Here is a 117,500-nt window from a genome sequence, read left to right on the forward strand (position 1 = left end):
CGATGCACCACAGAGAGTATCTTTGACCGGCTGTATCACAGCGTGGTACGGCAGCTGCACCGCCCTCGACAGTAAGGCTCTTCAGAGGGTGGCCAAAACGGCCCAATCCATCACAGGCAAACACGCAAACTACCAGCCATTCAGGACCGTTACTCTGAGGTGCAAGAGGAAGGCTGGGAAGATTATCAGGGACCCCAGCCACCCCAACCACGCCCTCTTTCTCTGTTACCTTCTGGCAAAAGTACCGCAGCATCCCCCCCCCCCCCCCCGATCAGTAGACATCTGACATTATTGCACTATTACAATTGTCACTTTTGTATTACTATATTATATTGTATTGGTCATTTGTTGATTGTTGTCGACTGTTGTTGAACAGGGAGCAAGATCCCAAAGATCCCAGAGCATTTCACTCCGTCAATTACGGCTGTATGCAATGTACGTGACAAATAAAATCTGATTCATACACACACCTACATATAGGCACACACCTTATATACAGCCTGACCTCACCTTCCTCTCCTCCAAATCCCACCACCTGTCCGGACACATCGCCAGAGTGTGGCACTGTCTGCCCAGCCCCTCCCCCGGCCAGCCCTGGCACCCTGGCACCCTGGCATGGTGATGCATTAGGTTGTACAGGAGGAAGAGCAGGTAGAATCTTTGAAATGGTAAGGAGGTCTGTTTATAGAGCAGCACAGATGAAAGAGAGCCGCCGGGAGATGTCGAAGGCTGAAGGGAGAAGAGAGCGGAGGTGGAGATGGAGGGAGGGAGGTGTAGAGCGGGGGGGGGGGGGGGGGGGGGGGCTTGCTTACTCTCTACTCCTCTAGAGCGTATTGCCTCTTCTACCTTATGCACACACCAACACACACACACACACACACACAGGCACACACGCACACACACACACACACACACACACACACACACACACACACACACACACACACACACACACACACTGTCGCCCAGCCATGTGTTTCTTCCCTCGTCCAGGGAGTCGGGCTGAGCAGGCATCAAGCCAGTGGAAGCAGGTCCTTTGTGTCAACTGTAAACACACAGTGCTGGAAAAGGCAGACAGCGGGAAAAATCCAGAAAAGCGAGAACGAGAGTGTGAGGCATGAATAATGTAATAATGTAGCACGGTGGAATCATGCAAATGAGAACAAAATGTCAAATGTCAAACACAAACCAAACAAGGTCCATCTACAGTACATTTACACATACTATCATATGCAGATGCACGTATAGGGATGGGGACTAACACACAAACAGACACACACACGCGCGCGCACGCACACACACGCGCACACATACGAAGTAAACTCAGACGGGTGTGTGACAGTAATGAGGCGGAGGCAGAGTGGTAAGGCTGAGGAGCAGAAGGCTGCATCGCCTGCAAGCTAAGCAGACAAGCAGAGCGTGTCAAATCACACTTATGTGGGGCAAAAAAGTCAAATTAGTCACCGCCAACTAATCTAGCTAAGGCAAACGGCAATTGGTCTTTAGCAGCTGAGGGTCAAAGGCGGACTGATGAGGGTACTGACACGCTAACCTAATTTACACTAGTTACTTGCCTGGTGTTCCCCCAAGGCTGAGCTCAAGTTGTCTAAGCACAAGCAAATGTAGGACAAGGCAGGAGAATGCAGGCTACAGCTCGGGCCACTGGAGGATCCTCCGCCGCCACAGAGTGAGTGTGCATGGAACCGTGAAATGTACATTTGCTGCAGGATAACTCAAGAATACTAATCATAATTTGAGACCACAAGAAAGCTTAGCCTACATCAGTAGGCCACCTAAAGACAGTGGGAATTCAGTTAGGCAACACTGTGATGTTACCCAGAGGGGAATCCTAAATATGCTGGACCTCTCATTGAGTATTCCCTTTGAGAGAGCAAGGTAAAAAAATCTTCTGTTCTCAAACCACTTAGGCAGTCACGTCACATCCTCCCGACTATGAGTCTAATTTACTCTGATTGGCCCATGAAAGTCCTAATCAGAGAAGATGAGTTAATGTGATACCAGCATCAGTGAGTGTGATTTCTGAATAAGTTAAAAATGACAAGCAGAGCTCCGGGGTGCAATACTCTGGATGTTTTAGTGACTGTCGGTGTCAGTCACTCCATGTGGAGCTGAAAGCTAATGAGAGAGCGCAGTCCCCCCCCCCTCCCCCCCCACCAGGGAAGGAGCAACCGATTCTCTCAACCCTTCACGGGGTTCATGTCTCTAACCGTCATTTCCCACCGGCGATTCCGCAGGAAACTGTTGCTCTAATAAAAGGAGGGGAAAAGAGGGTGAGAGAGGGCAAGGGGCGCCCGAAACAGACGGTCTCCCTTCTCTACATAAGTAAATTGACCATAAATTAAATTCCCTGGTGCGCGCGTGGAAGGGAGCGAGAGAGAGAGAGAGAGAGAGAGAGCGAGAGAGCGAGAGAACGAGAGCGAGAGAGAGAGAGACCGAGACCGAGAAACGGACAGACAGACAGGGACAGGGAGACTGTCGGGAAAATAAGCAAAGAAACGCCAATTAGAACGGCAAAACTGGCCCGGAAACGTGGAGTGCATAACCAGGCTACTTGCGCGTCGTCGGTTTTATAAGTCGCAATTTCGCAGATGTTTTTACTCAATTGGCTTTTTTCTACCGATGCTGGTGGCTGGAACGAAATTTTCTTAACGTAACTTACGACCACATCTGTTGGACTGCGTTTTACATCTGTGTGCCTCTCAGCGGATTAAAAGCCGTCTTCGGAGCCTGCCGCGGAATAGGGAATTTCAGCACCCTGGACAGAGACTAACCATTGAGGTAAGTGTGTTCTCTCAGACCAGCCTTTGATATTAGCCTATTACTATGCCTTTTTCATAGCGTTTAGTAGGCTTAGCTTACAATTATCTAAAAGTGCATTGTGAGTGAGACCTGTGAAAAAATAGCCCCGAAAGAATGAGATGAAGGTCAGACATATCCAAAGGCGATAATTGGGTTTAGGTCAATGGGGTGATATGTAATTTCTACAAAAGATTTTCGACTGTGACTGTTGGCTCTGTTAGAATATAGGCTCAGCGCTGCAGCAGCTTTCTCTCTGGCGCTGCGCTTTCAAGTTTATTACTCGACATTAAATTCACCCTGCATGGCACTTTCTGCCTGGACATTAGCCGAAGTTAGTGGTTCCTGTCTATTACAATGCTACGTTTGTGTGCCTTTGATGGTCAACAATCTGGAATAGGATTAATGGACGCTGAAGTGGTCAAGCGCAAATTGCGCGTGTGGAAAAGGGCTCCCGTTACAGGGTGGTGTAAATCCTCCGTTTATTTAAGGCTGTTATTTATTTTGAGGAGTCAGCTCGTGTCCACTCAGCATCGGCTCGTGCCTCCAGTCTCCACAGGAAATCAGCTCGTGTTCGGCGCAAGACATTTTTTCTTGGCTCGGAGCCAAGAGGAGTTCCCAAAAAAAAAAGAAAGAAAAAAATGCATTTGACCCGGCGCGCGCCGCACTCACACTCCCGAATAATGTTTTAAAGCAGAGTAATAAATGATGATGCTGCCATCCCTAGACCTCCTCCAGCAGCTTGGTACTGACCAGACTAAATGTCTCTCAGAAGTCCGTCGAGTCACAAACCACTTGTCCGCCTATTTAGCATGCAAAGCATACTACAGTATATGAGCTGATGGGAGCGCTGACTATGAAACGGGTCTTTCTAACTTCCTTTGACACGAGGTGACCCCTGCCGTTATCTGCAGGACTTTCCCCACACACTTATCTCCTCTCCTCTCCGAATGGTTCTACAAGGCCACTCTCTCTGGACTTAAGATGCAGACTAACCTTTAGATGAGGACATGTTTTAGAATATGTGGTTAAAATAAATCTCCACCCAACCAAATGTTGAACTACAAAGAGTTGGTTGGTCTCTCACACTGTGCATGGAAGAGGGGCAGTTGTTGGGAGTGGAGAGAGTCTAAGAATCACAGAAGAGATCTTAGAAGGCTCCAGTCTGGTGTCCTTGAGGAATGAAACCATAGATTGTAAAGATTTGATGCAAGGTTATTAAAGCCCCAGGTGCTATTGTCTCTTTAAATGGTCCATTTTATCTTCAGTGAGAACCAAAAGGCAAATTAATATTTCATGCTCAATTTATTGAACAATAAATTGTCTCGGCATTTGAATTTGAATAGTGTCCCCACAGAGAACAAACACAATTGCCTAGACCACCTCCTGGTAAACTGCCTTTTGTCAACTAGAAAAGGAAATACCATAGCCAGAGGGCATACATTCATGGTGTGGTCTTCAATGCCCAAGGACTGTATAACGCCCCCAGTAGTAATTTTCTATTCATTTTCTTCTCAGAGAGGGGTTATCAATTACATGGCGCAGTGCCTTGAATTTTCTCTCTTTGAAGAGAATAGTGTGGCATACCACTGTGGCGAGAGTTGCAATGCAAGTGTACTGTACACTATATTTTTCGCAATATTTTTAGATGACAGGTCAAATGTTTTCTCATGAGAGTTCATGCTTTCTGTACTGTGTGGGTCATGTTCTAGCTTGCAGGGACTTGCATTAATGAGTCTCTTAAAACCCCAGCTCTGGAACAGTAATGCAATCAAATCTAACATTGCTATAAATACACACAGCAGGCCCATTTGAACATCCAGCGAGCAGACTGAAGCAGAGATGGGTCCCTCCCTCCCTCTCTCCCTCTCTCTCTCTCTCTCTTTCTCTCTCCCTCCCTCCCTCCCCCCTCTCAGCTCACCCTCCCCCTTTTCCTCACCCGTAGTCAATTGTGGTCAAAATGAATGATCAGCCGAAGACAATCTCAGGGGGCTATGGCTGTCACAGAGAATATTAGGCGGCAATGAGCCACACCAATAAAGGGGTGTGTGTGTGTGTCCGGAATAGCCAATGTGCTTACTCACCCTACTGAGCACGTTGAATGTCTGGCTCCTCTGAGTAAGGCTACAGAGAGCTGTGTACAGGGAGCTTTATGTAACACTGTAGCTCTGCTGTGCTCTTCTCCTCTCATCTATGCTGTGCTGTGCTGTGCTGTGCTGTGCTGTGCTGTGCTGTGCTGTGCTGTGCTGTGCTGTGCTGTGCCATGCTGTGCGGTCCTTAGCTAAAACACCCAGCTGCTTTTAGCATAGCCAGTAAGCGGTATAAGCTGTTCTCTACCACTGGTTTTCCTCTCCAGAAACACTGTGCTTCAGTGGGATATAATCTCACTGACATAATGGCGTCCACTCTAATCAATAGCCAAATGGCAGGAGGAATCAATAGGTTCTGTAATGTAGAATAACGTGGTAGAGGGAAAAGGAGATGGATGAAAACATAGCTTGCAGCCATTTCAGCTTTTTAACATTGGGATGCTTTGAAAATATGGTTTTAATTATGAATCAGAATATCAAACTTGTAAATGAGCCATGTATTATAGATCATCATATGATCTGCTGGATATTATGCAAATATAACCACAGCATGTGGGAATAGACAAAAGTGTCATCATTTTCCAAGAGCTTGAAAACACACACACACTCACTCTCTCTTTCTCTCCTTCTTCTCTCCTTTTCTCTCTCTCTCTCTCTCTCTCTTTCTCTCCTTCTTCTCTCCTTTTCTCTCTCTCTCTCGCTCTCTCTTTCTCCCAAATACACTTTCTTTCTCGCAGGCATTCACATACACACACACACGCACGCAGACGCACGCACACACTCACACACACACACACACACACACACACACACACACACACACGGTAAGTGTGGATGAGGATGGGGGAAGGCAGCGGTGAAATATTGGAGAGCTTGCAGCCCTCCAGGCATGCAGTTATCAGAGGTACACAACTGATGGGAAATCAATCAGCTCAAGTGGTGTGGCCTGCCATGGCGGACTAGAGAGAGCCTTGTCTCTCAGAGAGCCACAGCTTTAGATCCTGCCCTATCTCCGCTATACATGGATGGCAACCTTGCCCTACACCTGCTCTATGCCAGCTCTTTGACAGATGTTTACCTGAGCCTACCATATGCCATGTTAGCTTTGTACCTGCTATATGCCATGTTAGCTTTGTACCTGCTATATGCCATGTTAGCTTTGTACCTGCTATATGCCATGTTAGCTTTGTACCTGCTATATGCCATGTTAGCTTTGTACCTGCTATATGCCATGTTAGCTTTGTACCTGCTATATACCATGTTAACTTTGTACCTGCTATATACCATGTTAACTTTGTACCTGCTATATGCCATGTTAGCTTTGTAGCTGCTATATACCATGTTAGCTTTGTACCTGCTATATACCATGTTAACTTTGTACCTGCTATATGCCATGTTAGCTTTGTACCTGCTATATACCATGTTAGCTTTGTAGCTGCTAGATGTCATCTTAGCTCTGTACCTGCTTAGTTCTGTACCTGCTATATACCATGTTTGCTCTGTACCTGCTATATGACAGCTTTATTATTCAAGTATACCTGTTCTATGCCTGCTTGTTCCATGCAGGCTCTATGACTGCTAAACGTTTGCCCGATTACTAATTCATAACGGCTCCGTGCCAGCCTTACGAAAATCCATACCTGCTCTATGACGGCTCTATGCAGGTCTATGCCTGCTAACGTTAGCATTGGTATGCTAGTGTTCAGGGGTAAGTGGGTGGTAAATGGAGGGGGGCACTCTGCTTAGGGACGGTAGGTTGACCAGAGGCTTCGGTGTCTGCAATGGCCATAAACATTAATACAGCATGTAATCCTACAGACATTGTTTCTTTTACAATCCATTAAAATGGGGATTTCATCGTGGTCTTTGTGTGTGTGTGTGTGTGTGTGCGTGAGTGTGTGTGCGCGTGCATGCATGCGTGTGTGTGTGTTTGTGTGTGTAAATGCATGCCTGCATATGTTTGCATGCATGCCTGTGTGTGTGTGTGTGTGTGTGTGTGTGTGTGTGTGTGTGTGTGTGTGTGTGTGTGTGTGTGTGCGTGCGTGCGTGCGTGCGTGCATGAGCAAGCAGGTATACATGAGTAGGTGTATTCATGTGTGAGGATGACTAAAGTGCCGCAGCGCCGTAGGATTTTGAGCGTAACCATCAATGACAGGCAACATATAATCATATAATGTTTACTGGTATCTCCGTCTCCACACCATTTCCTTTGGCCATATCATCGCTGAGTGCATAGTGACCTCCAATCCAGATGGCGGTTGAGTAGGAGAGCAGGGTCGATGGGTGGGCAGGGACCCGGCAGCTGGCAGCCGGCTGTGAGGGGTGAGGATGAGGCTAGGCCGTCTGGTGACCCCCCCCCCCCCCCCCCCCCCCGCCGCCCCCACGCTATTTAAGATGCAAGACGAATGGAGATCATCTCGTGGAGATGTGCAAATGGTGGCGGACAGCTTTAGCTGGGTTGTGTGTAGATCAAGGGCTTGGAGTGTGTGTGTGTGGCTGGGGTGTGGTTGTGTTTTGTGTGGCAGTGCAGGGGCTTTGTGGTTGTGTTTTGTGTGGTAGTGCAGGGGCTCTGTGGTTGTGTTTTGTGTGGTAGTGCAGGGGCTTTGTGGTTGTGTTTTGTGTGGTAGTGCAGGGGCTTTGTGGTTGTGTTTTGTGTGGTAGTGCAGGGGCTTTGTGGTTGTGTTTTCTGTAGCTTCTCGTTGGCTCGGTATGACTTCACCGGGTTAAGACAATCAGCAAATGGAAGGAAAAATCCATGTCATGCTGTAGGGACAATCTAGTTCCTATCTGGTTATGACCTACAGGACAGTCACTGAAGCCAATGCAGCAAACACACTCTTCCAAGAAGGTTCTTGGAATGTCAACCGAACGTCCTCTAAAACTACTTTATGTAAATCCAGGTAGAAAATGTCACTGTTGGGAATAGATTAATCCTCTGAGAACATGGTGTAGACTCTCTGGCTATGTACATAGATAGACCCAAAACAGTGTTTGCTGTGCAGGTGGCTGTGTGTATAATTACACTGTGTGTTCTAATGTAATTAAGTCAGGTCCACAGTGTCAGCACCGAGGCCGGCATTCTACTCTCAATACACAGAGGCTTGGGTGATTTAATTACAGCATGCACAAACCTCCCTCCCACACACACGCACGCACGCACGCACGCACGCACGCACGCACGCACACGCACACACGTGCATGCACACACACACCCCCACAAACACACACCCACACACCCACACACTCACACACACACATACACACACATACACACACACACTGTACACAAAAGTAAGAGGTCATGCCATGTGCCAGTAGAGCAGCCCGCTTCACCCCTCCCTGTGCCCCCTCGTTTGTCTCTGGCTGGCCGCCGCGACCCCACAACGTTCCACGGCGAGGCCACGGCGACAGGGAATTAACCCTGTTGTCTGCGACTCTCTGACCCGGTTGTTGAACATCATTGCCTGTGTATGGAGCGTCTCGGCCCATCGAGCGCGGGCCGTGCTGTAGCTGTATCTGTAGCTGTAGCAGTATCAGAGCAGTGCAGGCCTGGGTGAGTGTAGCAGCGTGCTGGGGGGGGGGGGGGGGGCAGGCTGGTGGGCTGGTGGGCTGGTGGACTGTCTCTGCTGGTCTGACTGCTGGCTGCTGGGGGAAATCACACTGCTCTCCGAGACTAGACTGTGGCATATCCGATGCAGCAGCTGCTGCTCTGCCACTGCTGCCTCTGGGCTGTGGCTTTGTCACTTGAGACAGCAGCGCTACTTTATCTCCCACTCGCTCTTCCACAGCAGCACTTACACTGCACAACTAAGAGGCACAGAATAATACAAGGACACACAGGCTGGCTGCCGCTAGTGCTGTACACTCTCAGTGTACCAGACTGTTTCTGTGTGTGGCGGAAGAGAGCTAGACAGAGGATACATTTTGTGTGTAGGATTTTTGTGTGTGTGTGTGTGTGTGCATGTATGTGTATGTGTGTGTGTGTGTGTGTGTGTGTGTGTGTGTGTGTGTGTGTGTGTGTGTGTGTGTGTGTGTGTGTGTGTGCCTGCGTGTCTTTTCCAGTTCAGTGATGAGCATGTTTTTCTAGTTATTTCATTGTCAGCCTCTCAGCACAGCCAGGTACTAATAGACATTCTGTGAGCAGAACCGCCATGTAATTAGAAGAAAACAATGGACAAACATCAATAAACAAAGATGAAACAATTCACGCCTAGCCAATCACAAGCCTTAATTCGGAACTGAACACTTTGATCATGACTGGGATGCATTTAAACAGGTGCAAGCATATTCCACCAAACTGAACAAAAAGTGACAACATGTTCCAATATGTAATGAAACCCATATAGCCGTTTATGTGTATATTGTAGGTCTCTAGGGCGCCAAATCAGTGTTTGTGAGTGTTGGTGGGGCCTTCATCCCTGTCCACAGCTCACTGGCAGAGAGCTCCTGGTGCTGGTGCCCAGAGTTTCATGTGAGAGCCAGAGAGAGAGAGTGTTGTTGCTGCTGCTACCACCACGGTTGAAAACCCTCATCACCAGGCAAACACTCATCTATCCTTCTCCAGCCAGGGGCCAAAAGAGATGGCTCATATGAAAACAACTCTCTCTCTCTCTCTCTATTTTTTTACGCTCACTCTCTTTTTTGCTCTCTTTCTCTCTCTCTCTCTCTTTGTCTCTCTCTCTCTCTCTTTGTCTCTCTCTCTCTCTCTTTGTCTCTCTCTCTCTCTCTTTGATTACTCTCTTTTCGTTCTCTCTTCATTGTAATTTTTTCTCCCTCAGTCTCTCACCATTTCCTTCTCTCTCTCTCTCTCTCTCTCCCTCTCCCTCTCCCTCTCTCTCTCTCTCTCTCTCTCTCTTTCTCTCTTTCTCCCTGAGAAACATCCTTACAGCTTTTGAACATTATGTTCAGAATTCAAGTCAATTCAATCAAACAGTCAATATAAAAATATGTTCCCTCTCAGTTGGCCTTCACTTATTCATTGCAGGAGGGTACCATTTTGTTTCTCTGAGCATCGTAAATGCTGTCAAACTTCACATTGTCGTTATCTATTATCCACCAGGTCAGCTTGGCCACTTCTTAGATGAGATGGATATTTTTCTCAGCTTCTACCCTGAGGACGGTACACTGCTCTCACTACTGGGTGACTTCAACATTCAGTCAGAGAAGCTTCAGTCTGGAGTACCTGATCTTCTCTCCTCCTTCGGCCTTACCCTGTCCCACTCTCCTCTGACTCATAAGGCGGGCAATCAGCTCAACCTCGTCTTCACCAGATCCTCCCATACCTCCAACCTTACTGTTTCCCCTCTTCCAGTTTCTGATCAGCATTTTGTATCCTTCTCCCTTCCCTTCAAATCCACCCCCTCCCAGTCAGTCTCTACCCACACTGTATACTCTCGTTGCAACCTGCGTACCCTCTCCCTACCGCTCTCTCTTCCTCTGTCTTATCCTCCCTACCCTCTGTTGAATCCTTCTCCCTTCTATCCACTCATTCAGCCTCCTCCACCCCCCTGTCCACTCTTTCCTCATCCTTCGACTCTCTCTGTCCACTAACCTCAAGGCCAGCACGGTCCTCTCCACACGCACCTTGGCTGTCTGAAACCCTGCAAGCTTGTAGAATACGACTCTGGGCAGCTGAGAGGAAATGGAGAAAAACCGGCCTCCCTGATGACCTAAAACCTTATCTCTCTCTCCTCCTCAACTACACCTCATCTGCATCAGCTGCTAAAGCTTCTTACTCCCATTCCAAAATTCAATCCTCTGCCTCTGACCCAAGGAAACTGTTCTCCACATTTTCCTCACTCCTCAACCAACGTCCTCCCCCACCTCCCTCCTCCATCCTCCCGTCACCAGAGAAGCAGCACAACTCTTGGTCCAGACACTTGTGATCTCTCGCCTTGACTACTGCAACGCACTGCTCCCTGCCTCCACCATCAGGCCTCTGCAGCTCATCCAGAATGCTGCCGCCCATCTAGTGTCCAATCTCCCCAAATTCTCCCATGTCACCCTACTCCTTCGCACCCTTCACTGGCTCCCAGTAGCAGCCCGCATCAGATTCAAGACCCTGGTGCTCGCCTACCGGGCGGCAAAGGGAACAGCCCCTAAATTAATAAAAATAAATAAATAAATAAATATTTATTTAGTAATTATTCCTTCTTCTAGCATTGTGACTGCCAGTAGCCCCTGGTTCTAGCATAGATTACTTTTTTCTTATGATGACTGATGGATAGATGATTTACTTACGTAGACAAATATATTTGTTGTAAGTCGCTTTGGATAAAGGCATCTGCTAAATGCCATAAATGTAAATGTAAATGTTAATGTAAATGAAATAAAGCATTGGTATTGGTCAAGCTGGAGTGTACTACACATGTGAACTAAGGTAATTCATTATTTAACATCGTCCACCATGACTAAAACATAATATCATACATTTTGCAGTTGCAATGACGCAAGTGGCTGATGAAAACTGGATAATACAGAGAACTAAACCCAAATCAAAGAGGAAAGTTTCAAAACCAGACAGATAGCAAACTTTCATCAAGACACCACAGACCTGTGTGTGTCAGAGAGGGGAATCATGAGGAGTGTAAATCCCCTGTTCAGCTCAAATATGTCGGCTTTGTTGAGTGTACTCAGAAATAAAGGGCTCTTTGGCTGTCCTTGTTGGAGAACCCTTTGAAGAATGTTATTGTGGTTCCATGTAGTTCTTCAAAGGCTTCTCCGACGGACCTTTTCTAAGAGCGCAGACCTGAGATCTCTCCATAACAAGAGCTACAGGTGGCACAACCAGCCACCTGGCGACCCAGAGGAGCCTCCCCTCACAGCTACAACTGCTACTCAGCCTGCTGATATGTGTTATTCCTGCAACTCCCTGCTATATTAATGATGATGTCTCAGAATGATCTCATCAAGGTTTTCATAAAAAAGGTCAAATTGGCTATTTTCTCAACCCATAAAGGCCTCATCTCTTTAATGACTCTGGGTGTCTATTTCCAGTGAGCCAGTTGTCTGTGTGAGGTGACAGAGTAGCAGGGTAAGGAGTGAGGTAATGGGTGTGCACCCTTTGGGTGTACATCTCCCCACTGAAACAGCCCCAGCCCCGCCCCAGCCTGCCCCGAACTGCATCGAACTTACTCTCTACCGTAATCACCTCATGTTTCATTGGTGCTTTTCCCAGGAACAAATTATGGCTATAAATACACAGGGAAAACAAATTAACAACCAGTGACAAAAATCTAATGGTTTCAATTAGTCAACACTTTGGGGAATGTGAATAATTTATAACATTCACACACTATTTCTAATTTGTGTTTCTAATCACCCAACAGTTAAAGTCAGCAAAACAAATGGACCCGGATGGCTGTTACACTTGTCCACAGCGGATCTGATATTCATTTTATTAGTAGAGGTAATTGATAGGTTTGAAAGTATCCTGGGCATCTAATCTAATACTTCATCAGTGAGCTATCTGGCCATAATTCTCAAGTATGATTAAGCCACAATAGCTAAATTATAGAGTGTACTGTAATAGTCGTATTAAAAGCCTCTGAAAAGAGTTAGCTAGTTGGCCACAGGAGTCTCGTTATTGATCCTTTGAGATATTTGCTCTCGCACACATCAACGACAGGCTAAGCCCTGAAGAAAGAACAACATGTTTGTGCACTGCAGAGGTAGGAGACCTGGGCAGCCCTCACAGTGATGGCCGCCGCCACACGCTGGGCTGTGTCCTCCAGTGAGAGAGGAGAGGAGAGGGGAGATTAGGGTACTGCCTCACCCAGCACGGCTCCCTCTCCTCCCCCTCTCCTCCCCCCTCGCCTCCCACTGTCCAGACATGCCGGCCTGTCGCTACGTCACGCAGGGATCAAGAGTGTTGAAGGACGAGGCACAACTCCTACCCCCCTCCCTGCCTTCACTCCCCCTGTGATCTCGGCTAAAAAGCCAGAAGGGAATATAGGAGGGGAGGGGAGACAGAGAGCCAGTGTGTGGGAATGATAAGAATGTGTGTGTGTGTGTGTGTGTGTGTGTGTGTGTGCCTGCCAGCATGTGTGTGTCTGTCTTGGTGTGTGTGTGTGTGTGTGTGTGTGTGTGTGCCTGCGAGTGTGTGTGTGTGTGTGTGTGCGCGCGCGTGTGTGTGAATAGAAAAATGTCTTGTTCGAGAATGCGCGAATGCGTGTGTGTGAATGATAGAGTGTGTGTGCTGCTCATCGTCTCCCTGCTCACGGCTGCGGTTAATTATTCACCAGGGCTGTGCTGCAGAGATGAACTGAGGGGCCAGGGGATAAAGGCATTGGAGGAGGAAGATGAAATTATAAAATCCTAATGATGGAACTCTGGCTGCATGGTAATTTCTTAAATTGATTTTGAAGAGGTGCCCAGACAGCACAGGCATTCAGAGGTTCTCTCTCTCTCTCTCTCTCTCTGTCTTTCTCTCTCTCTCTCTCTTTTTTTCTCTCACCTTCTCCACCCCTGCCTTTTTTACTCACTCTGTCTCATCCCTTTTCTTCAACCTCATCCCCTATTCCAACCCCTCCACATCACTCTCCCCATACCTAGAACTAATTAACTAACTCTCTCTCTCCCTCTCAGCCCCCTCTCTCTCTCTCTCTCCCTCTCTCTCTCTGTCTCTCTCTCTCTCTATCTCTCACTCTCCACCCCCTCTGCACACCCCCCCACCGTCTCCAACCTTTTCTCCAGTCACCTCCACCCCCCCTCCCTCCCATCCTCCCATCCTCCCATCCTCCCCCTTCACCATGTGTTTGACTCTGTGTACCCTCCTCCCAAGCAGTATGGCGCTGCAGAGGCACACTGATGGACAGAGATAAGGCCTCTAATTAGATGCTCTGATTGGGGCTCTGGGGTCGTTAGTTCCTGGCAGGAGAGGGAGAGGAGACAGAGACATGACCAGAGCTTCCCCTCCGCAATTAGAGTCACATCTGCTATCAGTGATCAGCTCCTGTGTCTCTGGGGGTAGGCAGAGATGTACTACAGCACATTGACACTTGTCAATGTCATTCATTGTCCCTTTTCCCCTTTCCCTTGATGGATAGTGCGGCTACACGTACTGTACACACAAACACACACACACACACACACACACACACACACAGACACACACACATACACACCGTCGTGCTCACACACAGTTTTACATCTGCATACTGTACACACACACACGCACACACACACACGCCGCACACACACACACACACACCCACACCCACACACTCTCTCTCACACACATGCACTTAACCTCATATAAGCATGTTCAATTTCATGCAAATATCTACTTGACTCAAACCTCTAAATGCCGAGTCTGAATTTACAGTGTGAAAATGTGATTAGGCGGTGGGGTTTTACTGCCTAGTGAAATGTCACGTCACTCCCCTGCAAGAGTTTTATGACTCTAATCTCCCTGGATGACAAAGATGCAACCCCCCCTTCCCTGTTCAGGATGGGGTAATAGTGCATTATGACACACAAGATGTTGGTATATATCATAGATATATGCAGAAGCTAGAGTGTGTTATTGGGTAAAGCCAATTTATGAGCCGATACCTCTACAGCCTAATTCCAAAGATGAGGAATCCGTCATTTGAATAATCTTTAACAGAGAGTGGATGGCTGAGGATATTTTATTTGATGAATAACCGAGAGAGGGATATAACTTAGCTTGCCTGCTCTAGTGTTAAATCCTAGCTCAATGGTGGTCTAACCTGAGGTTGGAGAGATTGTTTACAGACTGGCTTGACATTAGTTCCATTGTCTTCAATGTCATACCGCAGCTACGAGACCGGTTGCCTCAGCAACAGTGGGATATTTTTCACATGGTTAATCAAGCCAAGCTTGTTTAGATAGACTTTTATTTTGCTCAGTCTTTCACCTCTACCTCTACACCACTACAGTACTGTGTTTGGTACATCACAGGTTGCATGTCAGGTTACCCACCTGTGACGCTTTCTATTGATCCTATTCGGGTTATTTGACTTGACTGAAGCGTTCATGTATTACGTGTGAAATCTGAGGTGAAAATGAAGGCTATGTAAACTGCATGAGGTGATGGAGGCAGAGCTGTCTCCTCTTAGTGCAGGTTATCTGGTGTAGCTTTATGGTTTCTCTCTTTACCACTTCCATTAAATTCCAGCTTTGCAACCCCCTTCTCTACTCCAGAGCTCCCTTGCTCAGGCCTGACACAGCAGGAGAGGTGTTAGCCTGGGAGAAGGAAGGCCTAGGACATACACACACAGAGAACAACATAGCCACACCAGCCCAATTAACACACTGACATTGTGACACACCAGCACAAAAGACAGACAAAGCCTAATTAAGAGAGCTTCACCAACACTAATAATTCAAGTGTATCTCTTCTAGGTTGCTCCTTATTATCCGTGTAGATATTGTCAGATCACGCTGCCTGCTGTTACGGTGTTATTTTCCACTAACAAGGTAGCCGAGCAGGTTATCGTCAAGGTGTGTCAAGCCTCTGAGTGTCAGAGTAATTGGGAAATTCCAGCAAGATACTTTATTCTTTCTCTTGTAATCTTTTGTTTTACCTTCAGTGACCTTCACTGTCTATTCTCCTGTCAAGGGGCCTTCAGTTTTTTTTTTTTTATGAATAATAATCCAGCATTGTTACTTGCTTGCAAACGCAGAGTGTATAATAAAATCTGTGAGAATTGTGGAGCAGTTTAAAGGCTGTGTATTTATGAATGGCCTTTTACAGTGGAGAAGAGATGAACTACCCATTACTCCAAACCTTCTCCCTCCACCCATGACCATGCCAGCAGAGAGAGAGAGAGAGAGAGAGAGAGAGAGAGAGAAAGGGAGAGAAAGAGAGAGAGAGAGAGAGAGAGAGAGAGAGAGAGAGAGAGAGAGAAAGGGAGAGAAAGAGAGAGAGAGAGCGAGAGAGAAAGAGCAATAGAAAGAGAGAGACAGACTGAATGCTAGGGAGCAAGTAATAATTTATGACTGCCACACCCTATAATTAGCAAAAACTAAATTGCGTGTCAATGTTGGAGGCAGTTAAATAGAGCCCTGCTTCTGTCAAAGGCCATTACATACCAAAAAGAACTAGTAGTCCACAGTGTATTTTCTACAGCCTCTCTCTCCTAGAAATTATGAGCTGTCATAATAACACAGCTAAAATGAGAGACCGCGACTTGATTGATTTAGACCCATTTTGGCAAGACCCAACCGCCAACACTTGTTTGATTCATCCCTAATTCTCAATTACTCTTTGGCTTTTAATATGTTAATGAAACTGGCAAACCTCATAACTAGTGCAGCACATTTAGAAATAGTGAGCACATTGAGAGAGAAGAAGGAGCAGTTTCAAAATGGGCATTTTCCGCGATTAGACCCATAGCCCCAGGCCTGTCCATAGATTAGCTTAGCTATTCTCTGTGTAGTAGGTTGGAGGTTAGGGAAAAGCTCAGAGTTTATTGCTGGCGAAGAGGGAATCATCTGGAGAGACCCTTAGCAGGTGGCAGATTGATCTCTCAGGCTTTCAACTCACTGCATGCTGACCGGCCTGTCAGGGGGAGAGTAGAGACATCAATCGACTATCTGACAAGAACTCCCGTGAGACAGCGGGGGATCCCTCTGTGATCCCTCCTCCAATCAGGAGGTCTCTGGAGGGGATTTAGACTAGACAGCCTGCTAATGATGGAACCCATATGGGTTTGCTTTAGAGGTTCCCATGATAACCTTTTGTATATGTAGTCACAGGAAGTATGTTGAATTCAATGGCATTTTATAATATAATAAATAAATTCAATTGGCCTTGTATTTAAATAAGTTGTTTTCCGATTCAATTTCATTGGGTAAACATGAATTGGATGACACATACTGAGTCATTCGCTATGAGACTAGCGCAGTTCCACAACTTTTACCTCTGTATCTACCGTCCCTCGGTGGAACTGGTTGCTATGGAAGTCAACAGTCGGTGGCGTGTCGCAGAGCAAACGCTGTCTAATCCTGAGTGAAATATTGTTTTCCATTTCATTATCATACGGAGCAGTAGTCGCCTTGGGGAGACAGAGCGTGGTTGGTTGAGTGTCATTCAAAGGTGCGCCGCATTTTGTCAAAACTCCTGTTTCACAAGGCGCTATAAGAAATATTATTATGAATCCCACAAAGGGGCTGGAAAACATACATAACATATCCCACTCCTGCCTCTTTTTAGTCTCCGTGGAAATCTCTGGATATTTCTATTAATTCTGTTTCCTCTGTAAAGCTTCTTGGGATTGCTGGGCCTGACTCATTACCTGCGTTTTAAATCCTCCCAGCGAAGCTGGCTTCAGGGTGTCACCTTATCTCCTTTTATTCACTCAATCAGTTCTCCATCTCACCCCTTTCTATCTAAATCCCCCTTTCTCTCTTGCTCTCTCTCCCTCCCTCTTTCGCTCCTCCACCTTTCCCCCATAGCCAATGCATGAAAGTGACTGCTATCTCCCCTTCACCCTCCACTAAACATCTGTCTTAAGCAGCACCCCATTGTGGAGAGGAAGATGAGTGTGTTTACTGAGGGTATATGAAACAGATTGGGGCCCAGTGTGTACATTAAACCTGCTGTGTAGTAATGACAGTATTTACATCCAGAATCATCATTATTGTCTAATGGCACAGTCTCCCAGCCCAGGACTTCAGGGTTACGTCTTTGTTTTTCTTTTTCATTCTTGTTTTTTACAGAGGAATACACTGATGCTTCAAATGCCAGAGAGACTAGAATGGAGTAGCCGCCTCCTCCCTCAGGGACTCGAGAACAGAAATGGCAACAGTCTGGAGAGAGAAATTGCAAGGCACGGCAAAAGAATAATTTGGGGAAAACATTGACACAAAGATTAAATGGATCTGCCTGCATAACCACTGGATAAAAATCACTATTGCCCTTGGGTGATCAGCAACCCAAACCATCATTAGAATAATGAGCTGAATTCTGCACAAGAAAATCAATATGTTACTAACTCTCACCAAGCGAGGATTAAACTTATTAGATACTTTATTTAAAGTTTAAGGCATGGGGGAGGGATCTGAATATGTGCAGATGCCCTGCCAAGCATTGAACTAACTATAATTTTCCAATAATTGCAAATGTTGTTAAATGAGTACCCTCTGTTAGGTTGTTGGGCATGTGTACCTTTTACAGGAAATGCTAAGGGGGCATACGATGACACCAAAGATAGTCCCAAGTGTCAGAAAATGGACACAGTCAACGAATCGTTACGATTTCGACATCATTTATTTTTTCTAACAGTTTGAGGCTTTGTTTTACAGCTGTGGATAATGGTATTGATTAAAGACAATGCTTAGGAGCGCTTCTAACACTCTGTAATTCTCTGCACGTGTGTGGTGATTGGACCCAACAAGTTATTCTACGAGTCATCCTCCCCTGCATTGGTGACTGACTGATAGGAAAGGAATGTCAGAGGGCTGCGCTCACTTTGATGATGACTCACATTGGCATGGACGCTTTGATAATTCCCCCAGCTTTATGAATAAAGAATGCACCCGGAGTGACATTTCGCACATTATTGCCTTTTGAAAGTTGGCAGGGAAAAATAAGCGTCTGTCAAGTTAAAAAGCACCCTGTCTACCGCAGGGGATGCTGGAGGAGGTGGAAATCGGAGGACAGGCTCATTGTAAGGACATGGAATTTAATGGAATGAGGAATGGCATTAAACAGACCCGTGCCCTCCGATTTTGACCTCTACCAGCCTCCACAGGTCTACGTTGATGAGGCGGAGATTGAGTGAGCAACTTCTGAGTGGCATTTGACGTGCCTGTGAGGGGACTATGATTGAGCCTATATCCATCCATCCATCCATCCATCCATCCATCCATCCTTTGTCATGTTCAACGAATTAGATTTTCAGAATGTTTGATCTACTCCAACAGTCACTATAAAAGCATAGTTGATATGCTTAAGAGGACAGTGTGTTGAAAGAATGTGTGGTTCAATATAACAGAGTGCCACTGAGTGAGCGTCAACCTCAATCAATCCAAATGGATGCTGAAATAAGCTTAACCCCCCCCACACACACATACACATACACACACACACACACACACACACACACACACACACACACACACACACACACACACACTCCCCCATACAAGCCTCATCAATCGCGTTTCCTACTCAGTATTCTGGTCCAACATAACTTCAAAAGCAATTATGTGCAATTTATACGGAGATACAACTCTAATAATGTAAGGCAAGTGAGAGAAGAATGGAGTTTAAAGACCAGTAGCAATACCTGAACACTTAGTATTATGTTTCTTGCGACACCAGCTTCTTACATTAAATTGCATGAGGTGAGTTTCTTTGAATTTTGGGAGAAATTACTGAATAAACATAAGCCTGAAATAATGATAACAAAATGCAAAAGAAAAGGGAGCAGGCAATTTCAACACCCTACTGCAAGCCTTTAGATGAATACACATTCTAAATTATTATGCATTGGGAGCAAGGCTAAGCCCCATGATGCGAAATCAGTCCTGGGGTTTGAATATGTTAAGTAAATGATTTGAAATAAACAAAACCCATATAGTGTGTAATGTCACACATGCATTAATGCAACAGGGTAATCAAAGAGTCATCTGCAAACATACATAGGCCAGTCATTGGCCCCAGCAGGGGGTATAAAAGAGGTACTTTACAAGTCTGGGTATGATACTTTACTGCAGTAAAAACAGCATGAGATATATGTGATCAGCGTGTGGTTACAGCGTGTGATCAGAACATGATGGATGGTATGAAGACGTGACCCGCACACTGCAATCCTGTCAGCATCTTCCCCTTCAATGAGATGTTAAAACGGTGTGTGTGTGTGTGTGTGTGCATATGTGTGGGTGAGTATGTGTGTGTGCATGTGTGTCAGCACTGCTGGGAGGGTCTGAGGCAATCTGCCACCTCTCACAAAACTGGCAGAGCGTTGGCTGTTTGTTCCCGACACAAAAGGACGCAGAAACCACCTGCTGAGATGATGAAGACGGCGGAGAGCCAAGCAGACATATGGATCCCATTCTGCTTCTAATGAAGACAGCCAGACGTAAATATCAGACAAACTGGAGCTCTCTGGAGACAGGGTAAAACCAAGCTGTCCCACGGCTGTGGAGTTGACAGTAAAGTAAACACATGATCAACCTCAGGTGCTTGAGTAGGAGAAGAGAGCTAGGCTGGGCGTATACTGTTGTCAAGCGAATACATAACAATGCACGTCCCCACCAGCATAAACATCTCAGTCATTTAGATGAGTAAACATGAAGTGATTTCAAGACACTGAGGCCACAGAGGAGCATACTATCACTATGGTTAGAGGGACGAAATAAACACGGAGACGAACAGAAGTCTATCTCTAGGCAACAGTAAGAACTAAACAAAATGTTTTAACTTCTGTTGAAAACTCCCCCGGGTTCAGAAGACCTGTCTATCCTTAAACACAAACACATCTGTCAACGAACAACAAGTGTAATTGTAAAAAGTGTGAATTGTGAGAGAACACTAAAACAAAATAGAAAAGAAAAAGCCTTGAAGAAAGTTAAAGTACGCCTACTCTTCAAATAAGGCAACACCTGGCAAACTGTCCCCATCAGATTTAAAGACCTTCCGGCAGTAAAATTGTGACTAACTCAGTAAAGAATGTAATAAAGCCCCTGAACAACATTTTGTCCTTTCCCATCCCAGTTCCACCTGTCTGGTGGTTTACGGCAGTTGGCAAAGCAACAAATGGGTGCATTACTGCCACTGGCTGGCCTGACCTCTGTCCTTGATGTGATACATGTATGTGCCTGAGGGGGAGTCTGGATAGGTCTCTGTGGATTTAGAACCGCCAAACCAGGAGGAGGATGCCGACATAGAATCGGTTGAACAGACAGTGCCAAAAACCACCTGATATTTTTATGGTACCCAATGTGGCAGGCTAATATAATTTGACATTGTTGGATGTACTGTTGAACACACAAAAAGTGCAACTCTGCAATACCCTGTTCCATATAAATGTCTGTGGTGATGAATATCAAGTAATCAAATAGTCAAAATGATGCACTCAATAAAATGTCTGTCAGTCCACATATCAAGGAACACTGCTTTGAATAGGAGTGTCCGTTCTATCTATTCTGATTCTACGGTGAGGTGAGGTCCATTGTGAATCCACAGCAGTGAGTTGCACATATTACGGATGTTTAATATAATTGATATGCAAAGCACCGCAATGTACTTCGCTCCACGTTCCCCCAAACTAAGGCGATTTTCTACGCAATGTGACAGAGAGGATTAACTATCATCCATTACTGTCAAAGATCATCACAGTTTTTCGTTTTCATAGGGTGCCATGTATCATTGAAACATTGACGACATTTTAGGATTTCCATTTTTACGGCTGAAGTCGTAATTACGAAGGTGTCCAAACCGTCCAATTTAGTGAGCTCATATCATCGCGGCGGAACCTCGACGTCTGTAATCCCTTCATTAGGGAAACAATCTGAAACTCCAGTCATAATTAATGACAGTTAAATGATGATGTGATGTATACGTGGGAGCGCTGTTCCTTATAGCACCTTAATGATCCACAGCATTCGGCTAATCAGTCAATTAATCACCATCTTATGAATTTAATCTCTCACTTAGGCCCTGTTCTACATAATAGGCTTTAAACATTCAAGCACTTGCTAGGATTACAAACGAGGCACACTCTGGCTGTTCACTCTTGTCAAAATCGGGCTCCCTTACAAGCAATAAGGTTATCTTTATCATGTGACTTGCTTTTTTCACATGTACATTGCAATGCACATATCAAACCCATTCAGCACCAACACAAGCACTATGCAAAAGGCATAGGTCATGTCCGAAAGTTCATACTGCAAACTTAATTTTTCTTCCTAAATTTTCTTTTAACTTGAATAGGCGTTTGCAAGATAAGAAGGTTTTGCAGTATGATGAAACATACTGAAATTTTGTATGTATAAAATTCCTGGATGTTATACTAGATTTCATGTCGCATGAATTCACTGCACACCATTAAGGAAGTCCTTTCCAATGTTAGGTCCATCATTTAACGGAGCAGGTAAGAGAGGTGGCAGTAGGGAAATTGAACCAATTACAAGGAACAACATGGTTGAGTTACAGATAGATATACAGCTACATTCTGAGTATGAATTAGGTGTAGAATGTTGAAATGTGTTGCTTGCTGAATACATTTGACTAAACAGTAGGCTGTAAATAGTATGTAGTATGGTTAGTATGTGGTAATTTTAGTAAACAGTTATATCAGTTGTAACAGGTATGAGCTTTTGGACATGGCCGGTGTGTAGCCCTGGTCTTGGGTTGCTCTTGAAAACATGAAATTGTTTGTGAAATGAACAAATGAGTGCTCTTTGAAGCTACTATTCACAGATGGCAAACTGCATTTGTGTTCTTTATGAGCCTCTGCCTTCTCTACTAAAAGAGAATATTCTATAATAATTCTAATATTCTATTGTGTATTGTCAAGCAAATAGGCTCCTCATGGTTAATGGTATAGTTATGCGTTACAGTATGTCTCGATGTTGATCTCAGTGTGAATAATGTGAGCCTGTATCTGCATTTTTATTTGATTTCCTTCTCCCTCTGTTTATTTTGAATACCAAATTATTAAGGTTGTCCACAGGTTGACACTTCAATGTTGAACAAATGTGTTGAGGAGCTCTGCTAGTGTTTATTATAATAATATTATTATTATTATTATTATTATTATTATTAATATGCGTACATCTTGAGATACAATGTAAACATGTTGACAGAGATAACCTAGTGATTTATTGTCTTTCTACCTGACTGACCATGCCAGACATGATGATAACCAACATGAACCCTCATGGATATCTGAGCATGACAGCATGAGCTGACTTAAATTACATTGAAGGAGACATTTCTGCTCAATTAACTTGTTTCGATTTTTCCCCCCCCTGTTCTTCCCCCATGCTCATATTTAGACGTAGCTTGTTATTTATGGATGAGGTGATCTTGTGTGCTGGCTCCTGCTGGCAATGTTTAGCGCCTGGCAGCCATTATGTTTTTCTAACAGTGCTGTAAATGTCGGAGCAGACTTGATGAGTGCACTCGTGACCTCAACTGGCCCTCAACACACGTCAAAAGGAATACTAAACAAACTACAAGCATAATTCAATAAAACTCTCAATAATTAGAGAGACTAGTGCACATTCTGGAAATGAAACGGCACTCCGTGGGAGGATTTGTTCAATTAAAAACACAGTAAAACATTTTTATTGATAAAAACACAGTAAAACATTTATTTCGCTAAAAATATGTATTTCAGAAATCGACACACTATTTTAGACCCTCCTCATGCGGAAGTGTGGGAGTGAATGCAGGACTTACAGATATTAAATCCTCTATCTTTTGTCTAAAAATCTGTTACGCGCCATCCTCTCTTGTCACCTGTCATACAGAGTCAACAAAGACCAGGTCCTGAGGCACTACCCATCATAACAGTGAGGTTGTGATGACAGTCTAACAGTCCTGACCTGCCCAGTATGTTCCTCCCCATTGTGTGACAGACCAGTCTACTGTAGGTCTGAACCATGCTGACACCATGCCTGACACACTAGCATGTGGAGGGCCTTTGGCAATGAGCCCTGAGTTATAGCCCATAGCGCTGACAGTTCTTTTTTCTACCTCCCTACCCCCCTTCTCTCTTTCACTCTCCCTCTCTCTCTCTCTCTCTATCCCTCCCCTCCCTATCTCCCTCCCCCACCCTATTTCTTTCTCTATCCTCTCCAGGCTGTGGTGTGGCTGGCACGTGGCACAGGGGGGAGAGGATGCGTCTACGGCCCAGTGTGAGAGCCTCCCCTCGGGGAAGCCGGCGTCGGGTGCAGGGCCCCACGGGCCGTTGACCCACTGTCTCTGTGATTTATGGTTGCTGAGGATCTGGCCACTGCAGACTCTCAGACCCTCTCTCTCATTCACACACACATACACACTCCTCATACTGCACCACCGCACAGAGCCACACACACTGCACCACTGGTCCCAGCACTGACCACAGCGTGATTTCCCTCACATACACGCTGCATCACTGTACCACACACACACACACACACACACTGCACCCAGTGTGCCCTGCACCCCATTTGCACACCCACCACCCAGATCCTCCTCTCTGTGTATCCTCCTCTCTGGCTCAGCCTGGATTAGCATCCCAGTATCAGTCATGGCGTGTCAGTCGTAGAGCCCTCAGTGTGGCTGCTGCTTAGTGGCTGAGGAGGATCAATGGAACTGCGCTGAGTAATGAGGTGATGTTCCTGTATTCGCATGGCCTGAGAGCGATCACCTGTCAGCACAGACTCTCCCCTTGACTCCCACTGCTCTTACCTTCCTTTTTTCCAATAGACTCCCGAGACTCACGCTCGCTAATGCAAAGGATTGGCTGCGGACCTCATTGACGTTTCCACCGGACACGAGCGTGTCCCTTTTCTGAACTGCTCTCTTCCACTTCGAAAGCGGCATTACTGAAGTGAGAGCCAGCAGGGCGCCCTCGCCATGGTGTTGCCGCCCCCAGACAAACGCCACGTGTGCCTGACCACCATCGTCATCATGACCAGCATGGCTTTCATGGACGCCTACCTGGTGGAGCAGAACCAGGGCCCCAGGAAGATCGGCGTGTGCATCATAGTCCTGGTGGGGGACGTGTGTTTCCTCATCGTGCTGCGCTACGTGGCGGTGTGGGTGGGCGCCGAGGTGCGCACGGCCCGGCGAGGCTACGCCATGATCCTCTGGTTCCTCTACATCTTCGTCCTGGAGATCAAGCTCTACTTTGTTTTCCAGAACTGCAAGGCGGACCGGAAGAGTCTGGAGACGGTGGCCCGGAAAGCCCTCACCTTACTGCTGTCAGTGTGTGTGCCGGGTCTCTACCTGGTCCTGGTGGCTCTGGACAGCATGGAGTATGTGAGGACCTTCAGGAAGAAGGAGGACATGAGGGGAAGGCTGTTCTGGGTGGCTCTGGATCTGCTGGACCTGCTGGATATCCAGGCCAACCTGTGGGAGCCTCAGAGGACAGGCCTGCCCATCTGGGCCGAGGGCCTCATGTTCTTCTACTGCTACATCCTCCTGCTCATCCTGCCCTGCGTGTCTCTCAGTGAGATCAGCATGCAAGGGGAGCACGTGTCGCCCCAGAAGATGATGCTGTACCCAGTCCTCAGCCTGGTCACCATCAACGTGGTCACCATCCTCATCCGCGGTGTCAACATGGTGCTGTTCAAGGACAGCCGCGTCTCCACCATCTTCGTGGGCAAGAACGTGGTGGCCATCGCCACCAAGGCCTCCACCTTCCTTGAATACCGGCGGCAGGTGAAGGAGTTCCCCCACCCACAGAACGCCATGGCTCTGGAGCTGCAGCAGAACTCTGTCAGCCACACACAGCCGCTGCCCAATGCTACCAGCCTGCCCCACGAACCCTCGCCCGCCCGCGATGTCATCGACACATGACCGCGAGCACTGGACACAGATGGGACACTCCACCTCTGCAGCCAGTTACTAAACCCCAACCGCTCCTTGGACTGCTTCTAAACAGCCTGGGAGTGTTTGCGGGCAAATAGAGAAATAAGTTCCATCACAGGATGATATTCTACTCCTGTCAAGTCCATCTGAACTGCTGTGGTTATACCAGAGGGATATTTTCAGCCTAGCTTACCTGTCTGAGGATGGTAGAGCTCCCCTACTCTGACAGGAGAGAGCAGACATGTGGTTTTTATCATATTGTGTTTTTAAAACAGTTTTAAAACTTTATTAAGAAACAATCTCCATAATTATTCTACAGCTGGATGACGTTTGTTGTGTAAATTGGACAATTTGTTCCTCCCTAAGAAATCTGTGTTTTTTCAAATGCCACTTTTTGACTGTCCATTGAGTGAATTTTCTTTTGTAGTCCAGTCCACTTACAAAGGAGGAACCACTCATCATGAACAAGCACTTAAGTTGAAGTGACAGAAAGGAAGGAGAGAAGGTCAGCTAGGGTCTGTTTGAGCTGGGGGAGAGAAAGGGTGACAGTAGAAGAGTGAATCTGCTTGGTTCTGCTGAGAAAGGAGCTATCTTGTGCTTGCTGCCTCTGTCAGTGTGACACTTTACGACCAAATGTCTGATAAAAAGCACCAGAGCTCAGCACTATACGATCTACTCCACGCATCCAAGCGTGTGTGTGTGTTATTGTGTGTGTGTGTGTGTGTGTGTGTGTGTGTGAGAGAGAGAGAGAGTGAGAGTGAGTGAGAGAGAGTGTGAGTGATAGCAGGGGTTTGTGTGAAACTGTATTTGGATGTATATGTGTGGCTGAATGCTGTGAGCAAGACCAAGAGAGATAAATATGTGTGTTGATGTCAGAAAAACAGAGGGGGGAAAAACATCATTTTGATTTATCGTACTGTACATTCCTCCACAACTAAGCCTTGTAGTCTGAGAATAAGAGAAATGCAGACATCGCCTCATTGACAAAAGATAAAAAGATAAATGTACAATCCAACCTACAAACTGCAAACAGTTTCTACTTAATTAATGAAACATTAATTTAAATATTATTCTTACTATTATTATTATTATTATTATTATTATTATTGATGTATTAATAATTGTACATTCTTTAAAAACGTGTATGTTGGAGGCCAGTGATGTTTTAATAAAAAGTATTTAAAAGAACAATTGAGAGACTGGTCTTACCTTTTCTAGGCTGCAACCTTTGAAGAGGAGACTAAAACAGTAAAACGTTTGTATTGTATGTTGTCTTGAGTATAATCAGGAAAGGAATGTAACTATGAAGGACTTTTAGGTCCACCAACAAAAGTGGTTACTCTTTGCTCCCCAGTTGTCACCCCTTTTTAATTGAATTAAAACCTTGATTCTTGCCCTTTACATATCTTTCACTTTGTTTGAGTAAGACTGACTTTTGTTACTCTCAACATGGTTTAAATTGAAAAGTACTCATTTTTGTTGTCGTTCCCACTGAGGGTGCTCTTGCCTGACCCAGACTTCACCTGTGAAAGCTTTGAGTTACTCTAGCCTGTGGTCTCTATATTGCCATGGAGACATTTTCAATTGAATGACCCAAGCTGTATGAGGAGTTAAGGTCAGACATGTGGTGAATAATGGTACCTTTCTATACTCAGGAACACCCAAGGCCAACTAGGTCAGTGCGCATAGACAAGCTGTAGTAGGCTTACCCTCAGTGCCCTGTGATGGAGTGCCGGAGAGAGGAGAATTGAAATGCTCTCTGTTATACAGAACAGTTTAAAATGTTGGACTAACAGTGACTATTCAAATGTAGACGTTTCACTTTGCTTTTAAATTAACGGTATAATGTAGGCCTACTACAGTAACTTCGAGAAGATCATTACCATACTAGAAAAGCTAGCCTGCCTAACATGATCCGAATCTCTCTCTTCATGTGTCCGGATCAGAGCATGTGTTTGTATGGATATTGCCACTATAGTTTGAATAAATATTGTCAGCAGAATTGGTTGAAAGGCGGAGAAAGTAAATGGCAAACTTGGGTACAGAATAAATTACCTGAGCAACCGCCTCAGTGGGAGCTCACCTTTCCGGGACCCTCGCGGCGAGAGATTCATTCATAAATCAGCAGGCTTGTGCATCAGAAAATGAATTGCCATTTCTCCATATATAATAGGGTCGTTGAAAGCGGCATTCTCTCTATGTGTGATTTATTCTGCATTCATAACGTTCTGATATATTCAATTTCGATATTAACAACATTAATTCAGAACCACGTTCATAAAGGCGCGAACCCTGTCGCCTTGGAGTGCATGTTGACCAACCCCAGATTTGCTGATGGCACGGTTTCTCTATGCGGTTGTTCTATCCACTGCTCTATGCCCAAACCCAATCTTTTTGCTATCCACACTGTTGCCCTGAGCGCCACTACCCACTGCGCCCCATCTATATGGAAATAATTTCGCTCCCTCGAGGAACTGCAATTCATTACTTATCCACTAGAGGTGTTTTCAACAAATGTATGTTTTTGTGCGACGTCATTTTTACAGTCTCATACTCTCACTGAACACTTTATTAGGAACACTATACTAATACTGGGTAGGGCCTCCCTTTGCTCTAAAAACAGCCTCAATTCTTCGTGGCATTGATTCCACAAGATGTCGGAAACATTCCTTTGAGATTCTGGTCCATGATGACATGATTGCATCACGCAATTCTTACAGATTTTTCAGGTGCACTTCCAAGCTGTGAATCTTCTACCACATCCCAAAGGTGTTCTGTTGGATTCAGATCCGGTGACTGGGAAGGCCACTGAAGAACACTGAACTCATTGTCATGTTCATGAAACCAGTTTAAGACGACTTTTGCTTTGTGACATGGTGCATTATCATGCTGGAAGTAGCTATTAGAAGATGGGTAAATTGTGGCCATGAAGGGATGCACATGGTCAGCAATAATACTCAAATAGGCTGTGGCATTGAAGTGACGATTGATTGGTATTGGCGGGCCCAAAGTGTGACAAGAAAACATTCCCCACACCATTACACCACCTCCACCATGAGAAGGTGTACAGGTGTTCCTAATAAAGTGTTCAGTGAGTGTATTTACTCATTTACTCAAAACCTTAGCATAGGGGTGATAGGCTTATATCCTCATTATATCCGCTGTTTGGCTGGTGTAGACAACCTACAACATATCTGCGTTGAATGTGAATCTATAAAATATTAAAGCATATGTAGTATCACCAGGGGAATGAAACATGTTACCAGAATTATGGATCATATTACAATAGAGTGCCATGATATCAATTGGGAGCCATGTACCATCCATCTGAGCCAGCCATTCTCTGTCTCAACCAAAGTCAGAGGTGTGTTTCTCTGAGCACACATTTCATGAATCTATATTTCAGCAGTAAATGTATGCCTTGGACCCTGTCCAACACTAATGTGCCTGTACTGCTTATGACTGATGTGTCTTTCCTAACCTAACAAACGCAAACCGCACTCACAGCATCCTTACTATGCCAGACAATCTTGCAGACGCGGCTGGATTCGTGACGAAATTAGTTCCTATAGTGCCTTTCTCCCTGTCATAACCACCTACCTGACTAAAATTACTGTATTAATAGAGCCATTGTGCTACCACGTCCAATGGCCTGCTAGAGAGATATTATTTCAGCCAAGTTGTGGCTGAATACTCAGTGCATGTTAGATCTACTATAAAAACCACTAATTATTAAAAGAAATAAGAATCTAATGATGTCTCCAGAAATATGACTTTAATAAATCTACTTTACAAAAGTGAAATATCACTGACCTCACATTTTGTACATTTATTTTAATGTAATCTAAATGCAAGCTCTCAGACAAGAGTTTAAAAGACAAAGAAAAAAGGTCAAATGGTAATTTCAAATGGAATAGTATTCAAACCCTGAGAGCACTTAAGAGTCTTTGGAGGTACTGTAGGTTGTTGAGGGATTTTGAATGAACCTGCAGTAGAATGTGCATCACAGGGAATACTGAGTGAAATATTGGAAGAACTGGTTGGTCCCTTGGAGAGCTAGGTCCCTTGAAGAAAATGTACCTGTCTAGTCTTTATCGAACACCAAAGAAGAGATTATTAAACATTTCTTGGTCTCCTCTGAAAGATATTTGGTGGGTTTAACATTCAAAATGTGTCCCAGATTAAACAAATTTCCAAATTTAGCATAAAAAACATAACATTTTCTATGACACTTCAGGATCTAATGAGTGCACAAATATTCAAACCTTTCAACCACATGCTGTACAAAAAACTGACTTTTTATAAAACAGCATTTATCATGTTCTGAAACTAACACCTTGGAGAATGAAAGTGCTTATTCTCTGATTATCTGTGGTGGGTGAGGTCAAACACATATTCAGGGACATTGGGGCAACAGTCAGCCACCTTCTACATGCTGAACTGGATGCCCCGGAGTAGCTACAATAGGCGGCAACAGCCCAGTTTGTTTACCATCCATCACTTTAGCAGACCAATTTGTAGAAGCAACAGCGATGCGTCCAAGAACAAAATACCAAGGAACAAAATGTCTTAAAAATGTTATCGTGGTGGCTGAAGAACAAAGCGTTTTTTTTCTTCAGATCTCAAACAGGAGGACTATGTGTCAACTAAAATGCATGTTTGCTTTCTAATGATTTGGTGAGACGAATGGAGAAGGAGAACAGAGAGGGTACTGATGAAGGACAGCAGGCCAAACTGAGCGCTTGTTAGGGGCATTGAGAGAAGGACTCATCAGAGCAAAAGATCACGGTTGAGAGCGAGAAGCTTGTTAACTGCAGCATGGTAGCCACCAGGGTATCTCATTAGTGAAAAGCACCACCGGCTAGTTGGATCATACTACCCACACCAGATTGCCAGTTGTGCGTTAATCGACTGGAAGATGGTCATCCATCTTGGTGGGAAATTATGCAGAGCGGTTTCATATGAAAATAAGTCAGGTGATGAAAAGAGGCATTTGGGATGGAAATTGAGCCAGGCCTTGGTATTCATCCATGACCTAGAAATTATATCGGACACAAATAGAATATTGGATTTCATCTCATGGTATTTTTCAATCTAGAGTCTTTTTGTGTTTAACTTTTTAATCAGTTGAATCCAGGCATCATAGAACCATTAAAGTCGTAACAGTGATGGCGAGAGGGGAGCTCCTACTGTTGCCTTCTAGTTCCTACAGTCGCATTTCATTCCGGAAATCCTAAGCTTACAGCGCCACCCTCTGGTCACCAAAGAGAGGGGCATGGTAAATTCAAGCAGAGGCGTCATGCTCATTGAAACTGAGGGGGCCCACTAAATTCCATTCATTAGTATGATACAAATGTCTAAGATATTGTTCCGTAAAAAATCTACTACATTTGGAAAAGCACCCACTCACAATATACAGTTTGACACCTCAATCAAATGTACCAGTTTGCATACAATCAATACGAATGCTGCTGAGAATGCAAGAAGAAATAAAACATACTTTGTGTATTTCAAACCGTTAACAGGAGATGCAGCTAAGAAATACAAAGCACAGCACAGATTACAAAAACATTTCTGAATGGCATTAGTGATAGTCAAGGATTTGTGAGACAAATGTACAGGAATTATTTTGCCATTTTATTTTTTCACATTATTGCTTTACAGTAAAATGCATTGGTTGGATATGTCCAGTATAGCAAGACAATACATTCATATAAGTTATACAGATGTCCTCAGTAATGTTTCATATTAACTAACTTTACATTAAATACATGATCATTATTATGTTTTTATCATTTATTATTGTCGACAAATGACTCCCACATCACATTGAGCTCACAGTGCATCGGGTCGCATTCATTCAAGAGAATTACATACGGTTCCTCTCCGTGTTCAATAGCCATATTTAACGTGTGTGTCTATGTGTGTGCGGTTATTTGTACACATGTTTCCATACAATCTGTATTATGCAGAGCTACGACATTTATGGCATCTGAAATCTACTTTTTAAAAAGTGACTTTTGATAATAAACATATGCGTCAGATAGTACACGAGTGTTGGATGAGTTGGACAGAGGAGCAGTGTCATCTGCTGTGCTGTCGTCACTCTCAGACCTGGCAACAAGGACATGACCACACAGATGAACACAGGTCGCACCCGCTCGCTCAAACCAACAACGACAACAACAACAAAAATATACAAAAGAAAAATAAATCGACAAACCCCTCCCCCCAAACATTCCACATTCTGAATCAACTCAGGTTACATTGTGTCCTCCAAAGACCAAAGCGAGCATTGTCACGCATCATAGAAGTTCCAAAAAATATATATGTATGTACAGTACACCCACTGAAAAGATTGAAAATGCAGCAATCGTAACAATTAAACAACAATAATCAGAATGGCACTAGTAGAGAATACTCTTTCACTCTTCTAGGGGAAAAAGACCCACACAGGGAACGGTGCAGTGGGGTTCTGCTATAAGTTGAAGGTCGAGCAGGACACATATAGGGAAGGGGTGGGGGGTTGGGGGGTCGGAGAGAGAGCATTGGGGTGTGTGGTGGGGTCAAAGGGGGCGTGCAGTAGAGTCTGGGCTGTCTGTTGGACCTGTGTGGTCACCTCCTTCCAGAAAACAGAGAACACAGCAGTCAAAACCCCACAGAGTAGCAGCTTAGGGGTCCCACCAAATGTCTGCTCCTTAGTCCATCACACGGAGAGGACTCCTCCACAGTCCTCATTCCTGGAGCAGTCTCAGAACAGTCCAGAGGAAACCGGACTAACAGAGGAAGCTATTCGTGAACTGTGTTGTCCTCAGCTGGAGCCCTCCCCTCTGCTCCTCTGGTAGAGTGGTGGAGAGTAATGCCCTTGTGCGAGGGGGTTGGACTCCACGCACAGCGCTCCCTGGTTCCAGAACATTCTGCGTCCTCTGGCCCGGTCCCTCGGCTGTCGGTCACACCAACAAGCTCTAATGTTTACCTCCGAACAAATCCATCATCCCGCCTCCCAAGGATCCCCTAACATTATGGCAACCTCTGGGGGCCTTCTGTCATACATAATGCTTACATTGAGATTGCATAAGTACCTGCTGCCAACACTGGCAGAGGAAAACACACGTTTTCAACACTAACACCCCCCTCCCTCCCCTATTTAAGCTTTAGTTTCGTCTCTCTCTTTTTTTTTTCTTTTTTTTTTTTTTAACAGACTCTCCGCAGGCATTTTTGCATGATGTCAAATGTCTAGATTGCAGTGTAGCTTGTAGCTGCCGATTTTGTAAATTGGGCAAGGGCTGTTTCCATGGAAACGCCCGGATGCCCTCAGCCTTCGCTGTGCTGCGGAGGAGCTGCGTTTAATGTCCCAGCATGCACTGCAGACAGAGACGGTGTGCTCACGGTGTTGGAGGCTCCAGTCTTTAGAGAGGTGAGGGGCTGGCGTGGGAGACGGAACATGTGGGCCTGCGGTCAGCACACACCCTCGCCATTCTCACGCATACACACACACTGGACATACACACACTTACACACCTCCCAGGAGGAAGCACTAGTTGATTCAGAATGAGACGACGGCTTGCATGTTAAAGTGCAATATCTACATGTAATTCACATCGAGAGAACACCACCACTACCACCACCACCACCACCTCCTGGAGTTCTGAAGCTCCGAATATCCCTGAAAACCGAACGGCTGTGGTTGACACCCCTGCCATGCACCAATCAGGTGAGGGATTGCATTGCCCCCTGGTGGCCAGAGGGGGTTAGAGCAGACAGTAGGTGAGTAGTGCTGACCAGATTCCAGCCATCCGTTCATACGTCTTTTATAATCTCCATGCTGCGGTCTGTCCAAAGACTTGGAAACCAAGTCACCCGCAACGGTGACAAAACTCAGTTGCTTCCCCAAGACCTGGAGCACGTTGTTTTTCTCTAGTGTTGTGCGGTTGGAGGAGATGTGTAAAGATCAGTCTCTGAACGAAAAAAATAACAAAAAAAAAAGCTGAACTTCAGCATAATAGATTATGGAGTCACCACCATCGCCCCTTTGAGGGACCAAATCTCCTTACAGCACAAAGCATGAAAAGCATTCCATGTGCAATTCAATACTGTGAAACAGGCAAATGTCCTATGATTTCAACAAGCTCTCCTGGTATTTTCATACTAGTTTCAAACCTACTTGGTTTGAGAAAAAAAAAATCAATAAACAATACAAAAAGAGAAAAAAAGTATGTTTACAAGTTTACATTGTGCAGTGCTGCAGATACATACATACTCTCATCACAGTCTGCTTTGAGTTGGACTGTGAATCATTTGACACAAAGCTTCCTGACAAAATGTCATTCTTAAGAGGTGAGAGAGACAGAAAGGTAAGAGAAAGGTAAGAGAGCAGATTGGGTAAAGAGGTGTGGGGGGGATAAGTGTCTGTTGCAAGTTGGGGGGTATACACACAGGACACGGCCCCAGGTGGGACCATGCCAAGAGTCCAGGTCAGAGGTGGTGGAGGAGGAGAGCTGCCAAGGTGAAGTTCCTCCTCCAGGGGATATGAGAGAGTTAGGGTGAGGTTTTGGGGAAGAGGGTGAGGTTTAGGGGAGAAGGTGAGGTTTGGGGGATATAGGTGAGTTAGGGTGACAGGGTGAAAACCGGGGGATATGGGGGTTGAACTCTCTGCATCTGGGTTGACCGGGTAAAGTAATCAAGGTGGGACTTTTCTACATGGGTTTTTGGTGGGTTGAAGTCGACAGTAAGGGTAAATGTGGGGTCTGTGTGGGTTCATGGAAAAGGTTAGGGTTGGTATAGGAGGGCTTAGGACTCTACCCGGAGAGAGATGCAGGGTGTTTGGCCGGGGGTGAAGGGGGGTGGCTGAAGGTCTAGTCAATGACTAGTCTTTAGGTGCTGTGTGGGTATCCTGATGCTACTGAATCAGGGTCCCCTGATTCTAAAGCGTGAGGAAAAGCTTGTGACAGCACAAGGGGAAGTGAGTAAGATGAGAGACTGTGAGGAGATGTCTGGTGTAAAACGGTTTGGGGTTGGGGACAAGGTTGGCCTGTGTGACAGGAGAGGACGGTATCAGAGGGGACGCAATGGAAACTTCTCCTCATAGCACGGCCTCGGCGGGAAAGCAGGTATGAACAGAGGGAGAGTCAAGACTGGAAGGAGATGAAAAGGCAGGGGACGCGGGGGGGACGGACTTGTGTGACAGTGTAGAGAGAGTCAGACAGGAGAGGATTGAGGTTCAGGAACGTGACGTGTGTTGGGGGTTGGTATGTCTTGGCTTTGAGGTTCCCGGTTCAGAGGCGTGGTCTATGCATCCATGCACATGGGCAGGTTGACGAAGGTGAACACGTTGTACTCAATCATGATGGAGAAACAGAGGAAGACGGCGTACAACACCAGGACGTATATCCCCAGCTTCAGGTCCAGAGTCCACTTGTTCACATGGATGCCCCCTACCTGTAGGGGGGTGGGGGGTGGGGCACACACACAAATTGTGAGTCATCAATTGTTTGCTCCTAGTTAGAAAGCTCAAATTACAGTGGCAAGCGTGTTCAAATCACTCCCTGATACATTGCACACTACACGTCAATATCATATAACCCTAACTAGTGCAGTATCCTTTATCATATGCAGAAAACACATGGACAGACCATCTGACCACCAGATGGGTTCAATGTCAATAGTATTAGCTCACCGTGAGAGCCACCGAGCCCAGCAGAAGCACCACCGAGTACACCAACCCTCTGCTGTTGATCATGACCTAGAAGAGAGAGAGGGGGACAAAGGAGAAACACAAGGACTGAAAGTGTGGGAGAGGAGGACCGAGCGAGGTTAAGGACTGATTTATAGTTCCTAAATGCTCGTCATATATTCCCTCACTTTGAAAATAAGCGGAACACTTTCTAAGCCTTTCACAGAATGGGTTATTTGATAAGCTTCCAAAAAGAAAGATGACTTTGCAATTCTAAACCAATTATAAGCTAACTGAACTCAGTAATGCACTACACATATTTTGGCTCAGAACACTGTGTTCTCCAAATGCACCCCCCCGCCCCCTCTGTAAGGTTTGCTGCTTTTACCACTGAGCCATAGTTGACAGCCATGGTCTGCAGCGCCCAAGGGACCCCGAGCCCGACCAGGATGTCAAACACGTTACTACCAATGGTGTTGGACACGGCCATGTCCCCCAGTCCTGAGCAGAGAACGGAACAGTCATTCAACCATACGCATCTAAAATTAAAAAACAAATACCCTCAAGAATTCAGTTCAAAAAAGCCTTGAAGTGTAAGATGACTTATTAAAAGTAAAAATAAATAAATAAAAGAAAAACATGTGAAAGAGAATCCAGGGGTCGGGTAGAGGTGTACTGAACCTTGCCGAGCGACAATGAGGCTGGCGATACAATCTGGGACGCTGGTGCCCGCTGCCAGGAAAGTGATGCCCATGATGACATCAGGGATGCCAAGAGTGTATCCGATGATGGTAACCTGTAACCACAACAACACGTGAGGACTGAAACACAACCTGAACACAGTGGGAGGAAACACGTGCAATCACACACACGCAGACACACGCAGACACACACAGACACACACACACAGACACACACGAGACTCACCATCCACACCATGAAGTAGGAGAAGACGGCGATCCATACAGTGGAGAGGATAAAGGAGAGCATGAAGAACTTCTCCCAGCGAGGCTTGCCACAGTTGGGGATGGTGAAGAACAGGAGGAGCAGTAGAGGCCAGGAGATCAGCCACTTCAGCTTGCTCCCGATGCCCGCTGCACGACACGCATGGAAGAGGTCAGTCTACTCAATCTAGATTCTAATACTGCCTCCGTCCATAATGAAATTATGTTTTGGTTCATTATCATCACACAAATGACCAATGACAGATATTTGGGTAGCCATGTAAAAACTGTCAGAGAGAATAACAATTAGTCACGATATGATGATATTTCGGGAAGTGGCACCAAGTCTACCGAAGCGGAAGCATACGTTTGAAGCTGATGAGCTAAATATTTCCAACCGAACGTTGACTGTGTGTACCAACGTGTCGTTCGAGGTCCTTTTTAGATAAAACACAATTATACACACAGATGAAGACAAATCAGAGACACACACACAGACATACATGGTATGTGGAAGGGGGAAATGGTTTCGTTCTCCTCCTCCTCCTCGCTGGGTTTGTCCTCGGGCACATTTCCGTTCTCAATGTCAACTTTCCCATCAATCACTGCAGTCTCCACCCCGTTGGCACCCTGGACCAGCTTCTGCCGCTGTCAGAGAGAGAGAGAGAGACAAAACACATCGCTCAAAGAACAGCCATGATGGCACTGGTCAAACCAACATGGACACTGCTGCTAATCCCTTTCCCGCTGTGGCAAGACCCTCTACCCGTACCTCGGTGATGATGAGGCGACTGGCCATGCGCAGCCGGGTCTTGGGTCCAAAATGGCTGGTGACCATGATGCGGAGTCCTGCCTCTGGGAAGCGGAACTTAGGGGGACTGGCGTTCATGATCTCATCGACCATGACCACCGAGCCACGGCTGTAAGCCTTCGTGGGCTTGACTGGAGACAGAGACACACGTTAGAATTGACACACACACACCATTGTACTGAAAACAGGGTGCAATATGATTTTACTCAATTACATTGATTTGTTTGCCTCCTCCTTAATTTGACTCATTATACATGCATTAACACATTAACCAAGTAAACAAAGCCAACTCAAACAACTCCCTCTTTGTATATTCATTACCATTCCTTGAGTCCGTGGGTTTATACCTCAAGAGACAAGCAGAAAGAAAGTGGCAGCATATCCCCCCGAGCTAGCATGCAGAAACACTCAAACACACTGCATGCAATAAGCAACAGTAGGTTTAGTAAGGCTAAACAGACAGGCGCTTCAATATTAGTGGAAAGCAAGATACCACGCGGCCGGGTCTACTTGAGCAGTGACAACCTGCTCATGGAGATTTGACTCCAGATAAAAGAAGGGCAGAAAGATAGAAAGAGAGAGGGAGAGAGCAGAGGCTTTGTGGCTCAGTAGAAGGTACTGTAGCCTCTGAGCCGGTTTAATCAGAAAGATGGCAGCAACGCTGGGCCCCCACTCAACAAAGCAATCTTCACCTTCACCAGCCCCTCAACATTAAGGGCCAGACTAAAACGGCCTCCAATCCCCCAACCAATTTACTCAGACATCATTAAGTCTCTACGAGGCCATCATGAGTGAACTCTTGGTGCACAGCCTGTCTGGTTAGCCTTACCTGCTCCGAGCAATGGCAATGACGGGTCGTCATCCCAAACACTGTCATAACAAGCATTACCGTCCTCCATCTCGCTGCTCGCCGCCGCGTTACCGTTGGCCACGTTCTTGTTCGCCTTCCCTGTGAAGAGCTTCTGCATGCTGGAGTTAAACCTGGGAAAGGTGAAACACACACACACACACTCGTAAATGGCTCCCTATTTTCTTTACACCGTATAGACAAGTTTGCAGTTGTTACTCTGTATCATGTGTTGGCTTTACTGAAAACTATGGCAACTGTACACCAAACTGTAGTGTTCATGTCGTAGCAAATGTAGCCAAAAAAATAATAAAAGATTATGGACAGAGATGTTACACAATATCTCTCTGGACAGAGTAGTCTGCAACAACAGTCAGTGGGTATTCTCTGAATGTGAACACCGAAAGGGGAGTAACCACTTCATTCCTCCAAATGAGACAGGAGACGAGACATCCAGTTAAGCCTGTGCTCTTAGTCACAGCAGAGGGAAAGATTAAACTATTATGGCAGGGAGAGAGCAGACCGAGGCTGAGAGAAACACAGATTATCAGACAAGTGACCTGGATCAACCAAGACAAACAGCTGGACAGACACACAAAGAAACACAGACGACAACAGACACTGGCCTGGTCCATTAAACCGTACCACAGTTCGTACCATTTGTGTACGGATAGCAGTGTACACAAAATGACTACATGTACTGGAAATAGCTTAAGCCCTGAGCTTTATACAGCGAGTGGTACAGAACTCACTTCATGATGAGGATATATCCAGCGTACAAGACCACCAAAATCAGACTCTCCCACCTGAGACAGAGGTACAAAAAGGTCAGATATAACCACTGTTCAATTCACACCATAACGTCACAAGACAAGACGCCGACAGGAAGAAGATTCCACTTACCACACTATCTTCCCATCATAGATGAACTGGAGAAAGAAGGACAAGGGCACGTATGACACGCTGGTGACATTTGTTCACGACTGTACTGTGTCAATGTGCGTCAATGTTACAGCCAAACTTACCGCAATCAGCGCCAACACTGATAAAATGTAGTAAGTTGAGTCTCGGAAAACTGACCACCAGGTCAACACCACAACCTAAGGTGAGAAACAGAAAAAAAAAAAAAAACGTTTCTCCAATGTCTCCTGCATCTCGTCCACTATTACACTATATACACACACACACACACACACACACACACGCACACGCACACGATTCCAGGAAAACCAGCCCAGATATGCTCTTCTCAAAGTACTCTGATGACAGTCATTCTCAACACGTCTAACTTCTTTGACCTAGCCTAATGTCAATAAGTGCAAAGAACTCGTCAGCAGTGTTGAACTGAAGGAACAGCATGTAGCCCTCCAGCAAGAAGCATCAACGGCCAGAAAGCGGAGAGAGTTGACAGATACAAATAATTGCATCATAATTGACAAACCCGGCCTCTGAGAGAACTGGCTGTCGGTTCAAAATGCCAGTCACGACTCTGCTTCCGACACCAACAGAGACGACTGAACACAAATCCATCTGTTCTGCAGGCCACAGGAAGATAAAAGCCACCGTCCTCGTATATTCAGTGAATCATCCTGGTTCGGCTCTCTCACCATCACACAGCACAACAGACTGGAGAAAGTGGTGTTGGTGAGTAGAAAGATAGTAGGCCCACCAAAAAGGTTAGAACGCATCTGATTCTACCTACCTAGAACACCCCCCCCCCCCCACCCCAAACACCTTCTCAGCATCAGGATGCAGGTCACAGGACATGGTCTCTGACTCGCCTTTCTACTCTCTCAGTGAGTCACTACCTGACACAACAAATGAAGACTGAAGACAGTCCTGAGTCTAAAGAGTCGGAAGACAAGTCCTGAGTCTAAGTGAGCCAGCTTTTTAGAAACTGCAAACTCTAAAACAGCTGGAAACCGTTCCCCCAACAGAACCCCCATTTGCTGCTCCACCCATAAATACACAGAATGCAAAGACTGCACTAAACAAACCAACAAATCAACCCCCCCCCCCACACACACACACACCCACCCAACGCACACACCCACCTGTCCAGCGAAGATTCCGCACACGCCGATGATGCACAGGATGTTGAAGACCGCTGAGCCGACGATGGTCCCCACCCCCACGTCACCGTGGGTGATAAAGACACCTGCACAAAGGGAGGCAGCCAACCAGAATCAGACCTGACAATTGCCATCTGTGTGTGCGCGCATGCATGTGTGCGTGCGTGTGACATTCTACCTATGACGGAAGCAAAAAGCTCTGGTGCAGAACTGCCAGCTGCCATAAACGTGGCTCCAGCGACATCCTCACTCAGGTCTAGTTTCTAAAGAGGAGAGAATGAGAAGAGGCAGATGAGAGGTAAGGGCATCATGTTAAGACAAACGTCCCACATCAATTCTGTGAGGTGCGCTTTACTGAAAGCTTTAAACCACTACGTCCATTTTCAGCAAGTGCTACGAAGACTTCAGAAAACAGTGAATGACCATATATTAAAAAAAATATACAAAAAAAGGGGGAGGGGGGAAACTGTCTCACCTCACAGATCTTCTCGAGCGACGTCACGAAGTAGTCATCACATATTATGGCTAGGGCCAGGAACATATAGAGAGCCTTCAGAGACAGGAAAGAACAGTCAGCCTTTTTAAAAGCCTTGGTGTCTGTGTGCATGTTTGTGTTTGTGCGCGTGTAAACCGTTCATTCAGCGACAATGAGCAGAATTGACAGGCAAGTGGGCAGACCCTAAGGATTTCTCCTGCTAAAGGTCAGGTGAAGGATGAAAAACTCCATCCTTTGAATTCAGATTTCCCATTGATTTTCACAGGGAATTGTAGTACAGTGCCAGTCAAATCGATGGGACGTCTTGTCCTTCACCGTTGTGAGGAAAAGAAGTCCTATTTCAGTAGAGCTGACGTGATATATAAATTATAGATCAGACCTGACATCATCCTATGTACTCTGATGTCCACAGGGGGCACTACAGGACTGTTATACAAGAACTTCCTTCCAGATCTCTTCCTCACAGCCACATACATTACAATCCAAATTCATCATCTGAACCTCACACGTATTACATGCTGTGAGAGCGGGTAATGGAACAGTCGCTCTCAAAGCTGGATCGGGCCACAGCAGGGCAGGGTTTGTCATTAGCGAGGAGTCAGAGGAGGACATCACCCCCCTGCTTTGGGTCAAATCAGCGCCAGAGTAGGAGAGGTGCATAGAGGAGAGACAACTAGGCTCAGTCTGAATTCAACCGGGGCTTCTCATCCCTTCACACTTTTTCGATGCCCCCCGCACAGTATCTGAAAGAATTAATTGGATGAACAATAAGGCAGAAACTCCACCTAGCCTCCAGAAGGCTTGGAGCATCTATTATTTGCCATATTGCAGACACATTTCAGATATAAAAAGGGGCCATTAAGATGCGTCTTGAGTTTGACTTTCAGAACCAGAGCTCTCTTACCGCTGCTATGTGCAGCAAGACGGCCCCAGTCTTGCGCTCATCGTTGGAGAAAACGTCTACAGGGAACTCTTTTATTGCTGAGGAGAAAGAAAATGTCAGTCACCATGCATCAGTAATGACAGCAGGCTCCATATTACTTAAACTCGCACGCACACACACACACACACACACAGTCATGTTGTGGTGACATTGACAGGTTTGTAAGAGTCTCAAAGTGTCGGCTTACATACCAACTCTGTCTCAGTTACCAATGACTTCATCAGGTTGCAAAAGTAACCATCATCACCGTGCTCTTAAAAAACAAACAAAACAACAACAACAAAAAACTGGGAGGTAATAGTCCAAAAACACAAACTTCATGTAGTGGTAGCGGGAGGCAGTATGCTACTGTATGAGCAAACACTCCAAAACCACTTCCTGCTGATTCAGCTTCCATAAGCCCCAGCTGGAGCACAGGCTGACCCTTGTGTACTACCATAATGCCCAGGACCATGGTCCCACCTGTAGCATCTGTCTCTGTGGGGGAAACAGTCTGTGTCCCTCCAGTGTCTGGGGGAATGGTCTCACCTCATGCTGGGTCCACAATAGAGGTCAATCCTAAAATGTAACAGGTCTGCAGGCATGGCCACCTGCATCTCCAGGGAGGACATCAGACACTTAAGTTAAATTCATAAAAACAGTGACTTGTCCAGAATACATAGTCTACATTTAGATGAGGTACAGATTTGTATTTATAACACATAATATGAGGACAAAATGCAACAGTCCAGAGCTAAGTCAGCATAACTATGACATGTCCTATTTTCGACACAAAACGTTTGGAGCTGTCTTGTATGCACCCATGAAACGGAACACTGCTCATCTAAGACTCATTGCACCTGTCCGACACCTAATGCAATCCGCTTTCATCAACATTAGATGGCGCTCATGCATGATTCATAGTAATTCAAGTTCTGAATGCTTGGTAACACCGCTTGTGCGAACTCTTTATCTACCATATTATTTTGACAGGATGTGATATTGCCCGTTATATCCCCGACCCTTCCCCCAGCGCCGGTTAAGAGAGTAGCCAGTGTGCAGGAAAATTATCAGGTAGATGCAGGGTCAATTACTCTGAGACATCAGGCTGCAGACGCACTCCCCCATTCCCCAAGGTCGTACACTGTATTTCTCATACACAACACTGATGTTGGATTTAGAGTACTGTGCTGGAAACAGTTTTACTGCATCGATAAAAAAAAATAAAAAAACATTTTTATTTTATGCGGCGAATGAAGCCTTGTGTAGCCTACTGCTCGCGAGATCACATGTGCAATCAGTGTTAGAATAGAATAGGACAGCTGCGTCTAAAAGGTTGTATTTAACTGGAAAAACTGCAATACCAATGCAAACAACAATATTTCATGGGATTGGTCGAAAAATACAGAGCGTACATTATCTCCTTGATCTGGCAATAAAGACTGAAAAGCTTAAGGCAATCAAAAATAGAGCTGCCAACCCAGTAACAAATAATTCTGTTTAGTGCGCTTTTGCCCGCTGTCCTATTCGCCCGCCGTGACACATCGTCCAATTACCGACTCGGGAGTTCTGCTGTGAATCAATCAATAATTAAATGGCACCACCAGCAATCGCTCCCTGTAGTTAACGGTACAACCCCTTGGTGCCACGATACAATCAGGTCTGGCTGTGAGTGTGTGTATAAATAGGCGATCGCAAAGGTACTTAGAGGGCGACAACGGGAGCGTCCAGTTGGACGGGCAGAGGGGGTCGCCTTCCTGCCGATGTAAACAGTGAACCAGACACCGTCTGCGGGGTTTGCCCGTGTGTCCCTCTACGTGGAGGTCAGTCCGGACACGAACATGCTTCCACAGCCGTTTCCCACATGAGGATAGGCGGGGTTACAGTATGCACCAGCCCGCCAATGCTTGATTAAATGACGCGTCCCAAACCTGGCCCAAGAATAGCATCATATAGATTAATACCCCAACTGGGTCAAGGTGACTTTCATGCTCGGTTTCAGCCAAATGTCTCTCCATTAATTGGGATTTTATATATACATAATTTCGTTTTATACAAGTGAAGCAGAGATAAAAGGGTATAAATAAGCAGCACATTTGACAAAAGTAGTAATTCAGTTTCAACAGCCCTGAAGTATTTTATTTGTACTTTAATTTAACTGAATCGACTTTGCTCAACATAAACAGATGTCACATTATTATGATATTCTAACCTTTTACCAACCTAGCCATTGACAGAAGAGAACTATACACAGGCAACTGTATGGTGATATAAAGTTGTATGTTAACTAACCACAATCACATCGCATGTATATCCCTGCCAGTGCCTGCAATAGCAGCTTCAGTGGGGCTGACTCAGTCAGAGAAAGATGTAAAGACCAAGATGTTGTACTATACTCATTATGAAGCAATTCCCATGCCCATTATAATTAAGGCATTGAATTGTGCAATTCTTTTTCTACATCTGAGGTGTATGCTTTCTCTAAATGGTGTGGTATTAAGAAGCAAGCTATCTTCCAACACCAAGTGAAGGTATTTTGTACTCAAAATCCTTCTGCAAATGACAAAAACAGAGACAAAAAAAAAGTAATTTTGGTCATTCTGTTTCTGCTTTGAAAGCTTTTGGATTCTCTGTTTGGACACCTGACTGTACTGCTTATGCAAGAAATTATTGGCAACGCTTTTGTTCATCTCTCCACTCCAATCCCCCCTCCACCCCCCACCCCGTCCTCCCCCCTCCACCCCGTCCTCTCTCCTCCCTCTTATAATCAGCCCCAGGAGTAATCACTAAGTCCACAGAGCCCTCGTAAGGAAGTGTTGGAGGGTTTACAAGAACACGCCCTGCCCTGCTAACCACTTCAATGCATTGGGCATCCCAAGTCATTAACTAACTGGTGGTCAATAAATTCCTTATCCATCAATCTCCCCTGAGAGATTAACACATCTGGGATCCTACTGTATAGCAGTGCTCTCCTCACCACAAACACAGGCTTTATGCATATTGTCCACCATAAGACACTCATATCTACATATCCCACTCCTGCATAATGTTGCCCTTGGGCAACAAGAAACGACTTTGATAACTTTTTTTACATCGGGTAAGAGGGACAAACACTGTATGATAAGTTAAACAACCATCCTATCACGTCCATTGGTTGAAATGATGCAACATTTTGATATCTAGGCCATCTATAAAAGATGTCTGACAGCTAATTCTCATGGTGGGTGTAAGAGGAAAGAAGTATTTCATTATTCAAAAGGATGAGTCAAGTGTACAATCTTAATTAGAAAATATGACAAGAATTGTGCAGTGCATGAGAAACATAAGTTAGGGTGTATTTTGGAAAATATTAGTCATTTATCTACTTCAGATGTGCAGCTCTGTTTGAGTTGTGTAACAGGGCCTGGGGGGCGGCCACTGCCACAGACCGGAGCTTGGTGGGGTTTCAGGTACAGAGGTTTGTGAGACAGGTTGAAATCAAAACACAGGTGTTATTGTGCTACAATACAAATTAGGGTAGCTGCAGACTCAGAGTAACTCAATTCAAATGTCAGTACCTTAAAAAAAAAAAAGCTCACACTGAGGGAAAACTGCAGCAGATAGTGTGGTTGGTGATTGAAACACCTTGAATATAAAATCCTTTTGAATAATCAATTACTCTTACACCCACTAGGAGATTGTGATGTAGAATGACAATTTCGGTTTGGATATTGTAGGTACCTGCTCATCATTGAATCAATAACATTCACAAGGAACAGTTATTGGAACATTGCATCTCTCAAAACAGAATATTGTTAATATTCTGTTTTTACAGAGACTATTGTGAATATGATATAATTTTGTTTCCTAGTTTTAGCAGAAACTTGGTGTGCGCTCAGCTGGCTGAAAGTATAATGGTTGTGGAAGAACTTTACATAGAGATAATTCTGACACACACACACACTAAATGCATTAATCTAAGGAGACATGACCAAATAATTAGTGAAGACAATGCAGATAGTATGAAATTGCTCAACTGATTAATGAATCATAAAATATGTATTTCATGAAACTATTTTGATGAAGAACTTATCAACATTTATGTCAGATACTCTTACAGAACAAATTCCATTTCAGATAAGGGGGGTGACTATAAAATAAACTAGAAAGGGAAGTTTCAGCAGAAACTGGTTAAAAGCATAATGGTAGTGGAAGAGGTCAGTAGTACATTGTGAGAATTCTATGAGATATCTTCGAGTAAGATCAATAAGCTTTCGGTGACCATTCAACACGTATCATACTGTACAATATGAACAGTATCAAAAACAATTTCTTCAGGGTTCTTAATTTAGAGTTCTCTGAAAATCATGAAGTTGGTTTGGTCTTCCTAGCTTCAACAGTGTTAGAGCAGAATGGTTCTAAGAATTGCAAAGAGCCTGGGTATAATTCAGTGGAGTGGAAAGAGTCTTCTACTGTAAGTCAATTAAACTTAACTTATAATAGTTAGTTAAACCTAACTAACTATTATAAGTCAACTACCTAACTACTGTAAGTCAACTGTAAATGTAATATCTATACTGTACTTAAATTGTTGACAAAAGAAAGAGAGAGAGGGACAGTAACAAGGTATGAGAAAATATTAGCCACAGGTGGGAGCTTTGGTCTGTAAGGGTGGAAGGCATCGTCATTACCACTAAGCAACAGAGACTTGAGTGTTGAGCTGCTGAAAATTGTGGATTTAGAACTGGGCAAAATTGCATGTTATTACTGTGTTCCACAGTGAAAACTAGCTTGTTATTCTGGCTTGCCAGTGATTTAGCTGGCTATATTTTTAGATTAAATTGAGGGGCAGCATGCTATCTAGTATCTATTTGTAAAAAAAAAAAAAAAAGAAAAGAGAGAGACAGATATGAAACCTGGTATGATCTCAAGTCAGATGATGCAATTCTGTCTGTGTCAGACAGGAACAATGCCAAAGGAAATCTAGCAAACATTTGTTGCACTAGTGATATTAGTCATCTTCCAAATAGCTGTTTTTATCAGTGAAAAAGCATTTGTAGGATTATAGGCAACATGAGGTATTGAATTTACTTTATTGAAAGTGTTATTTTTCCAACATTTGAGTAATTCAGCTTATAAAACAAATAAATCTTTCCTGTACAACTGGTTAAGCAATTGAATGGCCGCTATGAACTTCCTCTAAGTTGGCAAACTCCAATTTCAGTTCAGTTTGGTTTTTAACTTCATGTAAACCAATTATATTTTAGGGAGTTACAAAAAGTTTACTAGTTTAAAAAGTGTAATAGTTATGTATAATAGGTATCAGACTAATTTTTACAGGGTTCATAATTTGGAGGTTTACTTCACATTTTAAAGTTGGTTTGGAGTGCATAACTTAAATAGTGCAAGAAAAGCAGTGTTCCAAATATTGGATCTTTTGGTCACCATATAGAAATGCTAATTTCAACATGGAGGTCTAAGTGATGATATTTATTTATTATAAGTATAAGGAGCATCAAAAATAAAAATGTAAGCAACTTAGGTTAGACCTATCTGCACGTTATAAAGTTGGAATGGCATGTTTACCATAAAAGCTGTCGGAGGAGTAGTAGACAGAAGAAAACAGAACAAGAAGGACATTCACTATGACGAACAACGGTAGTGTGTTACTTCACAAGCACACTAATAAATCAACGTCATAATCATAATCTCCCAAACATTAGAAAACAGGATCGCAATAATTTTTTGGGGGAGTGAAAAACAAAAAGTCGTGCAGTAGAGGTATATACAATTTCACATCAACATAATACCGATTATATACAGTATGTACTGTATGGTTGGAAAAAGACTATATAGTAGCACCATGTGGACCATGTTTCATCCAATGTGCAAAGGCCTGTAAAATCTACCCCAATTTGTTAGCGTAATAAAACAAAACATTTTAACTACATGGAATAATTGTGCAAAATTACAGTGTGTTGATCTTTCATATGTACATTATGCAGCGGCATTACATAATGGAGCTCCGTTATAGGGCCCGTCTGCTGTTTCAAACCCATTTGTGCGTATATAGTCAGGCCGCTCAGACCAGACCAGGTCTGGCTCAGACTAACACCCCTTCTGCCATGGGCCTAATCACAAGACTAATTTGATATTTGCAAGAAGCTGCTCCACAAACCATGACTCATGATTCTCATTCTTCTCAGCCGATAGATGATTAGCTTCACAAGGCATCATTGGCAGGCACGCCTGCCTGAGACATGGTGGAAGCAAAGAGACATCGTTAGTGGAGGCCTACGTCACAGTCACCGGAGAATTGCTGGGTCTGCCTCCAAACTCCAGTATGGACTGTAGCAGCGTGGCACCCAGAAGTCATGTCAGCATGGCAAATCCCACAATTGGCATGTGCCCTTTGACGTGCAGTCCAAGCTGTGCCTCCCTGTCACATTCCAACCTCCCTCAACCTTTCCACATGGCTGGGTAAACACACAACAGAATGAACAAACAAACAAACACACACACACACACACACACACACACACCTCCCTTATGCTCACGTACATTCTCAACATTGTGACTTCAGACGTGGTGTGTGAGAATAGGGCAGTAGAGTACCAGGTTAGTTAAGGGAGGTGGACTTGTTGGACCAGAAGACTGCTGGTTCAATAACCTAAAGGGGGAACCGCTGTGAAATGTATGCATTCAGCTGTGGAAAGGTGAACAATAAGCGAAACATAACTCCCCATGGGTAAGGCGGGACGGCTATGCAACAAAAGAGGCAGAAAGTAAACACATTACTATACATACTGTACCCTTGTAGTGGCAATAACTGTTTAAAAAAAAGAAAGAGTATTTCCCACTAGCAAACAGTTGGACTAGATATATTCATAAATATTAACGACATGTAAAAGGTGTTGAGTCAAACCATTAAGGTGAACGTGAGGGGGAATAGAATATAAATGAATGAATAAATAAATACATAAAGGCAGTTCGGCGTGTTTGAAGCAAATAGATGAGAGCCGATGCAGGTGCTGGGGCCGGGGCCTACCACTCACTCTCTGTATTGTTCTTCTGTCGGCATGCAAGAGAGAAGCAAAGCAAGGTCAGGTTCCATTATGCGCAGCAGTATAATCCCCGCTTGTGTAATTCCCCTTTTAAAATGCCTCCTTCTGGTGTTTCCCCAGAGTTCACAAACCTGCGTGCCACACTGAGGCAGGGCGGGGCAGGGAGGGGAGGCTATGGGCCCTTTACCACCACTCCATCCATCCATGCCTAGTCCTCCACATCTGCCCAGCCCCTGCACTTGCCTTAAAATCCACCCAATTACTGTAACGCTCTCCACTTCTACCCCACACACACACACAGAGCACTTTCAGGGCTGCCAGCGCGATGACAACGTTACAGTTTTGGGGCAGTGTGATTCACCTTCCCTCCCGTCCCACGCCACCCCTGCTTCCCATGTCAAAAAAATATGATACACGCAACATCTAACCCCCCCCCCCCCTTCTCTCCATCCCCCTTGCAGATTAGTGTGATGCTGTATCTAAAACCACTGTAATCAAAATCCTCAGGGATTATTACTACAAACCAAGCCAGACTAAAACCTTTGCTTTATTGTTCAGTTCTACCTTGCTGTATTGTTCAGTTATAATACACCGTAAGCATGTTAATTAGTGAAGGAGGAGCACTCAATGTATTGGCCAAGAGTTGTCCAATATGTTCTTCCTACTACATGTAACCTGGCACATCTTACCTCCAATGTTAAGTTAGCATTAAAGCCTACATTAGATCTAATCAATACCAAAAAACATTTGAGTGGGTGCCATTTAAAAATTCAATGTCAAAAAGTCAAAACTAAGCTGCATTTGCCAAGTCCTTTATTATTCACATTATTCACAAAGCCTGTAAAGACTAATAAAACATTTGAATTTTGCAATAAAAAAAGAGAATTGCTTTCATTCCAGAGTCATTATACTGCAACTGTCAAATTAGGCAGAAATGCAGTTTGAGAATTTGTTCCATTAATCATTGGCCAAAGGGGAATTAAATCTCTAAACACACATTTTAATTAGATAGGAGTAGGAGAGTAACAACTCATCAAGTCCTGTGAGTGATGGGCACAAAAGAGAATAAAGAAACAGTAATGCCTGTAAGGGAAAGCTGTGACTAAGGTGAAATAACAATGTATTATTCTTTTAATTGCGCTGCCTATGCTTTATATTTCAGCAGCAAAGTAATTCACTATCCAAATAACATGCGTTTTAAGAATTCATGATATCGCTGAATGACGATTAAACTACTTACTGTAATGATAATGGTCATCATCAAGCACATTCAAGCCTCTGAACAAGCAGATCAACATTAGTACCCCTCATGAACCAAGAAAAGCACTTTCACTCAGCTCAGAAATAATGATGAGGAGAGACCAAAGCAGGCCAAGTATAATCTATGCATCCCACAAACAGCACCCTAATTAAGCATAGCTTAGATGTGGTACCCACTCAGCATGAAAGGAAAAAGGACTCGGATAATAATTCTCATCCATCTACCCTAGTGCCATCATCACCAGCCCCATCTCCCTCAGCCTTCTTCCAGGCCGGCTCTGCCCCAGGGGGCAGGGAGGGGGGGTGTACTGCGGAGCGCCAGGTGGGCATCTCGATCACACTGGGCCAATTCCTGGAAACACACTACAAATGAGCAAGCCGTGAAAAATGGCCATGATTTGAGATAATAGGAATTTTGTCGGTTTACCACGACAAGGTGGGACAAAAGGAAGAGGGGGGAAAAAAGAGAGAGGGGATGGGGAATGAGTGGTGCAGTCTGCCTGCAGTGAGAAAGACATTTGAAAGGAAAAAAAAGGTAATCCCTGGGGATTAGAAGTACGATTTCCAGCACAAAATCTTGTCAACTGGCACTCATCTCAAAAGGACCCCACTGTGTTTCAAAAAGGTTAACGCTAAAACATTGGAAACTTAAATGTTTGCAGACATCACAAAATCACACCGAGTGAAAATGACTTCAGTCAAATTCAATTTAGTTAAGGTACACACACACAACTTGATCCTATAATATGATGCGATGTTGCTACACCGACTTCAAAAAGGCCCTTAAAGGTTCCTGCTCTCCATGACCAGTAATGAAGAAACAGACACTCAATCTTCATCGGGTCAAACGTAGCGTCACAAAAGAGCTATAAATAGCACCTATATTATTGTACCCTCTAAAGTGTCTATCCCCTGGTGTCTCTTTTAAAGAGAGAAGTCAGGAAAATCCTTTAGCTGTTTCACTGATGGGCATCACAACGCTAATTCACTGTGCAAAGCTCGATCAGCCTACTCTTGTATAAACACTATCCTTTCAAATGATATACACAGACGTTGTTACCTGTGGACTGTTTAATCAATGAGAAGACACACACCGAGTATCAATGTTTTATAAAGCCAAATGTGGAATGCCCTTTCAGCAATGTCAGTGCTTTCTCCTGAGTACTACACAACACATCTAATAATAGATTTTGTTGCTACCCATAAGTGCACCCAGGGTGCACTAAAATTATCAATATCTGACCTTATAATGGGCCTTTTAGTTTATATGACAATACAAGTGATCCAAATTGATTCTGAGATATACTTTCCTTAACAACGAATGTCAGGATAAGGCACTATGACTGTGGCAAAAGCCACTGCAGTGAACCAATAAACTGATCAGAGTTCCAAACAGCTCTACGTGAAACCTTGGTCAATGTCACCAAAACATAAACCACCCGTGAGAGGACAGTGACGACAGTTGTTGTCCTCCGCCAGGGAGCCGTACCTGGCTCTGTGCAGTTCCTCGCCTCTGTCTCGTTGGCGTCGTGCGTTGAGGACATAAGCCTTCTCCCCCCCCAGTGTACATGCTCCCCGTGCTCGCCCTCCGCCAACATTCCATGCCCTGCAAGATAAGAGACAAAAAACGAATTCTTATCAAACATCATAGCTACATCCCAGATAAGCATTGAAATGGGCAGGTATATTCTTGAGAAAAAACAAAAAGAAGGTAGTCAAACACTGATAAGAAAAGCACAAATTGATTTCTGAGAATCATACAGTATAGTGTAGATATGTGCCAGGCAAGCTACTTATGGGCGATGTTTATGCATTTATTCATTCTCTTTGAAATGTTATTCCATCAACTACAGAATGATTATGAGTCACATTGTAGGGTGGGATTCCGCCACTATTTGTTTTTCTGTTCAATACAGGTTTGAATGTCTCATGGTTACAATTGGGAGTTTAATTTCTGATTACTGTATGCAAATTAGCCTTACACAGATCATTTTCAATTCCTGTGGCTTTTGGTAAGCAATTTCTCAATGGTTTTTAAAGCTTTAGAATGAGATTTTAATGAGTACAGAACCCAGCTTTGCTCTCCATGTTCAACCACTATTAGACTCCCCGATTGTAACCACAAGCACAAAAGGATTACGGTCATAAATCAGAATCTTACTAAAAAAAATAATAACAATAATAATCTGTAATATTCAGCTCACCATTGACAAGGTCCAACATATAATTACTTTGTGCATACAAACCTCATAGATATCCTAGTTGTGAGCTCAGATTTACTTCCTATTCCAGGAAGTCAATTTTAACTTGCTATTAGGATATCTATGAGGATCTGTTGTATAAAAAATGTATGATGTTCCCAGACCATGTAAATGGTGGGCCGATGAGAAATATATACACAAAAGAATTTACGCTTCAACTATAACCCTTCCTTTGGGTATTGTTTTTTAGAGTCATGATCAAGCTCAGACCAACAAGAATGAAGCCATGAGGTAACAAAATTAAGATGCGTTACATCATCTGCACGCTGTATGAGATAAGCTTCAGGCTGAAACCATGAAAATTGTAGCACAGAACAAGGCAGGTTACAAAGAATAGGCCTGATAACCAAAACTAATTTGCTGCCTTGAGGCAGAAACAAAGAAATTACCCAAACAGAGACAAATTGTACTGCCTCTGTGTGTGTGTGTGTGTGTGTGTGTGTATGTATATATGTGTCTGTTTGAGAGAGTGTGTGTAGAGCGAGCAAGAGAGCAACACTAACGCTGGGTGATGTCATCCTACCATGCTGTCCAATCAGCAGGGGAGAGGGAGACAGACCAAGGACACCCATCAATCTCTGTCACTTCCTGTGCCACAAGCTCTCCTCTGTGAGCGTACTTCCTCTCTGCCCTGACACTGCTGAGACGTCTCTGCACTGTCTCTCTTGCCATCGCCATCACTCTGCTGCACACACCTGTCAGACCTGGGCCTGCTTCCATAAACACCTGCAGTACTCTGCCCTTCATCTCCATCACGCACCTGCTCCAATCGACACAGAGGATTGGACACAAAAGCCCTCCCTCTCTCACTGGCATAACCCCCTGTATACAGTCCATCACTCAAATCCCATCCATCTGGCCTATTCAGCACCGCTCTATATAGTCTCACAGACACAACTGACTCCTCAGTATTCCATCAATACAATAGGAGTCAGAGAGGGGGCATGGGCGCGTTATGACATGAGTAATGCCTGTTCCTATTCCTGTTCAGAGGTGACAGTGTTATGAAGCGCCGTCAGATGGGTCTAGGGGGCGTTCCACTTCTCTCTCATCAAACACCTCATCACTGCCTCGCCTCAGGAGGGTTGGTGGTCAAATACACGGCCATCATGACTGACATTCCCTCCATCAAATACTCCCTGTGGTAACGATCGCTGTACGGGTCATCCAAACTTGATTAAATGAAAAGGCAAACCATTACAGACCAAAAAAGCTTACTTTGGTCCCCAGAGCCCGCCTTTGGAGATAAGAGATTTGCGCTCTTCTGTATGATATCATTCCAGAATAAGCTTTTAAGCCTCTTGTTGTTTTTAATGTAATTAATAAAACTCCAATATATCCGCAGCGAACATACACGGCATAGTGTGGCGATTTATGTCCGTTCCCAGGCTCAGGGGCCTAAGTGGGTGCAGATGGACAGATCTACCACTTCAGGGTTTGAGGTTGAGGGTCAGGGTTAAAAGCACTTCAGGACGAATCAGATTGAGCTCTTGCCTCCCTATGGCTGGAGTGCTAGGCTTCAGGCATGCTAGTGTGTCAGCCAATAAACATGCAGTATTTCACTGAACTAAAATATGTGCAATATTAATTTTGAAACTTGAGGATTAACTGATGCTCTCCAAGTTTATTGCATCCATCTTCAATAATGTTTCATAAACCATGTAAAGAAGGATTTGGATGGACATTGTAACTGATCACTATTCAGTATGACTAGTAAGATCTATATGCTTTCTCATGAGCAAAGTCACAGGGCCACTTGTCTGTGATAAGGTTACATCATCATGTAATGCATGATTCTGTGAGTATGTAAATGTTCACACGTGCCTGAGGTGAATGTTTTGACATGTGCATGGGAGCACTTGTCCCTTTGAGTGTTGGTCACGTCTCTCTCTCACACACACACCACGCATGATCAGCCATCTGAAACTCAAAGCTTTGCACAGAGCACACCTCTGAGCAGCTGTGAATAATACATCAGCCAGAGCACAAGCCCGATGTTTATTTCCCAAATGATCGTCCATGGCCTCTGCGTAATCGTATCTCTCGACCCTCATGCGGAACCTGAAGCATGATGCTGGAGAGTGATTAAGGTGATCCAGTGTGCAATGGTGTGTGAAGCCCCGGGCGAGACGCGATGATGCCAGCATTACCACGAGCCTACGCTCAAAACGCTGTGTGACTGATGATGCACCAGACTAGTTTCTCTCGCGCCTGGCACAGGGACATTGCCATAGAATGACAAACCCAATTTCGACGAGCACCAAAAATATGTTGCGGGTCTCATCGTACATCCTAGGTGATGTGGTAGTCGAGGTGTGTGAGCCACCATGCGTGCTTCTTAAATTAGAAACGTGTCGTTGCCGCCGCGCACACTGCGGCATACGGACAGACAGACGCATACTCGGAACACGCGGAGGAAAAATATTATCCAATGACCTATATCACCGAGTTAAACCCACCTTACAATAACAGGTATATTGAGTATTGTCATGAGAGTAGCGGGTCAGAATTCCAAGGCAAACATGCAGTATTGTCTGCGTCGACAATGAGACCAAATGACTTTCCCTGACCAGGGAGAACATCCCTTGCCACTAATGTGAACCATCGCATCGTTACGCATTTTGGACTGAATAATTAAGACAGATGTCCCTGCACTATTTCAACGGTCCCATCCTCCCCGTCTGATGCAGATAAACCCCTGGAAAAGCTCAAATTAGTTAGAAATGTCATTCAGACTAAATAATATGCTTGCTTGTCCTTGAAGATGTGTATTAGTAATGTGCTTAGTGAAAGAGACCTTTCTCAATGTAATTAACGTGTAGCTGTTTGAGGGTGCACGATTACACTGCAGAATTCTCAGCTGTTACGCTCCGTCCTCCCTGCCCCGCGTTTCTCAGCAGTTTCCCCGGCTTACACTCACCTGTCTTTGTCAGCATTGCTGACATGCTCCACGCCATGAAGAGGACACTGCAGATAAAACACACTTGCACGAAAAGCATCTCTCTCCTCTTACGAACTTTGAAAATCTTTGCAATTATGGTCTTTTTCGAGACGCTCATGTTCTCGTCCTGCTGGTCCATGGTTGCAGCACGGCCAACAGCGACTTTTCGTCCTTGCCTCACTGCGGACGCGGGAGAGACCGAAGGAATTGCCCGTTTTCGCCGCTTCACACAGAACAGGCTCGGGACGCGGTCCTCATTTCAAGTGGCCGGGGACGCAGATGGTGAAGTAGTGGAGCGAACAGTTTGCATGTGCCGCGGAGACAATGCTCTTCAGCTGTTGGGTTGTAAGAACAGCGCGTGAAAATTCCGTGCCACAGCAAGCAATGACCGGGCGGGTAATTCCGAGGTCTCCAATCAATTTAGCATATCTATCGAAAATCCCAGATTCTGCCCTTTAAATATCAGGAATGCAAACATGCTTCCATAGCATTTGAAAAGGAAAAATGATATCCCGATGTGTCCTGAAAGTATATGTTTCTCTCCTTCTTTCTATTGACCGTAAATTTAAGTCATCCTCTCCTGCGAAATGATTAAACCGCATGTGGTCGCAAAACTACACACACCGACTGCGCTCTGTCGCCTTGTATTAATTGACACCAATCTGATTTCATCAAGGTTAATTGTTACATTCGCGTACCAAAGTCATGTCACTCGCCTCGGTTGGGCACCTCCCCCTCCCCTCAAATTCCTAGGGCAGAATAGGCGTGCTGATGAGGGAATCATCAACTCTTTTCCAGGTGCGGTCCTGTATAGTGTTTGGTCCATAGGATAAAACACCTTACTGGATTCCGCCAACTGCAACTTTTCCATGGGTGTCATGCGCGGACACGTGATAGTTTGCAGCAATAGATAATTCTCTCTCTCTCCCTGTTACAACTGTAACAACTGGACGTCCACCTTGAAATCCTGACAGCTGCGCATCGATCACCGCCAAGAACTTGTCAGTCGTTGACCACACATTATTTGCCGGTTGCCACTGAGACCAAATATAGGTTTGAGTTCTGTGTGGATGAGACGACGAGGCAAGTCCTATAATGCGACCCAAAGGAACCAACTGAGAGTGCTGCAGTATATGAAACACAATCTCATGTCTATCTGGATCCTCGGCATACATACTGACTCAAGCCACAAGATATTCTCACTGTGATATCATGGTGATTGATTGAGACTAGAGGTAGGGTACCAACACCTGCCAGGGTACCAACACCTGCCCTCAACTTTTAATTATCTTAGATCCCCAAGGTTTTTCCTTGATTCCTGTGCCTTGTCCATGGCACCACAGTAGCCTACTGCTCAAGAGGAATACACATGTTTCTGTCCTGAGAAAATACTTTAAGCACTGAAATACTTTCTACCTGCAAAAGTGATCATTTTATGAAAATGTTGAGTCCTTACAAGATTTAGAAACATTTATTGTGATTGGTCAACGAGTCCTATAGCAGTGGTGGTGTAAACAAATTGTGACATATTGTATTCTAGATGTGTGCCTTTGTAACGTTTGTGGTAAGGTTAGGTGTCATTGGGTATCAATATCATTGGGTGTATGAGCTGCTGTCACCTTGAGCTGTCACTTTGAGAGGCAAGAGAGGTGATTGGACAAAGCACCTACTTCCAGTGTTGAAGATGTCAATGAAGATGTCAATATGTGTGTGGCATTTTAATATATATATCAGACTACTGTATATGACTCAGCTAAAGTAACTGTGTGTGTGTGTGTGTGTGTGCGCACAACAAAGGGCGTGCAGTGGTGTCAGTGTTACCGCTAGTCCTTTAGCCCTTTAGCTGCTTGTTCAATCTATAGGGCCTTTAAAGCAGATCTCCATATCTCCACTGCAGTGTGCAGAGGCCACCCCTATTAACCAGCTATATTTATAGACTCTCTCCTGCAATAATGAACTAAATTCCCATTGTTGAACTTTTAATAGCTTGCCCCGTTCAATTAAATGTTGATGACATTCCCACTAATGAAAAATTAGGCACTCAAGTGCCACCAATGTAACACAATTACAAACCATACACACCTGTCTCATAGGGCAAGCACAGGCCTGACCTTGAGAGGCTGCAGAACGGAGATTGCTCCACTCCCCCTGGGCCCTTGGGTCACCTTAACTGCCAAGGTAACAGACAGTGGAGCTGCTGCAGCCATGGGCAGGTTGACAAGTCAGAAACAGCTTGTCATCTACCGTCACTCAAGGCCGGCCGGCCGCCCACTTAGTACAGAAACGCCAAGGAGGATGTAGAGGTCAAGGTCAACAACACTCGGCTCACAATCTCCAGCAGACCTATGTTACATCAGGTCATCACAGTCCCCTCTGGTCTCAGAAACACTGTCTTCCTATGTTCCTGGTAAAAGTGAGGAAGTCATCTTTGTCATCAGTGAGGGTTTTTAATCCGTCCGCAGGTCTTGTCTTCATCCTGCAGCTTGGGTCCTCAGCACACACACATCAACATGTGTGACCCGTGCCCTGCCAAGGGATTAGTCCCCCCAGGCCAGAGCCCACACGGCAGGCAGGCAATCGGGGACCCGTGCCAGGGCCTGCTTACTGGGCTTTATCCACTGTGCTACACTCCCTGGTCAGCTCAAAGAGACACACATAGCCTTTTCTGCCTTCTGTGCGGTAGGACACAGTGTATATTTCTCCTGATCTGTGACAGAACAGCGAAAACACAACAGTAGTGTGCATGTAGACTGCCATGGCCCAAGCTAGGCCAGTGTTGCAAGAAAGCGAAAAAAAAGCAGTAGCCTCATGTGGGGTGGGGGTTGTCACAATAAACATCAATCAAGTGCGATTGCATGTTGCTGGGACTAAATGTCAAGCATGTGTCATGTCCTTCTATCGCAAAGACAAGTGTCAAGGTGTCAAGGGTGGCAACAATAGATGGTGACACATTTGATGAACAATTGGTGTCTTGAACCAAGCGATGCACGCTCCAGCTCCACGCCTATCATCACTGTGATGATTCATGTGCTTTATTCACAATCCAAATGAATGTGTGTACATCTTGATGCTCCGATTTCAGTTTTTATTTCAAAGCTGTTTGTGGTTTTGCATCACAGCATCTGCTCTGAGGTGAAGAACGGTGACAACGATATGTCCTCTTGGATGGGTTCAAATGAGCAGTTGCTGAGGCTGAGCTGGGATATCCCATTCAGGACATGAGAGTGGCTGAACACTGCTGAGGCCACCAGTCCAGTGCAGGTCGCAGACACCAGAGCATACGTGTTCGTCTCTCTCTGGTGGGGCGGGGTGGCCAGGTGACACTGAGAGCTGAAGGAGGAAGTCTGATACCTTGCATTAATGCACTGCTGGCATTGTAACTAATATTTTGCTAATTGTTTGGTGCTAGTGGGGATGGAGGGAAGGATGTCTCCAGTTCTGTATTCATAGCAGAATGCAGTGAACTGGCCTTTTTTTTCCTGCCGATTTTCCAGTGCTACGCCTTCCCTACTTTGAGCGCAATCGGATGCCACAAACAGCACAGTACAGAGTCATGCAGTAATGTCCCCAGGGATCTGCTGAATTTACTCCTTGAAAAACCTCCTCAGTCAGCTGCAGGAAAAATAAAATATGTATTAACAACGTTGAGCGTTCTGTGGCAGTGCCGCAGGTTTGTTTGTATGCTTGCGCGGCTGTGAAGAGTAAACAGTGGAGAGTGGCAGAGAGCCTAATCTATGCATTCTGGAGCCAACAGTCCTCTCCTGGACTAACTGACATCATCTCCAGTACCAGTGAACACAAAAGGTCAACATCATTCTCTCACAACAGATGTTTCAGTCACCTCAATATAATATAATCTGCCATGGCATGCTGGGAAACATCGCCGTTCCTGGAAATTTGAGGGTAGAGGACAAATTCTCTTTTTATAGACTTTATTTGGATTCTATCGCTACGGTTACGTACATTAAAAATTAATCGTGTTGTTGCAACAACGTATTTAACGACAGTGTACTTTTCGAACCACTGAAGGTGCCCTTTAAGTCAACTGCAAAACAGGTACTACAAAACTCTGATCTGTACTTCACAGACATCACTGGCCAAATTCTTGCCGATGAAAGCAGACTTCCTTTGTACCGCTTCAGCACTTTACAGTTCTCACAAAATATCACCTTCATCCTCTAAGCCAATGACATTCATTTTGCTTTTTGGAATGATTCAGTTCATCTGGACAAAAGCTTTTAAAGCAGCATTTGACTAAATTGAATGACGTTTTTTACTATAAGGAGACACCATTACATGATTCTCATTCAAGTTTCATCCTGAAGTCGGAAACGATGGATAGGGGACTGGAGGAGAGTTGCTATTTCTGTGAGGGAATGGGGCATCCGTAATGAGCTCCACATAACTAACTTCATTATTCTTCTGTCTGCCGAGCAGAAAGGAAGGGCAGACAAGGAAAGAGCAACCTTTTCCCCTTGCAAAGCACAGCAGAGAATCCCATTGAGACAGACCACAAAGGTTATTCGGCCAGACCATGGAACCTATTTGTTCTGGGGAGATAACATCAAGAGTTGCAGAGACAGGATACAAAATATGATGCAGCTCTATACTCTGAAACTGATAGGACAAATGAGGAGAGTTTCACTGAAGTATAACCACTCTATGGCCATATAGCGTAGAGAGACAATAAAAATCAATGAGCCAGTAGCTTTGCATCAAATATAATTGAATCAGCCTCTACATAACTACTGTGCATTATGGTAACGGCTGACATCCATTCTAAAGTTTGGCAAGTTTTTGTTCTTTTCAGAGTTGCAGTAAAGTCATATGCTGTAGCTACTTTTATAAGTATAATGTATAGGCATTCAAAGTTCATTGGGACAAAAACAAGTCAATAAAAGGACCCTAACAGTCCAGAGGAATAGGGTTAACAAGGAGAAGATGATGCCAGTATGCAGCCTCAAATACATATTAACATATACAGTACAGTTATTCTCTAACTGATTTCTATACATTCAAACCTCAGTCATGTAGGGCGATTCAGGTACAATCGACCACCTCTTATCAAACCACTGTCCACAGGCCTCTTGTAAATCACAAAAACTTCTCAGAGGTAAACACAGAAAGCTTATCCCATCGAATATTTGATGGACCTGGTCGTTGAAATATCGTCTTATGCGTCTGCGCTGGTCATGTTCCTTTTTAGCTCTAATGTCGACATTCAGAACGTGTTAATTTAAGAATTAATTTAATGGCATATACAATATTACAATATAATGGCATATATCAATGTATTTAAACAGATGCTGTAATTAGATAGATAAATAAATAAATATGGAAAAATATGGTCTATTGGGAACTACTTATCAACATAACTTTGCTGAAGTGTGTTGTTGTAATGAGAAGTGACCAAGCAACTCACATCTTTCAAATTTGAAGCACAACAAAAGACGTATATGATTGTCTAACTGTCTAAAGCCAGCTAACGTAACGATAGCCATAAAGTATACCATCTGGTGTTGTAAAAACAAAGCTAGGTTAAGCCACCTTGCTAGATAAGCAGCTGTGTTATGTCCTATAACCCATAATCGGACAGAACATGATTGCTAGCTGGCTTTTGGCTTGCCCGGTGAGCTACTGTGCTAACAAGACAGTCTTGACTAGCATGCAGGCATATAGAACATCATGTTTCTGTAAGTAGAGGCCTTTCAGGTTTTTCTAAGATGCGTTCTAAAGGTCGACACTAGGGCCAAAAAGGAGCCCGGCCAGCACGGACGCATATAGGGTGCTATTTTGACATCCAAGGTCCAAGGTCAAATGTTCACTGGGAAGAAGCACTTTCCTTCAGTAGTGCTATAGAGAATGTTGTATGAGTTTCTTTGTCATAAGTCCAGCACGGTGTCCTTCACTCAGCGTTGGGTGGGCTAGCGGTAGATCCCGGGATAGAGTCTCTGCTGTGACAGCCAGGTCCCTTGAGGCCTTAGTTGGGGCAGCGGTCGAAGAGCAGTAATGAGGAGTGGACGTCCTTCGTTTGAGAAGTTCCCGGTTGGAATTGTATCCAGAACAAGGAGGACGTGGTGGCGTCAGGAGCTCTCCAGGCAAAACCTGTCCAGAAACAAGGAGCTCTGCGGTAGGGTCGCGTCCAGCCACAAGGCGGCCATCAGTCGGTCGCGATCTCCCCCGGTCCGACCCCCCCCCCCCCCCATTTCCTTTTTATCTCCAATTATGGGGTGTATTCGGGGACTCTTTCAGGGAGGGACGAGGTGATAGGAATTGGCAACAGCTATCTCAGTCAATTATGTCCATGCCAACTGCAGAATCACAACACAACATGCAAAGCAAAACCAATAGTTCACGCAGTCTATTTTTCACACATAAGAATGTAAGAGTCAAATGAATGGTAATCATTGTAAAATGCACAACAGCACAGACGATCTGAAGGCACTCATAAATAAGGCCTGATAGTAAAGAACAAGACATGCTGATACGGAATATAATAGACATGCTGATAATAACCAGGCAAACTATAAGGCGGAATGGCAGGCATTAGTAGCGACGAGTCATGTTACTGAAGTTGAATTAATCATCAGCATGGTCTCATAGCTGCTTTAAAGGTGGCACCAGGCGTGTCAAATCAGATGACTCTCATTCACACTGACGTACTGCATGGAAAGAGCAGGACAGCCAGGTCTGTATTCTGCTGACTGTAGCTCTAACTGCATGAGGGTGTCTGAGTGCTCTATTGCTATGGGGCTACAGTAATACTTCTTACATCCAGGTACAGCTACCCTTCCCTGTTGCCTCAGGTAACAGAGAACAACTGCTCGGGTTGGTTTTAATCTAGAAGATTTCTGCTGTTGTTTGTCTGTCTTCTGCCAAGCAAAACAAGCCCTCATGATCCATGAGTAAATATCCAGTCACACACACAAGATCAGTGAATCATCAACAGCTCTATCACAGAAGCCAGCCAGTTGTCCATAAAATGCGCACAACAAAAACCATTGTCTTATCACAAAGGCAATATGGCAGCTGCAGCGTTATTGGCTGTGGATAATCTGGCAGCAAGTGCGTGTCTTTGTGGATTTGTGCTGGTAGAGATGCCTGCATTGTGGGCCAGTGTGAAGAGCAGGTTGCATAAGAGGATCACCTCAGTAATGGTGTAATTCAGAGGATGCTCGCTTCGTCCGCCCGCCCAATCCAGCCCCTCTGTCTTATGAGTGGGTGGGCATGACTGGCTCCCCTACTGAGGGCCATTACCACCGGAAGACGCTGGCACAGGGGGATTACCCAGTCCCATGGAGTGGGAATTAGGATGAGAGAGAAAGAGAGAGAGAAAGAGAGAGATAGAGAGAGAGAGAGAGAGAGAGAGAGAGATAGAGAGACAATGGGGGAGCTGGTGTGCATGGAAAAAAAGAGAAACAGGCACAACGTATTCCTCCTCCGTCCTCCTACCCACCCGCATGCAGGGATGTTTCCACACACCCACACAGAACAGCTCATACCTTCTGGAGCTCACTCAACGAAAGCTGGAAATTGTCAGGATTTTTTTGTTCTGTGCCATATGGTGTGTTTTGAACCATTCTTGTGTTTCTTGGAAAACCGTCCTATTTTCAAATGATTTCATTGATGTCATAGTGACTAAGTGACTAAGTCTGCCTAGAGAGGCAACCAGGAATTCTATGAGGATTAGATTTAATTAATTCATCCTCCAGTCCACTGCAATGAATGGATATGCATATCCTGTCCAAGATGAGCCCGTAGAGTGCAAGCGTTAGGGTCTAACCCTTCCAATTCTGATATGTGTTCAGGTGGATCATTGCTCATAGTGTCTTGATTAAAGTATTAGCTTGACCTGACAGATTACTGGGGCACTTGTTGAGTGGAGAGCAGGTCTGTTCCTTGCCTCCAGGAGGCAGAGTGGAGCCTCAGTGCCCTGGGACGACTCAGTCCCATGGCCAGGCTTAGCTGCTCGTTACATTAAAACAGGGGCTTCTGTGACAGAGTCAGCATTATGAAAGCTAAGAGGATTAGCTGATGGACATTTCTGGCGTTCCCGGTCAATTATCGAAATGAAAAGCGGTGACTGGGCAGGGCTGGCAAGCGCTGTGGCACAGAGGAGTCACTCTCTGTCTCTATCTCTCTTTCTCTATCTCTCTCTCTCACACACACACACACACACACACACACACACACACACACTCTCTCCCCATCACAGAAGGGGTTATGGAAGTTCACTTAGAAAAAATAATAATAGCATCACTGGTGTATTTCTGTCATGGAAGTTTTTTTGTGCGTGCCATGGATTATAAAAAAAGGCCATTTAAATTTTAATGTTTCTAAAGTGCAAAACTGTATGTTATGCAACTGTAAAAACACTGGCCTGTGCGTCAGTCAGCCATCCGTGCTCATGCTTAACTCCTCCATCCATGTGCATGATCGCCACTCTGCCTGCCTTTCGCTCTGACGGCCAGACTTGTGTGTGCCCACCGCTTTCTGACTGGCTGCAGGGTTGTAGGGAGGAGCCTACATGACCGAGGCTGATGTCATTAAGTGTGTGTGTGTGTGTGTGTGTGGGGAGGGGGGCTTTGTTTTGGGTCTAGCCAATGCATTGACATTCCACAGCTGCCCATGTGGAGAGCCCACACCGGGGATTCTACACTGCCAATGTAATCAGCCACCAATGACACACCGCTGAGCAGAGAAAGACAGCTACCTCACCCCTCCCTCCCATCATCACTGTCACCCCACAACAGTTTCCTGACACAATAATCATACTTCACAGCGATTACATTGACCTTACATTTGCGTATATCAGTGTCCTGAAGAAGATAACATGACAAACCAATGAACCAGTTTAAAATCTTTTCTTTTTTTTCTCTCAAAAACAGAAGACAGGGCAACAATTTTGCCATGAGAAAGTTTTCTGAAATATAAGAATAATAATCCTAGCTCATTATTTACATGAGTGACTGAATTATGTTAAATCCCAGATATCACTCTAGGGACAATGTCATCTCAACCCTGAATTACAGAGGCCATGCTGCGTGAACAGATTTGATATGGATACTGAGGCTGGGAGAAACAGCTGAAAAATGTCTCCATCTGGTGCTTACACACACTCAGTGAGTCACCTTAGCACTTAGCTGTACAGTACAACCAAGCCTCTGCAACAACACTACACACTGTACATACAAACCTAGCTCTCTTCTCTCATCCCACAACCATGACACATATTCATAGGAAACAAATCATTCACAACAATGACATTTGTTCAGGACTTTTTTTTTTTTATGACATACAAAAATAACTAAACATTCCAGCTTATATGGGAAAGTATGGACACGTGTGAGGTTTCTCCGGCCCGGATCTGAGCAGGGATTGGAGGAGAAAGACCCTAAGGGTTGCAGAGCGTGTTCACATAGAGGTCACTCCGGGAGAGCATCTGCCTCTCACTGCAGGGAGAGAAACTCACTATAAAAAATAAACAGTAAACAGAAAACATTTTTTTTTTTTTATCAACAACATGGTTTCAAATCAAACAGCTGGAGATCCCCGAGGGGCTTTTCAGGTAGACTGTGTAGTACACTGTAGTCCTGTGGGTAAAGTCCTCCGAACGCAAATGTCTCTGTGTAATGGCCGACGTTGCTGCTGCGGCTGCTGCTGCTCCTATACAACAGCGTACTGCTGATACAGCAGCTCCCGGATCTTATAGTAGTCATCACACAGGCAGCCCTCCAGACCGATGCGCCCGGCCTCCGTCTGTAGAGGGGAGGGACAGAAACACGCCGGGTCACTAGGGTCATCGCCACGGTCGTCACGGAAGACTCATTAAAAAAAAGCAAAAAAAACTCCCACTACGGAGTTTCACTTTGCACACAAACGGATGTGGCTACGTGAAGATGAGCTGGTGCAGACTTGCATGTATGTACTTATTATTACATTATATATTAGATTATATTCTAACCAAGCTCCTTTGCTCCCCATATGCTTTCTATATCTGATCATACCTCCGCAATGTACTGTGTATACATCCAGCGCATAATATTTTGAAAAGTAAAATCATTTTCAGATTTGCGGAGTCATCGCTCCTTGGCCAGATAGTCTTTGCAAACAGGGAATAATTGTCAATAAAATTGCCTACATCAATAACATTTGAATAAATGAATAAACAAATAGGTTTGCGATAGGATGCCCTTTTTTTCTTTTTTTAATCGCAGCTTGTGCTGAAAACATGCCGCCGCGCGCCTGCTGGGTGTGTTGGTACTCTCCCCGGTGGCTGCTGTCACAGAGAGCTGACGGATGCTCGCTCGCTGCACTGTGGGGAAGGACACTCACCCTGCGGACGGCCACCATGTTGTTACACACCAGCACTCCTCCCACAAACTCGGCCTGGATGCCCTCCCTCAGCAGCACCTGCTTGAAGTCCGACAGGCGCGGCTCGTTGATGAACACAGACTGGTGGCCCGGGATCTGTGGGGGGGGGTGGGGGGGGGTTGACAGGGGAAGGTAAGGGTCAGAACCACAACAGTACAGTACTCTACACGTCTGACCTCAGATCAGTTTACATCAGGTTGACTCCTCTCTCTTTCGCTACTTGGCCTCAGGCTCGCTCCTCCTTTCCTGTCCGTTCTGCTTCTCTGTGTTGCTATTCTCATATCAGCACATCTCCATCTCGCTGCCTCTTTGTCCCAAGGTCAGCTCATCTCTGTGAAACTGTCCGAGGATCAACTCTCTTGTCTCCTCACCCTCCCGAGGCCAGCTCTCTCCCATCTCCCCCCCATACACTTGTCTCTCTCTTCTCTGTCTTTCTCTCTCTCACCTCCTGGGAGGGCAGAGGCTCCAGGGTGGGAATAACATCGCTCTCCTCGGACGGCTCCCTCAGGTCCTCCCCGAACAGGGTCTTCATGGCACGCTGCTGGGCCACGGCGCTGGGGTCCACGGCGCTGGCGTCAGGGGTCACGTCCATCGACAGCTCCCCGTCCTCTGCCTCCTCATTCAGGCCCTCCTCCGCCAGCACGCCCGTGTCCACCTTCACCACGCGCATGTCCAGCACGCCGTCGATCCACGCCAGCTCCGTGTCTTTGGCCTTGCAGAATTGCAGCGAGCTCACCAGAGAGTCTTTCAACCGCACCTAGACAGAGGAAGGGAAAAAACAAACACCATAGCGTCATATGACTGACCGTGACCCTGCTCAACATTTGAATGATTATACTGTAGAAATGGTGTACCTGTACAGTACACACATATTGCTTCAATGCATTAACATGCATTAACAATAATGCCTTCATGGTATTAACAGTGAACAACAACGGTAAATGGCGTGAGATAGGAAGTGGATGGACATGGTCCTCTGTGGCTCAGTTGGTAGAGCATGGCGCTAACAACGCTTAGGTTGTGGGTTTGATTCCTACTGGGACCATATATACTGAAATGTATGCACTCACTGCAATGTAAGTCGCTTTGGATAAAAGCGTCAGCTAAATGGCGTATATATATATATACATTTGCGGCAAAGGCGAGCCGACCTGGTAGATGTGTGTTTCACTGGTGGCGTCCACAGTCTCCTGGAGTTTGGGGGTGTAGATCTTGATGTCCTTGGTGAAGGCCTTGCACGACTCAGCCAGGTCCAAGCTAGCCTCGGGGGGCCCGTGGACGATCACTAGCTGCCTGGGCTTCATCTGGTTAATGATCTTCTTTATGGAGTCTCCATCAGAGCGCCCCTCGTAGTCTATGTACGTCACTCTAGCTCTACACGGGGGAGGGGAAGATCAGCGGTGAATGTTTTTCACATCAAGTCAAATACATTTAACATCTAATCGTATTTTTTTTCAGTGAAGCTGTCTGCTTGAGATGGCTACTAACTTAATTTCGATGTTCTCCGTGGAGGAGGTGCATTTGGTGGGAACGAATGAGAGGTCTTGGTCCATGGGTTCATCCCCATTAGCCATCCCTGATTCCAGCTTGTTTTTCTCCTCCTCTGTGGCTTGCAGCTCAGGAACCAAAAAATCCTCTGGCCTAGAAACAGTCATTCATGCACACGCGTAAGTTAGCTTCACAATGGCTAAAACCCAAACGCATACGACTGGTCTTTTAAAAGGGGTGACCGTTTATTTGTATTACAGAGGTAAAAGTATGACTGTACACAGATGGAAGATTACAGAACCTGATGATCTCTCCATATTCGTCCCATTTGATCCTCTCCTCGTGTGTGGGGAACATGGGGTAAGACTTCTTGGCCTGTTTGAAGAAGCTGCCCTTGCGCGCGCCCTCTCCCTTCATCATCAGGTCGTGGTGTTTGGTTTTCACCACCGCAGGCAGCTCCAAGTCATCCTCCATGTCACTTTCATCACTGGAGTCTACATCCACCCTGGGACAGTACAGAAGCACATTCATCTTCCACATAATATAATAATAATATATGCCATTTAGCTGACGCTTTTATCCAAAGCGACTTACATTGCAGTGCACATATTTCAGTATATATGGTCCCAGCAGGTGCACATGCATCATCTCTAGCAATGTTTACGTTTCCCATGGAAAAAATACATCTTTGTTCCCGGAGAGACACATAGACATTATAGACTGATAACAATACTCTCTATCTGGTAAAATTCACCTATAAATATACTTGTCCCCAAAAATGGAAACAGTGACTCACTCTTTTGCTTGTTCAAGTTTTTTGGCAGCTTCTTTCTTCACTTTGTCTTTTTCAAGGTATTCTTCCAGTTCCCGGCCTTCAAGCTTCACCCGCTTCCTGATCTGTTGTCAAGAAAGAAAATGGGAAATGTCAAGAAAGAAAATGGGAAATGGTGTGAAAGCTAGAATGACAGTCCACTGTTTCCACGCTGGGGACTGAAAGTGAGAGACAGGACACACCCAGGGGACACATGCTGCATGAAAATAGATACACCTAAAAACACTACCACTGTGACCCAACACCCAGGCCGCTCTCCTCCCCAGATCTCACCTCCAGGTCCAGCATCTTCTCCCCGGGGTTGTCGATGAGGTAGCGGGCTAGAGTCCCGGGTGTGGTGCGGTACGTCAGGATGACAGAGTTCTTGGCATCCTGGCACCACTGGATGAAGAGCTCCCGGGAGAAACCTGACTCCAGATCTGGCTGGCTGCACAGCACCACCTTGGGGCTGGGAACCCGTGCCAGGTCTGCCAGGCTGTGGCATAGGGACAGGTGGCGGAACTGGAAGGGATTGTTCCTCTTGTCCTCAAAGCACCTCATGAGCTTGTCACTCATCCACTCCACCTACAGTAGAACACACAGAGTCACTGCCATAATACTGACCGAGTGATGTGACATTGAATGACAATTAGCACTAATTTGAACTAATCTCCCTAACGGTGAGCGTGCTGCAGAGCCATTAATATATGTAATAGTATGGTTGAGAGACCTGTGACTTTGAGAACTCCACCACGTTGTAGCTGACGTTGTTGAGCAGGGCGAGTGAATAGACTCCCAGTCCTGCGTCTTTCGTCCTCCAGATCTGATCCAGCAGCTGTGCCAGCTCCAACACACGCCCGGCTGTATCCACCGCGATAAGCACGTTGCCGTCGCCACGGAGGGTCTCCATCACATTGGCTTAGGGAGGCAAAATGCGCAAATCACACAACCGTTTTTTTTTTTCTTTTTGTTTCCACATTCAAGACATAGGTGTCTGCACATAGTGAGTGAGAGAGGAGTTTGATGAACTCACTGAGAAGCTGCTCGTCCCGCTGTTTGCGGCGCGGCTGCACGTACGTGGCGTTGAAGGAGTCTGTGATTAGTAGAGAGGGACGGCTCACCATCTCCAATGTACACCCATTCAGATGGCTGGGGGGGGGGGGGGGGGGGGGGGGAGGGAACAAAAAAACAGCAAAATATGTACAAGAGGACATAATATGAATATTTAACGATATGAAAAATGCACGAAGGTACAGCAATTCAAACTGTCGTTTCCACTCACATCTCTCTCTTGTGGTTGAAGTCCACCGCGTAAACTATCTCCTCCTCCCCGTCCTTCACTATCTTCCAGATGGTCCCTCCGATCATGTGACCAGCAGGAAGAGGAGTGATGGACAGACCGTGTCCTTTCCCTGACCATTCGGAAAAAGGGAATTAGACCAGTGATTCAGCTGTGACAGACAGATTGTAATGCACGGGTTAAAAGAGATGCTTCACGCATTGAGCCGTAATGTCGTTTCGATTGTTTACCTTTTAGATTGACAATCTGGGAGTACTTTAACTGCTGGATTTTGTCGAAAGCAGTGTCCACATCATCCAGCGTGAACAAGTTGAAGTCCTCACTGTTGTTGCGTGACTAACAAAAACACATCCCGTTGATGAATGTTTTTTTTTTTTTTTTTTAAATGCATACAAAAAAACACATCCAATCCTAAACAGTGCAGCATGTAGTCATGGATGTACAGTAATGCATCTCATATACCCCTGTCTCACCTGATATAGGTCATACATGAACATCTGACCCATCTTGTAAACTGGGATAGTTGCATAGATGGGACAGTTGAGACCCAGCTTCCCCACAGCATAAGGCAGGGCTCCCAGATGCAGGGGATCAGGATGGGAGAGGAGCACAGCATCAACCTGGTGGACATACCTAGGGTGGGAGAAGAATGTTACAATAGATCATAATGCCATCTGTTTCAGTTGACTTGGCCATTAGTTAATAGATGCCATTTAGCTGACACTTTCATCCAAAGCGACTTACATTGCAGTGAGTGCATACATTTCAGTATATATGGTCCCAGTGGGAATCAAACCCACAACCTAAGCATTGTTAGTGCTATGCTCTACCAACTGAGCCACAGAGAAGTCCTTGGTTGAGTTGAGACCTAAAGCAGTCTAGATTGATACTGAAAAAATAACCAACAGATGTGACTAGTAGATGATGATGATGATGATGTGTTGTACCTTTTCATGGCATCTATGATGTCCATGGAGAAGCTCTCATCCCAACCACAGTCCAGGAGGAAGCGGAACTCATCCACCTGCAGCAGGTAGCAGAGGGCCGACTCCTCCTGCACCCCCGACACAGCTGTCAACTTGATAATAGAAGTCATCCTCCTCAGCTGTCACACTGCAGGGACCAGAGTCAAACAAAAGAACCATTATGAACAAGGAGAAGAAATACTGGACTTCTTCAGAGACCAATATGGCTATTGACAGAAAATTATGAATGGATCAAATCTACTGAAGATACCTATAGTAGTTAAATAGCTAGAATACAATAGAGTTAGGAATATACAACATTTATACAATTTACTAGGTGTTCAGCTATTGTTAGCGAGCTGCTAGTGCGCTACTAGCCAAATAGCTAGTTAGCTAACAGGAACAGATGAATTAAAAGTGGCTTTTGGGCTATAAACCGTTGAGTAACATACCATCAAATTCTATATAAGTTTAAACTTCAGTTGAACTAAGAATGCAACAAGGTGAATAGTCTAGCTATCATCATGGTGTTATGACATTTTCAGATGCGATTGTTTTCCAGGATCCACACTTTCAACCGGGCGGACATATTTGCCGCTGAATGCGAAAGGTCAGTGGTTGATACCATCAACACGATGTTGATGGTGGCGGTCTTAAATTAAAGAGCTTACAGTATCGGGTCAAACATATACTCACTTTGACAAATGTCATTTAACATTGCTTTTACTGTGCTTCAAAGTGATTACAGAACATGATTCACTGCTAGGCATATTGACTCACAAAACTTTAACTTTGATATTCCTCCATCATAAACCACACAGTTGGTACGGTCCTATGTCCTCTGAAACCCAGCTAGACTGAGGAGCTGAAGGCCGAAGCTTGGTAAAGATTACACATTTCCACGTTAATTGTTTTATTTGTTTTTGTTGTTTGTGTAAATTCACGATGCCTTTCTATGGTTAACATTATGTATGTAGTAATTGCGATTTATACTGTTCCTGCAATTCAGCGAGTCCAGGACAGGAGAACTGTTGACGTTCGTTAGCTATCAAGCTAGCAGGTTCGCAAGTTACCTTAACACAAAAATAACACCACAAGTTATTGACCTAATTGAGCAAACGAACCGGTACTAGAGGTGTGTGTACACATGGCTATAATTCATGTTTGGAGATCCTTGGAAGTTGTAATGTATTTCATTTGACACAGCTGACTGGTAGGAGCTCCAGCATGTTGCAATGTTTTAACAATCTTAAATATTTCCAAATCAGATGTTCAAATAATGGAAACTACATCTTGATTTAGAAAAATATGACTTGGATAACTGAATGAGACTAGTTCAACTTGACGAAATATTAAGTAAACTTGTGAACAAGTAGGCTCATGGTTTCAAAACATGTCTAGAAAAGCAATATTTTCTCAACGGAATGACATATCAATCAAGCACCGTGGAAGTGCCATGGATGCATTCAGACATGGAATCCGTACGAGGGCCGCAATTTCCACCATTGTTTTACATTTTGGTTGGTGGTCAGCTCTTGAAAGATGCTCATAGGCACAAATGGCAGTGTGAGATACCTTTCAAATAAAAAGGTATGAATTAGTTTCAGTGTGAGTCAGTGGTGTAACCCTAATGCAGGGTGATACATGTCAAGTCAAGGTCTATTGGTCATATGCACAGGATACAGTTGTAAATTCTACAATGAAATGCTTACTTTGCCAGCCTCCTCTCAACAGTGCAAATATATATTAGGACGTAAGAATGACAATACAATAATAACACAATCGACAATAAGTGTAAATAAGGCCTATACCTATAAGATGAAGTGAGCAATACAGTAATAAGTAGCAGCAGTGATGGTAGAGGAAGTATGTGCATGTGTGCTCGTGTATGTGTGGTTGATGTACGGAGTCAGTGCAGGTTGGCTTAGGTGCAGGTGGGCAGCTAGGGTTAGCTATTCAAGTCTTATGGCCTGGAGGTAGAAACTGTCTCTGTTGGTTCGAGACCGGATGCACCAGTACCGCCTGCGGTATGCTGGTTAACTTATAGCATGCAGAGAAAGCAAAAGCTAGCACAGCTAGGTATACCAATGCCTCCCCAGTGCTTTTAAAATGGCAGCAAACAATACAACGTTTCCACCTCTTCGTTAGGTGAGTTCACGGACATAACACAACTTATAGCATGTCTTGTGTTTTGTCCACAGGAAACATGGTGAACTTTGTAGCACTGGTGCGTGAGCACTGGGTTAACATACTTGTACCCATGGGCGTTGTGATCGGGTACTACATGGATAAAGCACAGGACCAGAAGCTGACCGCTTTCAGGAACAAAAGCGCGTTGTACAGCAGGTATGAATCATATGAACCTGGTGTCCATCAAATTAAATCTATTCTTATCATTTAAGTGATCATTAAAGTGGGTCCACTGAAAACTATCTTGTTCTTGTTTGTAGGGAACTGAAACCAGGCGAGGAGGTTACCTGGAAGTAGACACAACCGTCTTGGAATATTTATTGTGCCCGTGTCACATCTCCTGTTGTGTGAATGACAATGATTGCTGGATGGGCCTCAAATCACTTGAGAAGACATTACCTCTCTCACTGTATCTTTATGGGTTGTATCGACCAATAATAAACGTGTCACTTTCTCACTCAAAACAGTAGTTATTTTTGTGTCGAAGATCATAATTGGAGACTATTGTAGCAGGGCTTTGCATCAGTATTTTATTCATAATGACTATGTAATTGAACTTCACTGAAGAACACACAAAACAAATGACTTAATAGCAGTATTTATAACAAAGGTTTAATTGAGTACTTACTGAACAAATAAAAGGGTCACATCTTAAAATGGTTATGACAGGTCTAAATTGCATGGATAGACTGCTTCCCTCAAATCGGCATCATTCCTTCCTGCATATTTAATGTGAAATGAATGATGCTGGCACAGCGATTATGTTCTGGGATACTATTAGGGGCCTCAGTTTCGCCGCAGTGATTCAGCAGTGTGAATAATCCCCCTCTCAAACAGCAGCTCAGCCAAGGACATCTAGAAAAGAGCAGGGAAACCGCTTAGAAAACGATCCCATCGCTGTACAGCTCCAACAATAGTTTCTCTGAGCAATGTTGTTTCTAATGTGTAGAATTCCTACCTTGTCCTCAGCCAATTCGCATGGCAAGCTACCCACTGTCACAAACTTTGGATATGAATGGATCAGAAACTCCATTGCGTCTGTATGCTGAAAAAGGTTACATCAGGTTTAATACAAGCCTCCTATTACTCACTGAAGTGTCTTAGGTATACATTTACTATATCTGAATTGGGAGCATCTAGCAAACAAAATTGTAAAGATGTATACCTCTCCTTTAATTTCAAAGCACTTGGACTCCTCTTTGTGGAAAACTCTGGAGTTGTCTGCAGTATAGTAAAGATAAACTGTCTCTCCATCACTGCATAACCTATGGAGACAAAGAAAAGTCAGTCAAAATGTTTTGGAAAGTTCATGTCAACATTTCTGAATCATTATTTGTAAGTCATGCTCTCATTTGTTGTGTAATACCTGGCGATCCCAGCACGGATCAGTCTGATTCTGGTCTGGCCTTTGATGTGAACACCCACATCCAGAGCTTCCCCATCCTCCCACCTGGCAGGAGCCCCCTGAACACTGCTCGCATGCTCCTCTGTGGGAGATGAGTAGAATGAGCGAATCTGGCTACGTGGCGAACTATAAAAGGTGTGTGCTTTGCTGAGAGTCAGGCTAACACCATTATTCCGAAGCTTAATCAAATGACAGTAACCTAGCTATTTGATGATGGAGTTGTACCTGGAGTGAGCCTAGGAGGCAGGCAGTCATGGAAGAAGTGCCTAGCTTTCTGATCCACGGCAGCATCCACAGGGGCGAAAGTAGCTAGCTTCTTCATCAGGCCCTCTATTTTGGAGAGGAATTGGACCCTGCGTGAATCCTCCTAGAAACAAATGAGCAGAAATGCAGTGATAAATGGGGTGACGTACTGTTGGATCCCCCCCCCCCCCCCCCCCCATGACGTAAACGCAGGTGAACAAACTCCTCTCTCCTAGGTTACCTTGTCGGAGTTCTGCACACCCATGTAAGTCAGGTAATCCTGAGGAAGGCCTCGTCTGTAGTCAACATCCTCCTCCATGGCCATCTCTAAGGCTGCTGGGACCACCTGTCAAACAAAGAATTACACTGCGTCATCACCCACACTCTTGTGTTTCTATTATAATAATATTGTGTCTGTTGTATAGATATGATTTGAACAAAGAGAGTTTCAGCCATTAATGTGCAACAAAGAAAGCAGGGTTACGGAACCTTCATCAGCAGGTCACCCCAGCTGTTCTTCTGGTAAGAGGAGATGGTGATGTGGAGGGAGTGTATGTCTGGGAGGCAGTCCCCCTGGTGGATAAACCCTCGGGGGAAGTAGAGGAGGTCGCCAGCCTCAAGCACCACCTCCAGGATGGGTTTCCCAATCTCTGCCTGGCTGAAGTTCGCTGGAGGAACAACAACGAGCAGTCTATGAAAGATGAGGCTGACAACACTTGAGATCAACTTTCTGGGCCTACTGCTTTGGTAGACATTATAAAAGCAAAAAGGTGGACAAAGGACAACTTACGACTTGAAACAACGGGCAAAGTCTCATCTTCTGATCTGAAATAATACAGAAAACATGAGCACTGCGTGTACTTGTTTTTTTTTAATAGGGTTCACACATCGGTTGATGCATGCCGTAAATGCTGATCTTTCAAGTTTTATCCTCGTAACTCACCTGGGGCTGTATACTCTCCAATGCTTCCTACCCTCCAGCTGAACTACAAAGGCCTCAATATCATCATAATGTGGAGCAAAGCCTTGTGTTCCAGGAGGTGTCAGATACCTGGGCAAATAAGAAAATCGCTGATTTAAATTTGGTGACGAAGTGCACTTTGGATGCAGTAAGACTGATGACACTCAAGTGTTGTATATGAGCATCTCACTGGTCAGATTCTCAATGGGCCACTCACATATTGGCTCCTGCCATACTGCCAAAGTGTTCCTGTAGGATGGACAGCACATTCCACACAGTACAGGAGAAGGCCTGAGGATTAAGCATGCGCAGAGAGCAACCACTCTGGAAAGGAAAAGAAAAGACACAGGTTGGGTTTTTGTGAAGACACATACTGTAGTGAAAAGAATGACACATGACATGAAGTAACATTTGCTCATCAAGTAAATGAATATAAGAAAACATCCAAATGTTTTACCTCATAGAAGTCCCATACAGTAAAAGGCATGGCCCTCCCTGGAGGATTGTGTGTCTCTCTTTTGCCATTTGTGTAACTGGTGACATCCAGGTTTACTCCATATTGAACATCATCCTGACAATGTCAACAGCAACATTTACCTTAGTTGGTCATAATGGTATAACATGACAGAGGACACTAATGTAAATGATAACTCACATTTCTCAGAATGCGATCAAACTCTGCTGTGGAGAACAGCCCCTTATAATAGTCTGGATTCTGCCGTTTAACTAAAATTGGCTTCTTTTCCCATGTATCCCTAAGAGAAGGAAACAGTGAATGAGCAAGGGAGATCATTTCCCTGTGACATCTTGCATAATATACTGGGCTACTGTCTACAGGCGTCTGTACCTGAAGAAGCTCTTCAAGGGAATGGGGTGGATGAGCCACTGGAACAGTTTGCTGGCTCTCTCTCTGCTGTTGCTGACTTTAGCCAGGCCATCAAGCAGAGCATCTAGTGCCTCACTGCCACCTCCTGCACACTGCACCTCCTGCACACATCAATAACATCACAACACCGGAGAACCACAGTCTAGACTGGAGGATATGACAAAACTACCATGTGCCTTGCTGCGTTACAGCTTATGAGAGTCATTTGGATGAACCTGACTTACCTCTGTGAGTCTCTCCACCCTCTCCTCTCTCTGTGCAGCTTTAAAAACCTGCTTGCCCATCAGTCTCCTTTTGGCCTTTTTGATGGATTTTGTGGGCTGAATTCCATTTTCCTTCCTCTTCCTCTTCTTCTTTGCTGTAACCTAGAAAAGCATTCCTCAATTAGACAGCTCTGTGATGGTCAATTTAACACATCACCTTTCAAGAAAACTAGGCACTATAAGGTATATTCAAAGAACTGTAATATATGCTGAAATTGCAAAGAGCCAGCACCAGTAACAACTTAACCCTAAATACCTGCAACGATGATGTTTTAACTGCAGGAGCCGGTTCAGTTGGCACTGTTTGGTACAATGCAAAGGCTGACACATGTTTCTTCTCCATTTTCCCACTCGGAACGTCATCAGCGTGAGACAACGTGATCGAATTTCTTCTTTTGGAAATCAGGACCCCTCAAACGTGCCGTTGCACTTTACTGCCATCTAGTATGCGGACTGTCCGATGCACCCCTATGCTGTAGGCTGATCGTGTGTAGACATTTCTGTGGTCCTCGTTCAGCTGCTATCTCTCTCTCTCTACATTTTTTATTCTATTTTTGCTTATGCAGTTATCCATTGTTATCAATCTGCTGCACAGCAACACCATAGTATAATAATATCTTTGGTAGTAGAGTACGCCGGCCGCCTGCCCAAATGCACCGGACAGTACCCTTGGTGACCAGCAGGTGTAGCACTTGTCAAACAGATCAATCATCAACTCATACTCCCAGAATGCTTCAGTGTATGTGTTTGCTTAGCCGTCTCTCCATCCAACAATACAGGCAGCCTTTGATAGTGAGGACCTAATACGTTTATAGCGCGCGTTTGGCACGGACAGTCTTATGAACGTGCAAATAAAACACAGCACCGAGCCTGTATGCTTGACAACCTCTTGCATACGCCACCTTCACCCTTTCTAGTCGACTGAAGGGTTTCATTTTGGAGATATTTTGGAGCTTCATACCGGGTGAGTAGCAAGCTAACCAGCTAACATTCGTCTACTAGCACGAGCAAAATCCCTGTTGTGGCTAGCTGACTAATTGGACAAATGAGACATATGCACCCCTCTCCCTCCCTCTTTGCCTTTTCTCAAACCCCTCTTGTGTTTTTTTAGTTTTTCTTAGCCGAGATATATTTTCCCCACTACAACTTACAAGTAACTGTTGGTTTCGAGAAGTATCCACTGCAAAAGTGTTGTGACAGACTAGCACCTAATCAGCCGTGGTGTTCTTGCTAGCAAGCTAGCTACCGTCGCCAGCGTGTTTGCTTTGATCTCACCGACGGTACACACACGTCAACCTAGGTCCTAGTCAGCGTCGGCACTAGCTAGCCCGGCAATGCAAAATGTAGTTGGAATCAAAGCTTAAAACGAAAAACTCCACTTAATGGTGTGTCTGTTGCATACGTGAAATGCATAAGTGAAATGGTGTTTTCTATTGCATAAGTAGCGAGAGTCGATTTAGTTAGATAAGTAACGAGCTAGCTAGCTGGACTCTTCAGCATTTTCTGTATTTGCGCGAGTCTCTGCTGACATTATAGGGGGCAGCCCGCTGTCCTCTCTCCATTGAAGACAGGTGTATAGCAGCTGTGTTATTACTGATGACTCAGAAAAGTCCGATTGTTCATGTACTCATGTACTCATTACGCAGCGTGTTAAAATACACAAAATCAGATTGAAGTTACCGAAATTGTTATCAGCAATTATTATCCGAAAGAAAGGGGGCACATCTTTGGCTTGCAGTGGCAAATCTCATGCTCACAAACTACTGTCTGGATTCGTTTGTATGTTGCAAGAATGTAGCCTAGATGGACGGAATTGTAGTATCCAGTCATACTTGACACTTGAAGGACACAGGATACACTTGAAGGAACACAGTGTCTTGAATACATGTGGTGATGTATTTGTAACAAACATAGTCAGTCATTATAACGCACTTTTGCATCCATATTGCGGTAATACATTCATGGTTACATATTAAGCTATGTGAAACTAAAGGTTGTCCGCCTGGCTATGGTCATCGATGGTCCCAAGCAGAGGTGTTGAATGGCTAAATACGTTTTCACCTGGTCAGCAGTAGCAATCAGCCTTGGAAGTTTGCCTTGACAGTTACAGTGATGTAATTGTTTCCTATGGTTAGATCAGTCCCCAGTAGTCATTAATATGTACCTCATGGGACAACAGCCTTTAACCATAGACACGAATATTGATCGCTCTCATAAGAGCTTGATTGCTTGGTGTCCTAATGATTTTTCTTGTGGTTACCGAGTAATCAAACATAGCAGTGAGTTGTGATATAGACACAATCAGCATTCCATTGCCTGACATGGGTTTATGTTTATGCACCATTTATGCATGATTACAAATGACTTCATTTTTAATGTATATCATGTGTTCTACTGGCTCCTATCAGCTAGAGAGGTTGCTTGTTGCAATGCACGTTGTCAGCCCAACCATGATCTCAGCACGGAGAAAGTGCAGCTTGGCTGTGTTTGGTGGAATGAATGGTTCCTGTTAAAGGGTGGACTGAAACCGTCTTCATCAACATCTGTTTTATTTTCTCCCCGTCAGGGAAGGAAAGTATAACACAGGACAAATTACCGCTGCGTTTCATTGCACAGAACAGTTACAATGGTTGACTCTGTGTAGGTCTAGCACCTGAATGAAATCTCCGGACACACAAACCAATCCATTATTAGCGAGGAATTTCACAGTGTGTGACAAAATGTTGGTGAGGGAGAGGGTTCGTATTATTCATGCAGTCTTGGCAGAGATAGCAGAGGGACACGCATGTTAAGTCCTGGCTAGCTTCACCATTGGGGATTACTTAGCAAATCCAACTCCCCATTTGTCCTCTTCCAGAGGACCTGATGTCAGTCTCAAACACAATGTTAAACGTATGTGTTGTTAAGATGAAAGCCGTTACAAATGAATACAATAGTTTTGTATGGGCCAAGGGTAAATATTTGAATGCCAGCCCAGTCTGTTGTGTTACAGGGATAGACTAGCAGAACATAATGTCCCAAGTGAAGGCAGTCAATGAACAGGACATGGTCTGCCCTTTCACAACCCATCGCTGTTGTCTGCGCTCTCTTTTTTGGCTGTTGTAGGTGTTTGGAATGAGTCGATGTCTCCAACACCAGATAGTTCATTGCTCCTCTTGACATGTAGCCTAGTGCTTTGCAATAGTTTACAGGGTTTTGTTGCGCCATGGTTGAGATAATAAATACCTTATTCTGAAATGCATACTAAGTACAAGTGAGTACTTTTTATGTGTGTGATTTGCTTCTGTTCGGAGGATGCCGTTTCTATTGGGGTGGTATACCGCAGTAATTCCCCCATGGTAGGGGCTAATCACCCTGGCTCCTCTCCCACAATCCATCAGTGTCTGGGGGAGGGGGGCGTCCTGCGCCGGGGGCTGGCAGCTGTTGGCAAGGAATGACTCAATCTGTGATGGGCTATAGCTAGCAAGGCAAGGGAGAGAGAAGCGCTCTGGAGGCCTGTGGAAACCAGGGCTGCCGCCACTGCTGTGGCAAGATAACAAGAGGATTTATTTGGTTAGAAGAATTGGCTGTGTGCACAAGTGTTAATTCTGCTGCTATACCCAACTGCTCTACTGGGATGTTTTCAGCCATGCCCAGGTGTGGCCAGACAGAGGGCATTTGGGTTTCAGTTAAGCTTGGATATAGCTGAGTGGTGTTGATGGTAGACAGTGTGTTGACATTGTTATGTGGACACAACAACAAAGTATAGCCTAGAAATTCTGAGCACCTTTAAGTCGGGGGGAGAAATGATGTCTGCCTTGTGTGGTTTCCTTTTCAGTAATGGTCTGACTGACCAGTCCTATCTGTGGGTTAAATTGGTCTTCATGCAGGGCTAGCCCAGGGTTGTGTTGACTGCAGCGTTGAGTGCCAAAGCTGGCCTGGCCTCTCTTTCTGCTATGTTTCACCATTAACACAAACCGCCAGGGTCTCCTGTTGGGCCCTCTGCCCTGGGGCGGATCACTCTGGCTCGCTTCGGATGGCAGAGCTTGCACCGCTGGGGATGTCACTCCTGACCTGAGAGAGAGTGGGTGTGCTAGTCTGTGCGCCACTCCTCCAGGAGAGCATTAACTGCAGCAAATTTGAAATGGATTCAATCACTGAAGCAAGCTTCAACTCTGAAATACAAAAAAAGGGTATTCTATTTGTTCTCCCTCTGAATGAACTGTACTGCTAAGCCGTGCAGAAGTGCTTGTGGGTGTAATGGCTGGATTTGCCTTGCTGTAGACGATGCTTGATTACAGCCCAGTTGACTAATTAAGGTTGCCCTGCCCTTCAAATTGTAAAGTGTGCGCTCGTGAAAAGTCGTCAGCTCGTGATACATCGTCAGCTTGTGATTAATGACTTGGAAGGCATTCTCATTCAGCTTCACAGTCCTTCGGCGTGTTATTTGATCTGTGTAAAATGTCCACTCCGGGGGGCCACTCAATGACAGGCTACCAGCCTAAGTAAAGGGATGTTGTTGATCCTAAAGCCAATTAATGTGTGTCAAGTAATCCTGTTAAAGGGATGAGGAACTAAGAGAGGGCTGTGATTGGATTGGAGGAGAGAGGAGCGATAGCACTTCAATTCGAGCCCGTGGCCGTCTTGAGGTCCTTGAACCTCCTGGTAAATTTATGGCCGTTATCTGGAGCAGCCCCACACTCCCTGTAACAGATGTTTCAGATGATTCAGAATGGTTTTTAATATAGCCCATTGGCCAACAGGACAGAAGAAAGAGACTTTAAAATGAGGTGTTTGCAGATTCTCGATGTCATAAATATTTTAGGGAAATGGACTGGAAAGGTTCCCTCTTTTTTGTAGTGCATTTTGCTGTGGTCTCACCCCTGGTTGAAAGCAGCCCTCGTTCTAAGACTCCCTCTCAGCGTAGAGTTGGCAGTTTCTCAACTTGTGTACATTTTAAGCTGTATTTCATTTCATTTGTTTTAGCTGCTCCAAACAGCTGTCAGTGTAGAAACCATTGTACATTCAGTCATGCTGACTTCACACGCTCCTTGCCTCCAACTCGCCTAATTATGTAGATGATTTGATGAGGACCATAAGGCAGTCTATAATTTGATTGTGGTAATGAAAGGGTCAAATACCAATCTCTTCTTGGCCAAGTATATGAATCCCTTGTGAAGGATGCTCAGCTTGATGATGCATCAGACAGAACATGACGTGCACATACCAGAACGACGCCTAGAGTTCTGTAACCTCACTTGTCAATACAAAGCTTGTTAGACAACTGAGAGAGGCTGTTCTGTTCTGAAAAATGGGTGAATCCTATCTGTCCCCCCCCCCCCCCCCCCGTAATTGGCTCTCGCTGTCTTGAAAACATGATTCGTGTCTGCTCAATGTGTCACTCTCGAGGTTGTTTGTGCTAACAGCAGTTCTACAGCAGAAATATCCAACACGTCACTAGCTGCCATGTTAGTATGATGGATTTTATTTCGCATTCTTCCTGAACACATTGACTTGATTGTATTTACCATTCTCTCAAGGAGTAGACAGAATCAGTATTATTCTTTGTCTCTTTGGACTCCACGCAAGTGGAGTGTTATAGTTTTTGACAACCACTCCAATTAAGCAAGTTGGATCGCGATGATGAACCTCTTGCAGATTGTATCGTCTTTTGATATGGAGGTTTATGTCCTTCTTGACAGGCTAACTGGTGCTTCATCCCCCTGCTCTAGAGTCCCAATGACTGTACTGTTCTCCAGTATAATAGCTCAGTCATATTAGAGCTGCGGAGGCTGGAAGGCACCCAGGCCCATCTGTCAGTGTGAGTGTGTACACACACACACACACACACACACACACACACACACACACACACACACCTCCGAGTCGAAGGTGGCCCACACGGGGAGCACTCTAATTGCTGCTATGTGGTGCTCTAACTCTGATCACAAACCACCTCTTTGTTATTCGTGAGGAGTAATCTACTATTAATGAGGAGCATGAGAAGGAGGATCTCTGTGTCTTTCTTTCCCCTACCTACGTCCACTGTAACTCAGTGAGGAGCCCTTAGGGCAGCTCTTGTCAGCTGGCTGCAGATGAGGCATGAGCCATCGCTGAAACAGCTGCTGCCCTCCTACAGCCCTGTGCACTGCTCCACAGCTGCCTTCCGCTCATTCCTTCTCCTTCTCCTTTTCCTTTTCCCTTTCTCCTCAGGAACTACTGTCAAATCGTATTGGTAACGGTCGGGTGTTCTCTTGTTCAGGTGTCGAATCCAGAGATCAAACAAGAGATCAGACAACCAGAGTCATTTAAAGGTTAAAACAATGTGCCTCTGAGAGAGATACAGAACATGGAGGCTTAGAATACATCTGAAGGGGTACATTTTCAGACAAACACAGGGGCTCTAATTGGGCATCAGACACACACAATCGCAGTCAGTAGCCTATGTTTCTCTGATGAGCAGCAGAGTCTCGTCTGCTGGGATCATCTGCTAAACAGCAGTACCTCCAGAGGCCTGTGCCAGTTGCTGCATCAGCAAGCAGCGAACTCAGACATTCTCTACATTTGGATTTCCAGTTCCCTCATGTGTCCTTCACTGTTTATGGTGCCTGTATACGAGTTCAATTAGACCTCAAGGTGTACTGGAGCCCATTTCAATGGTCAGCAATCGTTAAAGTTGGCTTGTTAGGAGTTTATCTAGTATAGTATAAGTGATGGTGTGTTGTCGACATTTTTATTTGACTAGAAAACACAGACAATCCAAGAGCCACCCTCTGAATATTTCAGAGTGAATGCTCCAGTGTCCTTCTGGAGGAATGCACAGTACACTGGGCCTTATTAAAAATGCAAGCTGTGTTATGTCCCTCTGCCCCCCCCCCCCCCCCCCCAAATCTCTGTCTGTCTCACTCTCAATCAAATTCCTATTCAAAATAGCCTTGTAGCCTGGCCTAGCCCGAGAACTCTGCCACTCTGTCAGTGTTGCATAACGTTTCATTAGGCCTGCATAATGTTAATGGACAAGCTCAGAACCATCTCTTTCTGTTGGCCCCACACTTAGCCTTGTTAAGAGTACCACCCAGAATGCCACCCAGTCCTTTCAAATCTAATCTCTCTCTGGATGAGCCATTTCTGTCTCAGCCTTCTCTTCGCTAGAAGTGTCCTCCTAAGACTCTCACTTCCCAGACAGTGTGCGGAGAGAGACTGTTCAAACATTTAGAGAGGCACTTGTTGCTTGCCTGGGGTGTTTTTGGGAAGAGTCTGGGAACTGGGAATTTGACTGTGATATCAGATGACCACTGAAACAAGAGCATGTCTGATTAAGGAGCCTAGGCTGAACCTGCCTGGTCTACACCCCATGATTGAAGCGTGGCTCTCTTTGAACAGATTTGGCTAATGTCTCTGTTGACTCATCACTGTCATCTGACATTACATTCTATTAGTAAACAAGGTTAACATTAATATCTCATGGGTTGTTAGGTAGTCTCTCTATAATGCCACAAAATGAAATTAACTACGAAATCAGCAATGCAAAGGCTGCTTTGTTCTGACCACTGACTAACCCATCGCCTGCTCAGCATTAGGTGAAAATATCCTTTATCTGGGTCGTCAAACAGACGATGCTGCTTTTCTCCTCCCTGGAGAAGAGCCTAGGTCTCCTGATTTGATAATGTTGCAGAATTTTGGCCCCTGAAATAGAGCTTGCTCAAGCTCCCTCACATTATTGCCCGGCAGCTTTAGACATTATTGTTGATGTTGCCGGCTTAAGGTGAAAGCAAGGACGAGTATCTTAGTGCTGCTGTAATGCAATGCGTGCCCCAGTGTGTTTACAGCCTGTGTTGTTCTTGTCTTTCGCTCTCAGTGTTTGTACAAATGGACACCACAGCAGCCTGTTAGTACCTTAACATAAAACTGCCTCGCAACACAGTCTTTGTCGATGATGGAATCTTTATTGATTTTCATAAAGTGAGTCTGGCCTGTGTGTGTGTGTGTGTGTTTTCCATGCATAGAGATTAAATTGAGTTTAGTGAAAACAGTACTCTTCAGATTAGAGAGGTCCTTGTAGATTAAGAGTGTGTTCACTCAGGCTGACATGAACAAGGCTCTAAATCTGTGTTTATGGCCCCAGATTAGAGGTTGAGTTTGCCCCTGAGACTCAGCATCTGTCTCCCATTACCCAGGAGATCTCTGCATCCCTGCAGTAATTAATCTGATGGTTCCAATCGTCCTCTCTGCCTTGCAGCACCTCAGGCTGCCCGCCAGACGGCTATGGGGGGTCAAGGGTCATTATGAGATGTGACAAGAGGGCTTTTAGGAGTGCGTCACGCCTAGTGCTCCTGTATAACATGGTAATGGCAGCAACTAGAAGAGCTAGCCTCGATGCAGTGTGCTGTCAGACCTGTGGCCTGATGCGGTGTGTGCTGATGCGTGTGTAAATGGACTATGTTATGCAAGGAGCTCTGCCTCTCTCCCAGCCTCCCAGCAGGAAAGCAGGTGCATGGGCCATATTGCAAGATGCTCCATTAGGGGAGAAAAATGCATATGCCCACTCATCCTTTCTATGCTAAGTCTCCAAATCGCCGAAAGGCTTTTAGTAAATCTGTGTGCCGGAAGCCCAGTCAGATGGAGTCAGCAGGGGGAATTCCTGTTTTTCCTGGCATAGACTGAGGGAAAGATTGCTTTTTTCTGAGTCTGGGATCTGTGCGAGTGTCCTGCTAGGACATGTTATAATCAAGCGGCAGTGAAAGTGCCATTACTGCAGAGGTCTGTTTCACCAGTAGCCTAATGAATGCTGTGGTTGTCAGGACAGGGAATTTCTGGCTCATCAAGAACCTCATCTGTTGCCAAGGTAAACACAGAATTTGTCTTTGGTGCAGCTTTGTCTGTGTGTCAATTAAACTGTACTGCAGATATATCAAGGTACACAGTGTTGCGGTTAAGTGTGTGTTTGATAAGACTTGTTTGGCTGATCTCCCTTGTCCTTAGGACACGTGCTGTAGTTATGATATGTCCTTTGGAAAGGTAACGGACTGTTTTGTTGTTTTTCGCCGACCTAGTTTTCATCTTTCACAGGGTTTGTTCATTGATCTATCTGTCAGAAGGTAGGCTATTCCCTTCTTGTTTGATTTGGTTTATCCTCTCCAAGTTCTTTAGATTTCTCTCTCTGTATCTGACTCCGTCTTGTTGCCGTAGACAGACTCTTATCAGCTCTTTGATCCCTCTGCTAATCGTCTGCAGATTACAGACCTAACAAACACTTTTGTTGCAGTTTCCTAAAGCACAGGGTAGCCTAGTGGGTACTGTGATTCTACAATCTCTTCTGCAACTTTGTCTTGTAAGTGATTTTAGACTGAAAGCCGGGCAAGGAGGAGAAAGCTGCTGTTCTTAATGAGGAATTAGGTTAGAGGGAGGGGATGTTGTAGCGAAGAACCGTTCCTTGTGTCTGGTTTTGAGATGGTTCACTCTGTACTCTGATCACTTTATTATGCATGTATGGAGAGAAACAGAAAAACAAACCACACTATATTTGAATAACTTAATTTAGGAAAATAAGCATTTTCGGGGACATGTTGTTGTAACCTTTCACATTTGCTTTCAAGCTGCTCCAATTGTGAAGAATATTTTGCTAGTAATATCATTAGGGAGTGTATTTTAATACAGTGGCAGTTTACAAAGTTTGCCTCATTATGAGGTTCAACTGCAGGAATTAGGGATGCACCAATATAAACAATCTAGGACGATACCGATTATTAGTTATTTATTTATCTATTTGTACCCTGACATAAAATAAAATAAATGTTTTGCTTTTGATGATGCTTCTCAATGAACACACATTTAATCATACAGCTACTGAGTAATGGAACAACCTTTATTATTTATTTTTAAAATAAGAAGAATGATCAAAACATGATTTAGCATATGTGTGTACACCTGTAAGGGCCCTGGGAATTATGGTGCTCACGGTGAATGAAATAAGCCTTTCCTTTTCTTTTTTATCGTAGAAAAATGGTAAGGAAATACATAGTGAATTTTATATATATATATATATATATATTTTTTTTTTTACAAATATTACAATTACCATTACATTTTATGACAATTACAAATTAAGAAAAGATTCTGCATCAAATTAACATGCCAGTTTCGAATCAATAATGTCTGAACAATTGAACATTTTAAAGCAATTGATCAATCGCCGATTTGTGCCGATTTGTGCCAATATCGGCCGATACCGATTGCTGGCCAATCAATCGGTGCATCTCTCTCAGGAATGTTATATCTCTACATAAGTCAAAAATGATTCTTGTTTTGACCTACTCTGTCTCTGTTCCAGGTTTGACATTCTCTGTTGGAGGAGAATCTGGAGACCCCCACTCCTTGATGGTCTACACCTACACCTAGGGCAGGGGAACCTGACCCACAATGTTACTCTGCAGGACTGTGACCAGCCATGCCCTCCCTGGACCTCCCCACGAGGGGCTCCCCTCCCCCGACACTGCACTGCATCTTACTTAGGTCAGGAGTACAGTTATACCATACAGTAGGGAAGATGACATGGACATATCTGAACTATGACACACTGGCAGGACAATGGTGAGGTCCCCTCTATATTTGATACCCAAAGGATACCCAAGAGCAAGTACACTGACACGGATGACATTTTATAATTGCTTCACCATGCTGATGATGTTGCATCATGGCTGCCAATCCCCGTAAAGGAGGTTCCCCAGTGTGGTGTGGAGCAGAGTGAGCGTGTCTATTATGCAGCGTAATGGCGGCGGGGTTGGGGCGGGGGGCCAGCCATGGGTACTGCGACGCGTGCGCCTCACCTGGCTCAGCTTCATGCTCGTCTTCATCCTGGTCTTCTTCCCGCTCATCGCCCACTACTACCTCACCACCATTGACGAGGCTGGCGGGCCGGACAAGCGTATCTTCGGCCCGCGGCCCGGCGGAGAGCTGTGCGAGGCCAAGCATGTGCAGGACCTGTGCCGCATCCGCGAGTCCGTCAGCGAGGAGCTGCTGCAGCTGGAAGCCAAGCGACAGGAGCTAAATGGAGAGATTGCCCGGCTCAACCTTCGCATCGAGGCCTGCAAGCGCAGCATAGACAGTGCAAAGCAGGACTTGCTGCAGCTGAAGAACGTCATCAGCCAGACGGAGCACTCCTACAAGGAGCTGATGGCCCAGAACCAACCCAAGCTCTCGCTGCCCGTGAGGCTGCTGCCTGACAAGGATGACCCAGGGCTGCCCCCGCCCAAGTCTGTCCGCTCATGCCGCCTTCACTCCTGCTTTGACTATGCCCGCTGTCCCCTGACCTCGGGCTTCCCTGTGTATGTCTACGACACAGGCTCCTACCCTTGGGGGGAGTATCTGGACCCACTAGTCAAACAGGCCTTTGCAGCTTCAGTGAAAAGTAGTATATACGTGACTGACAACCCCAGCATTGCCTGTCTGTATGTGGTGCTGGTGGGAGAACTGCAGGAGTCCCCCTCCTCCCTCCTGCCATCTCCTTCTGAGCTGGAGAAGCAGCTGAAGGCACTCCCCTACTGGCGCTCAGATGGACACAACCATCTGCTGGTCCACCTCTCCAGGAAGTCCATGACTCAGAACTTCCTGTACAATGTGAGCACTGGGAGGGCAGCAGTGGCCCAGTCCACCTTCTTGGAGCAGCAGTACCGTGAGGGCTTCGACCTTGTGGTGTCACCGCTGGTCCATGCCCTCTCGGAACCCAACTTCCTGGAGGTGCCCCCTCAGGTGCCTGTGAAGAGGAAGTACCTGTTCACCTTCCAGGGGGAGAGGGTAGAGTCTCTGCGGAGCAGCCTGCAGGAGGGCCCGCCTCAGACCTTTGAGGAGGAGATGGAGGGAGACTCGCCGGCAGACTATGACGACCGCATTATTGGCACACTGAAGGCGGTGCAGGACAGTCACCTGGACCAGGTGCTGGTGGAGTTCACCTGTAAGAGCCCCCGGCCCAGCCTGCCCACAGGGTGGGCCCTGTGTGGGGAGCGGGAGGACAGGCTGGAGGTCCTCAAGGCCTCCACCTTCACCCTGGTCATCTCCCCTGGAGACGGGCAGCTGGTGGCCTCGGCAGGCTGTGGTATGAGGCTGTTTGAGGCCCTGGAGGTGGGAGCCATCCCTGTGGTGCTGGGAGACCACTCCAGGCTGCCCTACCACCAGCTGATCCGCTGGAGTGAGGCCGCCATCATGGTTCCCAAGCCCCGCATCACGGAGCTGCACTTCCTACTGCGCAGCCTCTCAGACAACGACCTGCTGGCCATGCGACGCCAGGGCCGCTTCCTGTGGGAGACGTACTTCTCGACGTCAGAGAGCGTCCTCAGCACCATCCTGGCCAGCGTGAGGACTAGCATCCAGGTGCCCGCTGCCCCCATCAGGGAGGAGCCGGCCCAGGAGATCCCCCACAAGGCTGGGAAGATGGCAAGCACGGACGCCAACCTGGCTGACAACGGAGACCTGGACCTGGGCCCTGTGGAGACAGAGCCGCCCTACGCATCCCCACGCTTTCTCCGCAACTTCACCTACACGGCTGCAGACACCTACCGGGCCTGGAACCGGGCCCCAGGACCCTTCCACCTGTTCCCCCACACCCCCCTGGACCCACTGCTGCCCTCGGAGGCCAAATTCCTTGGCTCGGGCACGGGCTTCCGGCCCATCGGTGGGGGTACTGGGGGCTCTGGGAAGGAATTTCAGGCTGCACTGGGAGGGAACGTCCCCAGAGAGCAGTTCACGGTGGTCATGCTGACGTACGAGAGGGAGGAGGTGCTGATGAACTCTCTGGAGAGGCTCAACGGGCTGCCTTACCTCAACAAGGTGGTGGTAGTGTGGAACTCTCCCAAACCTCCTTCAGACGACCTGCTGTGGCCAGACATCGGTCTGCCCATTGTGGTGAGCTCCTGAATACCAATGTCCCGCTGTTTAGACTAAAAAAAATGAAAATGATTGAATGCAAAGGAATGATATCTGAAAGCCTGACTCACCTACCCCACTAAAATGCAAATAGTGTAACCTGTTATCTTCTGCAGTCTTCAAGACTGTGAGTGTGCTGAAGTGCAGTGCATTGCCTCCTATAGCAGATTACACTCTCTGTTCTCTTTGAAGCTTTCCTTACAACTCTGCAGGGCAGCAAGGCAAATTGCAGCAACTGATATAAAATGAAATAGAAAAAATTTTCTCGTCACAGTTGGAGGAAATGTATTCATCCCCCTCGAATAACCTTCTTTCAGAATGCTGTTGGTATTGAGAATGATGGGCTGGCTGGCTTAGTGTAAGGTGATGTTCACAAAACATTATACTGTGATACACTTTCAAGAAATACGCTTCCTGTCCACACTAATGCTCCTCTTGCCCTGCAGGTGGTACATACAGAGAAAAACAGCCTCAATAACCGTTTCCTGCCCTGGGACGCTGTGGAAACGGAGGCCATCCTGTCCATCGATGACGATGCCCACCTCCGCCACGATGAGATCATGTTCGGGTTCAGGTCAGTGAGAGTGAGAGTGGACCTGTCAGGAAGCACCTCAGAGAGATTTGCTTAGGTTGTTGCTTTTCACAGAGATCCTAGATATCTTTGTTTTTTTTTGTTTTTTTACTTATATTACATTTCCACATAGAAGACAGATGTAGGCTACAGATAATGACAAGCTTTGCATAAGTTCTTATTCAAAATCTTTCAAATGTATAATATCACAGGCATATATATATATATATATATATATATATATATATATATATATATATATATATACATACATATATATAGAAGAAAAAAAAAATATATATATATTGGAAAACACAGTATAGTTAGTATACAAGAACAAGTGCCCCATGTAGACACCACAGAGTTTTGATTTCCCTTTGCATACATGCCACACCTTGAATAGCTGAACCATATTTAAAACAATTTCAAGCCCAACTGCTAGCTTATGTTTTGTTTACATCTCTCTCACACTCTAGTTGTCTACGGTTCGCCACTGTTGCTGCAGGTCCAGGCAGGCAGAATGCTGTGTATGAATAGGGTCATTTGTCATGAATTATCCTGAACTCCTCCAGAATTACCCTGGAATGTTACCTCACAGAGAATATCTCCACTGAGAATGTACGCAGCGTCACTGTGTTATGTGTTCATTCTTGAATGGGACTTGTGAATAGGTGTGCAAGTGCTTTTTTTTGTTTCTTTTCTTTTTTTTAAGAATTCCTGTGTCCACACCTCTCTTCAGGGGTGCTTGTGTGGACACCCCCTCAGAGGTTAGGGAGGTGAGGGCAGTGAGTGGGAGAGCGAGCGAGAGAGAGAGAGAGAAAAAAGAATGCCTTGTTGCTGCAGTAAACTGACAAACTGTAGACATAAAGATCTCCTTCGCAGTAGCGACATGGTTTTGTTTGTAAGGTATATTTTGTTACACATTGCGGTCTTCTCCACTGCTCATCCTCCCTTCAGCGCTGTCCATCATTTGCCCTAACTCTCTCTGTCTCTCTCAGGTTGTGTGTGTGTGTGTGTGAGAGAGAGATTGTGTGTGATTGTGGTAGCCATCTTATCTCTCTCAGGTTGCGTTTGTGAAATTGTGGTAACCCTCGATCTGTCTCTTCTTGTGTGTGCCAGAGTGTGGCGGGAGGCCAGGGATCGTATCGTGGGATTCCCCGGCAGGTTCCATGCCTGGGACGTCAACCACCAGTCGTGGCTCTACAACTCCAACTACAGCTGTGAGCTCTCTATGGTCCTGACGGGAGCCGCCTTCTTTCACAAGGTCAGCCCCCCCCCCTTGATACCGCTCAATCGTGTGATAGTTCTACGCTGCGCTCGGTTTCTCTTTGCTTCCAACTTACCTCGTCATCCTCATCATTTCTTCTTGTTTGCTCTTAACGACCGTCTCACCCTGCCTTTCTTCACTCCTGTGTCTCTGCAGTACTATGCCTACCTGTACTCCTATGTGATGCCCCAGGCCATCCGGGACATGGTGGACGAGTACATCAACTGTGAGGACATCGCCATGAATTTCCTGGTTTCTCACATCACGCGCAAACCCCCCATCAAGGTCGGTGTGCCATTGCAGCAGCAGTGTGTTACGTTTACAGCACCAGTAGCCCTCGGTTTCATTTCCCCCTCTGGTCTTGTTGTGTATTTATGTTTATGCTCACTTAGTCCTGCCATTACTCAACATGACAGGTCCAATATTCAGTTTAAATCAAAACAGAAGATTGGATTGGTGCTCTATCTGTGTGTTTTCCTAGATGTTTATATGATTCCCGAGACATTTATTACTCCTATGCATATTTATGGTTAGCTGACTAATTATACCAATCAAGCCAGGGGAAGTTGTTGTAACAAGAACTCCTATGCTGCCCTCAATTTTAGTCTCTTTGATTTACTGGGGATTGAATATTCAGAGGTGTTTCATACGGGAATTAAGGACAGTGTGTTACTTGACAGCAATTCCCTGGTAGAAGCCTTGTGAATAATGCATGTAGTAATGCAACAAAGTTTAAGAATATGAGCTCCTAACTAGTGTGAGTTCCTTAATTTTGTGGAGAATCAACCCTAATAATAGATGCAGTAAGCCATATTTCATGCCTTGGGTGCCTCTAATACCACGCTGTGCTGTTGGTATTAAGCATTGGCATTGCCACATGTGCCTAGTATTGAGAAAACAATTAGAATGGTCGTAGAATGTGATGAAATAAAATCACACACACACTCTCTCCATCTCAGGTGACGTCTCGTTGGACTTTCCGCTGTCCAGGCTGCCCCCAGGCCCTATCGCACGACGACTCGCACTTCCACGAGCGGCACAAGTGCATCAACTTCTTTGTGAAAGTGTACGGCTACATGCCGCTGCTCTACACACAGTTCCGCGTGGACTCTGTGCTCTTCAAGACCCGGCTGCCCCACGACAAGACCAAGTGCTTCAAGTTCATTTAACCCAGGCCTCAGCGGCCCAGCTAAGTGTTGAGGGAAGAGTGGAGGGAAAGAGGAACTCTGGCAAGAGAGAGAAAGAGAAGAGGAAGTGAGAGCAGATATTGCTGGTTCTGAGATGGATGGATGGATGGATGGAAGGAAGAGGTTGGAGCCCAGTGGATACAGAGTAAGAACCCTTTCCAGCTAACGGCTGCAGCTCAGACTCGCACCTTTACTGGAAACTGATGGGCTGAAAGCTGAGAAGGACCACTTTCAATAAAGAAGCCTTTTTTATGTTGTTATGGGGTTTTTTCCGTGTCTTTCATACGTATTCCATCAGCAACCACTACCGATTTTAATTTGCACCACTTTATGGGCCTGCAGAGGAGAGAGACAGACACAGGTGGCACACAGTGACCCAAGGACAGGGACTCTTCCAAGCTCAGCTCAAACTGAACAGTGGATGGTCACAGTGAGACAGACCTGAGCTCTGTCCCACCCCACCCACTGTCGTAGACATTTTACCTTTGGGAGAAAAATGGGGGCAAAGGCATCTGGTTGTCATTGCACTCATTTGTTTTGTTGTAGTTTTTTTTTTTTTTTTTTTTCTTCTTTTTTTTACTAATTTTACATTTTATATATTCTACTGTTGTATATGAAACGTGAGAGAAGCACTGATGGTCACAGAAGTATTTTATTGGATGATCTTTTTTTAAACGTGGTGTTTTAATTGTGTAAATCTCTTTGTGGGATGATCAGTCACCAGAACCTCTTGTCTTTGACAGCACCCGGTGCAAGTGTTCTGTCAGTCTGCCCTTAAATGACCACAGACTGAAGAACAGAACCACCAGGCCCAGTTCTAGGTTTGCAAGAATGCAAAAATGTTCATTGTCCAAGTTATTTCACACAAAACAGTCAAAGGAAATTACCATTACCTAACACTTTCATTAAGCTTATAGAGGACTACAATGGTGATTAGTCACTCGAAAACAATCATCACTTGGTTTTATCATGGTTGTTACATGATGTCACTGAGCGCTAACATGGCCCAGTGCGTGATATGTGATTGGATTATAATTGTGTGTATAATGTATAATTTTATCACCCTAGTAATTGTTGATCATTGCTTGGCAGTACAGTATTCCTATAGTCTTAATGAAGTGTTATGTAATCATGTTAATTGGGCACTTAAGAGTTTTGAGACCTTTGTGGTCTTCAGGCCTTTGTAAAGGAGTGGCGGAAAAACCATCAATCAAGATACTGAAGTTCTTTTGGTGTTTCTACCCAATACTCATATACCTCATAAGTCAAGTCAAGTATCAAACTTCATAAGGAGCTTCTCTGTACAGCGTCTCTGTGTTAGGTCCCTCAGTTTCATTTTTAAGGATTGCTTGATGAATGTTTTCTTTGCCAAATAGGTACGGTGTATGCTGATATACAGCACAAGTTGCAAAGTGCACAATGTGAAAACTTACTAAAGGGATGCAGTCTGGTACACACGTGCCCCTCCTCCTGTCTACACGGTACCCCAGGCGTCATGCCAAGGAACTCCACCCTAGAGAAATGCCAGTCTCAACCTGTAGTATACAGCCCCAATGACCTTTATTTGAACTTGTCTGGTTTTATTCTATGAAGTTGACTTGAGGATCAACTGACAAATTTGATCCCTCATTTGAAATGATTCAGGTGAGACGATACACTGTTATCAGCAATAGGAATATATTTTCTCTCTGAGGTTCAAACTATGAGGCTGCTTTTATGGAAACCAACCTCATATGCCCATAGTGTCTGTATATTTATTGACTATATATTAAAAAGATATTCTGAGACTTGCTTCTTGGGGGGAGGGGTGGGGGGCGGCTTTGTGAATAGATATGATGACTGCAATAAAATGAAATATGATCTTGGTCATTAGCTCTCAAAAAGCTCTCAAAAATGTCCTTGCCTGACCCTTCATCATCAGTGTGCCTCATTATGACACTAATGAGAACCAGCATGTGGCACGGACTGCCTGAGGTAGAAGTGGCCCCTAAGCAGATCTAGGATCAGCTCTAGTCTACACTGATCCTAATCTACACTATTGAGTTGTTGAGCAAAACTGACCTTAGATCAGCGCTTGGAGAAAACTACATTCTGTTTGCTCCAGCAGAGCTCAAGTCTGCCAAACATTTTTGTCTGACTCTTGGTCAGTCCATTTGCAATAACGCGCACTCACATCCTTGTACTTCAGATGCAGCATAATTACGTGGCTATCTCCAAACCTTTCCTTTGGTAGGGATTGGCCACATGCGGTGCTTTGTAAGTGCTCCCCCCCACCCCTCCCCATTTCCCCCCGGGACAGCGGCACAGCTGGTTTTCCTAGGCTCCAGGCAAAGGAGAGCAGGCCGGGAAGGCCGCACTCATTCCAATTGGTGTTAAGTGTTCTGAAACTATGTGCCCCTGGGGCTTTTCCTCAACTACACCCCTGGGCCAGGATCCCAGCCATCTGCAATGCTGGCCTGTACCACACTGATGACTGATGACAGGGTAAAAACAAACCATTGAAGGCCAGACATGGAATTAAACTCTCAACATTGTTAAAACATGTGGCTTTGACTCGTGTCATAATTTCGTTGTCCAACTCCCTGTCTCTTTGCTACAGAAATAACACAGCTGTACATTGCTTCATGTCCTCACTGCACTCATATGCCACTTTGTTAAGTTAATAAATGCTTCCAGAATATCTAGACTATGGATAAATTAGCCAGCATACTTTTGATATCGTTAGAAAACCTTACTATGACTCCATACTGCAGGACTGTGGGCTCTGAGGCGTGGCTGCAGGACCCCTGACCCTGAGGGAGTGGGATGCTTGAATGTTCAACACTGACATCACCCTGGAAAGGGGGAGAGGGAATGCATCCCATACCCCTGAGCTCCACTCCAGCCAGAAGAGGGGGAGAGAGCTCTTGTTACAACAAGGCTAGGGTGTGGTGCTATAGTCTTTACCTCAGCTCCTTTAGGGCTAGCATCCAACACGCCTTGCAGTGAAATAATTAAGCCCTGTGTCCTCCAGCCCTGCCTCAAAGCATGACACGCCTGATATCCCCCACAGCAGGGCAACTGCTCCTCCACACAGCTGAGTCATCAGAAAGCTGCATGGTGAAACAGGCCCCGATCTGTACATGAAAGGTGTTTTATAACTGTAACATACAGGGCTGTGTCCGATTCAGTAAAAATGCCGAAAATACCGAGAAGACCCAGTGTGCTCAAAACAATCTTTCTTTTCTCATTTCAAATGGCAAATGGCAAATGCTATTAATTTGAGATTATGTCAGACCACTTTGGAAATTGTGTTTGTATTTGTGTACTGTACGAGCAACACATGCGCAAGACAGACACGTTAAACAATACATTGGAAGATGATACAGCTGTAGAAAGGCAAAAACATAACAAATCAGTCAAATGGATATTGCATAATGTCACGCGCATGTAAACAAATTGTAAAAAGCATAGCTTGTTAGCATAGTTGCAGCAAGTTACAGGCCCTGGCTTAAGTCTTTGTAACAGTCTTACATTGCATCCTCTTCGCCAATGGCTATGAGTGTCAGAGAAATGTCTGATATGCTGGTGTCAGTTGAAGTCAGTACAACCCCAGAAGAATGTGAGTGGGGGGGGGGTTCCTTGTGGTCGACCTCCACACTCTTTGGTCCTCAATTCAGGATGAGAATGTTTTATTGTACGAGATATGGAAGTCCATTGATCATTTTCTGTAAACAACTACATGCAATACTCTATCATTGACAGAATGTGGAAGATGCCGCAACAATTTCATCAGGCCTACTCTGAACAACTGAATCCATCTCATCTCCCATTTGAGGTGTCATCTGTTTAATTAAAAAGATGAATCTACGATGCCCATCGGCCATGACTGGGCTGGAACTGGAGCTTAGACCTACCCCAGACCAGTCTGTCTCAGGTTAAGTGGCTGGCTTAAGGATGAAAGGGTATTACTGCAGTCTCTCTGTGAATGGAGACTGAGTCTCAGTGCCTCTCTATTGTGCTGCACCATAACACACACACACACACACACACACACACACATATCCCACCAGGTGTATATGCATGGCTCCACCCTTGCAGCTCTGAGGGTCCAGGGAACCTGACCCCGCCCCTCTCAGTCCACTCTACTATTCTAAAGGTCAACAGAATGGTCCTCCATCCTCCTCCTATGTGTCCATGAGTGTGTGCCAGTGGGACACCTGCTGTCCCTCGGCCTCCTTCATCTGGCTCCAGTGGGTCTGCTGCTCCTCTCCGGTGCTGTTGAGGCCCATGGAGACCCAGCCCAGCCTCTCCCTGGGCTTCATGCTGCTGCGCCGGCTGTACACGGACACCACCAAGGACACCTCGGACAGTTGGAACAGAGCCACCTGGAACACAAACGTCTCCTTGTAGGTGGGGTTGGGCTGGCCCCGGCACACCGACGTCTTACACTTGGACATCTCCTTGCCCTTGGAGTCCAGCATGGTCAGCTTCACATAGGTGTCTTGAGAGGAGAGAGAGGGAGAAGGGGAGGATGGTGAGTGGCTGCCATCTAGTGGAGCTGCATAGGTACAACAACAGGCAGAGGGACATCGACATGGAAGATCATCAAGATTTGAGGATTGTATTGTGTATGCAAGATGTGGGTTTTTTATTCATACTTCGCTGAAGTCACAGATGGAATTCACTGTATTCCAACGTCATCATTAGACAAACATGAGGTGTCACACAGGGAGTCACACAGCTTTTAAGCATAGATGCAGGTACATACAAGTACTCACCTCTCATTATATAAAGCTGTCCCCCTATTAACTGTTTTATACAACAAAACAGACCATCTGGCACACACCACACAGAGGAGTAGTGGGTTAGGAGGAAAGAGAAGAGGAAAAGAAGAAAGGAAGAGAGAAAGAAAAAAATAATGAGTTTGAATGAATAAAGATAGTTTAAGTAAATGGCTAAGAGATACATAGAGGCTTGTATGTATTCAGTGTTGAGGCTTCATAAGGCATTCATAGAGGTCTGTAGAACAGAGGAGGGCTCAGACTATGTACACTCACTGGGAGGTTTGTCGGAGGCTGTGTTTTTGAAGTGGCTTCCCTGCACGACCTCGGCAGAGAGCCGTCCTGTGGTGGAGTTGTAGATGAGGCCCAGTAGAATCTCTGGGGTGGAAGAGTCCCCGGTAGAGCGGTAGGACAGTGCCCCCGCACTGCGGGATACACTCACCATAGACCCACAGCCCTGCCACAGCAAACACCAACATTACTGTCACACAGCAGGCAATGTAAGGATCATTATGGTGATAGAGGGACTATTCAACAATGAGATCTGTCTGGTCAGTTTATTAGGGGACAATAGCGTGGCTGTATCACTTCTGCTATCTTGCAGACATTGTAATCTCAATACATTCTCATGGCTGTGAGGGTTTATCTAAGTGGATAATTATAAGATAATAGTTACACAGACCCACACCCTCAGCCCCTGAGTGACAGAGTGCCCCAATTCTCACCGTTAGTGTGGAGCCTGGCTCCAGTGTGACTGGCAGTGCCATCTTGCCCTTCAGGTTGAGTTTGGTCAGGTAGAACACCTTCTCTCCGAGCACCTTCTCCTTCTTCATACGTCTGACGCTGTAGAGGCGGAAGCGGATGGCGTAGTCCCCCAGAGTGTCCTGCTCCACGCGGGAGAACCTGAACGTCTCCGTGAACACGGGGCACGGGCCCTTCTGCACGCCCGTCTTGGCGCGCTGCTTCTTGGTGGGCAGCAGCACCAGGTGCACCTGCCAGGAGATGTTGCCCATCTGCTTGGGCACGGGGATGTCAGTGGCCGCCGTGACGGTGACAGCCAGCCTCTGCTCGCCCGAGTCGTACTCGAAGGCCACGTCCAGCGTGCCGTACTTGGCCAGTGGCTCAGGCTCGTACCCCATGGGGAGCTGAGGAGCCGAACCATCCTGTGGGGGGAAGGAGGGATAGTAGAGAGGGAGAGAGCGAGGGAAGAGAGAGAGATAGACAGGGAGAAAATATGATTTGACATTTTTTTATGCATAAGCTGTAATAAATGGACCATCTTTATTTGATTTAAGTTCTCATCGATGACAGTAGGCAGAAAGGGCGGAAGCTGGGTCAACGAGGGTGGCAGGGTGACTTAGAACAGCAAACAGAACAGGATCAACAGGGGATAGCCAGGGTCAGGGTGGGCACACTGCAGCTCACCTCTGGTCCCAGGACAGCAGTGCTATCACTGGGCACGTCCTCCTCATAGCCCTTGTTGAGGTAACTCTCTGTGTCCTGGTCAGCGCTGGCCTCGCTGGCCTCACTACCCTCTACGGAGGACTCTCTCCTGCCCCCTGGCCCAGAGCGGGGGCGCGGCACACGGACCGGCATATCCTCATCCTGGTACGGGGGAGGCTGGAGCTCGTTGAGGGGAGAGTTGCGTCTTATCCTCTGGATACTGTTGGCTGTATAACAGAGAAACAGACAGACTTGTGAGGACTCTGGAGGGAAGGCATTTGTCTGACCACTAAAATCCAAATTTCCAACCCAAATCAAGTACTCCAAATGTGTGTGCAGACATGTGGACATACTGTATGTATATGTGAGCATATCCACCTCTGTGTTTCTCACCGTGTCCAGTGGAGGTCTCACTGCTGTAGCCCTCGTGCTCTTTGGAGTGTTTGTGTCTGTTGTCCCAGAGAGAGGTTCCATGCTCCTGGGCAGAGGGGTCAGAGTGTCCCCCTGGGACGTCCTCCTCGCTGTCAGACGAGCCCCGCTCTGGGCAGCTCTTGTCTAGACCGGACACATAGACCAGCTCACACATCACACTCACACTGTATAACTCTCCAAATCTATCCAAGGTACATCATATAAAAGAAGACATGGCCTCTGCCCTGTACAGTACCTATCATATCACACTAATGAGAAGAAGACATAAAGCCATAAAGAAGAGAGAGGGAGAGGGAGATTAATTTATTTCTTTATTTTCATTTTTTTTTATAAGACTCAACACAGGGTCAAAGCAGGGTCACAGGGTCAAAGCTCCAGCTGGGTTACAGGTCACAGCCAAGGAGAGATTGAAGGAACAAGAAGAGAGGAGAAGAGAGGAGATCCACAAGCACAGCTGAAGGAAAGGAGCACATCCTCTCATCTTTCTCACCTTTCTTCTTCTTCTTCTTGCTTTTCTCCTTGCCTTTCTCCTTGTTCTTCTCCTTCTCTGTTCCCTGCTCAGATTTCTTCAAATCCTCTTTCGTGCCATTCTTCTTGTCACTCTTCTTCTTCTTGTCTGGTGTGGGAGATGTGGGAGGCTCAGTCTCCTTCTGTTCCTCCTCTCCCCCAGGGCTCTCCTCTTTCTCTGGACTCATCTCCTCCTCTGCTTCAGCTTTCCCTTTCTTCTTTTTCTTTTTCGATGCCCTTGTGTCTTCTTGAGGGCAGGGAGATTGTGGGGGTTCCTCATTATTGTTGCTCTGGTCGACCCCTCCCTGCTCTTTCTCTGGACTCACCTCTTCTTCCTCTTCAGCTACCCCTTTCTTTTTTTTCTTTTTCGATGCTCTTGAGTCATCTTGAGGGTGGGGAGATTGTGGGGGTTCTTTGTGGTCGTCGTCGTCACACTGGGGGACCCCATTGGATCCGACCCCATTAGGGGTTGAACTGCTCTTTTCAGCTGCAGGTTCTTCATCTATGGCATCCTTGCGGCCATTTTGAGACCTTTTCTTGCTTCTCCGGGCCCTTCTCTGAGACCTCTCTTCTTCCTCCTGCTCCTTCTGTTTCATCCTCTCCTCCTTCTCTTTCTCTTCTTTCTCAATTTCCGCCTCCGATTTTTTGACTCTCCAGCATCCGTCCCTCCACTCCCATTCCAGTTGGCTTTGGGAAGAATCTCCATCAGCGTTGGAGTTACTGGATTGGTTGTTCTTTGAGCCGTGGCTTGAGTTGGCCTTTCCTTCCTGGGCTGCCGAGCTCTTACCCTCCTGGCCTGCTGCCGCCTCGTCCTTGTCTTCCTCGTCCTCGGCCTGGGCCTTGCTGATGATGGTGGTGATGCTGCTGACCTGCTCAGTCAGCTGGTCGCTAACAGTGTAGGTGGCATCACTGACAGCACTGGCCAGGTCATCAACGCGGCTGCTGACGGTGTCCAGGAGGGAGGAGATATTCACAGATGGCAGGCTCTGCTGGAAGCTCTTGAAGAAGGCCATGTCTCTGCTGGGGCTCGTGAACCGTCACCACAGTGGCTGTGAGATTATCTCATCTCACAAGTGCTGACAGAGACACATTTGCTCATGAGTGTGTCTCCAGTATTGCTATCGGATGATAAATTCTGCACATGTACGAGGACAATTTGTGACAGCGATCATGTCTATTCATGACATACTCTCACCCACAAATAAATATTTTCAATATGAGGACTAAACTGTATTGGTTAGACAATCGGATTAACAGATGTATTTTTTTTTCTTTTTAGCATATATAGAAATAGCAAAGTGCTGGTACATTATGAGAGAATAATATTAGAGTGTTTACCTTGCTGGTCCTTCCTGTACTCATCAAGGCACGACAGATCACTGGTGCTCTCCACTGACAGCTTGTTGCTGAGGTAAAGAAAAAAGAGAGCCATCAAGGCCATGAAGGCCGCAATGGAGGACAGGACGCCTAGCAGCTCAGGAGACACTGAGAAGAAGGAGAGAGAGGGAGAAAGAGAGAAAGGGACAGACATTTATAGAAAGAGAAAAGAGAAAGAAGAGAGAAGAGGACAAAAACAGAGAGACAAAGGCGACAGTGAGTTTGTCTCCTGGTGCATGAGGAACACTGTAACCACGCAGTATGTGCATTTTTACTTCAAAGGCTCATCAGACACATATAAGTAGGCCAACAATACTTCATTTATCTAAGCAGCCCACTGTTCTTGCTTATGTGCTATTTTTACTGGGGTCTCTGAGGAGCTGAGTCGCACTGAGTTGCAGATGTAGGGACATGCTATAGCACAAGCTACTCACACAAGATAGCATTAAGGGCTGTGTTCTTACCATTACAATATAGAGCAAACTGAGTAGCAATACAGAATAGTCATTATGGAAACAGGGCTGTTTCTGAACAATATACAGGCCATTGAATGTCTATAGGTGTTAGTATGGATATGGATGTGGATTTATAAATAGTCCAGAACTGCCAGAGGAGTCAGAGTCCCAGAGCCCACATGAAAGCTCTAATTCAGAACAAATATGCACATGCACTGAGAATACAAATCCACACTGACCGAGGGTCATTGGTAAAGTATAGTGTGTGGGTGGGTGATCAACACAATGAAAACGTATATTGCCTGAGGAGTAACGGCAGAACAGCATTCACACTCAATCTCACGAGGAAAAGGCTTACAGTTAGCCTGACCTATTGCCCTGACTGAGTTTGGGTGAACTTTTTCTCATGGACTATCTGTTCTCACCATGGCAACAGGCAGAAACCACTGGAGCCTGACAAGAAGTGCCTGCTGCACTTCTTGCCTGCTGATATTCAAAACCCCCAAAAAGATAGTGAAAGAGAGACATATAGGAGAACAATAACTCAAGCGATAGTAGCTCACCTTCTTTTCACAGACTACAAAGTGTCTCAAATGTCTCACACGTAGTCAATCCATATGTAAAAACGGCAGATAACCCTAGTGTTGAAACAATGTTGCTTGAACAGAAAAATGTATCCTACACCCAGAACCTGATACTGTGTCACTCATCCTGTCTCACTGGAGACATTTCTGTTGATAGAATCAAATTAGGTCCATCAGTGTGAAAAGTAGCCTCATGTCCAAAAACCAGGCTTACAGTATGCCCTTGTGCCCCTCAGTGCCATATGGTTGTGCTCTGTACACTGTATGTCAGCAGCACCTGAATAATTCAGACCTCTGCAGTAACGTGATGCCTTCCTCCATACACATAGGCTAGTGGAGCAGTAGCTAGGCCAGTGCTCCTGAGCTCGTGTCCTGCTCTGCACTCATTGATTATTACTGGAATAAGGCAAGAGGCTGGTGAGTGATGTCATGGTTACAGTATACTCGTGGTGCCATTCATTCATAGGACAGTCTCATACAGTATGATGAGTTTCCAAGCAGCAGAGTTGATTAGTATGTTTGTATTAGTGTGTGTGTGTGTGTGTGTGTGTGTGTGTGTGTGTGTGTGTTTGTGTGTGTGTGTGTGTGTGTGTGTGTGTGTGTGTGTGTGTGTGTGTGTGTGTGTGTTTTCCTGGGGCAATTTATGCACAGCACATCAGAGAAAAACTCTGCTGTGCTTTATGTGAACTGTAGTTGAACTCAAGCCTCAGGACTAAATCTGTTTTGCAGGTAACAGCCACAATAGACTAATGTCAAATTAACCACATTAAAACTCAAATTAAAAGACAATAAAAATGTAACCTAAAATAAAATGTTAATGATTCAAATCATGTAAATGTGTATACCGGTATGCTAACCACTGAAGTAAGATACTCATGGTTCTGTGATGCTATCATTCAATAAAATTACTTTAATAAAGAAATATGTAATATTTCAGATATATTCTTGTGACTACACATAGACAGGCTAATCATGATAGTGATAGAAATGCTACCTTTTTCAGGACTCAGTACCAGAGTCACATTGTGCTTTCTGTTTCCGTTACTGTTACTTGTGTTATCTTGCTTATGCTTATTTAAATGTCAGTAAGTTAATCTGGAATTGTTGCTTACACATCTCCCACACATACGAAACCAAACCTACACAGTAAATAAATCATGACCATAGTTGCCTTCTCTTGGAGAAGAGTCCTAAAACTTGATATGCCATTCATAATTCACACACAGATATTGAATTTTCGGCAGTCTTGCATAGCCATACATCCAAATCACGTTGTTCTCACGTCTCCTTTGGAGGTCTTGATTAGCCGATCTGGCTTGGATTGAACTGAATGGAGCGATGGGAGAATGTGCTCGCAATTTCATTGGATGTTACATTCCTACAACCGTCCCCCCACATGGCCCTGTTGTTTGTTGTTATGTACATCGTCGTTTCTGCCGGGTAGGACTATTTTACAGAGAGTCGTTGCCTATGCTAGCTGGCAACGTTGTAGAAAATGGAAGAAAACCTTGAGGAAAAACTTAATTCTGTTTTTTTGGAGCTCTGCCTAAGCAATGTATTTGATTGGTATGATATGTCGCGAGGCATCACCAATTTCGGGTTTCCACCCCTTTGTAGCTACTTTCTGCCTGGTATCAACAAGGTTACATTTTTGCTAACACTTTACTTTAACATTTGAACAGTGCTTTACTTTACCTACAGTGGTGACAATGACATTATACACTACTTATGTGACATTATGTATATGATATAATATCAGCAGCTGCAAAGCAGTTTAATGACTGTGTTGTAACATTGACAGAGTGTGTCACTTTACTTACAGTGGTGAGAAAGAGGTTATAGATCACTTATATCAGTGTTATATCAACACATGCATAGCTGTAGAAAGAGGTTATAGATCACTTACATCAGTGTTATATCAACACATGCATAGCTGTAAAAAGCCTGCAGAGGTCTCGAAAAAGGTCTTGTAGACAGATAAGATTAATATGATCATGTACCAGAGTGATTGCAAGTGGAAAGTTTGGAGAAAAAAGGATCTGTCCAAGATTTACAGCATACCACCTCATCTGTGAAACACGCTGGAGGGGGTGTTAATGTTAGGACATGTCTAGCTGCCACTAGAACTGGATAACTTGTTTGAATTCATTATGTAACTGTTGACGGCAACAGCAGAATAATTTCTGAAGTGTAGAGGAACATCTTGTATGCTCAAGTACAAGCAAAATGCCTCCAAATTCATTGGATGGCGCTTCATCATACAGTAAGACAATGACCCAAAACGTACTGCCATAGCAACTAGATTATGCATTTCAGGACCAAAAAAATAGAAAGAATGGCCAAGTCAATCTTCAGATTTAAATCCAATTTAACATGCATTTAATTTCCTGACGATAAGATTTTATGCAAAAAAACCTCAAAACAAACAACTGAAGGTGGCTGCAGTCCAGGCCTGGCAGAGCATCACCAAAGAAGACACCCAGTGTCTGGTGGGGTCAATGGGTCGCAGACTTCAGGCAGTTATTGCATGCAAAGGATTGTCGACCAAATACTAAACATGAGTGTTTAATTTGGACATGTCATACATCTGTCCCATCACTTTTGGGTACCCTGAAACAGGGGGTCAATGTGTAAAAAGTGTGGTTAAACCAACATGTACACAAGCTGATAATCTTTACTTTAACCTCACAGTAATTGTTTGATTTCAAATCCAAACTGTAGAGCCAAAAGAAGAAAAAATGCTTCACTGTCTCATTACTTACGCAGGGCACTGTATATGTTATAACAGAGATACAGAGGTTTTTCGGTGGAGACAAAGTAGGGCGCTTATAAAGGCTGTTATGGAGTGGCTGTCATAATGTTTAATGTCAATGGTAAAAAAAAACACATTAATAAAGACCTTTATAAATGACTATATAAACGTATGTAGGCCATTATGATATGTATGTCATGCATATAAAGGCTTAATGAATGCTTTACAGATGCTACATGATCACCACTCTAAATAACGTGTTACTGAATTTTCAAAGTAACTCTAACTAAAGAAAATCCACCTCTATACCCAAACCATCAGCACCAGTAGTTCAGAGATATAAGTGCTTTGATATAGTCATCTTTCTAATTTTAAACTAAGCTATGTTGGAGATAGAGGTGCACAGTCAAGCAAACAGTCACGCAAACGTACAAATAGACAGAACAATGGAATGACAGACAAACAGACAGACAGACAGACAGACAGACCACACAATGATCTTACCTCGTCTGGCACAGATGAGTTCATGCACGCCACAGCTCCTCCCCCCTCCTGGGGGATGAAGGTACACTGTTAGGGGTCATGGGTTAGGATATGGTAGCCATATGTTGGGTCCCTCAGGCTCTCCCATAGGCAGACGAGACACAGATGTCCATGCAAGCTGATGTCCAACTCATTTAGAGCCGACTAGAGATATCAAGTGTATTATTATCAACGAGGCACTGTCCCATTATGTAATGAAAAAGTATTTGCAGAAATTCTAAGGGTTAAAGAGCCTGTCAGTGAGAAATCATAACTGTGTATGGCTTTCAGATAATTGGCAAAACCAGTAAAAACTGTAAAACAAAATAGAATTGAAAAACAAGAGTACATCCAAAAATAGCTAACCCTTCCAACATGTCCAAAACTCAAAAAACATGAATACACATACACAAAGACACAGACACACACAATACACAACACACACAACACAACACACACACACACACACAACACACAGACACACACACACACACACACACACAACCGTGGCACTATTGTAAGTAGGACTTAATGTTCTGAGGGGTTACAGTGAGTGTAGCTCTTAGACGTACTAGCAGATCCTGGCTCTGGCTTAGCCCAACACTACACTACTACTCTCACCATACTGAAACCTTACCGAGGGTGGGTCTTAGGAGAAGAGAGCAATATTGCAAGAGGAAGGAACCAACCAATCTGAACCAACCACTCCACTTAAAGGTTGATTAAAGCTCTCCTTGTTGACATTTTTGCAGGAGAGACGGGACAGAGATAGAGGTTACTCAAAACTGCTTAAAAATTAATGATGTTTTTACATTCTGTCGCTCAGCTTTCATCAGTCAGGGCTGCAAAGAAATTAGGTTATAAGGCATAAACAAGCAGCACTTTAAAGTAGGTTTTTACATCTTTTCTGTAATATCCATGCATAGGACCCACTCATTTTAACCACAATGTCAGTGCAGCTACAGGGGAATGCACTTTTTAGCGTATGTCCACCTGGTTCTTTATAAAACCAGGTAAATTTAATAATGTCATCGATTGATAACTACAGCTTCTAGCAGTTGCCAGTGAAGTATACTATACAATACACTACACTACTCAGTTGGTAGAGCATGGCGCTAACAACGCTTAGGTTGTGGGTTTGATTCCTGCTGGGACAATATACTGTATACTGATATGTATGCACTCACTGCAATGTAAGTCGCTTTGGATAAAAGCGTCAGCTAAATGGCATATATTATATTATACAAGTACTGGTTTAGGACGAGCTCGGCCACCGGTCCTTGGCTCTCCTCCCTCCCTCCCTCCCTCCCTCCCTCTCGCTCTCTGAGCACCTACAGGACAGCCAGGTGACGTACAGAAACGGGATAGCAACAATCAACGTGCGAGTACACGTGACCCAGTGTGTACGATACAGTAGGCTATGACAGTGCGCAGAAAGCCACGCATGCTGGACCCATCTGACCGCAAGACAGAACCCCCAAAAAGACACGAAGTGAGTGAAATGTACCTTTCACAGCAATTACATTGAAGTTAACAGTCCCCAAGTTCATATATACCATCATTCTCACTCTCTCATCTTACAGGCTACACAAGTCTAGCACTCACCAGACTGTGTTTCTAGCAAATAATGAATTGAGGAAAAATAGCCAACTGGAAGTGTTAAATAATCCGATTCTAGTTCTTCCGAGTATCGTTCTCTTATCGGTCGCTGTCACTTCAGCACCACTTCCAGCGGTTCAGCAAAGTGGGACACGCATCCGAGGAAGGGACCACAACATCTCCGCAGCACTTTAGCATCCCGTCTCGCTACCGCACAAGCCGACGGGACACTGCGACGTGTCTGCTGCTTTAGTGGTGTAATCAGACTGAGGTAAGAAACAACACTGTCACTTATCATTCGTATCCCATGCAAGTTATATGACTATAAGGAGAACACCTGAGGATGTACTTACCATCAATCGCCATGATGTTCTGTATCGGACTCGGCCAAATCAAGGGGGTGAACAATAGGGAGAGGTCATTCTTACGTTTGTGAAAGGGGGGTTTCTGGTAATCAAATGCATGGTACATGTAGACTCAAAAACGCATGAAGTCCCAGTATACAGAGCTGAACAAATGGCCAACTGCAAAATCACACATTGGTTTTCAGAATTTCATGAAATTGAGGGAAATTTGATGTCCTACTCATTTGCATTTCAAAGTGTTTTGGCCCTGACATTTGCGGAAAATCGAGCATTATTCTTATAATAATAATAATAATAATAATAATAATAATAATAACTAGAAAAATAAGTTCCAGAAGAAATGTCGTGGGCTTGCAAAGTCTTATTTTTGTAGTGGAAAAGGTTTAAATATGTTTTGATAGATAGATAGATTTGCTGGGTAGTGAGAAAGTAGTGGGAAGAAAGTGATATAGTCTTGTTATTGTAGCGGATATCGTTAGCGATGGTTTGGTTGGTTGGTTGGTTGGATAGAATGTTAGATAGATAGATAGATAGATAGATAGATGGATAGGATGAGCCAGGGTTACTTCAGTGGATAGAGTTGGTTGGTTGAGTGGTTGAGAGTGGTAGAGTTGGTTGGTTAAGTGGATAAGAGTTTTTGGAGTTACAAAAAGCTTAATAGTTTAAAAGGTTTAATAGGTAACAGAAAGCTTTTATCAGGGTTGATGAAGATTTTCTGGGTAGTAAGATAGGTTGGTTAGGTGGAGTGGTTGAGAGTGTTATAGTTGGTTAGTTAAGTGGTTGACAGTGGCTTCAGTGGGGTAGAACTGGTATCCAAGAGAGTGTGTTGTTGTGTAATCATTCTAAGAATGTGTTCTGCAGGCCGTTTAAAAAGTTGAATGGGTATCAAAACCAAAAGTCATAGCAACGCGAGTTAGACCTCTCTGTTGAAGCAAGCCCACCTAATAAGTATGTCGAAGAACAATAGTTGAACTTGCTTAAGCAAGCCCTCCTAATAATAATTTAAAAAGTAACCAAAGATAGGCCTAGCTGAAGCAAATTTATGTTGAAACTAAGCTGTGGGTTTTTAACAAACATAATTATCCATGTTGATGATAGAAAATGGTCAAAACATAGTAAACCGGTGTAGTTACTGCGTAATTATCTGAATCTAGCCTAACTACTGGGGATTATTTCATTGTTTTCATAATGGAAAATGTGTCTATAGGGCCTGTAGGCCTACTACACTGAATAATGAAAGTGTGTGATGATAAGATCGGGATGGATAACATTGGATGATAAGAATGGGAACCTGAACTGTCATTTAAGACGGCAAGCATCATGGGTAAAAGACACGCCCATCTAAACCATCTCACACGCTTCCGCAAAGCTTGGTGGTTTGTTCTCAGAATCACTACGAAACTTTTCTGACTTAGAACCTTTGCATTCCACGTAAAGTATGAGTGAAATACAGCCAAAAGATCCATCAGCCGCTAATGCAAGTGAAGACCCTTCTGAGGAAAAGGACTGGGCAGCAGCAAAAGCCTTTTTTGACAGCTTAAAAACAAAGAAACCTAGACCCGTAAGTGATTTATTAGTAGGTCTCTAAAAATGTCTACTCTACTCTAAAATGTCTACTCTGTTCCTGGTAAAACTGTTGGTATGTTCTTTTCCAAACAGCCCAAACCCCAATATGCAGTTACAATCGCCGTCTCCTCTCGCACCTTATTTAACATGGTTGCGGAGAGGAAAATCTACGAGGACGAAGGGCTGGAGAAGTACGTCGCCTATCAGGAAGAGCACGAGGACGAGCCGCTGATGCCTGGTTCTGCGTTTCCATTTGTAAAGGTATGTGTACTGCCAACACTGCCCTGCGTGTCTCTGCGTGTGAGTGGGGTTACTTCACACAGCATTTGTTGTTTTTAAGATAACCAGCTCATTCCCAAGGAATTCCAGTTCCCTATTTGGATTAACTACAGAATACTTTTCAATAAAGTTCAACTTCATTGTAATGTCCAATGCTGTCTCCCACTTTGATCAGAGGAAGACCACCGTTTGTGTGTTGGAGAGAGAGAGAAGTAGAGCAGAGAGAGTAGTATGATGTTGAAACTTTGCATTGAATAGTCTGATGCAATATCCCAGTTGCTCTACACACCAGCAAGGGCGGTGTCATTGTGTTTTAATCCCTGTGTAAATGGTATCCTCACAGGCTTTGATGACGGTGAACACTCGGTTGAGGGCCCTCTACCCAGAGAGCGAGGAGCTGTTTGACATCGTCCTGATGACTAATAACCACGCCCAGGTTGGGGTACGCCTCATCAACAGCATCAATTACTACGGTCAGTAGAATATGTCTGTCTCTCAGCCACACCAGTTAAAGGGGTTGAAGTCTGCTCGTTTAACAAGTTGCGTGACGAGTTTCTGCGAATTAATGGACTTCTAGCTTTATAGCATGTTATTATATGTATTCTACCCTAAAAAGAAACTGGCATTTTTTAGCTACCAGCCTGGTTGTTACACAGTCATATTGCATGCTCATCAGGTTCTAATATTTTTTCTTGCTTGGTAGATCTAACAATAGAGAGATTCTGTATGACTGGAGGGCAAAGCCCCATTGGCTACCTGAAGGCCTACATGACCAACCTTTACCTCTCCAAGGATTCGGAGAAAGTCACAGAAGCCATTGAAGAGGGTAGGTGATACCTCAGTCCTTGCATGGATTTAGTGGATATATATAAACATACAATGATTGACAGCATAAACAGCTCTTGTAGTTGAACCAGAGATGATCTCCCTCTCCTGCAGGCATTGCTGCTGCCACCATGTTTACTTCGGACATGGAGAACCAACTATGTGACACGCAGCTAAGAGTGGCCTTTGACGGCGACGCCGTTCTCTTCTCAGACGAGTCAGAGATCATCGTGAAAAAACACGGCCTGGACACTTTCTTTGAGCATGAGAAGGAGTTTGAGAACAAGCCTCTTGCGCAGGTGATTATGAGTGCATGAAGCATAGGAACACAACAGTCCTCCATTAAAATGTTGTATTTGCTTTTGACAACATTCACATTAGTTTCACATTGATATTTATTTGATTTGGTCATGGACAACAGTCATATACACCAGTCCTCTTCCCTTACTCTCTCAGGGTCCCTTAAAGTGTTTCCTCGAGGCCCTTGGGAAGCTCCAGAGGAAGTTTTACGCCAAAAACGAGCGCATTAATTGCCCCATTCGCACGTACCTGGTGACGGCCCGCAGCGCGGCAAGCTCGGGGGCCCGCGTGTTGAAGACCCTCAGGAGCTGGGGACTAGAGGTCGATGAAGCCCTTTTCCTAGCCGGGGCACCTAAAGGACCTCTCCTGCAGAAGATCCGTCCACACATCTTCTTCGATGACCAGATGTTCCACATCGAGGGGGCCAAGGAACTGGGAACCATCGCTGCACACGTGCCCTACGGGATTGGACAGAAGTACAACAAGGGGAAACTTATTGAGCAGCCTGCCAAAGCAAAGTGAAACTTTGCTTAACAGGTGTCAAGGTATCATATGCAAACGCTAAGTCGCACACAACCCTGTCATCAGCTGTAGTTACTCTTTTCTAGTGTACCAGGATTTTGTAATATTTCTGTTTAAGTGCCTTTGTCAGAATATACTGTAGAATATGGGGAATACAGTAATCTTCTATCCTGTTAGAGTGTAGATGCAATGCATATTTTTGCTAAAATGTGTATAGTTTTACACGTTACCAATGTCATCTCATAAGGACAGACCAGATAAACTCCTGCGAGAGAATTTTAACATAGAATAGAGTAGAGTATCTAGTATTTTATGAAAATATATTTCATATTCATCTTTTACACAGGAGTGTATATTTAGGAGTGTCTTTTTTATAATTTGAGAAGAAGACTTGGGATAGCTTGATGCGGAGACAAATGTATTCTATACTCCTAAATCACCTGTACTATATATAGTCCTCTTGCTTTTGCCCATGCATGTAATTGTTTTGGATGTTGTGGTTCATTATAGCTTGAGATTGCACGTTTGCATAGTGGAAGAGCAGGTCATCTTCTCTCTGACAGTACAGGCACAAAAGGGATCTTTCACAGAGCACAATCCAGCACTAATAATGGTCTTGAGCGGCACTGCTGTGGTCTATCTGCGTATGTATAGTATCATAGGGTCTCATAGACTATAGGGAAAAGTTATATGCTAATGAATCATTCCATTCTTTATTTTTATATTCCATTTATAAACAGGACATTGTATTTGCAGACTTACGTTAGCTTTACATGTTAGTTGTATTCTATTGTATTGTATAGTCCTATAGTTGTCAAAATTACAAGCAAACAATTGCTTAGGATCTGTCATGTTACAAATCGGGCATTGAGCTGAACACTGTTTACAGTTGGAAATGGATGTGTCCATTAATAGCATCTTGCACTTACACAGTGTACATTGTTATGATTGGGGTTTTTATTATGTTCCTGAACCGTCATCTTTTTAAAAAAAATGTTTTAAAGAATATCTCACTTGTTTTTCCACTGAATGTTAAGGGTTATCATGTGCACATTGCAGGGAAGATAAATAAAGCATTGCAATTGAATACAGTTGTTGGTTGTTTTCTTTCTACTTATCCATCCTGGTCAGTAGATGGCGCTACACAGCTGTTATTCACCACTGCCTCTGTCTCTAGTTCAGGGTTTATAGCTCTCCCTGTCATGTGACATGTCTGTCAAGTGTACCCCAATTTTTAGACTGAAAGCAATCAAATTAATTTATTTTTTCTGATTCTTAAGCAAAATCTTGCACAATCACTTGTTTCACCTGCCTGGACCAGAGTAGAGACAGAGAGACACTTGTATGTACTGTGTCTCACATGCACATGCAGGAAAGAGTCACAGGAGGGCACTCTCATTCACAGTGTTGATGTGAGGCATCACGCTTTCTGGTGAGCAACAGACTGCATCTCTCTGTGAGCTCGGCCCAGCCTGCAGTTGCCATGGATACTTTCAGTGCTGACACCGTTTGTTTAAGACATAATTAATAACAAAGGATTAGAGGCACAAAGTACCCCGGTGCTCTCCAGGAGAGACCTAGTCACACTGGCACTATAATTAGGTGTGTGTGTGCGCGTGTGTGTCCTGTATATAAAACACAAGTGTACTCAGTGGAAACAATAGCCTGTACAGGTACTGTGCATTTATCTTCTTGACAAGTGCTTCGTTTGGATTGCGTGTTTTCTTGGTGTGTGCATATGTAAGTGGTTTGCATGTGAGTGTTGGATGCACATGACTGTAGGGTTGCACCATACAACTGCATGCATGATGTCTTTGACATATGGGATCTGTGGATGTCTCTGGAGTGTGAATAGTAGGGCATGATCAGCGTACATACGCATGTATTATGCATACTGTCTCTGTTTGTGATATTCAGTATCTATGTCAGGATCAGGCTGCTTTCGTCACATGTCAATGTCTAGAGCACCTGATTGAATGGTGATCCAAGGGGGCTAGCATGTGACATGTCTTAGAGGCTGTACTACTGTACACAGGAGTCCACATAGACACAGTGATTTGGCAGCCTCTGCTGACGGGAAGCTGTGATATGATAATGACATGTATTGAGGTCAGCTGGTCCCCTTTCCTTACTCGCAGGATTCCCATAGCAGCATATTATCCAGGTCACATACAACCCAAATCAGCGAGCACTTAAAACACAGTAATTCACCCCGTGTCTATCAACTTGGGTCTAAAAGAGCAACTCATTTAATTGTTTCGTTCTGTAAGGCATCGAAATATCACAGAATCTTTTCCAGATGCTTAGCGAGGACTATATAAAAGACAGCTTTTTCTTTACAAACATGCTCCCCATAGAAACCAATGCTAGTTGGCCTTGTTATGCATTTGGTGGATCCCTAATTGGTCTCTTAACTGATGTTATTGCACGGCTAACTGTGTGTTCTACAGAGATCCCAGGAAACCAATTTCATACCTCCAGAATGGGTTATTGAATCTAGCAGTGTTTTATTCTATTGTGCTGTGGGATTCTGTGAAATGACCCTCTCGCCGTTGGAGGTATTGACAGGTTACGCTGCATGACATGGGTTATCGATGCCCTATCGACGGCCACTTTTCCTATTCTGGGTTAGGGTTAGGGTTACTGTTTTCAGTTATTAACACCCACAGCATAGCAAAGAGTCACACATTAGTAAGATCGTGTCCAAATCGAATTTGCAGCCCTAAGAATAGCGGCTGTAACAGGTTAACTGATTACCTCAAAGACAGCCACTAACAAGCCAAAATCAATGGTTGCTTTGCCTGTGTTTTAGAGCAGAGAAAGCAGCAGTTTGGTTGATAAGACATAGCCCTAGAGATTAGCGTAGTGTCCTGGTGTTCTCATATCTCATATTAATTCACTGACACATTTTTCATCTATCTGTGAAAGAATAGCATTAACTGGCTCTGGGTGGAAGGATACAATGAAGAAGATGATTGCTTTTGTGTTTCAGGGTTTTAGATTGATCTTCTATGTGTGATGGGAAATTGGCCGGCTCTTTGTCACTGCTACAGTATCTGTTACAAACTGTTTTTGCTTGAAATCAGGAACATGTTTCAACAGATTTTATTTGTATTTTTTTTTTTTATTTCCTGAGTAATAGCAAGTGGTGGAGCAGCTGTCAGACAAAGAGGTGACACAGTGTGGACTGACAAGACAGGAGAATGATCTAATGGGACAGACATGCCTGCCAGGCACAAGACAATGCCATGGTAACAAACTACTGAAAAACACAGGGTCCTTCTCCATATCCCCTTACTGGCCAGCCATGCCATGGCAATAAGGCTCTAGGCTTTGTGAGGGAGGAACTGGCCATTCCCTCCAGTGCTGCCGACCAGCCAGCCAGGGACAGAGCCATTCGACGGGAGAAAACAGAGTGCAACCATTGAACAAGCATCACCAATTATCTCCACCTCTGCGCTTGTAGCAGGAATCCATTTCAGGACCATTACCTCTCGGCAGCCATGGGCTGACAGTCTCTCCCGTCAGGGCCTTAGTTCTAAATTGGCTTCCTCCCCTCTCCCTCCTCCTGAGATTGAAAAGAGATTATTAAATACATTTATCATAGGAGAGGCTAAGCCTGTCTAGAAAGTCTGAGGATGGAGAGGAATGGTGGTTGGTAGCAGAGACAAAGAAAGAGAGAGAGAGAGAGAGAGAGAGAGCGAGCGAGCTCCATGGACTGTAGGCTAGGCTTGGTTCTACTCCCCACCAGCAGACAGGCTGGCTGGACCCTGGGGGCCTGTTCGCCGGCTGGGCTGGAGCAGCAGGCAGGGTGTGGGGCCCAACACCAGGGGGCACGCATGCGCAGAGGAGCCCGGGAGCTATGGCTAAAGTCCTACATAACGGAAGCTCCACTAATGACCACCCTGGAGACTAGAGGAGACTGATGGAGTCTGGCCCTTCCTTCCCCTACGAGACGTACACAGACTTTACTGCCTGAATCAGTTTGTAATATACTGTATTTTAGTTAACTTCATACAATAGAGGCACACTGTGGCCTAGTCTGGGTTAGGGGGCTGCTCTCCAGTCTTTGATCCAGGGAAAACACTTTGTGATTATGCTGACAACATTATCAACACGCATCCTCAATAGGCTGTATAACAACTGGACTCCTGCTTAGGATGCAGAGTGGATGACTTGGTACAATGGAGTGAAATCGGTCAGAATTGGCCTGTTACAATAAGTATAGCTTATTGCTATCTGACTGCTGCGACTTGATACCCAATCATGATCTCTCACACCCCTCTCGCACAGAGGAACAGAGGCGTTATCGACGCAGTTATGTAATCCCTGAATTCTGACGAACAAACATTACAGCTATGGCTCTCTCATTTGAGGACAACATTCCTGTAGATATGGATTTTTGTTTCTAATTTCTACAAGTGTAAGGATAAGAGTGGGATGATGGGGTCGACAAATGCAGTATTCTAAGCCTCAGCGTATCGCTTGCATGCTACTCTAGTGTGTGTACACTTGAGTGTATAGATGTATACTGGCGTCCATTAGTCTGTGTGGCTCTCTCCCATTGCCTCCCATTACTTCTCTCCCCATCAGCTGCCATGTGCCCTCTGTGATCAATGCTCTGCTGGAGTCACTGACCTGGAAAAAGCTGAAAAAGCTCACTGCCTGCACTGCTATCAATAGGTGGTCTAATTAAGGGGACTCTCAGAGCAGACCAGTTGAACTGCTACATACACTACTTCCTCAGAATATATTCACTTTTATACTCATTAGTCCCACTTGCAGCTTTTTGTGAACTAATATTAGATGTATAATATTAGTCTGTGTTTGCTGTGTTCAGCCTTTTGCAGGGGCTACTATTCCTACCTTGTTTAACACCTCTTGGTTTAGTTGACAGTAACAGGGGTACATACAAGCCAGACTGCCCATATTTCCAGATTATCACGAGCAGGCACCACACAGGGGGCCCCAAATTACTATTAAAGTTGTGGGTTGTTCTTTGACAGACTGGCATGGTAAGGGGGCTACTCATTAAGCCTGGAGTGTTGATGAGCCACACAGGTCCAAGGTCAGCCTGGCACACTTCAACACTTCAGTGCTGTGCGGTCAACCATGGTCCAGTCGTCAATGCTGGCTATTAGAGAGACAGAGTGAGCACAACTCTTCCCCCAAAGTGCCTGGCGTGGAGAGGAGCTCCATGCTGAGGGATAGTACAGCCACCATGGCCTCCCAGGCCCATCTCTCCAAGACGCCCAGACGGGTGAAGCTATTCCCAGACCCCTGGGCCTCCTCCACCTCCTCCACCTCCTCCTGCCCGGTGCTCATCAGTGACAGGGTCTGGCTGGAGGACTCAGATCTGTCAGGGCCCTCCTCCAGCAGGTCTTCCCCCAGCCGGAGTCCCAGGTCTTCCCCGAGCCTGAGTCCCAGATCTTCCCTCAGCCCCAGCCCCAGCCTTAGTACACAGAACGGCAGCAACAGCAGCGAAGGCCCACACAGCTTGGACAGCTGGAGCTCCGGGGCCACCTGCCTCCTGGGCAGCTCCATCAGGCAGCAAAGTGAGGAGGCCTTTCAGGCAAGACTACTCAGCACCGGAGTCCGAGAGAACCCAGCCTGCTCAGCCAGAGGGCCTCAGGGCAGAGCTCGTCCATGCGGCGTCCAGAGAGTGGATTGCACCCCCACGGAGCTCCAGGAGGGGGTGGCACAGGGAGGAGTGTGGCGGGGGAGGGGTTCCATGTCGAGCTTGACCTCCAGCCAGGACACAGCCACCACCAGCACATCAACGCATTTGCTGCTGGAGGAAAAGATCGAAGCCAAACTGAAGTTCTCGCAGTTCCTGGACGAGGTGACCTGCAGTGTGTTGGACCCAGACAGCTTGCAGGCATTCATGAAACCCGCCACGCCCCCTCCCAAGAGGACCAGCTGCTCCTCCAGCCTCAGCACCAACACCACCACCCAGGCAAAGGCCAGAGATGTGATCCAGGTCCTGTACAACTGGAACAGTCTGACCCGCTCCACAGCCCAACGGCGCAGCACCCGGTCTGGGGAGAGGATGCAGGAGAAACAGGGTCCCCTGGAGCCAGTGGGGAGAGCCTACCTGGAGACAGACATCGACAGTGTGAGGAGGGAGGATGAGCTGAAGGACATTAAGATAAAAAAGGAACCCATGTCAGCACAAGAGATGAAAGAGAGGAGAAGAGGAGGAACACCCCCTCCTCTGGAGTTCTGTCAGGAAACATTGGGAATGATGATGAGTCCCACGCCCATGTTCCACTGCGATGAGGGATTCTCCAGATACCCCTACAGATCTGTCTCACTGCCCCGGGGCATCAACCTGGTGAGTCAGAAACAAATCCTCGGAATTATACATCAATGCTCCATGTTTTGTGATATTACATTCAGAAAAGATATGAATACCCTGGTACAAATGAGAAATCTGTTGGATGTATGGGCTATAAATTGATATTTGGTTGATTACCTTGAGTCTTCAGCTCTGCAGCGATGTACAGTATTTATTCATTCAAAACAAATGTATCATTACAAACCAGTAGAACCATTACAAAACAGTTTCTTGACCATGACTGTATGTCTTTATTAAGAGGCCTTTACAGTGTTGACTATTGACAGCTACAGTAGGACGCAGTGCATTTCATCAGTGCATTTCATTAGTATGCTATCCTAGCATTAGCCACATCCTCCACTGCAACTATATGAATATTGTTTAAACAATCAAATCCCTCTCTGACTCATCTACTTAGCAACATCTATTGTATGGCATCTATCATTTACTCAGCATGCAGCCTAAGCCAGCGAGAGTGGCTTTGTAAATACTGTTACATAGAAACCAATTTAAACAACGAGAATATTTACTCCAACAATAACAAACAGTGCTTCCCTCACTGCGATGCTAGTGATGCTAAATTGAGATACAGCTATTATATTAAGTCAACCACAAAGGCTCACCAATCACTAAATCAATACTGAATTTCATGCATTCGCCTCTTCCGCCCCATGCCCTGCCTGTCAGGAGATTATTCAATATCACAATGTTAAAGATAATGCGTTCCCTCTGTATTTGTAGGCGATGAGTTGTTTCGGGAATGTTTGAAATCGTACACTTTCTTATTGACAAATATCTGTTAATTGAATTGTGGAGATGTTGTTGCTGCGATATGACTATGTGTGTGGGATCGTATCTGTAACACAGGCTTTGGAGTGTTAACAGTGAATGGAGTTCATAAGGAGGGGAAATGTTTGGTGTCTCATTGTTCCTTTGTGTGTGCAGTGAGGATCACGTGACATTTGCATTTCAAAAGATTAAATACGCCTGACAGATCTCAGCATAGGTATCACAGACATTCAATAATAAAAGAGAAAATAACATTGCTTTAATTTATTGTCTGATTAAAATTCAGTCTTTGCCGTCACCTTAGCAACTGCTTGAAAAAAGGTGGGTGGTGAGGGGGCTGAGAGACAAGCGTGTGAGCTTGTTTGTGTGTTTGTGTCAGTGTGTGTGTGTGTGTTTATGTACACTCATGCATGCGCTTGTGTGTGTGTGTGTGTGTGTGTGTGTGTGTGTGTAGTTGTAAAGTTTCAGTATTTCACAGTAGTCCTTGTACACAGTATACTGTGGCCTACTTGGTGCTGGGTGTGACATTCATCACAGTCCCATTATGACAGGCACATGGCCTTCTGCTCTCTTCACCGTTCCTGTCAAATAACAACTGAAT

The 117,500-nt window shown here is 45.1% G+C and overlaps 9 protein-coding genes across 9 annotated transcripts in view; 5 read left to right on the forward strand and 4 right to left on the reverse strand.

Moving 5' to 3' along the window:
* Positions 1–24,447: 24,447 nt before the first annotated feature.
* tmem121ab (transmembrane protein 121Ab) lies at positions 24,448–25,392 on the forward strand (the record flags this gene model as incomplete). The annotated part of the gene is made up of 1 exon (XM_083688294.1): positions 24,448–25,392. One exon carries the CDS (start codon positions 24,448–24,450, stop codon positions 25,390–25,392), a length of 945 nt encoding a protein of 314 aa, XP_083544420.1.
* Positions 25,393–34,692: 9,300 nt separating this feature from the next.
* Positions 34,693–54,813, reverse strand: slc24a4b (solute carrier family 24 member 4b; the record flags this gene model as incomplete). Its single annotated transcript, XM_083688813.1, has 17 exons — positions 34,693–34,842; positions 35,081–35,146; positions 35,466–35,578; positions 35,759–35,873; positions 36,005–36,171; positions 36,525–36,669; positions 36,794–36,963; positions 37,722–37,813; positions 38,432–38,485; positions 38,583–38,608; positions 38,705–38,779; positions 39,734–39,837; positions 39,930–40,014; positions 40,227–40,301; positions 41,152–41,228; positions 50,962–51,078; positions 54,654–54,813. The coding sequence occupies 17 exons, from the start codon at positions 54,811–54,813 to the stop codon at positions 34,693–34,695; spliced, it is 1,791 nt and encodes a 596-aa protein (XP_083544939.1).
* Positions 54,814–64,198: 9,385 nt separating this feature from the next.
* cpsf2 (cleavage and polyadenylation specific factor 2) lies at positions 64,199–70,208 on the reverse strand. The gene is made up of 15 exons (XM_083689230.1): positions 70,065–70,208; positions 69,595–69,760; positions 69,121–69,280; positions 68,878–68,983; positions 68,630–68,759; positions 68,381–68,496; positions 68,078–68,265; positions 67,642–67,932; positions 67,333–67,433; positions 66,838–67,041; positions 66,537–66,689; positions 66,200–66,422; positions 65,494–65,805; positions 65,010–65,144; positions 64,199–64,433 (listed from the first exon to the last, which is right to left on the reverse strand). Exons 2-15 carry the CDS (start codon positions 69,741–69,743, stop codon positions 64,341–64,343), a joined length of 2,361 nt encoding a protein of 786 aa, XP_083545356.1. The 5' UTR covers positions 69,744–69,760; positions 70,065–70,208; the 3' UTR covers positions 64,199–64,340.
* A 219-nt stretch (positions 70,209–70,427) lies between these two features.
* ndufb1 (NADH:ubiquinone oxidoreductase subunit B1) lies at positions 70,428–72,266 on the forward strand. The gene is made up of 3 exons (XM_083689231.1): positions 70,428–70,494; positions 71,814–71,958; positions 72,063–72,266. Exons 2-3 carry the CDS (start codon positions 71,819–71,821, stop codon positions 72,097–72,099), a joined length of 177 nt encoding a protein of 58 aa, XP_083545357.1. The 5' UTR covers positions 70,428–70,494; positions 71,814–71,818; the 3' UTR covers positions 72,100–72,266.
* A 134-nt stretch (positions 72,267–72,400) lies between these two features.
* Positions 72,401–75,911, reverse strand: riox1 (ribosomal oxygenase 1). The gene is made up of 15 exons (XM_083688554.1): positions 75,817–75,911; positions 75,522–75,662; positions 75,259–75,398; positions 75,067–75,166; positions 74,869–74,982; positions 74,629–74,735; positions 74,394–74,501; positions 74,241–74,275; positions 73,940–74,118; positions 73,692–73,796; positions 73,433–73,574; positions 73,169–73,289; positions 72,968–73,067; positions 72,761–72,847; positions 72,401–72,657 (listed from the first exon to the last, which is right to left on the reverse strand). The coding sequence occupies exons 1-15, from the start codon at positions 75,901–75,903 to the stop codon at positions 72,589–72,591; spliced, it is 1,635 nt and encodes a 544-aa protein (XP_083544680.1). The 5' UTR covers positions 75,904–75,911; the 3' UTR covers positions 72,401–72,588.
* A 452-nt stretch (positions 75,912–76,363) lies between these two features.
* Positions 76,364–94,003, forward strand: extl3 (exostosin-like glycosyltransferase 3). The gene is made up of 6 exons (XM_083689444.1): positions 76,364–76,524; positions 85,870–88,436; positions 88,904–89,031; positions 90,148–90,292; positions 90,452–90,580; positions 91,255–94,003. The coding sequence occupies exons 2-6, from the start codon at positions 86,298–86,300 to the stop codon at positions 91,462–91,464; spliced, it is 2,751 nt and encodes a 916-aa protein (XP_083545570.1). The 5' UTR covers positions 76,364–76,524; positions 85,870–86,297; the 3' UTR covers positions 91,465–94,003.
* Positions 94,004–95,648: 1,645 nt separating this feature from the next.
* On the reverse strand, positions 95,649–99,640 carry syt14b (synaptotagmin XIVb; the record flags this gene model as incomplete). The annotated part of the gene is made up of 8 exons (XM_083688814.1): positions 95,649–95,965; positions 96,243–96,299; positions 96,522–96,702; positions 96,971–97,408; positions 97,671–97,915; positions 98,082–98,243; positions 98,611–98,731; positions 99,263–99,640. 8 exons carry the CDS (start codon positions 99,638–99,640, stop codon positions 95,649–95,651), a joined length of 1,899 nt encoding a protein of 632 aa, XP_083544940.1.
* Positions 99,641–107,650: 8,010 nt separating this feature from the next.
* nt5c1bb (5'-nucleotidase, cytosolic IB b) lies at positions 107,651–110,860 on the forward strand. The gene is made up of 6 exons (XM_083688675.1): positions 107,651–107,842; positions 107,941–108,108; positions 108,470–108,599; positions 108,830–108,952; positions 109,066–109,250; positions 109,408–110,860. The coding sequence occupies exons 1-6, from the start codon at positions 107,720–107,722 to the stop codon at positions 109,771–109,773; spliced, it is 1,095 nt and encodes a 364-aa protein (XP_083544801.1). The 5' UTR covers positions 107,651–107,719; the 3' UTR covers positions 109,774–110,860.
* A 4,962-nt stretch (positions 110,861–115,822) lies between these two features.
* The window catches only part of LOC310818277 (brain-enriched guanylate kinase-associated protein), a gene marked incomplete at both ends in the record, with an annotated part of 14,951 nt that continues 13,273 nt past the window's right edge, over positions 115,823–117,500 (forward strand). The window contains one exon of the mRNA XM_083689145.1: positions 115,823–116,107. Coding sequence (XP_083545271.1) covers positions 115,823–116,107 — 285 coding nt within the window. The remainder of the gene's footprint in view (positions 116,108–117,500) is intronic.

The sequence above is a fragment of the Argentina silus genome, assembly GCF_951799395.1.
Source record: "Argentina silus genome assembly, chromosome: 17".
NCBI classification, from domain to species: domain Eukaryota; kingdom Metazoa; phylum Chordata; class Actinopteri; order Argentiniformes; family Argentinidae; genus Argentina; species Argentina silus.

What these genes read in the sequence shown, in the direction of transcription:
- cpsf2 (XM_083689230.1), bottom strand. Translation starts at nt 69,743, where the DNA reads ATGACTTCTATTATCAAGTTGACAGCTGTGTCGGGGGTGCAGGAGGAG. An exon ending in ACGGAGAACATCGAAATTAA is followed by an intron (nt 66,423 to 66,536) that starts GTTAGTAGCCAT and finishes TCCCCCGTGTAG; the next exon opens with AGCTAGAGTGACGTACATAG. An exon ending in AGCCTCTGCCCTCCCAGGAG is followed by an intron (nt 65,145 to 65,493) that starts GTGAGAGAGAGA and finishes CCCCCCCCACAG; the next exon opens with ATCCCGGGCCACCAGTCTGT.
- nt5c1bb (XM_083688675.1), top strand. Translation starts at nt 107,720, where the DNA reads ATGAGTGAAATACAGCCAAAAGATCCATCAGCCGCTAATGCAAGTGAA. An exon ending in CTGCGTTTCCATTTGTAAAG is followed by an intron (nt 108,109 to 108,469) that starts GTATGTGTACTG and finishes GTATCCTCACAG; the next exon opens with GCTTTGATGACGGTGAACAC. An exon ending in CAACAGCATCAATTACTACG is followed by an intron (nt 108,600 to 108,829) that starts GTCAGTAGAATA and finishes CTTGCTTGGTAG; the next exon opens with ATCTAACAATAGAGAGATTC.
- riox1 (XM_083688554.1), bottom strand. Translation starts at nt 75,903, where the DNA reads ATGGAGAAGAAACATGTGTCAGCCTTTGCATTGTACCAAACAGTGCCA. An exon ending in CTGTATGGGACTTCTATGAG is followed by an intron (nt 74,736 to 74,868) that starts GTAAAACATTTG and finishes TTTCCTTTCCAG; the next exon opens with AGTGGTTGCTCTCTGCGCAT. An exon ending in TGGAGAGTATACAGCCCCAG is followed by an intron (nt 74,276 to 74,393) that starts GTGAGTTACGAG and finishes GTATTATTTCAG; the next exon opens with ATCAGAAGATGAGACTTTGC.
- extl3 (XM_083689444.1), top strand. Translation starts at nt 86,298, where the DNA reads ATGCAGCGTAATGGCGGCGGGGTTGGGGCGGGGGGCCAGCCATGGGTA. An exon ending in GAGCCGCCTTCTTTCACAAG is followed by an intron (nt 90,293 to 90,451) that starts GTCAGCCCCCCC and finishes GTGTCTCTGCAG; the next exon opens with TACTATGCCTACCTGTACTC. An exon ending in CGCGCAAACCCCCCATCAAG is followed by an intron (nt 90,581 to 91,254) that starts GTCGGTGTGCCA and finishes TCTCCATCTCAG; the next exon opens with GTGACGTCTCGTTGGACTTT.
- ndufb1 (XM_083689231.1), top strand. Translation starts at nt 71,819, where the DNA reads ATGGTGAACTTTGTAGCACTGGTGCGTGAGCACTGGGTTAACATACTT. An exon ending in AAAAGCGCGTTGTACAGCAG is followed by an intron (nt 71,959 to 72,062) that starts GTATGAATCATA and finishes TCTTGTTTGTAG; the next exon opens with GGAACTGAAACCAGGCGAGG.